Source organism: Orcinus orca, chromosome 11, assembly GCF_937001465.1.
Source record: "Orcinus orca chromosome 11, mOrcOrc1.1, whole genome shotgun sequence".
NCBI lineage: Eukaryota > Metazoa > Chordata > Mammalia > Artiodactyla > Delphinidae > Orcinus > Orcinus orca.
Window position 1 is genome coordinate 83005906 of NC_064569.1, and position 116516 is coordinate 83122421.

Below are 116516 nucleotides of genomic sequence, written 5' to 3' on the forward strand. Positions count from 1 at the left end.
AAAATCAGTTGCAATTCTATATACTAGCAAGGAGCAAATCAAAAAGGAAATTAAGAAAACAATTCTACTTACAGTAGCATCCAAAAAAATAAAATACCTAGGAATGTATTTAACCAAGGAGATGAAAGACTTGGACACTGACACTATAAAATATTGTTGAAAGAAATTAATGAAGACCTAGATAAATGGAAAGACATCTAATGTTCATGAATTGTAAGACTTAATATTGTTAAGATGGCAATATTACCCAAAGCCTTCTATAATTTCAATGCTATCCTTATCAAAATTCCAATGACCCTTCTGAAGAAATGGAAAAGCTGATTCTTTTTAAAAATTATTTATTTTTTAATTGAAGTGTAGTTGATTTACAACATTGTGTTAATTTCTGCTGTACAGCAAAGTGACTCAGTTATACATATATATACACATTCTTTTCTATATTTTTTAAACCTCTAATTTTTTACATTCTTCTTTTTATACATTCTTTTCTATATATATATATATATATATATTTTTTTTTTTTTTTTAAATCTCTAATTTTTTTTTTGTTGGCTGTGCTGTGCAGCTTGTGGGATCTTAGTTCCCTGACCAGGGATTGAACCCTGGCCCTTAGCAGTGAAAGCGCTGAGTCCTAACCACTGGACTGCTGAGGAGTTCCCTTTTATATTCTTTTCCATTATGGTTTATCACAGGATATTGAATATAGTTCCTTGTGCTATACAGCAGGACCTTGTTGTTTATCCATTCTATATATAATAGTTTGCATCTGCTAAACCCAAACTCCCACTCCATCCATCCCCCAACCCCCTCCACCTTGGCAACCACAAATCTGTTCTCTATGTCTGTGAGTCTGTTTCTGTTTCAAAGATAGGTTCATTTGTGTCATATTTTAGATTCCACATATAAGTGATATCATATGGTATTTGTCTTTGTCTGACTTACTTCACTTAGTATGATAATCTCTAGTTCTATCCATGTTGCTGCAAATGGCATTCATTATTTCATTCTTTTTTATGGCTGAGTAGTATTCCATTGCATATATGTACCACATCTTCTTTATCCATTTATCTGTTGATGGACATTTAAGTTGTTTCCATGTCTTGGCTATTGTGAATAGTGCTGCTATGAACATAGGGGTGCAGGTATCTTTTCTAATTACAGTTTTGTCTGGATATATGCCCAGGAGTGGGATTGCTGGATCATATGGTAATTCTATTTTTAGTTTTTTGAGGAAACTCCATACCATTTTCCATAGTGGCTGCACCAACTTACATTCCCACCAACAGTGTAAGAGGATTCCCTTTTCTCCATACCCTCTCCAGCATTTGTTATTTGTAGACTTTTAAATGATGGCCATTATGACTGGTATAAGGTAGTACCTTATTGTAAATTTGATTTGCATTTCTCTAATAATTAGCGATGTTTTCTTTTCATGCACCTCTTGGCCATCTGTATATCTTCTTTGGAGAAATGTCTATTTAGGTCTTCTGCCCATTTTTCGATTGGGTTGTTTGGTTTTTTGTTGCTGAGTTGTATAAGCTGTTTGTATATTTTGGAAATTAAGTACTTGTCAGTCGCGTCGTTTGCAGATATTTTCTCCCAGTCCATAGGTTGTCTTTGCTGTAGTTTCCTTTGCTGTGCAAAAGCTTGTAAGCTTGATTAGGTCCTGAAAAGCTGATTCTTAAATGAAATTTCAAGGGACCCTGAATAGCCAAAACAATACTGCAAGATAAGAACAAAGTTGGAGGACCCAACACTTCCCAATTCCAAAACTTACTATAAAGCTATAGTAATAAAAATAGGGTGGTACTAGCATAAGGATAGACATATAGACCAACAGAATAGAATTGAGAGCCTAGAAATAAACCCTCACATCTATGGCCAAATGATTTTCAACTAGAGTGCCTCCATTCAATGAGAAAAGAATAGTCTGTTCAACAAACGGTGCTGGGACAATAGGATATCCCCATGCAAAAGAATGAATTTAGACCCCTACCTCACACCTATAAAAAGTTAACTCAAAATACATTAAAAAAAGAAAGGAAAGGAAGGAGGGAGGGAGGGAAGGAGGGAGAAAAGCATTAACAACCTAAATATAGAGTTAAAGCCACAAAATTTTTAGAAGGAAATAGCGTGAAATCTTCATGACCTTGGAGTCAGCAATAGATTCTAAGATATGACACCAACAGCATAAGCATCAAAAGAAAAATCAGACTTCATCAAAATTAAAAACTTCTGTGCATCAAAGGAAAGGACATAATAAAGAAAGTGAAAGCACATCCTACAGAATAGGAGAAAATATTTGCAAATCAACTATTTGATTATTGTTCAGTATTCAAAATGCATAGGACTCTTATTACTCAACAACAAAAAGCCCAATTAAAAAACGGGCAAAGGACTTGAATAGACATTCCTCCAGAGAAAATATACAAATAGCCAACAAGCACGTAAAAAAATGCTGGACACCATTGGTCATCAGAGAAATGCAAATCAAAATAACAGTGAGATATAACTCCACACCTTCCAGGACAGCTATAATTTTTAAAAAGGAAAATATTAAGCGTTAACAAGGATATGGAGAAATTGTGACCTTCATACATTGCCAGTGAGAATGTACGTAGTGCAGCTACTAAGGAAAACAGTTTGGTGGTTCCTCAAAAAGTTAAATATGGAATCACCACATGATCCAACAATTAATCCTAAGTATATATCCAGAAGAATTGAAATCAAGTATTCAAAGAAGTACATGTACACACATGTTCATAGCAGCATTATTCACAAAAGGTGGAAATAACCTAAATATCCATTAAAGATGAATGGATAAGTAAATTGTGGTATATCTATATGATAGTATATTATTCAGCCATAAAAGGAGTGAAGTACTCCTTTTTACATACCACAATGTGAAGGAACCTTAAAAGCATTATGTTATGTGGAAAAAGCCAGACCCGAAAGGTCATATATTGTATGATTCCATTTATATAAAATATCTAGAATAAATAAATCCATAGAGACAGAAAACATATCATTGGTTGCCAGAGAATAAGCAAAGAGGTGGATGGGAAGTAACTGCTTAATGGGTAACAGGTTTCCTTTTAGGATGGTGAATATGTTTTGGAACTAGATAGAGGTGGTGGTTACACAACATTCTGAATGTACTAAATACAACTGAATTGTTCACTTTACAGTAAATGGTTAATTTATGTGATGTGAATTTCACCTCACTAAAACAATTAGTTTAAAAAAAAACCAAAAAAACTTAATTCCTTAGAAATTAAGCCCTTTTAGGGGCTTCCCTGGTGGCACAGTGGTTAAGAACCTGCCTGCCAGGACTTACCTGGTGGCACAGTGGTTGAGAGTCCGCCTGCCGATGCAGGGGACACGGGTTCGTGCCCCGGTCCGGGAAGATCCCACATGCCGCGGAGCGGCTGGGCCCGTGAGCTATGGCCGCTGAGCCTGCGCGTCCGGAGCCTGTGCTCCGCAACGGGAGAGGCCACAACAGTGAGAGGCCTGCCTACCGCAAAAAAAAAAAAAAAAAAAAAAAATCTGCCTGCCAGTGCAGGGGACACGGGTTTGAGCCCTGATCTGGGAAGATCCCACATGCCACGGAGCAACTAAGCCTGTGCACCACAACTACTGAGCCTGTGCTCTAGAGCCCGCGAGCCACAGCTACTGAGCCCGAGTGCCACAACTACTGAAGCCTGCGTACCTAGAGCCCGTGCTCCACAACAAGAGAAGCCATTGCAATGAGAAGCCTGCGCACTGCAATGAAGAATAGCCCCCACTCATCGCAACTAGAGAAAGGCCGCATGCAGCAACGAAGACCCAACGCAGCCAAAAATAAAATAAATAAATTTAAAAAAGAAAGAAATGCCCTTTTAAATAACTCCTGGATCAATGAGAAAATAAAAACCTAAATCTAAGATTATTCATAAATTAATGAAAAAGTAAGAACTCTAAATCAAAATGTATGTGATACAACTAAAGACTTAGGCTGTAAATAAAGTCTAAATTAAATTCTCAACATAGAAAACAACAACAACAAACTTGACCAAAAGAAGTTAGGAGAAGAAAAGGTAATAAAATCATAAACTGGTTCCTTCTTTCTTTCTTTTTTTTACATTTCACGGAAAACCTCTTGTTGGCCTTTTGGATAGAAACGGGATTATATTTTCCAGGAAGGATGATCCCATCATACTTCTGCTGGAACCAGCTCATGGCCTCCTTTTTGCTGATTCTGTTTAGCAAAGGAATGCAGAATTGTATTAATAGAATAATATACCGTAATGAAATAGGATTTTTACCAGGAAGGCAAGGATTGTCCAACATTTGTCAAGTTTTCAAAATATGTAACTCATTATGTAAACAAATTAAAGAAGAAAAACGTGATTACAATGATGTATACAAAAATACATTTGATAAAATTCAGTAGTTGTTACTAATAGTTAAGTAGGAAAAAAAGGAAACTACCTAAAAATGATAGACTATTTACTACAAATAGCAAATATCATATTAAAGTTTAAATACTAGATCCATTTCTATTAAAATCAAGAACAAGAGAGGAAGACCCACCCTCTGCACTATTATAACATATTTGGGCTTCTAACTAATGTAATAAGAAAATAAAATAAATAAAATTGAAAATTAAAAAAACAAAATTATTATTTGTACATATTATATTACTATCATAAATTATAGTAAATAAATCCAAGTGACTTTCCTAAAAATCCTATTTGAACTAAAAAATTATTTGATTAGGTGTCTGGATACAAAATAATTATACAAATAACTTCATAGCTTTTCTTTATACTCTCAGTAACCAGTTACAAATGGACATGGAAAACTGAGATTCCATTTGAAATAGTAACAAAACTATGAAATGTCTAGGCACAAATTTAACATGAATGGTATAGGATTAAAAACAATTATTTTTTAATTAAGGTATAGTTGATATACAATATGATATAAGTTCCAGGTGTAAAAAAAAAAAGTGATTCACAATTTTTAAAGGTTATACTCCATTGATAGCTGTTATAAAATATTGGCTATATTTCCTCTGCTGTACAGTATACCCTTGTAACTTGTTTATACTTCTCTGCTCTCTTTGATTGTTGCATGGAACATTACTGCTTTTATTTTGAAAGATGTGGCAGAGATTGATATTTACCTATTTAACATTCATTCTCATTCTCTTTAGTAAAAGAAGCCCATTGCCACTGACAATGAAAGACTATATTTCCCAAATTCTTTTGTAGCCAGATATGACCATGTAGTCAAGGTATGGCCCATGGGAGGTATCAGATGTTTTATGTGAGACTTCAAAGAAGTCCCAAAGATATTAAGAACGTGAGTCCTTTTTTCTGCTGCCTGGAATGTGGATGTAACGGCTAGAGCCCTAGCAGCCATTTTAGACCATAAAGTTACCTTGGATGATAGAGCAGGACGAAGGAGTCTAGATTCCTGATGACAGTGTGGAGTCACTACAATAACTCTAAACTAATTACTTTTGAACTTGCTTTATGTGAACGAGAAATACTACTATCTTGGTTTAACTGTCATTATTTTGTGATTCTGTGTTATATTTAGCCTAATCTGATCCTAAATAACACAAAAGGAAAACCCCAGTAAAGGATTTAGTAAAAGAAAAAAAAAAAAAAGAGCCCTATTGACCATTTTCCCCCTTCCTGAGAGTGAGGTTGAAGATAAGGAGTCTGCAACCTTCTAGAACGTACGACATCTGAAATAGAGGTCATGTGTTCTTAAAACGATACAGTCCTAGGAAAATTACACATGTCTACTTACTATTCTAACTTGAAATCTTACTTTAACCATCTAATACACTCTACAACTATTTATCTTGAAATTTGTCCATACTTCCAATTCCTCCAATAATGTTTTATCTTTTTTATAATCAAGTCCTTAATTACCAAAAAGTTCCCTGGGTCATAAAATATTTTCTCCATGGGTTGCAACATTTCCTGGCACATGTTCACTTCAGTAAAATGATCAGTGTGTTAAAAACCCAATGCAGTGTCTGCAGAAGCCAAAGATGGCAGGGCACCTCTTTTGTGGCATGTGTGAAATCTGCCTATCACTATAAACATTCTTTGCAACATGACACTTTGCCCTTATGTCCATTTCGTATGTGGTATTCAGTGTGCTGGGAATGCTGAAAAAAATGTTTTTTTTTTTTTTTTAGGATATAGAATCACAATGTTAAACCTAGAAGAGGCTTCAGAGGTCATTTTTTCAAACCCCTCATCTTACACAAAAGGAAACTGAGGCCCAGAAAGGCCACTTGACTTTCTTAAACTCTGCTGGTTAATGGCAGGTCCAGAAATAGAAACCAAGAGTCTGACTTCAAATACTAGGTCTTTAATTTGTTTCATCTATTAATTGATACTCTTATGATAGACTCGGTAAAAAAAAGTTACTGTTTTTTTCTTTCAATATATCTGACTTTGTATTACAGAATATGCTGTATTCTGACTGACATTTAGCTGTTTGGCATCTAAGATAAAGGAAAATTTTAAAAAGCAAAGCAATGTGCTCCGTAGCACTATGTGGTTGAGAAAAGGCTTTTCTTTGTAGAAGATGTTCATCGAGCTTCTTGACTGGCTTTCCTCCCCACCCCCCGCCGCCCCCACAAGTAGCTAAAGAATGATGCTTTGAGTTCTAAGTTGAGTTTCCATCCTTATATGAAAAGTTAAGAGTTTGGTAGAGCTAAGTCTGACCAGCTGTGCTCTCAGCCACAAGGGAAATTAAATGAGACAATGTGGCTGGTTCAGCACAGATCAATCAAAGTCTCTTGAAAATGGTCTTGAAAACACAGCAATAAAAGCACACAAGTAGTTGTCTTTTCATATAAACTAATTTTAGTCCTGGTCTCTAAGGTGCCATGCATGTGGACAAAGAAAGGAAAATGTCTTTTTTAGGTTGACCACTTGGTAGCTCAAATTTCTCCATCAGTTCCATGAGAGTTTGGGGAGAAAGTGGCCAAACCTGATAGTCTACCAATACCTTAAGTTAGATTTGTGTGTATATTTGCCATCTTGAAGCAAAACAGTAGCTACTGGTCTATCTGAATTTCTTTGCCCATGCCCCATATATTTTTAAATGTATAATTCAGTGGGTTTTTTAAAAATATATTCACAAAGTTGTACATCCATCATCACTACCTAATTCCAGAGCATTTGCATCATTCCCTAAAGGAACTTCATGTCCACTAGCAGTCACTCCCAGTCCCACCTCCCCTCAACCCCTGGCAACCACTAATTGAGTTTCTGATACAATGGATTTGCCTATCCTGGATATTTCATATAAATGGAATCATACAATATATGGTCTTTTGTGTCTGGCATCTTTCACTTATAATGTTCTCAAGCTTCATGTGTGTTGTAGCATGTATCATTACTTCATTCTTTTATATACACTGTAATTTTTTTAAAGGATGTTTTTTGAAAAAAAGGTAAATGCGGACTTCCCTGGTGGCGCAGTGGTTGAGAGTCCACCTGCCGATGCAGGGGACACGGGTTCGTGCCCCGGTGTGGGAAGATCCCACATGCCGTGGAGCGGCTGGGCCCGTGAGCCATGGCCGCTGAGCCTGAGCGTCCAGAGCCTGTGCTCCGCAACGGGAGAGGCCACAGCAGGGAGAGGTCTGCGTACCGCACCCCCCCCAAAAAAAGGTAAATGCTAAGCATTCCTTAATAGAAAACCTTGCTATTCTTGGAGGAGAAAATGAGACAAGATATTAAACATAGAAATTTGGCATGACAAATTAATGTTAATATGTTGATAAAAAGAAGAAAAAATTTAAACCCAATAATTAAGAATAGACAAAAACAAAAAGCTAATGGGAGCATAACATTATCATCAATATAGAGATTCTTCTTTATAATGTTAGTGAAAATTAAAGTATATATTGAATTAGCATGTTATGATTTTTAATTTGATTTAATTTTTTATTATCAGGCAAACTTTTTGCATTTCTGAGTTGACACATGTCTCTGTCAGACAGAAAGTGAAAAGCAAGAAGGAGCACAAGGCTGCAGCTGAATTTAGAAAGTTAGAGGTGTTCTCATAGCCACATGAGATGGACAGAAGATTCCTTCCAGTAGGCGAGAGAGCAGAATACAGACAACAGATGTGAGAAAGGTCCTCATAGCTGTCAAGTTCCAGCATCCTTGTGCTGAAGAAGGGGCGGTGCCAACATGATTGATATTCACAGGGAATATAAAAGGGCCAGACTTCTACCCAGCTGCTTGTCACACTGACCTGTACCATCTCTACTGCTCGTGGGGTTTCTGTCAACTAGTACTGGAAGGGAGCAAACTCATTGGAGAATAACATTTTATTGTGGCCATGCCAGAACCCACTAAGAAAGAGGGTAAGATTCAACCATAGATCTTTTTCTTGTACTTTTTAAGAAAGCATGTTTCTTTTTGGTATTTTCAAACAAATATCCAATTTCTTAAATAGACTGTAAAATAATAGAATCACTATGATTTAAGGAAAAGATCCTTTAGAGTAAACAGACCAGAGGGAAAATAAAGGGAGAGTATAACCAATTGAAAAATATCTGATAATTATTGTTTATGAAGAATATTAACTAAAATGACAAATTATAATTCTATCATATTTTTCAAAGAATCTTTAAAGTTTAATGTAAGGGTGTTAATTGGTCATGATGAGCAGATTTCATTTTCAAGTGTATTTTCTTAGGTTCAATCACAAATTTTTCACCATGTATTTGCAGTTTGGGGGGGGCGGGAGGGGCTTGGAATGCTTTCTTAAATAGTTAATAAATTTGATCCAGGTTTCAAAAAAGAATTTGTAACAATATTTCCAGATTTGCTGTACTTTTCTCCTGGAAAGACATTAAAAATATGCAGATGCATGTATTTTTTGCTTTTATCATTTTGGAGCTTTATTAGTTATGACATTCTTATGTTCTTGCCTGGAAAGAAAATCTAACACCAGTGATATCTTTGAATATCACTGATAGATTGTGTTCTTTATGACCTTTATTGAAGATAATTTCACAATATGTAGACTTTTAAAAATAATTAAGCTGAAAATAGTCTTCGTTAGAAGAAATGTTTCCTCCAATAAACAGTTTCTCCTATACATAAAAAATCAATATCTAAAAACTACTAATTAATTACATAAATAAGCTGGAATTAGAAATTACTAAAATAACTAATGAAAAGCACAAATTAACAGCACAAGTATATTGAGTTTAATTTTAAATGGAGACATCTTTTAAAAATATTTTCTCATTCATATTAGTCTTCATTAGTGCTTAGTAAATCTTTATTTTTCACGTCTGTAAATAAAAGCGACAAACAAACGTTAGCAGGGAGCCAGGGAGCATAAAAATGGTATTTAGTTTTTTTCATTTTTTAATTCTAAAAACTCCTTTTAACCATTATTTCAAAGAATCCTGAAAAGGATGCTAGACTTGAATCCAAAGTTGAAATACTAACCAAATTATCAAAAGTCTTTGAAATATATTTCTTTATGTAATTAAGTAACCAGTGTTGACAGGCTGTGGTGATCAGTTTACAGGTTGGCTTTACTTGTGGCGGAGGGCATTGATGGATGAAGTCTTCCACCCGAAATAACCACACCAAATGCATGCATTAATATGGGAACTTAATCCTGACTCTCAGGCAGTGAGTCCAACTCCTGCTAAAGCGTCTTATTTGTCATGTAAATGATTTACATGTGTATTAAATGTCCTTTTCATTTGATCTGTCACTTGACTAGCCTCTTCAAGGCTTATTTGGGTGAAATGCATTCTGTGTTTCCTGACTGAGGACAGAATATTGTTTTAATTATCCTGCATTTAGTAAATCAATTTGCATGTGTTATTTTAAAGCCCATTGGAAAGTGATAAAAAAAAGCTGAGAAACTAATAAATAAGATGATAAGCTGTAGAGCCTATAAAGCTAATTAAATTATTTGGATTGCAGATACGATAAAGTTTTACTTTTTGTCTGACAAAATCTGATCCATTCTACTTTTAAAGACAATGAAATTTTAGAGTGACAAAGAGGAAAATATATCTTCAACTTCAGCTCCCCCCGAAAAACCACGTATATATTTTGGTTATAGATCAACGTACATACCAAAGTGCCCATAATCTTTTGCTATAAAAGCACTGTTGATATTCTGTGTAGGAGTTCCCCTCACCCAGCACAGTAATTTTATACTGATTCTTTGGTTAGTTTAAATTTGGATGGTGGGGAGTGGGGACAAAAAGAGGTTTTTTTTTTAATTTAAAATCCTTGGAGGAAGTACAGGGATTTTTTTGTTTCCTTACCGGCAGAACTGATTTTTAAAAGATCTACACCTTGAAGAGTTTTCTTAGTGAAATCATTGCATTTTTATTGTTTACATCAGAAGAGTAAGGAGTATGGCAGTTCAGGAACTATTCTGGTCCTTGTACCTTCTCCTAACTGATTTCACTTTTACTGGAGTTGGTTTTGTTACATATGAGCATCCCTCTGAAAGACAGCCTCAAGAATAAAACATGCCACCAAACCAATTCTTCAGAGTCATTTCAAACTATCTGCAGAAACATTCTCCCAACCAGGTTTCTCCAGCCCCTATGGGTCTTCTTACATCTCTTCCTTAGCTGGGAGAACCATGCTCAGGAAGGGATTGAGCACTTGCTATAAATCTTGATAAGACACATGAGCTGGTTTGGCCCTCCTAGGATCCAGCAGCACCTGACAACTCTTAAAAAGAGATTGAGTTTTCAGCATCTGAAGGTGCAAAAGATGTCTCTCTCAACTGCCTCCCAACCTGCAGGGGTCTAATTCTAGGAGATTCATGTTGGGTCCTGGGAGAGCTGGTCCTTCTAAGGAGAAGAGGGAAGGACAGGTGTACCTTTAGACCTCAAGGAGGAACTCTAATGGAAGTAATTGGTCAACGGTCCTTACTTAGACCCTTCAAAATATTCTGGATGGCTCTGTAAGCCCTTTCTGAGAAAGAAAGCACTATTTTTAAGGAGTAACCACTTCCCATTGTCCTCCTCTGCACCTTTATCATTGGTACATCTGTTCACTGGAGAACTATACTCTTGGTACTGTCAGTTCCAAAGTTAAGGTCTGTCTTACACTTTAGATTGATGCAGAACCTGAGACCCAGTAAAATTAAATTGTTCTAATCAAATAGCAAGAGAAGATGTGGTAGGAAGTTTCAGATTTGTGGGAATCTCCCAGGATGTCTCATCTACATACCATCTATTAATTGAGCATTTACTGTGAACTAGTCGCTGGGATTTCAGAGATGTATACAACATGGTCTATGTTCTAAAAACCCTTACAGTTAATTGCCCCTGGGTCCTACTGAGTAAACGAATCAACTTTCACTCGAATTTTCTCTTTTCCTGTCAAAGAGTTATTTTATCAAACTAGAAATTAGATGAGTAATTTTATGAAATTAGAAATTGGCAATAGCCTTTCTTCTTTGTTTGAATCTCTAATAGTTTAAAAATACTATTAATGTTATTTTTGCCTGTAAATCATTTCTTCAGAATTTTATCTCTGTAGTATGTGATGATTAAAACCATAAAGCCTGGTTCTTTAATCTACTTAGACAATTGTTAACTATCAGATTCTATAGAACCTAGAAAAATTCTTTTCTAAAACACCAAGTTCGGGCGTTAACATGAATTTTACTTTTTGTTATGTGATCTATCAGGCCTATTATATTTTATGTACTTAACTTGTAGGAAAAAGGCCAGAGTTCCTCCTTGGTGCTTGTGTGTCATTCAAAACACCTTGGGAGAGTCACTGTAACTTTCCTATCTTCCATGTAAGGTTTCTTCTTGAAAACTCAATCATATGGCAAAACATAGCTCCATTGATGAACATCATTTTAAAGGGTCATTCTGATAACTCCAGGAATCAAAGTATGGCATTGTTGTTACAGATTCTTTTGCTATATCAGCATGAAATATCTATCTATCTATTCTACCTTGGCCTATTTCAGTAGGATTAGGTGGGAACATGGGCATGGAGGATAATGTTCTCAGTCCACAGGAGTTTTTCCTTTGCTATGTCTTTCTCTTGGTCCCTAGAGATTTCATTACATTTTAATGTTCTGCTAAGCCCCAAACCTATCTGAATGCAGAGCAACGTTCATCACCTCTTACCTATTTCCCAGCATCACTCAAGGCTTAGTCATCATCAGAAAAGGAGGCCTGATGATGGGAAACCTTCCTCTCATATTTACTCCTTGACCTTTAGTTTCCACCTGCATCTATTTCAAACACCAAAATAAATGTGTCTTTGGAGAAGTCATCTTACATATAGGCTATTACCTTTCCCTGAAATTGGGGAAAAGTACATCTGTTGGAAGTAAGCAAAAGAAAGGGAGAAGAGGGAGGAGGTATTTGATCGAGGGCAGCTAGTTTCCTCCAAACTTCAAATGGTTCATTTAGGCCACATTGAAGATTTGGATGAAGAATAAAGAAGTTGCACGAATGAATGCCAGTGTTTTTCCCCCTGAAAAATCTTTACCAGGCTTCACTGGAAAGGCACAGTGTAGGTTTGAGCTGTCTGCTGTAAGGAGGAACACACTAGAGGGGCTAAATACTTGGCAAAATCATTCTTTTTCAGTAGCCTGCTTTTATGACTGTCCGGCTGCACCTGTTAGGAAGATAAACAAAGGACTGGCCAATTCTTTCCTCTCAAGCGCCCTAAATATATCGCTTAAAAAAAAACTTTGAAAAGACAGGTCGTATCCTTGTTTCTCATCCAGTTAGTCTGAAGCAGTCTCCCCCAGGCCTTGCAAAGAGCAGGGGTAAGGGAGTTCCTGAAATGAACAAAGGTCAAGGTTAGGCTCTCTGGCTGGTCTGAGAGACCCAAGAGAAAGGAAAAAGAGAAAAACGTATAATCCTTTGTTCTCTCAATGCCTCACTTTATTTTGGCCCAAGATATGGCCTTGAAACATTTTATTTTAGGTTCCTCCTGGACACACAATTCAGTTTCCTTACTTATAGCAATTTCAAAGTAACCCTTAATTTGACATGAATGTTAGAGTAAACTGCCCAAGCTGAAGTTGCTTTGAAGAAGTGCTTGGACACAAAAATAAATAAATAAACCATCTTTTAAAAAGCTTGAGCGAATACGAAACAATGTTTTTGAATCTTTTTTGTAAACCCATATATGCTTTTTTTTTTTAGAGAGAGTTGTGAGAAGAGGCTGTCACAAAAGGAAATAGTGCTGTTGTTTTTACAGCCCTAGAAAGCAGTTTTGTTGTTTTTGCTTACATTTCTTATGATTGTTTGATTTAAAATTTATTTTTCAACTCTTTATGGTCAAACAGAAGAATTTTTATTGTTGTTAATAATTACTATTTTTATCTGCACTCCTCCTTAATTAGTTTATGAACCTATATTAAGAGACACAAAATACTCTTGGCAGTCCATGACTGTGGTAATTCTAGACCTCATCTCTAGACATACTTGTGTGTGTTAGATAATAAAGAACAGGATGAAAGCTCTAGCAATCAAAAATAAGCAGAAAACTATTAATTTCATGTGTGTACCTGCATAGATATGGCCATGTCTTTTCCTTTCCTTTTTCTTTTTTTTTTTTCCCATTTCAGTTCTTGATGGGAACAGATGTCTTTTCTGGAGTCCTTAGTTTGTTCGGAATATTGCACCCTGGGGAAGCCCAATAAATACACAGAAAGGTAGTTACTGAAATACAGTGTTTTGAGTTAGGTTAATCATGAAGTAGCTATTGCTTATTCAAGAGCGGTTTTCTAAAATTTGAAAGCCTAGTGATTAAGGAAAATGAAACCGTGAAAAAGAAGAAAAGGCTTTATCACTTAATTTCCTACATGCATGCAAATTGTCTTGTAACTGGAGAGAACAGGGCATCTGTCCCCACAGCTTTTTACAAAAACAGCCCCCAAACATCAAAGTGATGATACTGTTGCACCCAGATCTCTTCTTCATGGAGAGGCCCAGTTATAATTCACAAAGAGTGTATTTGTTTTGGACAGCCACACAGATAGACAGCAAGCCAAATTGCAGGATGTTCCCATGCAAGGGGCAGATTATTTATACACTTTTACATGCATTTCCAGAGTAAAGTTTTAGATTCCATCAGATCGGGTCATGAAGTGGTTGATTTGGCAAAGAAAAAGACAAGGATCATTTAATCCCATGCCTATTTTTCTCTCTAAAATGAGTTCCCAAGAAGTTAACCATAATCTGACTTTCATTATGACTTTCAAGTCTGAAATCCACTTTGATAAGACTTTTGCCTTTTTATGCTCCCTAGGAATCTTTTTATGGGCCAGTTTGGCACATCAGTACAATACCTAAAATTATGTTTATTAATATGTCAGATGTTAGATTTTATAATTTTGTTTTCGTTTTTTGAATTGTACTTTAGATAGTTACAAGAACTTAGGGCTCAAATTTTTCTTTTTCTCCAAAATCATCCAGTTCTTCCTCTAAATTACATCAAATCTCTTTCTAAGTTCCTCAGGAATTCTTTGCTTGTAGCAGGTAATACCTTCTTCCTTCTATAGAATTTTATGTTTTGGAGCAGAGTGTTCTGCTTATAACTAAGAATCACCTAATTACACAATTCTACAATTTAATTTCTCTTTTTTTTTAGTTACATGTCTTTAGACTTGTTCTGCATAGAGTATGTATTTTGGGGGTTTCCTCACATATATTGAGTAATAGTCATCATTAAACATAGTGACATAAACAAAGTATACTATTCACAGAACGTTCTAGACTGTTCAAATTCCAGCTGCACATGTATTGAGTTAGTTATACTTCATATACCTCAGATGCTTCAGCTGTTAGATGTGAATAGTAATAGTACCTAACTTTTTTTTAATAAGAATTAAATGAGATAAATCTGGTAAAAAGCTCAGAATAAATCCTAGCATGTAATTAGAACTCAAGTCTTTTCCTTTTAATGCAGCAAACTCAGAAATCTTGTCGGGCATAAGGCGTTAAATGTCTCCCATTTAATATAAAATTTGAGGGCATTTCCACCCTCTTATCAGTCACTGTAAGGTATGTAGCAACCACTGTTCACCTCCTTACCTGCTATTAATATTTATCATACAGTCCCAGACAGCTGTGGTTATTCTCATAACCATCATTGCCACCATGACGAGTATTTCATTTTTTTTAAACTTGTGGTGAAATATCTTCGCTTTCACCCATGGAGGCTCAGATCAAATTAGAGGCCTACACTTCAGAGCCTCTGTTGTGTTCCCACTGAAATGTGTTATGTCCAGCTGGGGGTCCCCAGTTGTTAGCCAGATGGTGGTAACCATTGTGGGAGCATGGCCTTTCCCACTTAGATGAAGGAGTCACCCAGCACAGTTGAACATGTAACTGTATCCTCCACCAAAGGTTATAAGGCTTGGGTGTTGGGGACATTAAGATTTTTCTTCCCACCCGGGGTGCTGTTGGCAGGTGGGGGTCTTTCTCTGGCCTGAACATTTCTGAGATAACCACATAAAGAACTCTGCATGACCACATATGGATAGGGTGGGTGATTGATTGAGTGGCTGTATTTACTGCTGTGGAATTTTATTTTTATGACCCCACCTGGCATCAGGCCTGTCCTTCCTCTATTTTTAAAAAGTCACCCAATGTGAGGCCTAGCAATGGCTTGGGGCAAGGCTCGTAAGGGATTTATTCTGATAAGCCTATAACCGCAGAAGAGTGGTATGATTGTAGGAATGGCCCACTCAGGAGCAGACCCCCAGGAAAGGCATACAAAGGGACTAAAGGGAGAAATCGTTAACAATTCAAATCCCTTTTGCAATAATTTCCTTTTGACCTGTGCTAAATTTTTAAGCTTCAATTTGAGTAAAGCTTCTTCTACACTATTGTTCACATCTGTGTCACTCGCAACCCTCATTTGATTCTTACTTTAAAACATGGCAAGAATAATGATAAACAGACTAGTCATCAGACCTTAGCAAAAGATCTCATTTTCATCCAGCTCCATGTTAAGAGTGAGAAGCTATTTGTTGCTGTGTAATAATAACCAGATTTTAATCCTCCTGTGTGGAATGACATCTTAAGTTAAAAACATGTATAATTAGAACGATGGGGCTTCCCTGGTGGCGCGGTGGTTGAGAGTTCGCCTGCCGATGCAGGGGACACGGGTTCGTGCCCCGGTCCGGGAAGATCCCACATGCCGCGGAGCAGCTGGGCCCGTGAGCCATGGCCGCTGAGCTTGCGCGCCCGGAGCCTGTGCTCCGCAGCGGGAGGGGCCGCAACAGTGAGAGGCCCGCGTACCACAAAAAAAAAAAAAAAGAACGATGGAAGAACAAATTGACTAGGGAAGGGAAAAAACCCTGTGGATTCAGGGAATTTCCATCAAGCTAAATAATGAGTCACTGAAAATTTACATACTTGATGCACAATTAGACTCCACTTATTCAGAACCTTAGAATATAGTCTTTGGTGATATTTGGGCACGGTAAATAAATATGGATTAAATTGATTGAATCAAATTCTGAATAGCTGGATTCGATGGATAGCTAATAGTTCATTTTGTTCTTGAACCTTATTATTTCAACCAATTTGGTTATCAACATGCCTAAAATGTAATATATTACTTCTTATTTTGAAAAAGAAAGTACAGTGGATATAATTTAACTTTGTCATCAATTATAGATATCTGTTATCTTACCACATGATATCCCGAGGGCTCAGATTATCTGCCTTTTTGTTAATGGGCCCACATTGATTTGTATTTTGAATTTGTGTCCAACTTTTGACAGCTTTCCTGTTTCATCCCTTGCCAGGAGGCTGCTGTCTTCTTTAATTACTCTTACCAGTCATATGTGAAGCTTCCCCCTTCTCTTCCCTCTGTTGTTTGCTTTGGATCCCAGCCAGGTCAATAATCTGGCTGAGGAGGGCTGCCCTACAGAGTACTGTATTTAAGGAGGCACTAATTCTCAGCATCGTGCAAATGCAAGGTCCGCACCTGAGTGTCAGTGCCTCCTTAAGTGTTGCTCCCTGGGCACCTGGCTCACCTCACTCTAGTTCCAGTTAGGGGGCTGGGGACCTGGGGTTGTGGGGGAGGGTCTTCTCTTGGGAGTAAAGCATTTGAGTTCTTAGTGTACCAAGTAGGAGGAGCTTGAGACAACTCTTTTTGCTCTTCAGAAGCCCTTGTAATTTGCTGGTCAGCAGCTGTTATGTGGATAAATGAGGTTGCTAGATAGCTGAATTCTAAATAGGGGACGTGGTACTAGACAATATTACCCTTTTGTTCCTATTATTATGCACATCGGAAAATAAGTTACTGCCCTCCAAATCAGTTTATGGCTTTTATTTTGATTGCTTCATTCGTTTTATTAAGCAAGGCTACAGATTTTTCCTAAATGACGCATATGACATGAGTTGTTGTTTTTTTTAAGTGTGCACACACAAAATAATTTTTTAAGAAGATTTACCATAAATTCTCAATGATTCTCAAATTTTTGGTCTCAGATCCATTGGCATTCAGTAATTACTGAGGAAGCTAAAAAGCATTTCTTTCTGTGCATTCTATCCTTCAATATTTACTGCATTTGAAATTAAAATTGATAAACTTTTAAAACTTAAGAGTACAAAACACATGTTCTATTCGCTGTCAGAGTGTTGGTGTCATCACACATGATATATCCTCTGGAAAACTCCATGGCCTGTTTGTGAGAGAATGTGAGTGAAAAAGGCATATAATGTCTTAGCGTTATTATGAAAATAGTTTTGACCTCATGGACTCCTCAAAAGGGCCTCAGGGGTTCTTGGGGATCCCAGACCATACTTTGAGAATCTCTGTGTATAATTCCCCCTTAAATCCCAAGGTGTAAACTGTCCTCCAGACCTGTAGGCTATAATGAATAGAACAAAATAAGTATATAACTGTGAAAACATTAAATTACACATTAATTTATGTCCAAAAATCTTTACCTCTGATGCATAAACAATATGGCCAGTATAAATATGCTGCCATTTGTGTTTGCTAATTTTTTTGGTGAAACTTATGATTCATATAATCAAAACTTCTGTAAATGTTATGAATGTCCCCATGCAGACAATATTTTACATTAAAGCAGTTTCCATTGTGCTGTTATCTAGGCATATGAGAGATAGGCTGTGACATGTACACAGTGCCAGACCTCACTATCAACAGGGGATACACCCGACAGTGTTTATTGCATATTTAATCTAAAAGGGAAAATAACTTGCTATATTACCAAAAGTAACAAAACAAGCGTTGGCCAGGTAAAACCTTATTCACCATGATTTCACAATACATAAAGCGTTCACATGTTTTATTTCAAACCAAGAACTTGAGAATAAGAAATAATAATTAGTAATAACATATAATTTTCTCCTGTATCCCAGATTACCAAAGGATAGTTATAGTATTTGTTTTATCCCCAAAAAAGTGACAAAAAGAAAGCCACACACACACATATACACAAAGACGTATAATCCTACCACTCAATAATAACAACTGTTATTATGTTCTTATCTTTTCTGTGCCTATATAACATATTCATATGATGTAATTATGCTCTCCATGCTATTTAATGGCTACACTGAATTGCACATGAGGGCCCATAAAATAATTTTAAGTCAAACAACGTATTATTTGAGCAAGTGAGCCCATGGGAAGGAGAGAACTGGGTTAATCATATCATTTCAGTGTACAGACACAGAGGGAGAGGCAGGTTAATGCCTCCTAAAATTAAAAATTTTTTTCCCTTTGGGACTTCCCTGGTGGTGCAGTGGTTAAGAATCCACCTGCCAATGCAGGGAACACAGCTTCCAGCCCTGGTCCAGGAAGATCCCACATGCCGCGGAGCATCTAAGCCCGTGCGCCACAACTACTGAGCCTGTGCTCTAGAGCCCGTGAGCCACAACTACTGAGCCCACGTGCCACAACTATTGAAGCCCGCGCACCTAGAGCCCACAACAAGAGAAGCCACCACAATGAGAAGCCCGCGCACTGCAGGGAAGAGTAGCTCCCACTCGCTGCAACTAGAGAAAGCCCGCATGCAGCAACGAAGACCCAATGCAGCCAAAAATTAATTAATTTAAAAAATTGTTAATTATAAAAAACAATAAAATTTAAAAATTAAAATTTTCCCCTTTAATTTACTGATCATGGAACACTTGATTGTGGAAAATAGAAGTGGACTGCATTGGAGGGAGCCAACCATTTATGGAGTGACCGGGTTCCTGGTCTTTCAGCAAAGCACGAAGTCCACTTATGGGCTGTCTATTTAATAGCGGCCACCAGTGCCCGTCAGTTAGAATGCCCTGGCACTCACTGTGCAGGCCTGCCATTGGTGGCATACCTGTGCTTTTTACAGTAGGTGGTCATAGGAAAAATCCACCATAAATAGATCAAGCCCTTTGAAAGCATGTCAGCATTGCAGAGGGAAAGAAAGTCTATATCTGCGAATTAGAAAGGATCAAAGCACAGCCGCCCTTGCTGAAGTAGGAAGGAGTTAGCTTTAGTTGCTGATTAAGACTCTGGTTAATTTTTATGTTGTCCATGAAAATATTTCCTTGGGCTTAATTTTGCAAAGTATCCTGGTTTTTTTTTTATTATTATCATCCATAAAAAGTTTAAAAACAACAACTTATATAACCCTGCTTCTTGAGTCCATCCTGTTTGTTTTCCAACAGTGACAGTGGGTGAGGACGGATGAGGGGAACAAGAAGCTAACTTTATTCACCTGGCAGAAAAGTCCCATGGAATTTGCCCTTTGTTTTTTGGGGTTTTTTTTTGCGGTACGCGGGCCTCTCACTGCTGTGGCCTCTCCCGTTGCGGAGCACAGGCTCTGGACGCGCAGGCTCAGCGGCCATGGCTCACGGGCCTAGCCGCTCCGCGGCATGTGGGATCTTCCCAGACCGGGGCACGAACCCGTGTCCCCTGCATCGGCAGGCGGACTCTCAACCACCGCGCCACCAGGGAAGCCCAGCCCTTTGGTTTTTGAATAAGCAGGAGTATAGCAGGACCCCACCTCAAGAGATACCTGTTAGCTCAGAATCTCAAGCTTTAGAGAGCTTCCCAAGGCCTTGTGCTTTTTGACACTTACAACATGGCGAAACTAGGTAACAGTGGAGTTGGCATGGTTGGCTGAGGGATTTTGCTAAGACATGAAGCCCAGATTTTGAAAAAGGAGAATGCTTAGAAAGGCAAGTGGTGTTTTGAGGGCCAAAAACTCTAGTCGTAATTGCTCTCCCCAAATGGAAGGCGTGCTGACAAGAAGAAGAAATCTAAATGATGGGGTTGGGTGAGTGCCTGGGAGCGGTCAGCCAGCAGGAGGGTCACGAATGGGAGACATAGTATTCCCTGTGGGGAAGGCAGACGAAAAAAGCTGCCCTCGGAGTGCCAGGGGACGGTTCTTGATTTCTTGGCAGCGGGCAGAAGGGGCTTTCATGCTGGTAGGAACGGCCTGCCAGTCAACTATATTTACAGAGCACCTGCTGTGCAGAATTTGAAAAGGAGGAGGAGACAGGCCTTGTCCTCAAGAAGCTTGTGATCAAAGAGAGAAGAGAAGTTCCCAAGTACTGTGAACGGTGTCAGATTTGGAATGGGAGAGGATTTGATGACATGGAAGGCTCAGTCTGAGCATTCTTATTCAAAGTGTGGGTCGTGGACCCGCAACATCAGCATCACCAGGGAGCCTGTTAAAAATGCAGAATCTGGAAGCCCACCGCAGACCCCCAGAGTCGGAACCTGCACTGGACCAAATCCCTAGATGATTCGTCTCCCCATAGCAGTTTCAGAAGCACAAGAGGGGCTGTGGAGGTGCTGAGTCTCGAATGTTTTACCTGGCTTGGTAACTAAACTGATAGAAAAAGGCAGTTAATTTACCTGAGAGTCTTTTTCATTTTTTTTAAATATTTATTTATTTGGCCGCACGGGGTCTTAGTTGTGGCATGCAGGATCTTTGGTGTCGCGTGTGGACTCTTAGTTGCGGCATGTGAGATCCAGCTCCCTGACCAGGGATGGAACCCCAGCCCTCTTCCTTGGGAGCCCGGTACCTTAGCCACTGGACCACCAGGGAAGTCCCTACCTGTGAGATTCTTAAACACAAGCATCTCATCTTAGCCAACTTTATAAACCCCACCCTTGTTAAATTCATAATGAGACTCGATGAATTCTGGTCCCTATTCAGTGGGGTACACTGGAAATTGTTGTGAATGAATTATTGTTATAGAGGCAGCTCGTGGATTTGGGAAACATGCAGATGATTCTTAGAGGCGTGGGCAAAGCTGGGCATGACAGAGCCTGTCAGAGACAAACATGAGTGAGAGAGATGCATAAACAGTTATTTTAAGGCAAAAGTGGGGAATAGCTCAAGGCCCTGAGACTTACCCACAGTGGTTCATTTTCAGTCTAAGTCATGTGCTGCTTGGCCTTCACCACACCTGGTCCCCCGTCTCTCCAGATTTAGAACAGCTGGAATTCTTTGGCTCAACTGCCTTGAAATCTATTGAGAGTTCATCTTCTTATCCTTTCTGTCCCACCAGGACTGATTGATTGGTCAATGTATTTATATTGCCCAAACTCTATAATGCATGTAGAACTCATCAAAATAATAATTATTACCATTTTACAGTAGGAGAGTGAGGGGCCTCCCTCCTCTGTTCATTTCCCAGATGCTTCCTCAGCCCCGACCCCAATTCCAAACATGTTCTAACATGATGCAGCCCACAGACCTAGCAATAAGGCAAATCCCGGCAGGTAGCATGTGAGGAAAGACCTGAGTGTCATTCTCCCAGGTTATGTCACAGTAAAATCATGATCATAATGATAAGAACCATGAAAAGAGAGAGAAAGCACATATGATGTTTACCACATTCCCTGCCCCTGCAGGAACTCCTTCATTCCTGCCAGCAAACCTTGAGATAGGCTTTGCTATTATTTCTATTACATAGATGAGGAAATTGAGGCATATTCCACACCCCATTCCATAGGGCAACATCCAAATGAGCCTCTGTGGCCATGACAATCAGACCGATCGATTCAGCAGGGAAAAATGCAGGAAAATCTCTGAAAAGCCCATCAGCCCACTTCTGCCTCCACAAGCGTGAGCAGCTGAGAAGGGAAATGCAGCCCCAACCTGCAGAGGCCAGGTGCTGACTCTAACCGACCTGGTTCCACCCTTCATGGGCGGTGGGACCCCCACAGGGCCTCAGTTCCCATCTGCAAAGTGGGGATAGTGATAGTACTGACTGCATAGCGTTGTAAGGATTGTAAGAACTAATATACACTAGGTCGTGCATGCAGTGGGTGCCCATACACGGTTGTTATTTATTTATTCCTTCACTGGCTGTCAAATAATGGGGATTCTATGATTTTAAGCAGGAGAAGTTGTGGCTCTGCCTCTTCACCAGGCAGGCAGGCATTTGCCTACTTGTATTTGTCGCAGCTCTCCTGAAAATGTAGCAGCATTAATACCCTATCATGTTTCTGTAGTTCTGACTGTCTGATACAGCTGGCTGTTAATGATGGATGTTCTGCGGATTTGCTGGAAGTGGAACTAAGCCCTTTAACTTCTCATTTTGGTCTGATTTGTTACATAGAACACTAGGGCTATAGACACCATGGAAATGAAGAATTCACATTCAGGGCACTTCTACAGTTTCAGTGTCCAGCAAGGTTCTCTTTTCTTCATTTGATTAGAATTCACCCTTGGCCTTTTTTTCCCCAAACAGGATTTTAAGCAACCTCAGCTTCCCTTACAAAATGAGCCTTTGTTTCCAAAGATGCTGGGGAAGAATAGCCAATTTGATAGCTCACACACAGACACCAAAGAAACCCTTCGTAATTCTTTTCTATCAATTCATTTTGCATTTAATATGGTTTCAGCAGTGAGAGGAAGTACCAGGGAGACAGGAAAGGAATGAAAGATCTGTGTTTTTGTTTAGTTGGGAGGGACGAGAAACACAAATATATGGAGACAACTGGAAAATACTTCTAAAATAATTAGGAAATAAATAGTGTATCATGAGGTGGCCCAGAATGACTCCAGGATAAAGGATGGGAACAGAATGGAATAATCAGCTCTGAGAGTCTTAAGAGAAATGTCAAAAAGACAGACCAAGATTGCCAAAGACCAATAATGGTAATAGTTATTGCTGTAAATTATAGAGCTCTATCCTACACGCCAGGAACTGTGCTATGCATTTTACATAGGATTAGCACCCTAAGAGGTCATTTATCTTCTTATCCTTATTTCACAGATGAGGACACCAAGGTTGACAGAGATTAAGGAGTTGTTCCCAATTACACAACTCGTAAGGCGTAGCATCAGGATTTGAACCTAGATCTGTCTGACACAATCACATGTAGAGGAAAAACAGAAGGTCTGTTGGGGAGAAGATCACCACTCTTCTCAGTGGCAGGAAGGTCAGAAGGTGAACAGAGAAACCAACGCTAGAACAGGAGCCACTGGGCTCACTAAGAAGAGGGAGAGGCAGGAGGTGCCTGTCAACAATGGCTTTGACCCTTAACCTGGAGAGTGTGGACCTAACCTAGTAGGTAACAGGGACCCTCTTGGGTAGAATAACAGGATGAAACGCAGTGGTGGCATAAGTAAACCTGCAGCTGTGGGAAAAGAGACTGGAAGGCAGAGAAACTTGTCTTAAAGGGAACCAGGAAGATGTCCATGGACATTGGATGACAATGGCCAAGTCCAAAAGATAGAGTGTCAAAGAAATAGGCTCCTTGCGCTCGGTATTCTGGTACCTGTGTGTAGCGCCAGCTCACCCAAAGCCAAGAGCTCAATATGAGATTTCCATTGCTGCACTCAAATCTCTGAAAATAAAATGCTTTGACAGAGGGTTTCGTCTCCTGGTTGACACTGGCAGGAAAGATCCTTTCATGACGTGGCAAAGAAACGAAAGTGTTTCTGGTGTGCCATGTCTGGGACACTTGTGCTATCACCGTATCTTCAAACCACATCACGTTGACCACATTATCTTCTGCCTGTCTGTTAGGTGATATGTCTTTTCTCCTTTCGTTAGATTCCCCCCCCATTACTAAATCGTAAATACTTGTTTATGATCATCTGAGTGAAAATACGGTAATCATGTATTTTTAAACAATAAATTGGAATTTGTACCCAGCACAAAAATTTAGTGATGAAAGAAGACATTGCCGTTTCCTGGCAGCCCTGCATCACTCCTCCCCTGATTGCTGCTGCAGTGCAGGCTACTCCTGCTTCTGTCTCCTCCCAGGCTGCCTAGACTAAAGCGGGGCACTTGGCCTGCGCAGTGATCACTCTCAGGCCAAACTACTTGTTGTGAGGTATTGTCCTCTTTGCTTGGAAAGAGCCACTTGTGGAAAAAATGTGGAAAATCCTAGATCTGGACAAAGATAAGACTCCTGGGATCCCACAGTGTGTCTATACTACAAAAACTTTTCTTTGGTATTTACTTATCAAACAGAAAATATTTTTAAAAAGATCACCTTCAGGGCTTCCCTGGTGGCGCAGTGGTTGAGAGTCTGCCTGCCGATACAGGGGACACGGGTTCGTGCCCCGGTCCGGGAAGATCCCACATGCCATGGAGCGGCTGGGCCCGTGAGCCATGGCCGCTGAGCCTGCGCGTCCAGAGCCTGTGCTCCGCGGCAGGAGAGGCCACAACAGTGAGAGGCCCGCGTACCGCAAAAAAAAAAAAAAAAAAGATCACCTTGAATAACTGCCTCTTCCTGCCCTGGAGTAGTAGCAGCTGGCTCACATACCCACCACTAAGTCCCTGTTCTGGGCATCCATGGGGATTCAGCAGGGGAACTTCTATGCCCGTTGGTCATAGTATATGCCTTTAGCTACTTGGACATAGTATATTCTTTAAAAAAAAGTTTCTTTAACAGACTTTACCACCAGACTGCTCTATAATCCTGGATATCCAAAGCCTAGGATAAAAACCTCAAAACCAGAGCTATGAAACCTTTGCATAAGTGTAGGCGAAAATCTGCTCCAGGCATACGAACTTCCAGAAATGACTGTGACTGTGAAGGGGGTTGATTCTGTTTCACAGAACAGCATAGTGGTTCTGAACAGTGATATGCTTTGTAATAAAAGGAAACACTGCAAAGCCAGAGGACTTTGGTCTCATCATCATTCAGAAAGTATGTCTCATGAGGGCAGGATGGTGTCAGAGATGCTGCACTGTCCTTACACTCTGGGGAAATTGGGGTCTCATTTACAGAGCACCTTAGGCTCTAAGGGACGTGCTTGGTACTCGCTGTGTCTCATTTCGTCCTCACAGCAACCCTATGCATATGAGATAGGTGTTGTGTCCATTTTTCCAAAAAAGGGAAACAGGCTCAATGCATTAAATGCCCCGCCTGCTGCCGGAGGGGATAACTAAGTGGAAGGACGTCTGCACGCCCATTTTACCTGCGCTCTGTCCGTCACTAAACTCTGCCCCTCCTGGAAGTCCACATATCTTCAAACCACATTTAGATCCTCACCTCACACCATACACCAAAAGGCAGCGTGTGTTGAGTTGATGCTTTTCTTCTCATCAGTCCAGAGAAGATGGCTGCCTGGGGATGAACAGAGCCTGGGGCTGTGGAAAATATCTTTTCTCAGGATAAATGAGACTAACACTTCCATTACTCTTTACATTTCCAGAAAATGAAGTGCTGGCCCCAGCACCAGCTCCACCCCGGGAAGGTGAGTAAAAACATGGCCTTATATGTTTGGGCCGCAAATACGGAACATCCATCCCAGCACGAGTTGGCCTCCATTGAGGCTGTGAACTTTAACCCAACTCCCATGGAGAAGTTGGATGACCACAGTTCTTATAGGTTTGTAATAATAACCATACCTTGTGTTTATATAACTTTCTTATGTTAATCTGACTTGGATGGCACGTCATATACTTATAAGACCTTTGAAGTTATGCCAAAGTTGTTGTTACGCCCATGCTTTAGCATTGTGGAGGCTGAGTGTCCAAGGGGCTGAAGGATTCACAGTGATTTTTCACACATAACTAAAGGCAAACAAAGCCCACATCTTTCTTGTGAGAGTGGGGTGATCCTACCTCAGTCCTGGAAGATGAGCGGCCCTTTCCTTACTTGAACTATGTCACCATCAAGCACCTCCAGAAACTCCTAGAGGAGTTCCCAGGAAGGTTTGGTGGCCTCCAAGGCTGAACATCAGCGACAACTTCTCCAGTCCTTGTACCCTGTTGTCCAGCAGGGGGCAACAGAAAAGCAAGCAATAAAGAGTTCCAGGGAACTCCTTGGCAGGTAGAGGTAGTGCCCAGCAACACGACAGGTAAAGCCTGCTTTTATATCCACCAACACCTAAGGAAGAGAACAGGATTAGAAGAATGGCAAGCCCAGGACTTCCCTGGTGGTGCAGTGGTTAAGAATCTGCCTGCCAATGCAGGGGACACGGGTTTGAGCCCTGGTCTAGGAAGATCCCACGTGCCGCGGAGCAACTAAGCCCATGCGCCACAACTACTGAGCCCGCGCGCCACAACTACTGAGCCCGCATGCCACAACTACTAAGCCCGCGTGCCACAAATACTGAAGCCCACATGCTCTAGGGTCCATGTGCCGCAACTACTGAGCCCGTGTGATGCACCTACTGAAGCCTGCATGCCTAGAGCCTGTGCTCCACAACAAGAGAAGCCCACGCACTGCAACGAAGAGCAGCCCCTGCTCGCCGCAACTAGAGAAAGCCTGCATGCAGCAATGAAGACCCAATGCAGCCAGAAATTTAAAAAAAGAATGGCAAGCCCAAGTGGAATCTCCAGAACCATTTGTCTGCTCAGCCCCCCAGGTGGGGGCAACCAAAATTACATGCATTTTCCACGAAGACACCAAAGTGCCCTCTCTCGTCACTCTTCCTCCTAAACAAGATGAGAAACTGGCATCCATTCAAGTATTATTCACAGGGTATTTGCCATGTGTACACCTCTACTCTAACCCTTCAGAAGGATACAGAGCTACCTATCAGATACTTATTGATAGCTAGATGCAAACGTACTCTACCAGATGTAGTCGAGGAATTCTAAATAGGAAATATTTCCCTGTATTCAGTTTGCTTACAGCCAAGTAGGAAATGAAATACAGCACAGAGAACAATTAAGTAAGATACAAACACAATATTGAAACATCAGACACCGCCGTAAGAACCTCACAAGGCGGTATGTGACTTAATGCAGGTTAGTTGAATTGACAATGTGGTGTGAAGCCAAGGGCTAGGAGGTCACCATAGACCCGTCCAGCCTGGGTGAAAACAGGAATTGAATAAGGCTTCAGTTGCTGGTATTTTTGCATGGAAATTTATAAGAGGATATGACGCTCTTCTGCTTTAGAGATTATTTTCGGGAGGGCAGTTTGAGAAATCTAACTGCTCAGAGGAATCCCCTCCGTCCAGCTAAGAATACTAGATTCACACACTCAAAATCCTTCCATAGTAAAGAAGAGTACTGCTGTGTGTTAAAATAAATGAAACAGGCTCAGTGCCATGTTCGTTCAAACAGGGACAAGTTCCAGTTTAGTTTTCTTTCAAACCCATGTAAGATGTGTGACATTCTTCTTAGGAACTTCTTTGGTGTGTTTTCTCCTTGCACATACAGATTTATTTTTTGCCAGCACTGAGGTCACTGAGACCCTGCAGGCCATTACTGACATAACCTTTCCCTTCTGCTCTTCAGAGCAGCAGCTGTCATTGGGCCACTATAAAGTTTCCCTTGTTACGCCACGTTTCATATTCATTATACAATACTGATCTCCTGTCCCTAAAACAAGTCTTCTTCCAAAGTCTGCTAAAATTATCCATATTAATTCATTAAGATTCAGATGTCAGGGTTTCCCTGGTGGCGCAGTGGTTAAGAATCTGCCTGCCAATGCAGGGCACACGGGTTCGAGCCCCGGTCCGGGAAGATCCCACATGCCGCGGAGCAACTAAGCCCGTGCGCCACAACTGCTGAGCCTGCACTCTAGAGCTAGTGAGCCACAACTACTGAAGCCCGTGCACCTAGAGCCCACGCACCGCAACAAGAGAAGCCACCGCAATGAGAAGCCTGCGCACCCAAAGAAAAGTAGCCCCCGCTCACCGCAACTAGAGAAAAGCCCGTGTGCAGCAATGAAGACCCAACGCAGCCAAAAATAAAAAAATAAATAAATGAAAAAAAAAGAATGAGTTAAAAAAAAAAGAAGTTGTCCCTTGTTGGGATCTAAAATGAAGTGATCTATATTTTATACTATTTCCATACCAGCATGTTATAATAGGTTCCCAGCATAGCTAAGCTATTTTAACAAAATCTGTTACGTGTTTCCATGTATACTTTTCCCCAAAATGATCAGATTTGTTAACTACTTTTATTAAGTTTAACGTGACTCTACATTATAATTCCCCAATTTGTAATTCACGTGTAGCATAATAAAGGAGGATATAGCATCATTTGTGCTCTGTTCTGTTATTAATTTCCTCTCTCCCCACCTCCACCCTGTTGCTCATCACACAATAAAATGCTTTCTTTAAGATACTTTTAAAAATGTGTTTGTACTTTCCACACAGAACCAAATAAAGAGAAGCAGGCCGGAACTTCACCAGCAAAAGGTGAGTTGGAGGGAGGGAAAGTGAGGCTGAATTCACCAAAGTTAGAAGCAGAAAGAGCTCAGTAATGATTGCCATGGAGGCCCCATAGAATTCCTCTGCATTATCTTTCATCAGTGTGTATTAGGGTTCTTCCTTTGCATCTTATCTGCATAACCCAATCAGCATAATGACGAATGGTGCTTTGATCAGTTTTCATTACATTTTTAAAAGAAAAACAACAATGATAAAAATAGCACAAGCAGTTGTTGAGATGCCAGCAAATTTATTTGTAGTTTCCAAGTTCCCATGTGCATGTGAAGGAAAAGAGGTGTCTGGTCTTCTTGGGATTACACCAATTTGGAAAATTATCTTAATTACCCAGATTTTTTTTAATTTAATGTTTTCATGTTACTGTGTAAACGGTTCCAGGTTTCACTAGTAATTTTGAAAACTAGCATCTCATTTTGTAACATTTGTGTTCATGGAGATTTATATAATGATTTATATAGAGGGACAATATAATCTTAAGCAAATGTCACGTTATTCCTTATTGAATTGGAAACATTTGTTTCTGTCCTATTATTCTATTTTCACTTTATATGGAGGTAGTCCAGTTTTAGAAAATGAATAACCTTTATCATACACTTTTTCATGGATCCATGAAATACTAATTCCTTTGTCTCCCCACGGAGGAAGTCATTGTCACTACTGACCATTTGTCTTAAGTAAAGGAGCATTAGTCTTCTATAGAAGAAAGTTTTCACAGAGGTAGACCTGATAATTTTGCTTTGTATGTTTGTATCATCATTTAAAAAATTTATTTTTTATTTGTGCACTGAGTAACATAGTTTAGATTCTGGAATAACCCATGATTTCTTGACTACAATAAGACCTTTCTCTTTTTTTCTGGACACCACTCAAAAGCATGTTAAGTATCTCTTTGTTCTTACTATGTCATATTTCATTAACTAATTCCTATGATATTTTTGTCTTCTATATATTAGTAAAATACTTTTTTTTTTCAGTACATTGGACCACTTTTCCTCAGCTAACTTGAACTTACAACTCTTATAAATGAACACATAGTGTTAGTGTACTTACTTTGTCCTTGACCTTCAGTGGCTCCGTGAATAGTAACATGAATGCTAATCCTGGTCACATGGGCCACAGTCTGAAGGTTATTTGCATATGGAATGCAAACAGTGCAAACTCCTAGAACTCCTTCCATGAGATGGGTTCAAGGAGGTTTGGACATCCTGGCTGAACTTATTACAACATTCTCCTTTACAAGGCTGATGGCATACACCTCTGTTTCCAAATTTGGAAAGGTGCTTGGACCAGGCTGTAAGGCCTAACCAACAGAGCAGATGATGTAATCCCAGAAGGCAAACTGTCAAAAGTTTAAACAAAGCCTGCGCCTGACCCTTAATCTGAAAATCATATTATATTTGTATGCTTAAATGCGAAAATGGCTTTCTGTAAGTTAAAATCAACCAACCAACCAGTCTACCAATCAACAAAAACCCTTTTCCTTACACAGAACACGATATGATGAAAGAGCAAGGTCAGATGACCAAGAAAGTCATCCTGAAATTAGTAGCATTTTTTCCCTGACATTTGCAGAAGTGAAACAAGGGCATGGCCACATGCAGTCATGTGCCCAGGTACATAAACTGCCACGTATGTATTTGCTCTACATGCCTAGAAAGCACATCAATTTAGGATAGAAAGTGACATCCCTAAATAAAGAAGGTAGGTGGTGGAAGTTATTTCTAAATATACAATCCCCTTCAACCATTACTTACTTTCATCAAGGACAGGGAAGTTTCAAAGAAAATACCCAAGTGAAAAGTAGACACACTAGTCATTGCTATTATGAATAGCCCTGGTTGAGAAAGAATTCTTGCATCAGCATAAACAAGATTGACAGGTGCAGCAGAGCTGCCCTCCAGCTTACACTAGAATCCCTGTCCTCCACCCTCCCCCAACCTTCAGTCTATCTAATTGTGTGTTTTTTTGAAAGAAAATTAATGTATTAAAAAAAAAGAAGAGGAAGAAGAAAGAAAGAAAAATGAAATTTACAGAACCGTTCAAGTCAAGTGTCACTCCTTTGTGCATCTTTCCCCTGAGCATCCTAACGCACTTTCACTTCCCTTTCTTCCTCCTGCTTTTTCTTGGACTGATTGCTTCTGTCATAAAATCACCCTTTCCTTCACTTAATCCCATATTAATGTTTCACTCCTTTTCCTAACATGTTGTAAGCTTTGTGAGGGTCAGGCACTGTGTCTTAACACTCTTTGGGCTCCTTATCTCATTTCTTCCAGCAGCTGGCAGAGAGCTGCATATGGTGATCTCCTAATAAATACCTGTAGAATGAGTGATCGATTGAATTTCCATGCTGGCTTAGCTGCTCATCGTACAGACAATGGTAATCTAGATAGATTTTCATTTCCATTTGCTGGGCAGGAGGATGAACATCCCATGCATACTGTTAGTCAATAAGGTTTGGAATGGGATGCCAGTGCTGTATATTGTAAGATCAGCTCACTTAATGCTATTGAAAATGGTCACGGCTGGATAGAACATTTTCAGCACTTTAGTTAGTGCCCTATCGAATTAGTTGACATATATTCAATTAATAGCTCCAAGACTCTCACTCTTAAGAACACCATTCATAGCCATGCAGCCTCAATATCTTTCCCAGATTGACTGAATCATTCTGTGACAGGCTGGAAATGTTCTGAAAATTTGTTTGTAGCCACAGAATGTTGTTTGGTTCTGATATCAATCTTACACGTAGTGTTTGTGGTTAGATTTGCCAACTTTTCACATTTACTGAGAGTTTCTGGTAAACAGCTGATTTCTCAGGAAGGAGTTTATTATTTGCTTGTTTGCCTCTGGACTTGTCCATCCAGGTATCCTGTTCTCTAATACTGCCCACTTTGTCTTGGAGTTGAAATGACAGAGATGACAATAAAGAAATGGGTTTAACCAAACAGCAACATGAGAATTTAGATATGCAAATCCCTTTCAGAGTGATCATACTGAGAGATAATGTCCTTGAAAAAATAATGCTGCTGTGGCTTAGAATTCTTCCAGAATAATCACAGGTGGCAATTCAATGGAAAGCTAAGTATAGAGAATTTTCTATACCTTCAATGGAGCCAAAGATCTGCCTTCTATTCTAATGTTCATTTATTCATCTCAAGTATTCACTGAGTGTTGGCTAAATGCCAGGGGCAGGTCTGGGTGCTGGGTCCTGCCCTCCTAGAGCCAACTTTAGGGGACTTTAGAGTGGAGAACAACTATCAGCAGAGGACAGTGCATTTCAGCTTTGGAAGCAGACAATTGTCATGGAGGGCCATGGGTGGAGAATAATGTGGGTGCTCAAGTGGGATCATACCTTTTTTCTTGATCAACCAACACCATATGTGTGAACACAGGATAATGAGACTGAGTCTCTTCTATGCCTTAACAATTAGCCCTGTGGGATGTTTCAAAACTGGTCCTACTAGTGGTTCCCTGTGAACTAGCGGCATTAGAATCAGAGAATACTTTGAAGATCAGTGCTCATTTTAATGCCTAAATTCTAATACATAAATTTTTATTTTTATTTTATTTTTTACTTATTTTTAAAGATGACTTTTTTTTAATTAATTATTTTTTTTTATTTTTGGTCGCGTTGTGTCTTTGTTGCTGCGTGTGGGCTTTCTCTAGTTGCGGCAAGCGGGGGCTTCTCTTGTTGGGGAGCACCGGCTCTAGGCACGCAGGCTCAGTAGTTGTGGCTTGGCGGGCTCTAGAGCGCAGGCTCTGTAGTTGTGGTGCGTGGGCTTAGTTGCTCCATGGCATGTGGATCTTCCGGGACCAGGGCTCGAACCCGTGTCCCCTGCACTGGCAGGCGGATTCTTCACCACTGTGCCACGCAGGGAAGTCCCAATTTTTGATTTTTAATTTTGTAATTTATCAGTTTATAGTCGGTATATTTTTGGGTAAGCCCAATTGGGATAGTTACTGCCTCTTTTTATTTTCCTTCCAGAAAAATTACTGCCCTTGGTAATTGTTGCAATGGAAGTAAAAACTTACTTTCTTTTCCCAGGCATCATCACTAACATTGCCACAAACTATCATGAATGAACCCTGTGTGTATTAACGATCTCATAATTTGAGATGAAGATTCTTTTGGCATGAATGTGGTTGTCAGATGAGGAAGTGAATCAGCAGAAGTTCCAGCGAACTTCTCCTACATGCTATGATTTTTTTTAATTAAAAGAATGATTAAGGTTTTTCTTCATTTAGGTCCCTTTACATCTGCAGTATCTTTATCTTGGTGCTCCTTAATAGCATGCTAAAATATTTTTGTGCCATTTTACCTTTAGGTATCAGACAATCAACCATCTACTAAAATGTCTCTGCTTTACCTGTGTATTCCAACTACATGATTTCTTTGTAATGAACTTTGTTACAAATTAATATCACTGTACTTCACGATTTTAAAACACAACGATTATAAAATACAACATTGATTTAATAGATTTGGGGGAGAAAAAAACTCATTAAATAAACGTATTTATGGTAAGATGAATCCTGATTTCAGAAGCACCAAAGCATGGAGACATGTGTCTTCTCATTCAGAAAATATGATAAATTAATCAAATGCCTCACAACATGTTGAATTAATGTTAGCTGTTTTTGTTATTGCCTTCTATATGTGGTTGTTTTTGTTGCTGTTATTATTTTGGTAACATATGCCAATACTTACTACAACTGATTACTCTGCTTGAGGAATTCATAAATTTGTCTACATCAAACAAGGTATTGTATCAGTATTTAACTGAGGTTTGTTCACAGTACATTTTAATTTTATATGCTTTATTCTAAAATCTCAACAATTGTCCCAAGTACGTATACTTTAAAAATTGATTTAAAAAGGCGATTTAAGTCAGCCATAGGTAGAAGTTATTTTATGCCCAAGAGAACTTGGAGATTTATAGGAATGTATACGTTCCACTGTCTCTGGCGTTCTCTCCCTCACATTCCAGATTTCCTTCTGTGGACCCCCCAAAAATTCCAGGCTTGTAATATGAGACCAAGTTCTTTCCCTACTTTCCAGGTGTTCTTCATTGGGAACTTCTGTGTTGAAAGAATCATTTTTATGGTTTTATAAATGCTATTTTCCCATGACTTAAAGACACATTTTGGTAAATTTCCCTTCTACATAGCTAGGGAAGATAAGTCTGTCGCTTTCAGTCCGTGGTGTCATGTAGGCCGTATTCTAAAGAGCCAAAAATAGATGTTTAAGTTTTCATCATCACTGTAGTCACTTTTAAATAGAAAACAAGAAAATATGACATATATTTTATTTTTTGTTTGAAAATGTTCTTTGTATGATGCCATGCCTTTCATATATGTGATGTTGGATCAGGCATAACCCAGAAGGTTTGGATATTCAGTTTCCCTCCTAGCAGTAGAACCTGTTTTTCTATGGTAAATAAGAACAATTAAACCTCTCATTCTTAACCAACTCAACCAAATTCAACCAGACAACTTTTCAGGTATTTGGGGTCAGAATCCCAACATCTTAGTTATATTTCCCAATCTAAGGGGATGCCAGGACCAAAACTACTTTTATTTATGTATTTATTTAAATATCAACATTTTGTTTTATTTCTATTTATTTTTAAAATTTGTATTTATTTATTTATTTGGGGCATACTATGCGGCTTGCAGGATCTCAGTTCCCGGACCAGGGATTGAACGCAGGCCACTGCAGTGAAAGCCCAGAATCCTAACCACTAGGCCACCAGGAAACTTCCCAAAACTACATTTAAAAGAAGGGAAACAATAAATGTTGCCCCTCGTCAACTGTATTTTTCTAGCACTTCAGTAAATATGAAAATGCATGTACAATGACTCAAATATTGCCCACTGAGAAGTAATTACTGTTTGGAAATAATGTTGGATCATCTAGAGTATCTTTTATGATACTTTGAAGCACTGCTTTCATATTGTTGTCTTAATAGTCTAAAATAGTTGTGTATGTCCCCCACATAGTCTTAACATTTAGTGGACTTTGAAACTACTCACCCATCAAATGTTTGCTTAAAAAATGGCTTCTCTTTTCACTTCAGTTTTATGAACGTGTGTGAACACTCTTTTCCCAATCATTTTGCATTCTAAACAATTAACTCAAGGGTTTATTAGGCACTGTGCACAAAGCAACCACCAAACCTGTATAAAATGAAGTGTTCATCTGACTAAAAATGGTTCTAGTTTCTAGTTTATATATAACAAAGGAAGCTCCTTTCTAGGGTGTGGTTGAGTTTTAAAACTTCATTTTCAAGAATTTTTACAGGACTTTAGATCAAGATTCTTTACATAGTTTAGTAAATAAAGGCCTTCAAATAGGTGTCAAGAATAAAATACTACATACTGAGTTAAATGTACGGCAAATAAAATAGAAAAATTGCAAGGTATTTTATTTTTGGTTATGTAAAATTTTAATTGTTTAGCAGTCTTATGAAATACAGAATTCCCCTAAGAGCTCAGAAATACCTATACTTCCCCAAATGCAAGATTTTGTGGAAAGTTAATGGACATTCCAGGAGAAAAGGATTCAAATGTGAACTAAGTTTGCGAAATGTTAATAGTGTATCACTTCTTATCTCCATCCCCAGTGCCAACACACACGAGCACACTGATGGCTTTGAGATATCCTTCGGTAAAAGCACACAAACAATACAATAAAACACAAGCATTTAACTTTATTTAGCCTAGCGTTTTGCAAGCTTCTTTGACCACAGAAAGCTTCCGCTGAAGAATCCCGAATCCCACAGTATCCAGTGAATCGCCTCTTGGGTTCTGAAGATATGACATTAAGGTTCTCTATATATTACATTAGTTATTTTGTTAAAAAGTAACAAAACATATCTCTGGTTGACAGTTTAAGAAATTTCAGACTAGTAAATAACATATGTTGTAAATATACTAATAGGTTATGCCTGTGCCCTTTTACCTCTTGTCAGAAATTTTTAAAGCACTTTTTAATTAACAGTCATGTGCATTTGTTTTCTGTATCCTATTTTATATAGTCATTTAAGTTCACATTTTGAAACCCGTAATTATTCTAATATTTTAAATACAAAGATTATTATTATTTACACTAACACTAGTCTTCATGCTTTGAGAGGGAAGAGGCAGAGGTTCAGATAACACCAAATACCTGTTTAAGCATCTAAAATGTAAGACACTTTGAAATTTAGACATTTTAGAAAAGGGAGTATTCAGTGTCTTTGCACAAACACTACAAGGCATCTTTTGAATTTTACAAATGGGTAAATATTTTACACATATATAAAATATTTGTAAATATTTTACAAATTGGTAAATGTTTTTCAAATTATATTGGCCAACACCAATATAATCTTGGGAAAAAACAGATAAAGTCCCTATAATAATTATTGGTGAACTTAGTAAGTATGACAAATTGATTTATACTAGTTAATGTTGACTTTTGTTACCTAAATATAGAAGGGGAATTAATTATAAGGTTTTCTGGGGGTATTGAGTTTTCAAATTACATAAAAACATATGCTTTCATGTCTGTGTCCAAATGAATGCGGTATATGAATTATGCTGTCAGTGACTTTGGCTACAAAATAAGAACTCGAAAACCACCTCCATTGCTGATGTCATCAGGGTTAGATTTTTAGCATTAATTTTTTTCCTAGCTTACAATTATATAAAACGTTTGCGTAGAGTACCATTTTGAAAGCTACTTTCATTGGGATTACCCAACTCTCTCACCCTTTTATTTGTTTATTTTTCTCTTTTGCCTTAAATCCTGAAGTCTAGTCTTTCAGGTGGAAAGTCTTCTAAGGCTTAGTCATCAGTTAAGTGTTTTGTGTAGTTTCTCTTCTTCTTTTGCAGATTTCTCTTTTCTCAGGATACTCGGGATGAAGGTCTTTTCTCCTCAACTTTTTATTCCTCTTTCTTATTTCAGATGAAGAGGAAGCCTCCCCGCCTGGTGCCCTGCCTCCAGGTTAGGATGATTCCAACCCCTTTCCCCACTTTGTAATTTATTACTAATTGGCAGTAAAGATAATGAACCGTCAGGGCACCTTGATGAGACAACGCTCAGAGCAGGGGACTCAGGTCTTGCCAAAGAGGGAAAATGTTGGCTTTAATGGCAATTTCTTTTTTTTAACGTGAGAAACTTTTTAAAAAGAGGCTTTCTTTGTGTCTTTATTCCTGTCCTGCCCCTAGGTTCTTTGTGAAATAAATAAAAGTAGTAACTCTTGGGTATAAATTTTAGGGGCAAAAATGTCTTTCATTTCTGGCTATATACTCTTTTCCCCTGTTCTTTAGATATTTGGATTTTTAAAAATTTTATTATTATTTTTTAAATAAAACACATACTTTTTATAGACGTTTTCAAAATTAAAGCCCTACTGATTTTCCATCCAAGCCAACTTCTAGCTTTTTTTCTCCCCATCATGAAAAGAGACAGGATTTGGGGGATCCGAGAAGGTTGAAGTCAGCACTCCATTTTCTCCTCCTACCCCTTGTATCATCCAAATCACGCTTTCCTTTCAGGTTCGGGTAGTTGGGCCCTGGAAAGAAAAGATTCAGGTGAGCACACGCCAGAAGCAAGGCGTCCCGACCCCATCCTAATATAGTAATCACTAATGACCTCATTTCTTGAAGCTGTATTTGATTCTAATCTTGGTTTTATTCAGTTTGTAGCTTTTATAGCAATCTTTTATTACATTCCTCTGACTAGAAAACTAATGCATTGAGAAACAATTAGTTTTGCATGACACACACACACACACACACACACACACACACACACAAATTCAGGAATCTAGTCACCTATACCACAGGTTCATTTGTTTCATTATCACTATCATTTTTAACATTTGGCAAATACACAGAGATGAAGAGACTTTTAAAATCGCCATTCCTGGGATGTATCAACGTTAGATAATAATTCATATTTTTATGGAAATTTACATACAGTTGAAAGAACACCTCCAAATTCTGCATGGAGCCACAATCCTGGATGGTTATTTATTTATTCGTTCCTTTATTCATTCAACAAATTTGTTTGAGGGCCTACTATTATCCTGCTATGGGAGTCTTATGGGCCAGGCATTTTTGCAGACACAGATAGAGAAATGAACAAAACAAAAAAAATCCTTGTCCTCTTGTTCCAAACATTAATGGCCACTATTTGCTATTACTATGAATATTACAATTACACACAACATAAAATTTTCACATCAATTTGGGTAATTTTTAAAATTGTGTAATCATGTGACTACCTTGCCTAACTTCATTGTGAAAATGATGGCCTATGAATAGGAATACTAAGCATGCTTGATACATGGGAACTAGAATAACTAAATCTACATTTCCTCCTTTTCAAGGAACATTAACAGGTTGAGAGTTGGCAACCCACGCATTTTTCTTCCAGTTATTAAGTGGCTAAAACGGAACTTCTCTTCATTCAGTTCTCAGAGACAGGGGAACTTTCTACCGTTCTCTCTCCTACCCTCTTCATTGGAGTTGACTGCTGATTAATACCTTCTAAGCACCTGGAGTGAAAACTAGAAAATGCAAAATAAACTTCATTTCCAGCTTGTCTGTCTTCATGGGAAAGCCTCAAAGAGTTTATTTTTCTTTCTGTTTTTCTAGCTTTTTTCTTCCCTTTCAAGAAGCTCCTAGAATTCTTGAAATCTGTGCCTGCAGGTCGTGATCTGTTACTTGTCAAACTATGGCCACATCTATACAACCCAAATAGAATTATCTAGTCATACCACAGTGAGGCATCTAGAAATTCAAGGCCAGGCTTGTTTGTCTGACCTTTCCCACTTGAGCTGCAAACTGATCCATCCCTTTAGTCTTTACCAACTCAGATGTTGTATAGACATGACGTTATAGCCAGTCACCTGGAAAAACAATGAGAGTACTGCTTTCATAGCCTGCCCACCATTATTTATCAGGGGACAGGCAGGATTGGGAAACAAAGGAAACTTGTCTGCCAGGAAAGAGTAACAACCTTCCTGAAAAGTTTTGCTATTTCTAGGAATTAGAAAATGTTCCTTGATCCCATCATGGAAGAGATATCCCTGTAAGAATGGGAATCTGTCACTCTCTACTGATGGCTGTCGGGGAGGTGGATAGAAAGAAAGATGTTATATTTATCCAGGTTAATTAGACGAAGACAAGCTTCAGCATTGACAAGAACAACAAACCCAGGTAAGTCTGCCCAAGAAGAACCTGGCCCTGGAATGATCCTTTTCCTCCTTTCTGCTCATTAGAATGGTCTGTTGGCGAATCACCATCAGGGGAGGACCAGGATAAGCAGACTGCCAACAATCAGCTGTCCACCCTGTTCGTGGAAAAGCCTCAAGGTGGAACAGTGAAAGTTGGTGAGTGCCAAGCATTAAATCCTGTTTTTTTTTTTCAAATAAACATGAAATTCACATAACATAAAATTAACCATTTCAAAGTGAATAATCAGTAGCTATTAGTACACTCAATGTTGTGCAACCAAGTTCCCAAATATGTTCATCACCCCAAAAAGAAACCTTGTATCGCATTGAGAGTTATCCCTCATTCTCCCTCTAACCCCTGGCAACCACTAATCTGCTCTGTCTCTAAGAATTTCCCTAATCTGGATATTTAATATAAATGGAATCACACAATAATATATGACCTTTTGTGTCTGGCTTCTTTCACTTAGCATAATGTTTTCATGGTCTATCCAAGTTGTGGCATGAATCAGTACTTCATTCCTTTTCATGGCTGAAAAATATTCTATTGTATTATGTACTAAACCCTGCTTTTTATAACCTGAAAAAGTGAGTGACAGCTTTCATTTCAGTAACCCGTACACGTAGTAGTTGAGTGGCGGGACCCTGGAGACAGGGTAGGTTCAAATCAGTTTTCTCATCTGTAAAATGGGAATAATACTACTTGTGAAGTACTTTGAACAGTACCTGGTATATCTTAAAGCTCAGAACCAGTGTTTGCTGCCATTTCAACACACCTCGTTCCATAAGATGATTATAAATCTGCAGACATGCTGGATCATTACATTTAGTATCTCAGAGAAAGCTGGTCAGACAGATGGCTCAACTTTGGATATATTCATTCGAAACATATCAATTACACACCTCCTGTTTTAGACACTGTGCTGAACACTGAGTAAAATATGTGATCACTCAGAATTTACAGTATTAATGGGAGGAGCAAACAAGAAGAAATTTTAAAAAACAGAACATCACAAAAGCCATCACAAGTGCCATGAAGGAAATAAACAAGGTGGTAAGCCAGAGAATGACCAGGGGGGTCCAGGAATTTTAACTAAATGAATTTTTGTAAGGAACATATTGTAATCAGAACTAGTCTTTGACACCAAATATGCAAATGAACACACAGCTGACTACAGTCTGAAAATTACGTCTTTCAGGTCTAGAATGTAGAAGCACACTGCATGTGAATGAAACTTTCCTCCCCTCATGTTTCTGCAAAACACCAAAATGCTAGGAGGGCCACTGGGCTGGAATTTTGGTGTCCTTTGAGTCTAATGAGTCAATACAAACAGGAGTGTTGAAAAAATAAACTCAAAAAGATGGCGGAGTAGAAGGACGTGCTCTCACTCCCTCTTGCAAGAACACCAGAATCACAACTAGCTACTGGACAATCATCGAAAGGAAGACACTGGAACTCACCAAAAAAGATACCCCACATGCAAAGACAAAGGAGAAGCCACAATGAGACAGTAGAAGGGGTAAAATCACAGTAAAATCAAATCCCATAACTGCTGGGTGGGTGACTCACAGACTGGAGAACACGTATAACACAGAAATCCACCCAATGGAGTGAAGGCTCTGAGCCCCACGTCAGGCTTCCCAACCTGGGGGTCCGGCAACGGGAGGAAGAATTCCTAGAGAATCAGACTTTGAAGCCTAGTGGGAATTGATTGCAGGACTTTGACAGGACTGGGGGAAACAGAGACTCCGATCTTGGAGGGCACACACAACGTAGTGTGCGCATCAGGACCCAGGGCAAAGAGCAGTGACCCCAGGGGAGACAGAACCATACCTACCAGCTAGTGTTGGAGGGTCTCCTGCAGAGGCAGGGAGGTGGCTGTGGCTCACCGTGGGGACAAGGACACTGACAGCAGAAGTTCTCAGATGTACTACTTGGCATGTGCCCTCCCGGAATCTGTCATTAGCCCCATCAAAGAGCCCCGGTAGACTCCAGTGTTGGGTTGCCTCAGGCCAAGCAACCAACAGGGAGGGAAACAAGCCCCACCCATCAACAGTCAAGTGGATTAAAGTTTTACTGAGCTCTGCCCAGCAGAGCAACAGTCAGCTCCACCCACCACCAGTCCCTCCCATCAAGCCTGTTAGATAGCCTCATCCACCAGAGGGCAGACAGCAGAAGCAAGAAGAACTATAATCCTGCAGCCTGAGGAACAAAACCCACATTCACAGTAAGACAGACAAGATGAAAAGGCAGAGGGCTATGTACCAGATGAAGGAACAAGATACAACCCCAGAAAAACAACTAAATGAAGTGGGGATAGGCAACCTTCCAGAAAAAGAATTCAGAATAATGATAGTGAAGATGATCCAGCACCTCGGAAAAAGAATGGAGGCAAAGATCGAGAAGATGCAAGAAATGTTTAACAAAGACCTAGAAGAATTAAAGAACAAACAAACAGAGATGAACAATACAATAACTGAAATGAAAACTACCCTAGAAGGAATCAATAGCAGAATAACTGGGGCAGAAGAACGGAGAAGTGACCTGGAAGACAGAAAGGTGGAATTCACTGCTGCAGAACAGAATAAAGAAAAAAGATTGAAAAGGAATGAAGACAGCCTAAGAGACCTCTGGAACAACATTAAATGCAACAACATTCACATCATAGGAGTCCCAGAAGGAGAAGAGAGAGAGAAAGGACCCAAGAAAATATTTGAAGAGATTATAGTCAAAAACTTCCCTATCATGGGAAAGGAAATAGCCACCCAAGTCCAGGAAGCACAGCGAGTCCCATACATGATAAACCCAAGGAGAAATACGCCAAGACACATAGTAATCAAATTGACAATAATTGAAGACAAAGAAAAATTATTGAAAGCAGCAAGGGAAAAATGACAAATAACATACAAGGGAACTCCCATAAGGTTAACAGCTGATTTCTCAGGAGAAACTCTACAGGCCAGAAGGGAGTGGAATGATATACTTAAAGTGATGAAAGGGAAGAATCTACAACCAAGATTACTCTACCCAGCAAGGATCTCATTCAGATTTGATGGAGAAGTCAAAAGCTTTACAGAAAAGCAAAGGCTAAGAGAATTCAGCACCACCAAACCAGCTCTACAACAAATGCTAAAGGAACTTCTCTAAGTGGGAAACACAAGAGAAGAAAAAGATCTATAAGAACAACCCAAAACAATTAAGAAAATGGTCATAGGAACATACATATCAATAATTACCTTAAACATGAATGGATTAAATGCTCCAACCAAAAGACACATGCTTGCTGAATGGATACAAAAAGAAGACCCATATATATGCTGTCTACAAGAGACCCACTTCAGACCTAGGGACACATACAGACTGAAAGTGAGGGGATAGAAAAAGATATTCCATGCAAATGGAAATCAAAAGAAAGCTCGAATAGCAATACTCATAACAGATAAAATAGACTTTAAAATATAGAACGTTACAAGAGACAAGGAATGACACTACATAATGATCAAGGGATCAATCCAAGAAGAAGATATAACAAGTATAAATATGTATGCACACAACACAGGAGAGCCTCAATACATAAGGCAACTGCTAACAGCTATAAAAGAGGATATCGACAGTAACACAATAATAGTGGGGGACTTTAACACCTCACTTACACCAATGAACAGATCATCCAAAATGAAAATAAATAAGGAAACAGAAGCTTTAAATGACACAACAGACCAGAGAGATTTAATTGATATTTATTGGACGTTCCATCCAAAAACAGCAGATTACACTTTCTTCTCAACTGCGCACGGAACGTTCTCCAGGATAGATCACATCTTGTGTCACACATCAAGCCTCAGTAAATTTAAGAAAATTGAAATCATATCAAGTATCTTTTCTGACCACAACGCTATGAGATTAGAAATGAATTACAGGGAAAAAAACGTAAAAAAAACAAATACATGGAGGCTAAACAATACGTTACTAAATAACCAAGAGATCACTGAAGAAATCAAAGAGGAAATCAAAAAATACCTAGAGAGAAATGTCAGTGAAAACACAGCAGTCCAAAACCTATGGCATGCAGCAAAAGCAGTTCTAAGAGAGAAGTTTATAGCTATACAAGCCTACCTCAAGAAACAAGAAAAATCTCAAGTAAACAATCTAACCTTACACCTACAGGAACTAGAGAAAGAAGAACAAACAAAACTCAAAGTTAGCAGAAGGAAATAAATCATAAAGATCAGAGCAGAAATAAATGAAGTAGAAACAAAGAAAACAATAGCAAAGATCAATAAAACTAAAAGCTAGTTCTTTGAGAAGATACACAAAATTGATAAACCATTATCCAGACTCATCAAGAAAAAGAGGGAGAGGACTCAAATGAATAAAATTAGAAATGAAAAAGAAGAAGTTACAACAGACACCCCAGAAATACAAAGCATCCTAAGAGACTACTTACAAGCAACTGTATGCCAATAAATGGACAGCCTGGAAGAAATTCTTAGAAAGGTATAACCTTCCAAGACTGAACCTGGAAGAGAAAGAAAATATGAACAGACGAATCACAAGTAGTGAAGTTGAGACTGTGATTAAAAATCTTCCAACAAACAAAAGCCCAGGATCAGATGGCTTCACAGGTGAATTCTATCAAACATTTAGAGAAGAGCTAACACCCATCCTTCTCAAACTCTTCCAGAAAAGTGCAGAGGAAGGAACACTCGCAAACTCATTCTAAGAGGCCACCATCACCCTGATACCAACACCAGAGAAAGATAACAGAAAAAAAGAAAATTACAGACCAATATGACTGATGAATATAGATACAAAAATCCTCAACAAAATACTAGCAAACAGAATCCAACAACACATTAAAAGGATCATGCACCATGATCAAGTGGGATTTATCCCAGGGATGCAAGGATTCTTCAATATACACAAATCAATCAATGTGATACACCATATTAACAAATTGAAGAAGAAAAACCATATGATCATCTGAATAGATGCAGAAAAAGCTTTTGACAAAATTCAACACCCATTTATGATAAAAACTCTCCAGAAAGTGGGCATAGAGGGAACCTACCTCAACATAATAAAGGCCATATACGACAAACCCACAATAAACAGCATTCTCAATGGTGAAAACCTGATAGCATTTCCTCTAAGAGCAGGAACGAAACAAGGATGTCCACTGTCACCACTGTTATTCAACATAGTTTTGGAAGTCCTAGCCACGGCAATCAGAGAAGAAAAACAAATAAAAGGAATGCAAATTGGAAAAGAAGAAGCAAAACTGTCACTGCTTGCAGATGACATGATACTATACATAGAGAATTCTAAAAATGCCACCAGAAAAGTAATAGAGCTAAAGAATGAATTTGGTATATTTGCAGGATACAAAATCAATGCACAGAAATCTCTTGCATTCCTATACACTAATGATGAAAAATCTGAAAGAGAAATTATGGAAACACTCCCATTTACCATTGCAACAAAAATAATAAAATACCTAGGTATAAACCTACCTAGGGAAACAAAAGATCTATCTGTATGCAGAAAACTATAAGACACTGCTGAAAGAAATTAAAGATGATACCAACAGATGGAGAGATATACCATGTTCTTGTATTGGAAGATTCAATATTGTGAAAATGAATATACTACCCAAAGCAATTTACAGATTCAATGCAATCCCTATCCAATTACCAATGACATTTTTTATGGAACTAGAGCAAATCATCTGAAAATTTGTATGGAGACACAAAAGACCCCGAATAGCCAAAGCAGTCTGAGGGAAAAAACCAGAGCTGGAGAAATCAGACTCCCAGACTTCAGACTATACTACAAAGCTACAGTAATCTAGACAATATGGTACTGGCACAAAAGCAGAAACATAGATCAATGGAACAAGATAGAAAGCCCAGAGATAAACCCACGCACCTATGGTCAACTAATCTATGACAAAGGAGGCAAAGATATACAATGGAGAAAAGAGAGTCTCTTCAGTAAGTGGTGCTGGGAAAACTGGACAGCTACATGTAAAAGAATGAAATTAGAACACTCCCTAACACCATACACAAAAATAAATTCAAAATGGATTCATGACCTAAATGTAAGACTGGACACTATAAAACTCTTAGAGGAAAACATAGGAAGAACACTCTTTGACATAAATCACAGAAAGATCTTTTTTGATCCACCTCCTAGAGTAATGGAAATAAAAGCAAAAATAAACAAATGGGACCTAATGAACCTTCAAAGCTTTTGCACAGCAAAGGAAACCATAGACAAGATGAATAGACAACCCTCAGAATGGGAGAAAATATTTGCAAACGAATCAACAGACAAAGGATTAATCTCCAAAATATATAAACAGCTCATGCAGCTCAATATTAAAGAAGCAAACAACCCAATCCAAAAATGGGCAGAAGACCTAAATAGATATTTCTCCAAAGAAGACATACAGATGGCCAAGAAGCCCATGAAAAGCTGCTCAACATCACTAATTATTAGAGAAATGCAAATCAAAACTACAATGAGGTATCACCTCACACCAGTTAGAATGGGCATCATCAGAAAATCTACAAACAACAAATGCTGGAGAGGGTGTGGAGAAAAGGGAACCCTCTTGCACTGTTGATGGGAATGTAAATTGATACAGCCACTATGGAGAACAGTATGGAGGTTCCTTAAAAACCTAAAAATAGAATTAACATATGACCCAGCAATCCCACTCCTGGGCATATACCCAGAGAAAACCATAATTCAAAAAGACACATGCACCCCAGTGTTCATTGCAGCACTATTTATAATAGCCAGGTCATGGAAGCAACCTAAATGTCCATCGACGGACGAATGGATGAAGAAGATATGGTACGTATATACAATGGAATATTACTCAGCCATAAAAAGGAATGAAATTGAGTCATTTGTTGAGACATGGATGGATCTAGAGACTGTCACACAGAGTGAAGTGAGTCAGAAGGAGAAAAACAAATATCATATATTAACGCATGTATGTGGAACCTAGAAAAATGGTACAGATGAACCAGTTTGCAGGGCAGAATTTGAGACACAAATGTAGAGAAAAAACATATGGACACCAAGTGGGGAAAACTGTGGTGGGGTGGGGATGGTGGTGTACTGAATTAGGCGATTGGGATTGACATGTGTACACTGATGCGTATAAAACTGATGACTAATTAGAACCTGCAGTATAAACAAACAAACAAACAAAAAACAACTAATACTGAACTCTCATTGGGTTATTTGTATTGAAATATGTTAATATAAATGTTTCAGACATTACATGAAATTTCTATAAATCTTATATGTTCTGGTATAATGTTGTAAGTCATAATTATAGTTATTTTTTTAAAATATGTATCTCAGAAATAACCAAAAAAAAAAAAAAAAGACAGGAGTGTTTACGTCAAAAAGATCAGTTTCATTTAGTCATATTCTTATGATTCCAGACTTGTCATTATCTTGCCTAATAAGAAGGATGGAAAAAAATCTATGTGTGTATATATATATATTATATACATATATGTATACATATATATGTGTATTGTGTGTGTGTTTTCCAATTTTTTAATTTCATATTTTTCATATTTTTGCATACCTTGAAGATACTGTGGATTTGGTTTCAGACTAGCACAATAAAGCAAATATCATACTAAAACAAGTCCCAAGAATTTTTTGGTCTCCTAGTACATACAAAAGTTATGCTTACACTATACTATAGTCTATTAATTATGCAATAGTGTTGTGTCTAAAAAATAATGTACATACCTTAATTAAAGATACTTTCTTGGTAAGAAATTCTGTTATCTGAGGCCTTCAGTGAGTTGTAATCTTTCTGTAATAGTAACATCAAAGATCACTGATCACAGATCACCATAACAAATACAATAATAATGATAAAATTTGAAATATTGCAATAATCACCAAAATGTGACACAGAAACCTGAAGTGAACAAATACTGTTGGATAAAATGACACCAATAGACTTGCCTGATGCAGGGTTGCCACAGACCTTCAATTTGTAGGCAAATGAAGTGATCGACAAGGGATTAATCTCCAAAATATATAAAGAGCTCGTGCAGCTCAATATTTAAAAAACAAACAACCCAATCAAAAAAATGGGCAGAAGACCTAAATAGACATTTCTCCAAAGAAGACATACAGATGGCCAAGAAGCACATGAAAAGCTGCTCAACATCACTAATTATTAGAGAAATGCAAATCAAAAGTACAGTGAGGTATCACCTCACACCAGCAAGAATGGGCATCATCAGAAAACCTACAAACAACAAATGCTGGAGAGGGTGTGGAGAAAAGGGAACCCTCTTGCACTGTTGGTGGGAATGTAAATTGATACAGCCACTATGGAGAACAGTATGGAGGTTCCTTAGAAAACTAAAAATAGAATTAGCATATGATCCAGCAATCCCACTCCTGGACATATACCCAGAGAAAACCATAATTCAAAAAGACACCTGCACCCCAATGTTCATTGTAGCACTATTTACAATAGCCAGGTCATGGAAGCAACCTAAATGCCCATCGAGAGACGAATGGATAAAGAAGATGTGGTACATATATACAATGGAATATTACTCAGCCATAAAAAGGAATGAAATTGGGTCATTTTTAGAGACGTGGATGGGCATAGAGACTCATACAGAGTGAAGTAAATCAGAAAGAGAAAAACAAATATCGTATATTAATGCATATATGTGGAATCTAGAAAAATGGTACAGAAGAACTGGTTTGAAAGGCAGAAATAGAGACACAGATGTAGAGAGCAAACGTATGGACACCAAGGAGGGAAAGTGGAGGAGTGGTGGTGAGATGAATTGGGAGATGGGGATTGACATATATACACTAATATGTATAAAATAGATAACTAATAAGAATCTGCTGTATAAAAAATAAAATAAAATTCAGAAATTAAATAAAAAAGAAAAACTATCTTTGAAGTACAATAAAGCAAAGTGCAATACAATGAGGTATGCCTGTATATGTTATTTTATACATATTACTTTTGCTTGAATTCCAAACAAAAATTATTTCCACTGATTTCCCCATTGCTCTTTTTCTGCTCCATAAACCTCAAAAGCAGAAGCAGTTAGAGTATCCTAATAACTAGGGTACTCAAAAAAAAAAATCAGGGCCCTTTAATTGTTCAATTCCAGCAGTGCCATTAACATCATAGGTTATGCAGTGTATTCCTGTCTAACTCCTTCCATCCAAGAGCAAAACAAATGGCAATTTTAAAACCACAGTCTGAATTACTTGTGCTTTTTTCTTAGGTGGAAGTATCACCTTTATAGCCAAAGTCAAGGCCGAAGATCTTCTTAGAAAGCCCACTATCAAATGGTTCAAAGGGAAATGGATGGACCTGGCCAGCAAAGCTGGGAAGCACCTCCAGCTGAAGGAAACCTTCGAAAGGCACAGTCGGGTATGACCCTGACCTCCTGCCGCAGGGGCTCAGCCAGCTCATTCCTCTGTGTGCGTAAAAGGTCATTTTCGGTTCATCTTTGAGAGACTTCAGTCCCAGAACGTCTGCTGGAGTTCCCATTCCTAGTGGGAACGCATCTAATGCGTTGCCCTGCTGTCCCCAGGGGCTTCAGAGCATTGCCTTGACCCCTCCCATACTGAGAACATTGTACCGGAATCCCCAGATACAGACACGTCTTTAAGCCAATGCTGAGGAACTGGGAAAATCACTGCAATGTGATGGCCTCTTTCTGTCGGCAAGGTAGGGCTGAAATATGTCCGGATACATTTCATTGCAGGTGTACACATTTGAGATGCAGATCATCCAGGCTAAAGAGAACTATGCCGGAAACTACAGATGCGAGGTCACCTATAAGGATAAGTTTGACAGCTGTTCCTTCGATCTTGAAGTACATGGTAAGACAGACTTCTAGTCTGGATAAGTTTAATTTTTTTATGTTTATGAGGTATGAGAGGATAGAGGAGAATAAGGCCATTTATTAGTATGAGATTTTGGAAATAAAATTTCCTTTAAAACTGTGTGTGTTTCTGATTGTGGTAGTCTCAGCAAGCCTGCTGAATTAAATTGTTATGAGACAATTTACAAACAGAATTTGGAGGAATGTATTGTAAATGTCCCTTATCCATGCTATCCATGCTATTTAATCTCTCAGATAAGGGCCGATGACTTTTTTTGCTGCTACTGAATGTACCTGTTTCGTTTGGTCCTCTTATTCCCACTCAGGTTTGGGATAAGTTAATATGGGATGAAGATGCCAGGGTACCCAGGTAGAAGGGAGGATTCCTCTCATAAGGACTGATGTCAGATATGGAAGTTCTTCATCTATATGTTCTGTGTACTGCCAAGAGTGAATTTAATAGGAATAATTAAAGGTATATATGTACATAGGGGAAAAGACAATACTTTGATAAGTATACAAAGGAAAAGTTGACTTGGCAGCAAACATCATAAACTTAAAATGAATCCAAAGTGTGATGTAGCTACAAAAGACAAAGCTGAGGTAATTTAAAACCAGAGCGTTACAAGTGTTATAGGATCTAGGTTTAGGAAGCGATACCACTCTCTGTAACACGCTACTTGTTCCACATTTGAAGTAATGCCTTTGGCCATGGGTACCATACCTCCACTGGGATCCCTCCTGGAGTAGGGTAACTGGGAGATTGAAGAATCCAGGAACTATGCCCCCATTCAGCTTGAATGTGTAGATGAAGGAGGCCAGGCATTTATGACCCATTGTAAATAGGGGAAGGGCTGTCACACAGAAGGAAAAGGCCATTATCCATGTCCTTGAGAAGTGTTTAGGCAGATTAGAATCAAAAGGTGGAAATTAAGAGAAGGTGAATTTTGTCTTCACATTAGCACAAGCTCTTTCCTTAAAGCTATAGAGAGGCACAACAGAAGGTTGTGAGGGTCCCAGTCTGAGAGTTGTCAAGCAGAGGCTGGGTGACCATGGGTGGTGGTGCTGTCGAGATTTCTGTAAGTGGGAATTTGGTCCTGACCACTGCTTCTTCAACCTGGCCAGGCATCTCTGAGAATCACCTGAGGGGCGTTTTCAGAATATTGATTTCTGGGAGCCCATCCCTGATCTGGTGAATCAAGATCTCCAGCAGGGAGATCAAGAAGCTGACATTTTTTAAGCTCCTTAGGTGACTCTAATGGGCATACAGGTGGAATGACAACTGGATACGGTAACTCCTAAAGTCCTTTCATTGATTCTGTGTGAGGGGGGATGAGGTGTGATGCCTCTGCAGCTCAGCCATTGGGAGGAGAACCATCCCCCCTTCATCTGGCATTCCTTCCATCTGAAGAATCCCCACAGCCTGGAAAGGAACTGAACACAAAACTGCCTTCTTAATGGGTATTTATTTTATTGTTTTCTTTCCTTTCAAAGAATCTACTGGGACTACTCCAAACATTGACATCAGATCTGCTTTCAAGAGAAGGTAACTTCAAAAGGGTAATCTAGGTAGCTTTTGTATAACATGAAAGTGGAAGACTTTCAAAACACACTTTCCCTTCCTCCACACTCAATATTCCAAGTGAGATCGACTCTTCACTGAAGTCAAACATGCTAAATAGTCAAAAGTTAGTGTTCAAGAGAAGCTGTGGGTTTAATGTGCCAACTCGTGTAATATGCTGATCATTTTTTAGAATATTCTTGTTATAGGAAGCTCCCATTGTATGCGTCTATGAGGCTTCTTCCTTAATTGCATTATTTTCTACCAAATGGCCCACAAAAATATATAACAATACACATCTCATATAGCATCAGTTAAGTGATATCAGAAAACTTACATTGCCTTTTATCTAGAAATCACGTATGGAGCAATTAAACCATGTGCCCAGAAAACTGCAATTAAGTAGCTACTTACTGAAGTTAGCACTATTTAAATGTGGAATTATCCTAAATGAAAGACCACTGAGTCTGCTGGAATAAAGAACATTGTAGAAAGGCAAAATATAGATACTTACTTGATTTATTTTGCAGCTGCCAAGGCTGAAACATCAGGGGGTCAAAGAAGAAAAATGAAAAGAATTTTCTAGCCTATGAGAAATGTGACTAGCCTTTTCCTGCCATTATTTTACGCTCTGTACTTAATTCTTCCAAAATACAAATTCATTCATGAGAGCAAATGTTTTGTTCTTAAGACTGAATCCACATAACAGTGTTGTTGAATAAGGAAAGTCATCTGAAACTAGCATAAAACAATGATCTAGTCTGTTAATAAAAGTCATAGTTCCCTCCTAAATTTTGAACAAATGAAAATTGTAATTACTTTTAAAAGATATTTAATACTTCCTGATCAGTCAATTGTATTTTTTTTTTTTTTTTTTTTTTTTTTTTTTGCGGTACGCGGGCCTCTCACTGTTGTGGCCTCTCCCATGGCGGAGCACAGGCTCCGGACGCGCAGGCCCAGCGGCCATGGCTCATGGGCCCAGCCGCTCCGCGGCATGTGGGATCTTCCCCGACCGGGGCATGAACCCGTGTCCCCTGCATCGGCAGGTGGACTCTCAACCACTGCGCCACCAGGGAATCCCCAATTGTATTTTTTTATGTCATAACTTTCAAAATCTCTTACCTTCCCTTCACCCCACGTTCAGCAAATGCATAGATCTAAAACTACATTCATCCTATGTATAAGTCTATTTTAAGAGAGGAAGACGTAATCTACTAAGTTTTGGGCTTTGAGAGAATAGAGCTGTGTTTATGTCAAAAGGTCTTCTCCAAATACGTGCTATTAGAGAAATTTTGAAAACACATTATTTGAGCTCAATTCTTATAACTTACATGTTATACACACTGTTTTTAAACCCACAGACTCTTTTCTTAGAAACCATAACTAACATATATAAAGAGCAGGAAACAAAATCTTCATTAAAAAATGAAACACGTAAGTAAATATGTAGTGCCGTTTAAATGTCAGCGCCATAGCTTCTATTATATTTAGAGTTTATATGAAATCATGAAGGTGGGTGCATGCCTAAATTAAGATGCATTTCTCTATAGGAAAGCACTTTTCAAAACTCCTAGTAAAGGGCTCAACAATTCCAAGACAATTTTTGGAAAATACGTTTTAAAAGGTATAAATATTAATAAGAAAATAAAAAGCTTATAATCCTTTCTCTTTAAAAGAGAAAGGAATGCATCTTTTAAAAAGCTCTGCACTATCTCCATTTTTGTTATTTTGGTATCACATTATCTGATTAATCTATTGATGGACACAAAGAGGTTACCTTTGAATATAAGTTTTGTACTTATATGTTTGACACTGGTACACTTCGTTCTCCAAGCCAATCTCTGTCTGACATGAATAACAGAGATCAGCAAAAGTCCTTTGCTTTTTACACAGGTATGTTTCCAGCACCCCCAACTTGCAAAAACAAAGTACTTTGTGTTGCTTGGCTTAAGTGCATTTGTGTTACTCTATTTTAACACAAATCCAAGCACTTTTATATATGCAATCTACAAAAATGTGCCTTCTGAAATCGTAGAGTAACACAAGCTCCTCATGTTCACTTTTCCACAAGTACATTCTCCAAAACTTAAAATGTCACTTGTGTGAAAAGAAAGTGTTTGTGTTGGTTTAGTCCTATGACTTGTGTGCTAGTACAAAATTGCATATACGTTATGTGTAGAGTGTTTGGGGGAAACTTGTGTATGTGTCTCAGCATTAAACCCGGATTTGCTTTTCTTTTGTTGATGACAGTGGAGAAGGTCAAGAGGATGCAGGGGAACTTGACTTTAGTGGTCTCCTGAAACGTAGGTGAGAATCCAGTGATGGAGTGAGGCGCTTTGGCCTGGAAATCTTTTAGATACCCACTCAGAGGAGTCAAGTTTAAAGTAGATGTTTTTCAAAGAATTTCTCATTTCTTAAAATGTGTTTTGTTTATGGAATACTATAACAGCGTTGACTAAGAAAGAGACAGAGAAACAACCGCATACTAATCTGTTAAAGATTTTAGCTGATGCTTTTACTTTCTTTTTAAATGTTTCATGAGTCTTCACATACTTTCTAAGAAGGGGATGAGGAAATCTGAAAACTGAGACAGAGACTTAAATACCTGAATACTTTTTATTTCTCTCATTATTTCTATTATTTCAATCATGATTCCTTGTCACGATTGAATAAATAAAGCCTCCATTCTTCTGCTTTTGATATTTGACTGAAAAATCAATGTCAAAATTTTGGTAGAAGTCTTTTGGTGGAAATCTCAGCAAGTATATATATATATGTATATATGTATATATACTTTAACATAGTATTGGTGATTTACTATATTTCATCAAATCTAAGACACCATTCATGTTAATATATACCTGTATTTTATAAATCACTAAACAATGAAATAATTGCTCCAAATTGTTTATTATGACATACTATTGACTGTAAGGTACATCCTTATTTCAGAGATGTTTAAAATGTCCAAAAATGTGCATTTTTAGATGAGATAAAATATAGCAGTAAAATGGAGATGTGTTTAGTATTATCACTCACACTCCCTTAACTTTGTACTCTCTGGCAATAAAATTTATAGTTTTCATTATGGATATTTAGTATACAACCATTTTATAGAATTTCTGCCCATAAATATGCATATACATAATCATAAATATACTATATTATATATGTGTTATATATAAAGATATACATATCTAGATATTTACTATAACACAGAAGCAACAAAAAGAAAATGAGTTTTGCTGGGATTGTGTTTATCTACCAAACTTGTAAATAAACAGTAAAACTATAATTCTAAATTAATGGTATATAATATTGATAACAGTTTTCATTTAGCATTTTAGATTCACTTTTTATTATTTTTACTGCTTTCTATGGTTACTAAAAAATCGTAAGTATAGATAGAAATGCTTCAAAACAAATTACAAATAGTAATAAATGGGCTTGTGTTCATTCTCAGTTTAGTTGGATGACTTTATTCAAGTCCCTGTGAATGAAAAATTCACCCCCAGCTCTAAACATTTAGGTTGAGAACAGAAATATTAACAGGTGTCATTTATTAATAACCAAATGGATATTAGCCAATCAGTAGACTTGGGCAGTATCAAAAACATTTTTCCTTCTCTGGATACTTCAAATAATTATTAGTCTCAATAATATTTATTAATTCCCCAGATGTATTTAAAGCAATAGTATATGAAGTGACCTTAAGTGAGCCTCACTCTTCCTGTTCTACAGGTGAGAAACCAAAGACCAGAGATGTTGAGTGACTTACCCCAAGTCACACAGCTAGTTAGAGGAAGGGCAGGGACCTAAATCCAAGTTTCCCTTTTCTGAGTCAGCACATTTCCTGTGACTCCACATAAGAAACGCCACTCTGAATCTGCCTCAGAAGTTGGCGCCTCGGACATTTATAGCACAAATTGAAACTTTAGGAAGACAAGAGAGGTTTTTTGTTTTTTGGTTTTTTTTTTTTCCTGCATTTACTCAACCAGGAAAATACTAAATGCTCTTTGTGTAGAATATAATACTAGGTGATGTGAGGAAAAGAAATCCAGTGCCTTCTAGCATTTGGCACATAGAAAGAGATAGATACATATTTGTGGAAAGGAAAAGGTAGTGGTTAAAACATGGATTTGAGTCTCAACTCTCCCATTTACTAATTACTGTGCATGACTTTGGTCAAATTATATGTCCTCCCTGAGACTTGTTTTCCACATCTGTAAATGTGGAGAATAAAACTACTTAAGAGAATTATTGTGAGAATTAAGTCAAATGTAAAAGGCCTGGCTCGTACAGGTGTCAAATAAATATCCACTTCCCCCCAAAATGTGACATTTTCCCTTGAAGAATTTATATTCGTAAAGTGACAAAATACACATACACACACACACACAATCAATCATTAAAAATGTAATACAGTAGATTATTAGGTGCCAAGTCTGATTAAAAGGAAAAAGAAAGAAAAAAGAACAGACTAGTTCTACCAGTAGTTTGCAGAGTAAAAGAAATCTCATTAATGATCAAAATGACTAGAGAAAAAAAAATTACTAGAAAAAAATGGGCAGTCAACATGTCTCCAGTTCTCATTTTCTTTACATCCCCTAATTATTATTTTGACTCATAATTAGATTGTTGTTATCATAAGACTATATTCATTTAATATACTATATACTAGTCCACTGGTATAACTTTAGAAATCATTGTGTTTGCCTACTAATTTGTGAATTGCATGTGTTTTCATTGTGGTAATGACATGTGGTTACCATTTCTACTCCTCCGAGAGTCTGTGGCAAAATCCCTATGAGTATAAATATCATTACAACCAACATCTTTATACAGCAAAAGATCTCCCTGCCCTGAACAAAGTCAGCCTATTTCAAATAGACATTAGATAAATCACAGTCAGTCTTTTGGGCAGTATCTTGTTATGGAACTTGACCTATATAAATACTTAAAAGTTTATTCTACATAAAATTTCTATAACTGCTCTATATTTCACTAGGAGTGTCAAGTTATAGAAATTTCGATGTAGATGGAAGTACTGTAAATGTTATATAGGTCTATCCCCATGCTTGGAAAGGAATCAGTAGTGCCTATAGAAATTTGGCTTTTTCTTCCTACTGAAACTTAATGTAGCCATGCAGATAGGGTCAAGTGCAGCCACCACAGTAAGTATAGATATGTTCTGAATGAGTAAAGGAGACGCTACAGATGGCAGCCTTGACCTCACGTTCCAGTACAAAATAATGAATCCATCTCCTTGCAATTTGGGATTCAGTGAAGTGATGGAGAGGAAAGGAAGAAGGAAGAGGCAAGAGGTCATTGGTGTTTGTATTAGGATTAAGGTCGTAGTAGAGTGGGGTGTATTTTGGTGTTTTAATGAGAAAAAAATGGTGAGGATGATTGGTTTTATGAATCTACCAACAAAACTGACTCAAGAAACACACTGAAAATGATGATCTTTATTACTGGCTTCCTCATATAAACATTCACCGCATTCATCTAGGTACATCTCAGTGTTTTATTTGTGCCTCTTGTTATCTATTTTAATCTAGTTTGATATCTTTAAATCTTTTCATCAATGTCAGGAGGACCCTTGCAATGTGTATGTAATTCTTCTTGGTTGAGATACAAATTGAACACAATGTAGTATGGCGTAGTTTAACAATGTGGGGACTCAGGCTAGTGTGACAAAAATAGAGCAATAATAAACTGGATTAAGGAAAGACCCACAGAGAATATATACATATATACACACATACACATTTAAATTGCAATCCTCCAAGACTTCCTACAAAATATTTAAATGTTATATTTGAAATTTAGACTGCTTTCAGGCAGTGGTTATAGTAGATCAGGCAAATTATTACCAATATTTCAACTTCAGGACAATTTTCTTAAGCTTTTCAATTTCCCCATGTTAATAGAGGGTGTAATTACCATTTCAGTGAAATGAAGATAATAGTTGTGTCTTGAGTCTTTAAGAGGCATATTTTCCTAATGGTGTTACTAGTCCTTCCCACAAAGGTTACTGATGGACCAATGACCTCTCACTTCCTTCCATTTCCCAGATTTGCCTCAGCATCCTCTACTGGGCAAAAGACTTACACAACAATGGAAATTAGATATGCAGAAGTCATCCTTGCCTAATGCCACCCTAAACTCTATGTTCATATTTATATTCTCCTCCCCTTCCCTATGATTACAACCCAGTCTTTCCTCAAGAAATTCTGAAGCAGGTTGTAATTAATTGGACAATGCAAACATATGCAACTCATTATTTGCTAACATGATAGCATGAATCTGTTTTCACACTGATGTTTAAGATGTGTTGACCGGTTTTCCTGGAAAAATCATATCCAAACCAGCATTATTCACAGTAAGCAGTCACTATAACATTTCCAAATTAACCTTAGTTGATAAAAAGAGTCAACTAAGCTTAAACAAAATTAGGACTACTTAGCTAGTGAAGGAAATCAATTTGAATTATATTTTGCATTTATACTAAGTCTCTTTCCCTAAAAGTGTTTATTCCTGAGTTTTGTTTCATTTTTTGGTTTTAAAATACAGACAAGTGTATGTACTTTAAATCATATATATGTGTGTATATATATTAGTTATATATGTTCTTTATATGTTCTTTTGACAGTGATCAAAATTTAGAGTCATAATTTTGATAATTACACTAAGAAATTACTTTCGCCTTGTTCATGGAACGCTTAATGACTTGCTTTACAGTTTCACATTTATATTTTCATGATTCATACCCAACCTGCTTCCAAAAAAGTTCAAGACAATACTTTAAGATGAAATACGAGAGATTTCTGGATCTCATTCTCTTTTTCTACTCTAACAATTTAGAAAAAAAAAGTTTTCTCTTAAAAAGAATATGTATACACAAAAATCATATGAAAAACAACCAAACCAAAACCAAAACAAAAAACAAAAGCTTAGTCACAGTTTCAAATGTTTTTTGTATTAAAAAACAGCAAAAATGGTTAATGTACACATTTACTAACATGGTAGGGAAAATGCTATTTGCAAAATCCAAAGATTTGAAATGCTGGGTTTGTACCATCTCCACATAGAGCTAGGGTATGCACGCCAATGAAGGTAGAAAGAGAGCATTGTTCTTTCACAGACCAACACCTAAAATCTTCTAGTTCTTAATCCTTATTTCAATATCGATATCCTAGATGAAAACATTTCTTTTAAGTTCCTTAAAATCTCACCTCCTAGTTAGACTTGCAAGTTGAAAATAAGTAAACATATCTTAAGGATATTTCCTGGTATCCTCCTCTCCCCCTAATATTGTGTTTTTAACTAGGAAAACGAGAGCGTTAATATAAGTGCACGTATCTGATCTTTGACAATCTGGAAGTTTCCCTGAGACTTCAGGCAAAGTACACTTTCCCCTCGGCTTTAAGGACTCAGGGTTTAAACAGAGCTTGTAGCACTGACCCGAAAAATCGGTACCATACTCCGACCTTCCTTGTCTTTAAGGGCCAGTGGGCAGCTATTAAACTAGGCAATGGTTCTCCCCGGTTAGGGAGGTGAAACAGCAGGAGGAAGAACCTGAGATAGACGTGTGGGAGCTGCTGAAGAATGCGAAACCCAGCGAGTACGAGAAGATCGCCTTCCAGTACGGCATCACTGACCTGCGCGGGATGCTCAAGCGGCTCAAGCGCATGCGCAGAGTGGAGAAGAAGAGCGCAGGTGAGCACCCCTGGGGGAGATTAATCCTTCCTATTTCCTGCTGGGTTTGGGGACGGACTAGTTGGGGTGGAATTTGCAGGGGTTACTCTTCTCTTGGTTAACTTGACTTCAGGTGAAGTAGTTTACTGCCCCGCACATCATAGGCTAAGCGGGTAGCAGACAGCTGCTGAAGGTTTAAGGTAACAGAAGGTGCATTACAGTGACACATACAATGTATTATATAATGGAATATTAAACATTCCCGCTGTTACTGGCAATTTCTCAGCGGCCCCTTTCTCCAGCCTCTGCATCTCTCCTTCACTCTCAAATTCCTGATTCTTATTTAGGCAGAGTAGATTCTATGTTTCTTTGTTTTACTGTTACATTATTCCACCCATTTGATGAGGCATGGGGAATTCACTTCTCACACCCGATATGGTTACCCAAGTGTTTAAACATGCCAATATTTGGGCAAGTTTCCACAGTACAAAAACTTTGACAAGCCTACTATTTCAGTCAGTCAAAGGCATTCCATTTAAGCTCACGAGTCATCGAAAGTATCTCATAAATTATATGATAAAAAACTGTGACATAGATGTACACAGATAATGCCAATGATCTTGATAATAATCATATTAGGAGAATGAGAATGTTCTTCAAGTCCAAATTTCATTTGGATACTTCGTATTATACATTCCCTGAAGAATGAAGATAATCATTTTTGAAGCCTCTTCAATAATTCTTCTGTTTCTTCCAAAAGCATGTGGATTCTCTTTACATTTTTAAACCATCTTATGGTTTATAAATTGATTCAGACTCCTAAAATATAAGGGATAATTTGGAAGGTTCCTAATTCTTTCTTCTTCAGTCTCAATTTTTTATTTAGCTTTAGGTTCTCATACATATATTGACTATTCAAATTCATAGCATATGCATGTGAACATAGTTTTGCTTCTTCTCTCTTACAGCTTTTGCAAAAATTCTCGATCCTGCATATCAGGTTGATAAAGGAGGCAGGGTAAGATTTGCTGTGGAACTGGCGGATCCAAAGTTGGAGGTGAAATGGTATAAAAATGGTCAAGAAATTCGACCCAGTACAAAGTAAGTGGAATTTGCGAATAATCAGTGATAACTATACAAATCAAAGAGTAATTTGACTTAATTTTCTATGCCTAAAAGCACTTTTTAGTTATACCTGTATGATACAAAATCATATAGAGGGACAGCAAAAACTTTTCATGTATTTTGGAACCATCAAAATTATAGTACTATATAAATTAAACCCTGTTTTATGTTTTAATTCTATACAAACTATTTCAGGTGATTCCTAACCATGGATTTGTGTCACTGTAGGTTATATGTGATTACTTCAGAGCATTGCCAAACTTCTCCCAGTTCTTTTATAATCAAATTTTGAAAAAAATTGAAATCTATATTTGATATACCAGCTGGGAATCACACCTTATAATTAGATAACTTGTTTTTCCAGAGTAGCATCTAAAGCCTGTGTTTTATTGTTTTTTGGCCCTTTCCCAAATGAAGAAAACAGACTAATCCCTGATACCTGATGGTATCGCTAGTCTATTACGAAGCTACTTTACAGAGATCCTTCTCAGTCTGAGAGATTTTCAACTCCAATATATATTTTTTCACTTAACAGGAGCCACGTGCATATTTATAAAAGACTTTAATCCTGAATATCTGTCACTTCTGTGGTACAATTAGGTGGATTCCAATTTCTTAATGTGGTCATGCTCTCAGAGTGACTTTGTGATAATAATGTTTATATCTGGTAAAAATCTCTTGAAGGCAGCCTGAATTTACCAAAAACATAATTTTTTTTTTTTGTGGTACGCGGGCCTCTCCCCTCTATGGCCTCTCCCATTGCGGAGCACAGGCTCTGGACGCGCAGGCTCAGCGGCCATGGCTCACGGGCCTAGCCGCTCCGCGGCATGTGGGATCTTCCCGGACTGGGGTACGAACCCGTGTCCCCTGCATCGGCAGGCGGACTCTCAACCACTGCGCCACCAGGGAAACCCCCAAAACATAATTTTACTTGGTTATCTTTATCTAGAAAAATGTTGCTTAGTGTTTTGTTCTTGAAATCTTCAAGTTGAGAATTTCCCAAATGAGAACTTTTCTTTAGTTCTGTTATGATGCCCTGATATATCCATCCATAATCTAGGTCACAGATAATCAAATTTTGCAATCTCCTTAGATTTCAGGTTTTTGTTTCCAAACACTCAACTTCTTTCTTAGTAGATGATATCTATGATATGATAACACTAGTTCTTAAGCTCATTTAAGAGAATCACATTCTATAGAATTTACCATCTATGTTAATGATTAAGTTCATATTATTGCTTAACTTGTATAATCATTTATTCACCCAATAAAATCTGTCTCACTGGGCTAGCAAGGAGTGAAATCAATGAATCAATGAAAAAGATCGTCTCTGTCCCTCAGTAAAGTAGATGAATTGCTCATTTTTTAAAATGTACAGAGTTAAAAATCTTAGCCAACCCTATTTTCCAACAATTGGTTCATTGGCAAATATGTGAGTACTGATTTATATTTGAAATGAAAAACATACATGAAAGAAAATGACAAATTAAATATTATGCGTAAATATGCATATGCGTTACATTACATGTTATAAAGATAGACATTGGTTTCATGTTTGATGTTTATTAAACTATGTAAGACATGGCTACATAAATTGCAGATCAAAATTACTATTTCTGACTTTCAAATATTACTGAATTATAAGCCAAATTTGCTGGCAATAAAGAAAAGAGTAAAATCAAGTTCACGGACTCTGTTTATCTTCCTTCTGTTTAAAACAGATACATCTTTGAACATAAAGGATGTGAAAGAATCATGTTTATCAATAACTGTGTGCTAACAGACGATTCAGAGTATTATGTGACAGCTGGTGATGAGAAATGCTCCACTGAGCTCTTTGTGAGAGGTAAAGTGAAATTTCTTACTGTAGCCATTAAGAGCCAGCAGCTCTCCTTCTCTCAGGGATAATCAAAATGGAAATGATGAAGTGAACTTTTGAGCTCCAGAGCAGAGACGGCAGTACCTCTAGAGATGGTTTATCTTGGGTGTTAGATTGGCTCTGGATTAAAGCCTCTCTATACTGCCAGTTATTGTGTATCCTAATTAATCGTCAGGTTCGTTGAAGACTAGAAAAGCCAAAGGGAGAAAAAAACTGAGTAAAAATGCCCTGTAGTTTTGGCTCAAGCAAGCAGTATTTTGCCATATAATTGTTCTCGTGATAACTTCTGAAACCCAATAAAGTCTACTGGATAACCATTTCACACACTCAGCTGATCACAAATAGATTTCTCTTGAAACAGCTTCATTAGTAAAGGGCATCAGTCGTTGGCACTGAGATCGCTGAAGACCATCATTTACTAAGACATTGTGAAAGAGCTGGAGGGTGTCAATGAAGCCATGAATCACTTATTTTCTTTATGAGGACCTATGATTAAGGCAGCTCTGTAATCTTGAACATCAACTATACTTCAGTTAAAAAATTTTTTAAAAAGACAATTCTGCAATCTCTGTCATCCGTCTAGAACCAGAAGTAGAGAATTTTAGTGTTATACGTTCTCCTTCCCCAGAAATGCCTACCATCTGGTATCTTATTTGCCAAAAGAAGGATATCTGATACAATGTGTCTGCTCTCTAAAACAATAATTTATTTGATTTGAAGAGTTCTTAGAAAATTGGAAAAACTTACCCAGGGTTGCCAGCTATTTATTTTGCCATGAAAAAATCATAAAAAACCTACCTACTACCTACCACCATCTAACCATGGCTCTATGATGGATGATACTTTCTTATTGTTGGTTTTTCATCTGTGAACAAACCCAGGATCACAAGGCAGGTTTTTGGACATTTAATGATTCTGATTTTCGTTTTTTTCACACTAGAGCCTCCAGTTATAGTGACCAAACAGCTGGAAGATACAAAAGCGTACTGTGGGGACAGAGTGGAATTAGAATGTGAGGTGTCTGAAGATGATGCCCATGTAAAATGGTAAATAGCTTTCCTGAGGTCTGTCCTTTTTTTTTTTTTTTTTTTTTTGGGCTGCGTTGGGTCTTCGTTGCTGCACACAGTCTTTCTCTAGTTGCAGCGAGCGGGGGCTACTCTTCATTGCGGTGCACGGGCTTCTCATGGTGGTGGCTTCTCTTGCTGAGGAGCACGGGCTCTAGGCACGCAGGCTTCAGTAGTTGTGGCGCACGGGCTTGGTTGCTCTGCAGCATGTGGGATCTTCCTGGACCAGGGCTCGGACCCATGTCCCCCACATTGGCAGACGGATTCTTAACCACTGTGCCACCAGGGAAGTCCCTGTCCATTTTTAATAGACAAAAAAAGTACCTTCATAGTTTGGAGAACAGGAAATTGCAGATATGAAAAGGATCTCAACCTCATTCGTGTTAGAAGTTTTAACTAAAACTATACTAAGATACTGGGTTTTTTTTTCACCTGTGAAACAGAAAACTGAAAAAAGATCCAGAAATCTATATTGGTAAGGATATAGGGAAATAGGCACTTACTAATAAATGGATGGCTCAAGGTTCTCCAGGTCTGTTTGACTACAAAGCCCATGGGTGCTCTATACCATGCTTACTCTCACTATGCCATACTGGCAAGTTACATGGAAAATATACTTTTTTTCAAAAAAAAAAGAAAAAATACTTTTTTCATGTTATTCCTAGTAACTTTATTGTTAAGTATCTCAGAAAAATACTTTAGACTGAGAATTACCAATTACTTTAACAGTTCTTAAAAATAAAAAGCATAGTTTTGGGGTCAGATGAGAAGTGTTTTCTCAAGTTCTCTGTGAGTAACCTCAAAATTAAAGACTAGACGATTCGGAATCTTAAAATCTTAATTGAGAAACAGAGTAAATTATGCAGCAGGAATCTCTAGTAATTGGTACAGGATAGATTGTTCATTCTAATCTAGAATCACAACTGTCTTTAAAGTGTATTAAAATGATATTCTTACTAGTGTGTGTCAAGAGCCCAACGTAGGTAATATCCATTGTTAGCATCTTTATCTGATTGATCTTAAATGGAAAGAGTGGGCTTATGTTTTTAATGTCATTTTTCAGACAATACTTGTTACAATATTAATCTATTGATACATTGATCCATACATTCTTTAATTCAACAAAAAGGTCTTGAGTATCTGGTATCTGTCTCCTGAAGGGTCTTTTATAAAACTTTTTTTTATAATCTATTTTAACTCAGGTTTAAGAATGGTGAGGAAATCGTCCCTGGTCCAAGATCAAGACACTACATTAAAGTTGAAGGCAAAAAACACATTTTGGTCATAGAAGAAGCAACAAAGGCTGATACTGCAGAATATTCTGTAATGACAACAGGAGGACAGTCATCTGCTAAACTTACCGTTGACTGTAAGTAAGACTTCCTTGGATGTCTTCCAAGCTGTTTTACTAGTGTCTTGTGTTTGTTAATTCAGTTTTAGGAGAGTTTCAATCTATTTGGCTTGTACTTGTGGCAATTTTAAATATGTAAAATTAGATTCCGTTCCAGCTGAGTGTCTACGTCATATCAGTCAGGGACTCTAAGAACTTACTTCTCAGTTTAATAGTAGAATACCAATATTGGGAAGGAAGTATAAAAATCAGCTACCAGAGAAGTTACCCAAATGGTTAAGAAATATTGCAGTCCCCAAACCATATAAATACATGATAAATACTTAGATATGATATCAAATCCTGATATCCTGTTTGCTTAATCCTTTGGTGACCTTTGGTTTGGTGAATTTGCTATCTCTTCAATAAACATTCAACATTCTTCAATTACATTTGGGCTGAGAAGTTGCTCAAACTAATGGGTCTCAATTGAGAAGACTAAGCTAATTTGCCGATATGCTTTTTTTTTTTTTCACTTTTTTTTTTTTTGCGGGTACGCGGGCCTTTCACTGTTGTGGTCTCTCCCGTTGTGGAGCACAGGCTCCGGACACACAGGCTCAGCGGCCATGGCTCACGGGCCCAGCCACTCCACGGCATGTGGCATCTTCCCGGACTGGGGCACGAACCCGTGTCCCCTGCATCGGCAGGCGGACTCCCAACCACTGCGCCACCAGGGAAGCCCGCTTTATTTTTTTTAAACAATTTTTTAAAAGATTTTTTTAAGTCGTTATTGAATTTGTTACAATATTGCTTCTGTTTTTTATGTTTTGGTTTTTTGGCTGTGAGACATGTAGGATCTTAGCTCCCCAACCAGGGATCGAACCTGCACCCCTTGCATTGGAAGGCAAAGTCTTAACCACTGGACCACCAGGGAAGTCCCCCGATATGCTTTAGAGGCGTGAAAGAATTCATGTCCTTTTCCAAATGCCCCCTAATGGTAGTCAGCTCTTAATGGCAGAGTCTGTCCCTTCCAGTTAGCCATGAAAATTAGAATAGCGAACTTCACAAGAAGATCGGTAATACATGCAGAGCAGAAACTCTGCTTCCTTATTTCTTTCTAAGTCCAGGTGCAATTCATATGATTATTGAATTATTTGGAAGTAATCGCAATACACTGCTTATGTTTTGTGGAATGATGGCCATTGTAGTGTAATATCAAAAAGTTTTTTCAACCATAGGCAGCTCCTTATCTGTTTAAAGCAATTACGGTCAGTCCTGCTGTAATGTAACATATGCATTTCTAAAAATTACTGTGCTGTACAAAGTCATGCAATAAAAATCATAGGGCTAATGGGGAAAGTGGGGTTAAGAACACAACACTCAACAATTTTGTCAGGGACACATTTTTTAAAAAATAAAATGATAAGTTATAAGAAAAAAACAGTAGTACAGTTTTACAGATGTTAAATGGTTAATAAATACTACAATAAATACGGCACTTTACCTTGAAAAAGACTGAAATTTGCTTGTGGACGTGGTGTCAGAAGTGTTGCAGTTTGTGAGCTATTGTGAAGTAGTGGAAGGAGGTTATTTGAAATTGGATGGAGAGCTGTCATCTCAGATGTGCACGGATGTGGCGCATTTAACATGGGTGAACTAAAGCAGCTGGTGGATGTTTGAGGCGTACGTGTGTGCTCTGTGCGGTCCTACCTGACTCAGTTCAGCTGGGTGCCGTTTTCTGGATTCACCTAGTCTTTCTCATGAATAAAATCATGCTTAATCGAACGTGAAATGTGTGTTATGCTCTGTCCCCAAATATTTCAACTGCATTGAACAAATTCTCATTTTCAAAACAAGCATTATAGTGAAACTGTACCATTGTGAAATGACACCGTCTTGGCCTGTCTGGAATTTAGATTTGGCACTTAATAACCATCTATTATTTCTGCAGTAAAACCTCTGAAGATATTGACGCCTCTGACTGATCAGACTGTAAATCTTGGAAAAGAAATCTGCTTGAAGTGTGAGATATCTGAAAACTTATCAGGAAAATGGACTAAAAATGGCCTCCCTATTCAGGAGACTGACCGTCTAAAGATTGTTCACAGGGGAAGGTAAGTAAGCTAGGGTGGTCCCCAAGTGAGGGCTGGTCCCCATCTTCACTTCTTCTGCTTCCTAAATTACATGATTGGTAAGGATGTTTGGGGAGTACTCATAGGGAGAGGCTCTATTTCCAGTTCTTTGCTTTCAAATAGCAAGGATATGTGATTCCTCTGTTGTACATCATGTCCCACCTGTGATCCTGTACCTGTACCTTACAGTGAGGTGCTGTGTTACTTCAAAACCCATTGACTGAGTCTTTCCATATAAACATGAGCTTAGAGGATACTGAATTCTAGTTTAGGAACTGGTTGAATTGGATTCACTGTCCCTAACCAATAAGTGTCATATGACCTTTCCACAATTTTTTTTGCTGAGGCGGGGGGACGGTTTGCATAATATCCTAGAATCTAGCAAAGATGTAGGAGAAGAGTTCTTAAACTAGGATCCATGGATTTTTAGGAGACTGTGAATGAACTTCAGGGGCCCCCATAAATCCTTTGAAATTGTAAGCAAATTCTGTGTATACAAAAATACTTGTTTTTCTCCAGATTGAGGAGCCGTAGTGTCCATCAGATATTCACTGGCTCATGCTGCCAATAAAGTTAAGAACTATTGCTCTTATGCCAATACTTTATAATAACTATAAATGGAGCATAACCTTTAAAAATTGTGAATCACTATGTTGTATACATGAAATATATAATAATGTATGTCAACTAGACCTCAACTTTTTTTAAAAAAAGAACTGTTGCTCTTAGGTTTGCATAAAAAGCCAAAGTCAGGTTATCCTTGGTAATTTCTTGAATCTTAAAATATGGCATCAGTGAGGTGTTATCGTCTATCCTTTTTTAAGCTATGAGATTTTAAAAAGGAACAAGAGATTCTTGCATAGTAAGCAGGCTGTATTTGTAGAGATAGTTTCATATAGCCCCAAATAAATACTGAATGTGGATCAATAAATAGGATAATTAAGGCATCACATTATTCTCAGTCTCTCTCCAGGCTGCACTAAACAAGTTAAGATAAAACCAGGTGTCTCCTCAGTTTGGGTCCTACACAGTCTAAATCTTTGCAAAGTCTTAGAAATATGTTTTTTCATTTCCTTAGAATCCACAAATTAGTGATAGCCAATGCTCTCGTTGAGGATGAAGGTGATTATGTATTTGCACCAGATGCCTACTCTGTTACTTTGCCTGCCAAAGTTCATGTTATTGGTGAGTAGATAAAAGAGATCATTGCAGAGTTGTGTTCTTGTTTTTCTGGTTTTGCTTACCTTGGAATTATATTCAAAATGTGATATTTAAAGAAAAATACATGAATTGGTAGTAATCACTAATCATAATAGTTGATTCTTAAGAGGTCTTGACAATGAAGTAGTTTTGCAAGGTACCAGGCACCAACTACTTTGACTCCGCTTATATCCTTTTTGACTGGATAAAATATTGGTTACTACCAATGTTTAACACTAGCCAAGTACTAACCCAGATAATCACATGGAAATAACCGTCTGATAACAAAGGCCACGGTTAATATTCCAGATCCTCCGAAGATCATACTGGATGGTCTTGATGCTGACAATACAGTGACAGTAATTGCAGGAAACAAGCTTCGTCTAGAGATTCCCATCAGTGGAGAACCACCTCCTAAAGCCATTTGGAGCCGAGCAGATAAGGTTTGTTCTATACACACACACACACACACATACACACAAACACACACACAGCCTACCCTACTCCCTGTCTCCCGTGAGTCACATGAAAGAAGGCAGCACATAAATGTACAGTAAAGATGTAACTCCTTTAATAAAGAAAGATTACTGATTTTCAGGCAAATATAATAACTATTCATTTGCTTTTCATATTTCTGACTACCTACTATGTGACCCTGTGCATATGCATATGAATGTTATTATGTGCAATGAATGAGGTTCTACCTTTCCTTCTAATGGGTGTCAGGGAATGGGGTGGAAGAGAAATAGACAATGAATTATTAAATAAATAAATAAACAAAGTCACTTTGGATAGTAATGAGTGCTATGAAAATTTAAAAAAATAAAACAAAACAGGGTGGGACTTCTCTGGTGCTGCAGTGGTTTAAAATCCGCCTACCAATGCAGGGGACACGGGTTCGATCCCTGGTCCAAGAAGATCCCACATGCCACAAAGCAACTAAGCCCATGTGCCACAACTACTGAGCCTGTGCTCTAGAGCCCAAAAGCCACAACTACTGAGCCTGCGTGCCACAGCTACTGAAGCCTGTGCGCCTAGAGCCTGTGCTCAGCAAGAGAAGCCACCACAATGAGAAGCCTGTGCACCGCAAGGAAGAGTAACCCCCTCTCGTCGCAACTAGAGAAAGCCTGCGCACAGCAACGAAAACCCAATGCAGCCAAAAATAAAATAATTAAAATAATTATTTAACAACAAAACAGGGTAATATGATTAGTAAGTGACTGCATGGGGCATGAGAACAGCCTCTATGAATGACAACAAGAAACCATTTTGAGAAGATCAAAGCAAAGAGATTTCCAGTTGATGTCAATGCAAGTGCAAAGAACAAGAGGAGAGAATGCACTTAATGTGTTGGAGGAATACAAAGAAGGCCAGTGTAGCCAAGGCAGCGTGAGTGAGGAGGAGAATAATAAATAAGATTGGAGTGGTAGAGTAGAGCCGGCTCAAGTGTGACTCTGCAACTTCCTATATAAAATGTTTTAGGCGCAGTAAAACTGTTCCATATGATACTAAAATTATGGATACGTGTCATAGGTTTGTCAAAACCCATAAAATGTACAACACCAAGAGTGAACCCTGATGTAAACTATAGACTTTCAAAGATAATGTGTCAATGTAGGTTCATTAATTATAACAAGTGTATCCACTCTAGTGGGGGATGTCAGTAGTGGGGAAAGTTATGTGTGTGTGGAGACAGGGGTTATATGAGAACTCTTTGTACTTTTTCCATTCAATTTTGCAGGGAACTCAAAGCTGCTCTAAAAAATAATTTGTTTTTTTTTTTTAAATGTTGGAGAGTGTTTCCTCCTTTTCCATTTTCTGGAGGAAAAAAAAAAGCTTTATTGAGCTATGGGACAACTTCAAGCAGTCAAATCTATGTGTAATTGGAGTCCCCAAAGAGGGGGACATAAAAATATATAGAGAAAAAATGGCCCCAAATTTTCCAAATTTGATAAAAACTAGAAAATCTCAGATACAAGAAGCTCAATAAAATCCAAGTACAAGGAACATTAAGACATCTACACCAAGACCCATCATAATCAAATTGCTCAAAACCTGTGGTTAAGAAAAAATCTTAAAAGTAGTCAGAGGGCTTCCCTGGTGGCGCAGTGGTTGAGAGTCCACCTGCCGATGCAGAGGACGCCGGTTCGTGCCCCGGTCCAGGAAGATCCCACATGCCACGGAGCGGCTGGGCCCGTGAGCCATGGCTGCTGAGCCTGTGCGTCCGGAGCCTGTGCTCCGCAACGGGACAGGCCACAACAGTGAGAGGCCCGTGTACTGCAAAAAAAAAAAAAAAAAAAGTAGTCAGAGAAAAAGTCACGTTAAACCCGTGGGAACAAAGACAAAGATGACAGCTGATCTCTGGAAACAAAGCAAGTGAGAAGACAGTGGAGCAACGTTTAAAGGGGGAAAAACTGTCAACCTAGAATTCTATACTCAGTAGAAATAATTATCAGAAATGAAGGCAAAATAAAATTATTTATATACAAAAGCTGAAAGAAGTCATCTCCAGCAGACTTGCACTACAAGAAATGTTAAAAGAAGTCCTAAAGTCAAAAGGAAATGATACTAAGATGAAAACATTTTCACAAAGGAGCTATCAATAAGTGGGTCAGAAATAATAACTACATGGATAAATGTATAAAATATTTTTTCTTATTATTTAAATCTCCTTAAAAAGATACTTGGTTTTTTAAACAAAAATAATAACAATGCGCCATGGCCTTCAAACGTAAGTGTAAGTAAAATTTGTAACAATGAAAACATAAGGCCAAGAGGGGAGAAAGGAAGTAAGGATTGAAAGGAGTGAAATGGATGTATGCTATTGTAAGTTTCTTTTGCTAAATGTAAAGTATCATAATACCACGTGAAGGTAGACTATACTATAAACCCTAAAGGAACCACTAAAATAATAAAACAAAGAGTTATAGCTAATAGGCCAACACAGGATGTAAAATGGAGCCACAAAAACATATCTAATGAATCCAAAAGGAGGCAGCAAAAGAGACACAAAGGACAGATGGGACAAATAGAAAACAATTAGCAAGATGATAGAACTACAAAGAAAAATAGGTAAGTTAGAGATTTTACTACTTTTCTCAATAGCTGATAGAACAAAATGTACAAGTTTTGAGAAATACTATCAACCATCTTGATGTAGTTGACATTTATAGAACACTCCATTGAACAAAATAGACTGGGCATTATTTTAAGATGCACATGGAAGATTTACCAAAATAGACCATAAATAAGTCTCAGTAAATGTGAAAGGATTCAGGTCATGCAAGATATATTCTCTGACCACAGTGGAATTAATTAGAAAACAATAACAAAGATTTGGAAAATTTCCAAATATTTAGAAACTAAGTAGCTTTTTAAAAAAGTAACTCATGGATCAAAGAAGAAATTACAAGGGAAATTAGAAAATATTTATGAACACAACACATATCAGAATTTGCAAAATAGCACTAAATCAGTACTGAATAGCCCTATATCTATGAAAGAAATTAAATTTGTAGTTTAAAATCTTTTCACAAAACAAATTCCACATCTAGATGGCTTTATTGGTTAGTTCCACCAAACATTTAAGAAAGAAATAATACAAATTCAATGCAAACTCATCCAGAAAATTGAAGAAGAGAAGATAGGAATACTTCCCAACACATTCTTCTTTTTTTTTTTTTTTTTTTTTTTTTTTTTTGCGGTACGTGGGCCTCTCAGTGCTGTGGCCTCTCCCATTGCGGAGCACAGGCTCCGGACGCGCAGGCACAGCGACCATGGCTCACAGGCCTAGCTGCTCTGCGGCATGTGGGATCTTCCTGGACCGGGGCACGAACCCATGTCCCCTGCATTGGCAGGCGGACTCTCAACCACTGCGCCACCAGGGAAGCCCCCCCAACACATTCTTGAAGGCCAGTATTACCCTTATAGCAAAACCAGAAAAAGACATTACAAGAAGAGAAAACTACAAATCAATATCACTCCTGAACAGAGATGAAAAAATTCTAAACAGAATTTAGCAAATCAAATCTAAAAATACATAAAAGGAACAGTACATTATATCCAGGTGGGACTTATCCCAGGAATGCAATGTAGGTTTAACATTTTCAAATAAGTTAATATAATTCACCATATTAACAAACCAGAGAAAAAATGTGGTCATCTCGATAGACACAGAAAAGCATTTGACAGAATCCAACATCCATTCCTAGTAAAAATCTCTCAGCAAACTTGGAAGTGAAAGGAACTTCCTCAGCATAATAAAAGGCATCCATAAAAATGCTACAACTATAATCCTACTTAATAGTGAAAGGTTGAATTCTTTCCCTTTAAGATCAGAAAGAAGAGAGAAAAGATGTTCACTCTCACCACTTCTGTTCAACATTGTACTGGAGGTTCTAGCCAGGGCGATCAAGCAAGAAAGAGAAGTAAAAGACATCCATTTTGGAAAGGAAGAAGTAGAACTGTCTTTATTTGCAGATGACATAATCATCCATGTAGAAAATCCAATGTAATCTGCAAAAAAATCTACTAGAACAAATGGTCATAGTAGCCTTATTTGTAATATTCAAGAGCTGAAAACAATGCACATTCTATCAGTGGGTGAATGGATAAACAAATTGTAAGAAATTCATACAAGGGAGTACTGCAACAACTTGGATGACTCTCAAAATAATTATGCTGCATGAAAGAAGCTGGAGCAAAAAACAAAGAGTATTTTTTAAAAGCCATTAAAAAAAAACCTGACAGCACCAAATGCTGGCAAGGATATGGAACAATTAAACTCTCATACATTGCTGGTGGGAATGCAAAATGGTACATCCACTTTGGAAAACAGTTTGGTAGTTTTTTATAAAGTTAAGCATGAGCTTACCATAAAACTCCCCAAGGCTATTCCTAGGTATTTACCCAAAAGAAATGAAACACATGCCCACACAAAAACTCGTATAGGAATGTTCATGGCAGACTTCTTTACAATTGTCAAAACCTGGAAATGACTCAAAAGTCCAATTGTACAAACATATTCCAACTGCACGTGGAATATGCAATGGAAAACTACTCAACAATTAAAAGGAACGTACTAGTAATACAAGCAGCAACATGGATCAGTCTAAAAATGTGCACTTGGAAGACTACATACTGTTTGATTCCATTTATATGGCATTCTGAAAAAGGGGAAACCAAAGGGGCAAATAACAGACCAGTGGGTGCCAGGGACCAGGATGTGGGGTTAGTGGGTTGCATGCCAGGGAGCATGGAGACACTGTGAGATGTGATGGAAACAGTCTGTAGCTTGATTATGGGGGTGGTTACACACTCACATAAATTTGTCAAAATTCATAGATTATATATCTAAAACTATGAATTTTACTTGATGTAAATTATAGCATAAGAAACAAAATAAAACATAGAAATATGAAGAGGATAATATAACACCACCCTAAGTAAGTTATTTTTCTTTTCAAGCAGAACATCTTTTACAATCTTAAGATTAGAATTTGGCTAAACTGAGGAAACTTTTTTCTATTATAAAATGAGAATTATGAAAGCCATTTCAAGTATTCTTACCGTTGCCACAATCTTATGTTATTGAAGACTTACAAGTCCTAATCCAGACACAAAAGAGTAGACAATAGTGGCAAATTACCCTCTTTCTAAATTGCTTTGACCTTTCTCTGTTTTTCCTCTTTGTATATTGGCTGTCTATTATTGCATGGAAGATATGACCTGGGAATCAGAAAAATGTAATGCTGCTTTAAACTTCTGGTGTAAGGAAGAAGGAAGGCGAGAAATGAAGGAAAATAAGAAGGGGAAAAGGAGAAGGAGAAGAAGGAGAAAAGAAAGAAAATATAATAGAAGTCTCAACCTCACTCTGTCTTTACTTTGGGAATTAGATGTTCATTATTTCATGTCCTACTGGAAGGGAAAACTCAGTACTCAACTTGTATGGGAAATTGGCACTGTGGCCTTCTTCAACCCTTTTCAGTATTTTTAAATTTCCGAGACATCTAAAGAAATGAACAAATCATTATTTAGTTTCTGATGTGAGTTTAGGTATTTCTAATTTCATGTACAAAGAAACTCTTCTCCTAGAATGACACTTCTGCGCTTGTATTTTTGGTCCTCCAACTTTCTCTTTAAGGAGTTAATGGGTAGTGAACTCTGGAGTCAAATCCCTGTTCTACCACTTCTTAGCCGTGTAACCTCGGGCCACAGTTCTTCCCATGTGTAAAATGGGACGACAATACTTTTGTCCTTAGAGCTGGTGGAGGATTAAACTCAGAACACATATTTCAGGCATTAGCACCATGTCCAGCTTAAGTGCCCAGGCACTCTGGAGGTGTCCTTGTTGTTTGCATAGGTCATGCCACATTGTATTTCTTTCCTCTGTAGGCTATTATGGAGGGCGGTAGCCGAATAAGAACTGAAAATTACCCTGACAGCACCACTCTGGTTATTGATGTAGCAGAAAAAGATGATTCTGGTCTTTACCACATAAATCTGAAAAATGAAGCTGGGGAAGCCCATGCAGCCATCACGATTAAAGTTGTGGGTAAGGCCTCTGAGTCAGCAGACTTCTAGAATCAGGCTGACATGTCTAGATCCAAAGTAGACTTTGCAAGTTCTTGGTTCTCTCAGCTTTTCTGGGTAGCCAACAAAGAAGCACAGGGTATAGCTGTATTTTATAAATCACTGCCTTTCTTTTTTTATCTTTGCCATTTCTTTATATGTCTTTCTTTCTCTTTTCTTTCCTTTTTCTTCCTTTTCCTTTCCTTTCCTCTCTTGTCTCTTTACTTGCCTAGAGGACTAGTTGCGGTGAGGAGTAGCTAAGGTTAGCCTTTTGGGGTTGCTGTCATTAGCTCTCCACAGTCACACTCCCTTTCAGTGCCCTCTACAGTCACTGACACACAATTGCTAAATAATTTCCCACATCACACTCACTGTAGAGGAGTAAGATCTGCCTTGGTTCTTAGATGACCATTTAAGTCCATTTTTCCTGATCCTGAAATCAAGTGAAATGAGTATGGCAGATTACCGGTGGTCCAAGGTCTCATGATCTCTTCATCCCACTTTAGCTTTCCCTTAAGAAACATATTACTTTTTTTTCTTTTCTCTCTCTCTTTTTTTTGGCCATGCCATGGGGCACGCGGGATCTTAGTTCCCCTACCAGGGATCGAACCCGTACCTGCAGCAGAAGTGCAACGTCCTAACCACTGGACCACCAGGGAATTCCCAAGAAACATATTTCAAATTGATCCAAAACTAAGGTCACTTTGTTATGTACTGAACTCTATTTATAAGACATGGTAACTTGCCATTTTTGACTTGGATTTCTACCAGTCAACATCTTATACAACAACTGATGTAAAATGTGCAGTAATTAGTCCTTGATTCGGTTCTGCTGCAAGGTCACTTCTGTGGTTAAAAAACAAAAAAACAAAATCACGTCCAACATTTAGGCAATCATTTCTTAGTCACCATTTTCAAGGTAAATAACAAAAGTCTTGGGTTTCATACGGTTCTGTAATGTGACACTTAAAGGGTTTGGAGACATCATTATTTTATTTGTATCGGGCTCACCTTCCCTGATTCCATATGGAGCGTGACGTTGCACCCAAATTAGTTACCCAGTGCACTTCAGTAAACATGGAAAAATAATAAGAAATAACCTTGCTTCTATGATTATCATCCAAAAACATATTTTCCAATGAACATTCTTCTTTGTGCTCTCACTCCCTCAATTTTATTTTATTTTATTTTATTCTATTACATTTTTTGTTTGCTACAGATGTCCCTGATCCTCCAGTGGCGCCGAATGTGACATACGTGGGAGATGAGTGGTGCATCATGAACTGGGACCCTCCTCTCTATGATGGAGGGTCCCCAATCTTAGGTAACTGCGTGTTGGTCCATCTGTGGACCTGCCAGCGGAGTTGGTGTCCTCTTTATGCACATTAGTACAAAGCACATTTTAAAATACTGCATTTAGAAGAAAACTTTTAAATATCCATTCACATTGAAATATATTGGGGGATGCTTTATAAGTACTTGAGATTTAAATAACTCTGATGAATATCATCTGATTGCCTGTCCTCTTTTTTTGTTTGACGTTTCTGTTCAATATATAATTTTGAAACAACTGTAAGTCTAACTTTATTCTGGTCAGTAAATGCCTAGATCCATAGAATTATGTCTATGAGGCAATTTCTTCTAGAGTTAAATACTTAGAAGAATTTGCTTCCCCTGTGGAACAGGAACTTTCTTCTACTTGCTAATAATGAAACTCACAAAACTGGTTATTTCCCCCTTCTTACATTGCTGGGACTCAAAGCCACATCTGTTGCTCAAATAGAGTGACTATGTAAGTTTCTATGGCCTACATATCTGTGGTTTATTTTTTCTCTTCTCTTCCTAGTACAATTTTAATTTTTTCTAGTCTTATTATTTTTATCTATATCCCATGATGTTAATATTTGTATTATTTATAATCTCTCTCAAAAAAACCAATGGAATAAGATGGGTTAAAAATACATATATGACTGTTTCACTTAGAGTGCTGAGAATATGGGAAATTTTTGAACATTCTAATATCTGACAAAGTTTAATTTTGGAGACCAAGGAAAAACTTCAGTTTCCATTTTGCGTCCCCTTCAGGTTACTTCATTGAGAGGAAAAAGAAGCAAAGCTCCAGGTGGATGAGGCTGAATTTTGATCTCTGCAAAGAAACAACCTTTGAGCCCAAGAATATGATTGAAGGTGTGGCCTACGAGGTCCGCATCTTTGCCGTCAATGCCGTTGGCCTCTCCAAGCCCAGTATGCCCTCCAAACCTTTTGTTCCATTGGGTGAGTCAAGAGAGGTGTGTCTTTGTCATGAAAATCGTTGCCCCAGATTGTGACTGCTTCCTTCTGACCTCTAACTGGAGCAGACCTGGAAGCTTCTTAGAGTGATACAGGAGTAGGAGACTAGAGGTGGTTAGGGGCAATTTTCTAAGAAATTACAAGCAACACAATAGAGTTGAATGCCTTCATAATGTAGGCCCTGGAATTTATTACCAGAATCCCAAGGACAGCTGTGGGTGGCTCTGTTTGCCCCTTCCCACTGGAAACATGTAGCTGGGCCCATTGACACAAGACTACCCCCATTTGTCCTTCTGAAAGTATAACCCAGCACCCTGGTGTAAACACTATAACTAAAACAAATTGACATCAATTCAACCAAGCACACTTGAAAGCTAGTCTCTTTGCTTTATAGTCACACTTTAAATGTTATCTATTGAACCAAAAATGTCAGTTCAGTAAAGGCAAAGAAAGAGAAGACAAGACGTCTCCACTATTTTCTGGTAGTGAGTAGATTTTTCAATAGAAATATTTAGTACAAGAGTTTGCACTTTAAAATTAGAAAGTTATGGAAAATTTACTCTAGATCATTAGATCTCAAATTTTGACTTTTTCAACTTCCTGGGCCTCCCAGACTCCCATGTCAACCTCCCAAATGGAGGGAAATGTGGCAGCGTTGATAAAAAAATTTTCACATCTGGCAGATCTTTGCCGTAAACACAGCATATGCTCGAGGAGTCTCATTGAATTTTATTAACACGTGGGGGCTTCTATGTATATTTTTTATTATTTATTTATTTACTTACTTATTTTTAGCTGTGCTGGGTCTTCGTCGCTGCGCCTGGGCTTTCTCTAGTTGTGGCGAGCAGGGGCTACTCTTCATTGCAGTGCACGGGCTTCTCATTGTGGTGGCTTCTCTCGTTGCAGAGCACGGGCTCTAGGCGTGTGGGCTTCAGTAGTTGTGGCTCGCGGGCTCTAGAGCGCAGGCTCAGTAGTTGTGGCTCACGGGCTTAGCTGCTCAGCGGCATGTGGGATCTTCCCGGACCAGGGCTTGAACCCATGTCCCCTGCATTGACAGGCGTATTCTTAATCACTGTGCCACCAGGGAAGTCCCTGTGTATATTTTTATTTGTATCCTAGTTCATTTTATCACAGTTCCTGTGCCATAATTCTGTACTTAATAATTTCTTCTTTTTCTGTCTCTTTTATCTCTGAAGCTGTAACCAGCCCACCTACTCTTCTGACTGTTGACTCTGTAACTGACACCACTGTCACAATGAAGTGGCGGCCCCCCGACCAGATTGGTGCAGCAGGTTTAGATGGCTATGTGCTAGAGTATTGCTTTGAAGGAAGTAAGTAACTAGTAGTTCAAACGAATACCGTCATCAATAGGTGAGATATGCCCCCCTTTTGTTGCTCTTTCTTGGGAACTCATCTCCTTCCTACTGAAAATGACAGCAAACCAAAGGTCACCTTCTATGATGGATGAGAATTTAGCCCTTCTTTGTTACTTGACTAACAAATTGAGCTCTCAAAAATATCCCAGGTAGGCTCCCAGATCCGACAACACGAGTGATCTAGGACATAGGAGGAGAGATTCTGATCAAACGTCAGGGATTCCCACTTCTTGAATTGGTGGAATTAAAATGTACCAAAGCAAAATAAAGTTCTAGGTAGGATAAAGCAAGTTGGAAATTCTAAACTCTATACTGAGCAGAGGTCAGCTATCAACAGAGCTGCCTAATTCTGGGTAATAAAGAGAGATTATATACTTGACCATCTAGTGATCAATTCTGCCTTCTTAAAGGGAAAAAAAAGAATAATTAAGGACAACTGTCAGTGTTTAAAAGAATCAGCATTAAATCCCAGAGGGTGTAAGAAATAGATTCAACATTGTGGCAGTAACTTGTCTCAGGATATGGGTGCATAAAAATTTAATGGCTTAAATTTAGGAGGGGAAGAGAAATAGGCAAAAAACCCTTGTTGGTAGAAATAATAGAAAAAGAGAAAATGACACAAGAAAATATAGGCCAGAGTGTACCTAAAACCAAAAAAAGATGTGAAATTCACTAAAAGCTTCTTGTGTTTTTGATTTCATACTTGTCACGATTTGGAGATGGGTGAATAAAATTGCCCCAGCTCTGGACTCGGGCTGCATTCTAGGTCATGGTAGGGAAACAATCCACCAGGGAAGTTTGTTCCTTCTCCACAAATGAGAGGCCCAGACTTGGTCTCTAACTCTAAGAAAACTCTTTGGACCCCAAACTTTAACATGGATCTTACGTGAAGGAAAGAGAGACTCCAGAGCGCATTTGGGAAACCAGGAGTGTGAACACTTCCCCAGAAGGAAAACCTCTATGGAGAAGAAATTTCTAACTTTGAAGAGAAAACTGCTGAAGAAGAAGCCCCAGGCTTCAGGACGGGGGCACGCGTGGAAATAACGCGTGTTGGTCGGGAGAGGAGAGAGAAAGGGAGAATAAAGCATCTTGGTAACACTCAGTTCCGTTCACATGCACTCACTCACAGAACACTATTGTTGATTTTTCCAGGGCTTAGACAGCCACTAACCAAAACCAGTGGAGACATTATAATCTTGAGTGCTTTGGAGTATGGTTTATTCCCATTCCATTCCCCTCCCCCAATTTGAAAAACTCCCAAGCCCTCCTCTCTGTTATTTATACCGCCCAGCTAACAGAACTTTTCAATCTTCTGTGTGATGAATACAAAGCTTTTGTGTATGTATGAAACAGAGCAAATTGTTTACTCTTTTCTTTCTGATAGGTTTAAAAAGTAAGAAGATACAGCAAAATGATAGATGGCTGTCATTTTGATGTTACCCACCTTAGATAAAATGCAATGAAGTGTATTTTACATAATTCTGTGTGTTGTCTGTGTAGATATATATGTATACTTGCATATACATATATATATGTACACAGTCATTATTATGTATATATTTTGCCACGTAACGTTTTGGAATTAGCTTTCTATGGAAGTTTTTTTATAACGTGTATATCTTTCTTCTTGCAGTCTTTTCTTACTTCCTTTATGTGGCTGCCCTATTCTTCATTCTCTTTTAATGGCTGTTGTCCTCCAGACTAATTTTCTGAAGTGTTTAATGCTTTTAGCTATGGCAGGTTTTACTCTGTGAGATAATTCTTTCTTTCATAAGATCGTGTGTTGGTTTGGACTCTGTCTTTCTCTTGGTGTTTATTTTATTGTTTAATGCCTGCACCATTTTACTCTTCTTCCTTAAAAATTCTCCTCATGTATTAAATAACTTTCACATTCCCTTCCCGTTTTCTTTCTCTTTCCCTCAAGTAGTTCAAATATGAAGAGATGTTTTCGTTTCCCTCTGATCTTTTTTTTTTAACACCTTTATTGGAGTATAATTGCTTTACAATGGTGTGTTAGTTTCTGCTTTATAACAAAGTGAATCAGTTATACATATGTTCCCATATCTCTTCCCTCTGTGTCTCCCTCCCTCCCACCCTCCCTACCCTACCCCACCCCTCTAGGTGGTCACAAAGCACCCAGCTGATCTCCCTGTGCTATGCGGCTGCTTCCCACTAGCTAGCTATTTTACGTTTGGTAGTGTATATATGTCCATGCCACTCTCTCACTTTGTCACAGCTTACCCTTCCCCCTCTCCATATCCTCAAGTCCATTCTCTAGTAGGTCTGTGTCTTTATTCCTGTCTTACCCCTAGGCTCTTCATGACATTTTTTTTTTTTTCCTCAGATTCCATATATATGTGTTAGCATACGGTATTTGTTTTTCTCTTTCTGACTTACTTCACCCTGCATGACAGACTCTACGTCCATCCACCTCACTACAAATAACTCAATTTCATTTCTTTTTATGGCTGAGTAATATTCCATTGTATATATGTGCCACATCTTCTTTATCCATTCATCGGATGATGGACACTTAGGTTGCTTCCATCTCCTGGCTATTGTAAATAGAGCTGCAATGAACATTTTGGTACATGACTCTTTTTGAATTATGGTTTTCTCAGGGTATATGCCCAGTAGTGGGATTGCTGGGTCATATGGTAGTTCTATTTGTAGTTTTTTAAGGAACCTCCATACTGTTCTCCATAGCGGCTGTATCAATTTACATCCCCACCAACAGTGCAAGAGGGTTCCCTTTTCTCCACACCCTCTCCAGCATTTATTGTTTCTAGATTTTTTGATGATGGCCATTCTGACTGGTGTGAGATGATATCTCATTGTAGTTTTGATTTGCATTTCTCTAATGATTAGTGATGTTGAGCATTCTTTCATGAGTTTGTTGACAGTCTGTATATCTTCTTTGGAGAAATGTCTATTTAGGTCTTCTGCCCATTTTTGGATTGGGTTGTTTGTTTTTTTGTTATTGAGCTGCAGGAGCTGCTTGTAAATTTTGGAGATTAATCCTTTGTCAGTTGCTTCGTTTGCAAATATTTTCTCCCATTCTGAGGGTTGTCTTTTGGTCTTTTTTATGGTTTCCTTTGCTGTGCAAAAGCTTTTAAGTTTCATTAGGTCCCAACAGCACATTAAAAGGATCATACACCATGATCAAGTGGGGTTTATTCCAGGAATGCAAGGATTCTTCAATATACGCAAATCAACCAACATGATACACCATATCCCTCTGATCTAGTTTCGTCCTGTTTTCTCTTGAAATTTTCTTCTTCCCTAGTTCTTCACTCTTTCATGCATGTTTTCTCAGTCTCCTATTTCACGTTCTCATCCATCGTCTCTTGATTGTGAAAATATCAACATAGTAGCTCCCAAACAGACCATTGGCTTCAAGATGTATCTCTTTTTCAAAGTCCTAAGTAATGTGTATCATCCACATGCTTCTCGCTTGCTGCCCCTTCTCCCTGATGCTCTTAGAAGGCTTGAAATAAGAGAGAGGAGAAGGTTCCAAGAGGGGCCAGTCTAGTCCCCACCCCCCTGCTCTGTTCCTGGTAACCTAGATGGTCATCATCCCAAACTAGTGGGGTGCACCTACAGGCACTCTGTGAGCCAGCAGCATTCCCTCCACCCGTGTGGAATGCGGGAACCAGGACAGCTCAGTTTGCCAGATGAAGAGCTTGTTGTCATGGCAACCAGGTGCTGCCTCCTGGGCTGCTGGGGCAGTTTCCACTTCCATGGAGGGCCTTTTCATTTCCTGGTAAGACGGGGCTGGCCGTATCTCAAGTGCCCTCACTCCCAGACTCTGATGTGTGAGCCCCATAGTGGGACAACTGCGTTCCCTGGGGCCCCACAGGACCCTCCCAGGCTGAAGTAGCAGGGACAGGAGCAAGGGTAGACTGTTCCACTGTGCACTGCTCCCCTGTAGAGTCCAGAACCTGCTCCACCTTTGTCTCCAGGGTCTTGCTTTGTTGTTCTCTACCTCTTGCTCCCACAGTTGGAGGTGCCCCAGCCTCCTTTCTCCTCCTCTTCTCTGTGGCAAGTGCCTCAGGACAAAAAAACCCCCACAGTCTGAATAGAGCAGGCTGTGCCCCTCCTGAGGAATTACCCCCTCCTCTAATGTGTTTGGTCTCTTCCGTCACTGTTCTGAAGACAAATATCTTTGCATACTTTTCACACTTTACTAACAGAGAATGCTGACTACTGATATAATATTCTTCTGTTGTGAAAGTGGGTGTCTTTAATTAACATTAATGATGGATTCTCAAAGGTACATCAGCAAAACAGTCTGGTGAAAATGGGGAGGCTGCATTTGATCTACCAGGTAAAGTATTCTCTGAGAGCTCTCAAACTTTCTTACTGTACGATAAAGTTTCTGGGAATGTTCCATGCCCCAGCCTGAAGTACACCCACACACAAAAAAGCCCTTAGAGATGGAGGGGGGAGGGCGGGCGGTGAGTTTACAATGTGGGATCCAAGCTTCTTTTTATCCCCCCGTGGGCATAATAATGCATACAAACTTTGAGAACCTGCAATATTTGTAAAACCTGGATTCTGGGTTTACATTTTCTTGCTGTTGTAGACAAAGCCACCAAAAGCATTTAAAAAATCAGAACTTTTGATTGTGGTGAAAGATCGTGCCAATTCCTTATGAGGTCTTGGCTCCTGAGTTGTGGTTCCTTTTGCCGTGGATATAAGCTTCTTTTCTTCATCATTGGGAGCGTGATCATATTTCCCATGCCCATATTAATGTCTTATAATAATAAACCAGCCAGGATAAAACGGAGAGATCATATGACTGTAAAGGTTGGTGTCTCTCATTCATAAGAATAGCATTTTCCCCTTTTTCTGAACTTTAATATATATAGATGATTAAACATCATGGTTACATCAATTGTAAAAATGTACCTTGTAAAACCAAATTGGGATAAACTACTACAGAATTCCTGGGACAGTTACCATTGTTCAGGGTACCCTAGTATCCCGAATAAGAGGTTTTTCAAAGATGGCAGAATCTGATTACCATTCTTCTGCTATTTCCATTAGCCATTCTAGGCCATTTTTCATTTAACTATGAAAAACACCCAGCCATGTAGTCTGAGTCCAGACCAAAGTCACATTCTCTCCAAATGATTTAATTTTGAGTAAAATACTAATTTGGAGTTGACTGTTTAACAGGATGATTTCTTTCACTAACCACCATTCTTCCTTCTTGTCTTTTCTTTCTTTTTTTTTTTTTTCTTAATGGATTTTAGCTGACAACTGGATAGTTGCAAACACAGAGCTGATCGAGAAGACCAAGTTCACCATCACAGGTCTGCCAACGGATGCAAGGATCTTTGTGCGCGTGAAAGCCGTGAACGCCGCCGGTGCCAGCGAGCCCAAGTACTACTCTCAGCCCATCCTTGTGAAAGAAATCGTAGGTAGGTGGCAAGGCTTTCAAAATTTTGTCTCCATTTCGCATTTTTTTTAACCTTTTTCTTTCTCAAACCCTCCTATTTTGTTGTCACTCCTTTGATATTTTATTAATATCTCCTGGGAGTTAGAAATGAACAAAACTGCCCTTTATAGGCAGCGTGGGAGGTCAGCTCCCGGTTTATAACTTGGTATGAGGACCAGATAACTACACCAGGTTCCATGAGCCAACAGGCAGCTGGGCTGCCTAGTCAGAAGGGGTGGGGGTCAGCGGCAGGGGGGGAAGCATTTCAAACAAACCATACAGCAGCAAAATGGCTCAAGGGAGTCTGCGAGGTCAAAACCATCTTCATAATAATATGAACACATTGTTTTCCCTTTTCAATGCTTGGCCTCTGCACTGACGGTACAAAAGTGATGGTGTGTAAAACTGCTGGTGCCTTAGCACAGATCCAGTCTGCGCCACCAGATTGCCTGGCTGGTCTTTTCTTCCTCACCACCATGCACTCGCGGTTCAAATTAAAGGGCCAGCTTTGTCTTGGAGTGTTCTTGATGATACACAGGAATCATTAATGTTCTTAAACCTTGGTTCTTGAGTACCCCTTTTTTCTATACTCTGTATGACCATGAAATGCAAAGTATATGTGAAACTCTTATGCTAAATACGGTAGTACGATAGTTGTCTCTAGGAAGAGCATTTGTAAAGCATTTGTGCACCTGAATTAGAGCCTAAACTCGCGACCTTTTCCATGAAACTCCATTCTTCCTCGAAAGGATGACAGAGTGACAAACTCTGGCTAGTCAGACTTGGGTATTTGGCACACATTTTCTAGAAAATGGATGGAGTGAGCCTGTTACTTGAAGGAAAACAACTTATAGTATTTATTGTCAACTTGTCAATGAAAAGCTTTAATCTTTGAAGCAAAAATTAAAATTATGGAAAACTGGTGTCCACCATCATGGACTTGGCAGCTCTCCAATACTTAAAATCTTTTCTGATGAAGTAGGTGGTGATAGTAGCAAATGTCATTTTTTGACATTGAATAATGCAGTATTTCAACATTTGAACAGTCTGCATGATTCATCGAAGCAATATTTTCCAAATGAGCAATGCAAGTTAAAAAAAATCATGCATGGCTAAGATACATTCAAAATGGAAGGCAGACCAATGGGGTTTAATGTAACAGAAATGAAAAGTTCATAGAATTTTTCAGATTCCATACTGCAGCTAACCCTTAAGAAATTACAGCTCGTGTTTTAGCGTAGAATCAAAGAGGAATACCCACAATTGTCTGAAAAGTTTATTAAAGTATTCTTCCTGTCTGTGTGAAGACAAATTTTCTTCATGTACTTCAACCGAAACAGCGTATTGCAACAGATTAGAGGCAGAAACAAAGTCCAGCTAGCCTCTATTAAGTCAGACATTAAAGAGATTTGCCAAAATATAAAATAATGCCACTCATATCACAAATTTTTGTTAATGTAAATATGGTTGTTTTCATTTAAATGATATTTATGTTGTTATTATTTTTCAAGCAATAAATATATAAGTATTTCAAAATTTATTGGTTTTAATTTCTAATATGGTAAACATGATAGATACAGTCCACATAAACAAAAGCTTTGCGGGGCCTTTGATGATTTTTAAGAGTGTAATGGGATTCTGAGACCAAACAATTTGAGAATCAGTGCTCCAGGGCAAAGAATACCGGGAAGGCATCTGAACATCTGGGTCTGGACCGTGTTGAGGCACAGACTTACGGTGTGACTGCCTGAAACCTTTTGGGAGTAAGTTAGGGGATAGATGGATGGATGGATGGATGGGTGGATGGGTGGATGGATGGATGCTAGAAAGTATGAAGCATGCACATTTTCTTATTAGATTCTAGAGACAGACTATGAAAGCTGAGTCCTGTTTCCTTCATTTATTAACCATGTGGTCTCAGGAAAGGGACTTGATATTCCTGAGCCTTAATTTCTTCATCTGCAAAACGTATACAATAATAGTACTTACATCAAGAGGTGGTGAGAGTTGAATAAATTGATCCATGTTATTTGCTTAACAGAATGCTGGGCACGTAATAAGCCCTTGGTATATGTTAGCTTTTATTATGATAATGGTGTAATATGCTACAGAACCTCGCTGAGTCTCCTTTTCCTCCTATGTAAAGTTAGGGAGTTAGAGGATCTCTCAAGTTCTCTTCCAGCTCCAGCATTCAGTAATCACCACCACTACCATCATCTTCATCTTCTTCCCCTAAAGTTTATTGAGCATTTACTATTCTCAGCCATTATGCTAAACACTTTATATGGATGACCTTATTTAATCCTCACTACAATGCTGTGAATTAGATGCTGTTATCATCCCAGTTTTACGGAATAGGCTGAGACCAGATCTACTGTCTGATCTGGAACTCAAACCCAGATCTCTCTCTCTTTTTTTTTTTTTTTACATCTTTATTGGAGTATAATTGCTTTACAATGGTGTGTTAGTTTCTGCTTTATAACAAAGTGAATCAGTTATACATATACATATGTTCCCATGTCTCTTCCCTCTTGCATCTCCCTCCCTCCCACCCTCCCTATCCCACCCCTCCAGGTGGTCACAAAGCACCGAGCTGATCTCCCTGTGCTATGCGGCTGCTTCTCACTAGCTATCTATTTTACGTTTGGTAGTGTATATATGTCCATGCCACTCTCTCGCTTTGTCACAGCTTACCAGATCTCTCTTGACCCCGCAGTCCATGTGTCTAAGCAGAACATAGGCAGTGGAAGCTGATTCCAGGTCTAATCCTGGCTATGTCACCTTGGGGCAAGTGACTTAAACCCCTGTTGCTTTAGCTTCTTTATCATAAAGTAAAAACAGTACCTGTGTCCTAAGGTGGCTGTGAGGTTTAAATTGGTCGCTTCGTGAAAAGCATTTATCCCAGTATCTGTTCCATACAGAGCCCTCAAGTGATAGGACCCACCTCATCCCTGTGAGCCATGAGCCTTGATTCTCTGCTTCTGATGGGTTTACAACCACATGTTCTAGTATCTTCATGGTGTTTAGTTAATGAACATTAATATACAGCGGGCTAGGGCTGCCTATTATATACTTCACCTTAGTCATAAAGGGAGAAAGTTACCATCAAATTCTAACATAATTACATAAATAATAAGTGCTAGGTGCTAAAGCATTTTTTATTATTATTTTCTGGTGAGAAAAAATGGGCAGCCCTACCAGCTAATGTGGTGACTGTAGATCTTTTATGGAATGTTCATTGGAGAATATACTCACTGTTAGAAAACTAAGAAAACAATATATAAGGTCCTAAGAGAAAATTTAGTGCTTTTCTATAAAGTTGCTTTAGGCTTATAATAAAAATAGGAAGTTGTAGTAAAATTAAGGAGGTCAGGGAGTAATCTTGTTGAGTCAAACTGTTAAAACATCTCTCCCTGAAGGAAACATTTGGAACCAAAGTTACCACATATAACCTGTTAGTAGCCCAACTAAGATTTCACTTCAGAGACATGAGCGTAGGGAAGTCCTGGTGAGTATCATGACAAGTATGCTTATGTAATGCTGCTTCCAGTGTGTGATACTGACTGCAAAATTATGCTCTTCTACTCTCGTTCAGAGGCTCCAAAGATTCGCATCCCAAGGCACCTAAAGCAAACCTATATCCGCAGAGTTGGAGAAGCCATCAATCTGGTTATACCTTTCCAGGTAATAATTCAGGGTTGCTCATTTTCTCCTTCCCATGCTGGGGTGTTTAAGGAGTAGAGGGAGGGACTTCAGCATTTAAGTTATTCGTGATTCAAAATTACCTCAGAGGAAAGGCAGGAAAGGATGGAGGAGATTTGGAAAGTGATTAAACAACCTCCTGCTTTACAAGTACAGAAATCTATAAAAGTGTCCTGGATTTTCCTTCTGCATGAGATAAATGAGGCCTAGTCTTGTCTGAGGCTCAGGGACCATAGCGGGCCAGAGAGGAAACACCAAGGAGACACCGAAACAAGAAATGCTTAAAGATCTTTCTGGTTCTATCCATCTGTAAAACTGATCTTCCTTTTAAGTGAAGTTCTTGGTGTAACATTCAGGAAAACAACATGTCCTTACTTCCCATGATTTCCCCAAGCCACACTCAAATCACCCAAATTCCAATGAGGGATAACTGAAATTTGAAATTTTGATGCCCCTAACTGAAATAAATGAGCATTGTTAAATCTTTGCTCCCTCCAAAGAATCTGTTGTTTATAAGATTAACCAGGCTTTGCATATGATAATCACTTTTGGTCTCTCTCTCTCTCTCTCTCTCTTTCTCTCCCTCTCTCTCTCTCTCTCTCTCTCACACACACACACACACACACACAACACCCACTGCACCATTCCCTCCTTACTCATTTGATTCCTTTTATGCCTCTAAACAGTGCTGTTCAGTAGAACTTTCTGTGATGATAGGAATGTTCTGTGTATGCAACGTCCAATATGGTAGCCAGCAGCCAAATGTGTCTATTGAGGACTTGAAAGGTGCAGCTAGGAACTAGGGCAACTGGGGAAATGAATTTTTAATTTTCCTTAATTTTAATTAGTTTTAGTTTAAATGGCCACATTGAGCTTGCGGCTGTTACGTCAGACAGCATGGCCTTAGAACTAGAATTTAGGTCTCTGCAAACATTTGGATACACACACACACGCAGAGCTGGTTCAAACACAGGCTCCCATGAAAACTAACCTAAAGGGACAGCCAGTTCAGGCCATTCTCATTGCACCTGGGGCCCAGCCTTAGAAGAGGCAGTTAGCTTCTACATACACAGCACCTGAAATCAGAACGGAAGTCAAGGAGGACGTGAGTGTGAACACAGCAGAGGAGGAAGACGATGGCTTGGCAAGGTTCCTCCCACTTCTGTCCTCCCACAGCCTAAAAAAAAAACCAGGAGTTGGCACAAGGCGGGCACCCAGGACCCAGCTCCAGCCCTGGATTGGGGCTGAATCAGCCCTCTAGTTTCCACATCATGGCAACAGCTAGGGCTAATCCCAGTTCCCAGATCTTGTTGGGAATGGGAGAGTGTATTCAGCTCTGTCCCTGGGTCTGGGAGAGGAGAGAGCATGAGAACAGGGACCTCATAGGTATGGCATCCCAGGGGCTGGTCAGCTACTAGGAAGGGGATGATGAGACTAGCATGTCATGTTTGTATATTTATGTAACCTCTAAAGTTCTCGAACCTTTTCTCATTTGAGCCCCAGATACACCTTGTGAGGCAGGAATGGCAGATTTCCTTACCCCCCTTGAGAAGGGAAGAAACTGACATTCAGAGAAGCTAAGTGACTTGCCCAAAGTCACACAGCAAATAAATGGTAGTGCCATGAACAGTCTATATCTCCAGACACTGAATCCAGTGCTTTTTTCACTCCAAACGTTATCAGAGAACTCAATTTTTTCCCCCAGTAGTTAATAGTAAATTGTACACTTAAGGAAATGAGACCTGGAACTATTTTTCCCATCTTTAACAGTATTGTTCTCTACTTCCCATATGCACATCTGAGCACCTGCAACCGTTCTTCAAGCCCTGTGGGGAGGGGTTTGATGTGTGTCTCTCACATTCCTTAGCAGAACCTATCAACAAGTCACATTAGGAGCCCATGGGAAGGCTGTGCGTTTCCCAACGGAATTAATGCTTGGTTCCTGTCTGTGGGGTGAGCCTGGGTGCTCAGGAATCCTAGGAAGTTTCTTTGTAACGTAAACTAAAACTCATGTCCTTGGGCTTCCCTGGTGGCGCAGTGGTTGGGAGTCTGCCTGCCGATGCAGGGGATGCGGGTTCGTGCCCCGGTCCGGGAAGATCCCACATGCCGCGGAGCGGCTGGGCCCGTGAGCCATGGCCTCTGAGCCTGCGCGTCCGGAGCCTGTGCTCCGCAACGGGAGAGGCCGCAACAGTGAGAGGCCCGCGTACCGAAAAAAAAAAAAAAAAAAACTCATGTCCTTGAATGAGATTATAATTACTCAAAGTCTGCTCTTAAAGAATAGTTTCAGCTGCTAGAGAGAACAGAGAGAGAATTACAGACAAGTCTGAAATGAGCAACACAGTACAGTGGAACAATAGTAATCATTAGCATGTAGATGATATTAATGAAACACCTCTGCAGTGCACAGAAGCTTTCTAAGAACTTCAGTTGTGATAACCACCCTGAAGAAAGGTACTCTCATTCCACTTTACAGTTTGGGAAACTGAGGCAGAGAGTTTAAGTAACTTGCCCGAAGTCACACAGCTATTAAGTAGTGGAGTCAGGATCCAAATACAGATTCTAGGGTCCCAGGGCCCATGTTCTGAACCATTAGGCTGTGATGTGCAGGCTTTGGAGCTGAAGAGACCAGGCTAGAAGACCAGCTTCCAGCACTTAGCTGCAAGGCCTTGTGCAAGTCATTTAATACCTTTATCAAAAAAAGGGGGGGGGCTTCCCTGGTGGCACAGTGGTTGAGAGTCCGCCTGCCGATGCAGGGGACACGGGTTCATGCCCCGGTCCGGGAGGATCCCACATGCCGCGGAGCGGCTGGGCCCGTGAGCCATGGCTGCTGAGCCTGTGCGTCCGGAGGCTGTGCTCCGCGGCGGGAGAGGCCACAGCAGTGAGAGGCCCGCGTACCAGTAAAAACAAACAAACAAACAAAAAAAAAAAATGAGGATAATGATACTTATCCTGATGTGAAGAGTAAGGGAAGTTATAAATATCACGTACCTAACATAGTACCTTGCTTGCAGAATGCAATCAATGGGCAGTAGTGAATATTACATTACTGCTATAACTGCCCACCACCAGGCCATTTTCCAAACTTGCCTAGGATGGGGTAAGCCACTGCCCATTTATTTAATGCTGAAAAGAAATGAGACAATCTGATCCCCTCCCGCCTCTACTTTTTCTGTCTTTTTTTTTTTTCTTTTAAGGGAAAACCAAGACCAGAAGTAACTTGGAAGAAAGATGGGGCACCTATTGATAAGAATCAGATCAACATTCGCAACTCTGAGACCGATACAATCATATTTATCAGAAAAGCGGAGAGGAGCCATTCTGGGAAATATGATCTGCAGGTCAAAGTGGAAAAATACGTGGAAACTGCATCCATTGATATCCAGGTTGTTGGTAGGTTTGGAGGAGGGAACTAGAACATTCTATATGGAGACAAATTGTCCTTGTCAATAAGGCAAGAGTCAGAATTTCTTCTGTTAGGCTGGCTCTACAGAAAATTCCTCTTTTTAGAATTTAAAAAATTAAGAAGATTGGTTAGCATTTTAGAATAATTTTTCACTGACTAAAAGGACTAACCATGGGAGACTTAGGGCATATATAGAAAATTAATGTATATTACTTTCTAGTGAAAACTATCAGTACTGTTTTACAATCCAGTTCTCTCTTACTCTGTTTCTCAACTCTTCAATGATAAAACTATTTCCCATGATGAATTCTTGCATTAAGAAAACATTATAGATTCTAGATATAGTTTAACATGTTTCTTACTACATTTAAAATTTGCTAATAGTAACGTTAATGGAGAATGAAGAAGTTTTATTAAATGTAAGCAAGGTACACCTAAACAGAGTTAAACAGTTAAAGACTGAATTGTGGTTGGTCGCGCAGGGCTTAGATACTTACCTCTCCAAACAAGGTTAGTTCTTACTTGTTTGCACCGTTAGGGCAATAAAGGGAGGATCTCTTACAGTAGACCCTTCTCGCTTGAACTGTTCTATAATGTTTGCAATGTCAAGAAGTAAATTTAAGAGCAGAGTTAGGAGAAGCCTTGTCTTCAGTCAATTTTATGATTACAGTTTATCACATGTGCTAGAATTAGAGGCTCCCTAACCAAAGGAGCAGCTTCCTGTGGCAAGCCTTCCCTTAGGTGAAAGCTCATGTCCTTTAAACTAAGCAATCTTTTCGTGCTGACTAAACTGTCTTGATTTTTGTTAAGTTGAAAGGAGTGTTGAGGATGTTCTGTGTGCCCTTGGGTCTGGCCTGGCTCCATTTTATTTTATTTAATTAATTAATTTATTTTAAACATCTTTATTGGAGTATAATTGCTTTACAACGCTGTATTAGTTTCTGCTATATAACAAAGTGAATCAGCTATACATATACATATATCCCCATATCCCCTCCCTCTTGCATCTCCCTCCCACCCTCCCTATCCCACCCTTCTAGGTGGACACAAAGCACAGAGCTGATCACCCTGTGCTATGCGCTGGCTCTATTTTAATGGAAGCCCTTGTGGTTGGGTCTGGAAGAGCCTTGCCCTCTGAAACACCACAAAGGACTTTTTTCTTTTTCCTACTTTGCCATGTAGTTACTTTACCAGGTAGTTACGAGCGCCTGGCACATCACTCACACGCTCAAAGTGTTCAATAAATAGTAACAATTAGTATCCTACTTATTTTATTAGTCCCAAGTTCATGTTTCTGCCATGACGGTAAAAATCTAGCCATTTACTGTTGGGGAGCAAGTGTTTGAAAAGCCAACGTGAACTTTGAAGACAAAGCAGACCTGCCTGGGGTGCAAGTGGGAAGTTGAACTGGGAGAAGACATCTGTCTGTAGGACAAATTGGTGAAAACAGGAGATAGAAAACTGTGGTTGTAGAGACTCATTGTTGGTAATTGTAGAAAGGAAGTGAGGATTATCACTGTGGTTTCCCTCCACCCCCGGAGCCCATGAAGACTGCATGTTAAATGTTGCTTAAAAGAGAGAAAAACATGAGAAAGCACTCTGATATTTATTCTTTTCAATCTGACATTTCAAATAGAAATAATTATAGTTGCATTTTAATACCTGAAAAATATTTCAGGACAGAAAGGGTACTGCTTGCACTGCAAAGGATAACAGATGTGAAATTTCTCTGAAAAAATTAACAAGTACTATTTAGATACGTAATATTATTGTCCTTCCTTGAACCTCTATGCGTGATTTTTTTTTGAGGGGACCTCCCAATGAAGATTTAGTTTTCTTTTTTATTAATTAATTTTTCTTGAAGTGTAGTTGATTTACAATGTTGTGTTAGTTTCTGCTGTATAGCACAGTGAATACATATATATATATCCACTCCTTTTTAGATTCTATTCCCATATAGGTCATTACAGAGTATTGGGTAGAGTTCCCTGTGCTACCCAGTAGGTTCTTATTAGTTATCTATTTTATATATACTAGTGTTATATTTCAGTCCCAACCTTCCAATTTATCCCTCCCCCCAAGTTTTCGTTTACTTGACTTTGGGCCTTTCTGAATGTTACTGCAATTTACTGGAAGGTCAGAGGTCACAGAAATTCATAGTGCAGAAAATAAAGTGAAGAAAGACTTTATTTCTTCATGAATGCATTCTACTTCCATAACATGGAAACGCTGATAAATACAAATGAATATTGGAGGGAGCGATGGCAGAGGAAATAAGTTTTCCTCACTCCCATTAAAGGTGCCTTTTGAGTGCAGCAGAGGACCTCTCTCACAGACTGTGGGCTTCGGGCCTCTCACCGAAAGCTGGAGCTACACAGCCCAGGTAGGCTCTATGATTTCAAGTCTAGCATCAGCTTACCTTTCCCATTAGGCAGGGTAGCCTGTGACTCACTGCCAGTAGTCGGCCCCTGGAGGGATGGTTAATGATGTTTGAAGTTTCATTTACATTTTCCTTTCAAAATCCTTTTCTTTCCATGAAGATGAAAGTCAAGGGTTTCCAGATAAGATTACTAGGAGTGCATTGTACTTCTCCGGAGAAGAAGAATGCAAAAGAAACGTGGGTAGAAATACAGGAAGGAAAGGACATTTTAAAATATCCTCCTGTAACAAGGTCTAGGTTGGGGGGAAAGTGACCTCACAGTGATGCCATGAATTCATCCTACAGACCGTCCGGGTCCACCCCAAGTTGTGAAGATCGACGATGTCTGGGGAGAGAATGTTGCTCTATCGTGGACACCACCAAAGGATGATGGGAATACTGCCATTACAGGGTACACGATCCAGAAGGCCGACAAGAAGAGCATGGTAAGGTCTGGCTTTCTCTGGTTCCGCAGCAGCAAAATAACATTTCATCAGAAGTAAAGGGGGAAGCATGAGGTCCTCTCTGGTGAGGAACTCATGAGGGACATGGAGAAGTGATGTGGCACAGTGGAAAGGGTACAGCCTTGGGAGCCACGAAGAGTTGGACTTGCATTTCCACTTAAAACCACATACACATGGACAGTCACTTAACCTCTTTGATCTCCATTTCCCTCATCTGTAAAATAAGGACACTGATGTTTACCTCGCTTGTTTATCAAGAGGCTAAAACAGGGGCTGCCCTGGAGGTCCACTGGCTAAGACTCCATGCTTCCACTGCGGGGGGTGTGGGTTCGATCCCTGGGCAGGGAACTAAGATCCTGCATGTCGCGCAGTGAGGCCAAAACAATATAAAGCAACTGGCAGAATGCTCAGTAGAATTCAATAAAGTTATTCGTTCAACAGATATTTACTCACTGTGGATTCTGACTCAGATCTGCACCCATGCAACTTCTTCCTCCTTGTAAAATGAATGTTGGTAGCATGGACTGATGTCTTTAAAAAAAAAAAAAATTCCAGTTAGAAAAGAAAGAGTCTAAAGGTAACAGCATATGCAAAGGTCCTGAGGAGGAGAAGCATTTAGAGTATTCAAGAAGCAACTCAGTTGGAATATGAATTATTATTACCTATGTTAGATCACCAGATTTTAAATGTTAAAGTCTAGGTCTTTCTGAATCAGAATCCATCCACTACAACTACCATTGCTCTACCTGTAAGTCAATGAATGAATAAATGAATGTTTGGACACAGGATGGCTTGGAGCCACTATTCATTCTCATAGGAAGGGTAAAACATCGTACCAAATGATATTGATAGGAAGTCTGCAGGCGTTTACACTACTAGATGTCAGTAAGAACTTAGGGTATAAGGTTACATTGGGTTAATAGAAGGGGAGAGGGTTGGAAAGAGCAGTCTAAGTAACTGGAATGGATTTCAAGCCTTGCCTTTCCATAAACTATTTCTAGCATGTCTTCCCTCCCACCCCTGGGTGGGTGTTACATGACAAAATAAGACTTGGCATTTACAGAAACATGTTTCAGCCAAACCTGGACAGCTTGAGAGCTAGATCAATGGATGACTTTGCAGGGGAAGTATTGACCACCTTGGATTTCCTTAGCAATGAGGGCTCTTCTTTGGACCTTGGTCCAGATACTGGCAGTGAATCCAGGGGTACCACACTGCCTCCAGGTGCCCCCCCATTCTTCCACCCCCACCACATTGCCAACAGTTGTCTTCTCAGATATCTAGTCAAGTCCAGCTGAGCCAGGACTTTCCTGCTGCTTCGTGTGTCTGAGGTCTGCCTGCTGACAGGAGAGGAACCCCAATCCCATCCCCTTGTGTTTCTGGTGCATTTCAGCAAGGGCAGGCCTACAGACCAGAAGATGCTCGCTCTGCCCAGTGCACTTCCCCGGAGGTCACCACACCACTATCTCACTGTTGCTACAGATGCTCTTTTTCACTTAAATTCCTATAGTCCTTTATACCTTCCATAAACATTGTTCTCATGATGTATGCCAACACATTCATTTATTCATTCATTAACTATTTGTTGAGCAGTGTTCTAGCTGGTGGATCAAAAACAAAAAGACAGCTCCTCGGGCTTCCCTGGTGGCGCAGTGGTTGAGAGTCCGCCTGCCGATGCAGGGGACACGGGTTCGTGCCCCGGTCCGGGAAGATCCTACATGCTGTGGAGCGGCTGGGCCCGTGAGCCATGGCCGCTGAGCCTGCACGTCTGGAGCCTGTGCTACGCAACGGGAGAGGCCACAACAGTGAGAGGCCCGCGTACCGCAAAAAAAAAAAAAAAAAAAAAGACAGCTCCTGCTCTTGGACCACTCATAGTTTAAGCAAGCAGAAAGACATAAAGCCAAATGATAAAACAGTATAATAAAGGTTTGCATAAAGTGCTTTGGAAATAAAGGAGGGCATAACTACAATTGTCTGGTGTCTTTAAAATATCCCAAATATAGAGAAGATCACGGCCCCTAAAAGTTGCAAGGAAAATCGTTTTCCTTTCTGAAATTTTTTGTCAGCAAATGTATTTTCTCAATTAGTGGTACTAAACATATGTAGTACAATGTGGTTTTCTACTGGTGGCAAGATAAACTTTGAAACCACTATATTTCTTGACATGGTGAGGAAAAAGTCAAAAAAAAAAGAAGAATATAGCTTTAGCTCATCCATTCATTCCTGTATTCAATGAACATTTATTTTGTGCATGCTACCTACTGTATACCAGGTGCTGTGAGAAGGCACTGGAAATACAGGGGTGAGAAGAAAAGTCCATTTTTATCATCACTGTGTATCCATTCCAGTGGGTGAGGTAGCAGATAAGCAAGTAAAATAGTAAGTATGTCATATATTTAAGGTAACAAGTACTGTGAAGAAAACATAGCCAGGTTAAGGTGAAAAAGTATGACCAAAGTAGAGTGGTGAGAGGGTAAACAGTAGAGGAAGTAATATCTGAGCAAAGAATTGAAAGAACCTATGGTAATAATGTTAGGCAAGTTGATTGGGTGATATTAATTTTTGTGGTTTAGCATCATCTCTCCCTCAGAATAGATAAGTTGGCATGAAAATTCTATAATTATACTTTGTTATACAAAAGATAAATAGGTAGGTAGGTAGACAGATAGATGACAGACACTGCACAGTAATGTAGAAAATATAAAGATAGTAGTTGACATTGTCCATGGAAATAATCAATAACCAATTTACTATAAGAATAGAGGAGGGCTTCCCTTGTGGCGCAGTGGTTGAGAGTCCGCCTGCCGATGCAGGGGACGCGGGTTCGTGCCCCGGTCCGGGAAGATCCCACATGCCGCAGAGCGGCTGGGCCCGTGAGCCGTTCCCGCTGAGCCTGTGCGTCCGGAGCCTGTGCTCCGCAACGGGAGAGGCCGCAACAGTGAGAGGCCCACGTACCAAAAAAAAAAAAAAAAAAAAAAAAAGAATAGAGGAGAGGACTATAGCCCGGCAGACAGCCTCTCAGACAGTTCTGAGGAACTGCTCCACAGAAGCATAGCTTTCAGCACAGTTTTTAACCTTGTTTGAACAAAGAACCTCAGATATGACAGAGATACATTCCTTCAAGGTTTCCAAAAGAGACAGTTCAGCACATACACAGCAAGTCATTATGACCTTGGTGCCCGAGGAAGGGAGATTTATCACGGAAGGAATACAAGCATTGGTGTCCCAGGAAAGGAGGCATTTATCTGGATCTTCAAAAGAGACCTTCTTCACTTCTGGACAGTGCATGCTTTTCTTTAAATGGTTAAAGCAGATGTACAATGTATGTTTATTAGGCCCCAAAACGGGCTGTTCTAGTTAGCATAAAGTTTAAGTTAAACCACATATAAGCCAGAATGACTTCTTCATACCTCAATATATGAAAATTTCTTCCATCCACATCTAGGGCAAATGAATCTAATGTGTAAATGAAGATTAAATGACGTAGTCAAGTGTAAATCAATTGTAAAGCGTTAAACAAATTAAATATACATTTCTGTTACCCTCAGTATAAAAAATTAGTGCTCTTTTTTCCTCTTAGCTAATGCAACATCCCTGTTATTTATTTGAATCAACAGGTGAAATAACTGTGTATTTTTAAGTGATTTTCCTCAAATTCTTATTTTTGTTTTCAGGAGTGGTTCACTGTCATTGAGCATTATCACCGAACCAGTGCCACCATTACTGAACTGGTTATCGGAAATGAGTATTACTTCAGGGTGTTTGCTGAAAACATGTGCGGCCTCAGTGAGGATGCAACAATGACAAAAGAGAGTGCCCTGATTGCCAAGGATGGTGAGTTGGAAGTGGGCTGGACATCTGGGAACCTTGATTTTCAGTGATGAGACAGAGAAGACAGAAAGAAAAAGAGATGTGGTGAAAGGGGATAAGAATATCATAAACACACATTTAAAATTATGGTAAGGAGATGCAGCCACAGGCCAGGGAATGCTGGCAGCCACCAGAAGCTGGAAGAGGCAAGGAACAGATTCCCTGCTACAATCTCCAGGGTCAGCGTGGCCCTGCCAACACCTTGATTTTGTATCTCTGGCCTCAAGAACTGTGAAAGAATAAATTTCTGTTGTAAGAAATAAAAAATAATAAATAAATAAAATTATGGTAAGAACGTCCAACCAAAATGTTAATCTTACGAGTAAAATATTTTAAGGAAAATTATATTATGATTGCATTTTTTAACGTACAAGCTTTCATTCATGGCAACATCTGGGTAGTGGGTCTCTCAGTGGCTAAGATCACAAGGGTAGGAAAAAGTCACCATTTACTTTTAGAGCTTGGGTTACTTTTATTCTTGGACACCTTCAAGGATGCTACACATGAGAGCCACTTTTCAATGAAAGGAGAAGTTGGATTCCACCCCTGTCATTTCATTTCCTCATAAACCGTGTCCTTCCTGCCCTTCTTCGTTACTTTCACGTTAAAGCACATTGTTGAGCAAAACGCCCAGACACTGAATTCTTCCCAATACTTATTTCAGTTCCAGATGACCCCTCTGGGTTTCTTTCCTGTGTGTGATGGGCTGTACATTGGTATCCTTCTGAATGAATGCCCTGCGGCCTTCACACATGTTTTTCTAAGCTCAGGGAAGTTTTCAACGTGAGTCAAGTATGCTAAGAATAATATATTCTCAGGCCAATTTGTATATCTCTAATGCTTGTTTTTAAGGCAAAATCTACAAAAATCCAGTGTATGAAGACTTCAATTTCACAGAGGCACCCATGTTTACTCAGCCATTGGTCAACACCTACGCCATAGCTGGTTACAATGCCACCCTGAACTGCAGTGTGAGAGGAAATCCTAAGGTACCATGTTTTGGGGTTTTTTTAATCACATTAATTAAATTTAAAAATTAATCCCAAACCCCCTCTTTTATATTCACTATGTCATAATTATAAGTAGTAATATAAACTGAGCTTCCAACTGCGATTTGTGTCTTTTTCTGGGATACGGAGGGGGGTACAGGGTGATGGTATTGGTGGATAATAAAGGACACTATTTAAATGTAGAAAAAATATTTATATTTCTTTACTAACTAAGGGATACTTTCTAAGGAAAAACCAAACCACTTATTTTTAAAAGAACGGAGAGATAAAGAGATGGAAGTAATATTGTGTCACCTGAAAAATTAGATGATGATATTGATTTATCAAGCTTTCTGTAATAGTGTAAAGCAAATAATTGTACTATAGTGCAAGGCAGAATTCGAATGTACAGTGATAAGGGTACAGAGTACCAGGAAGGGAGAGATCGCATCTGACTGAAGAGATTTAGAAAGGATTTCAGGTTTCATGTTGCTGGCATTTGAAAAGAACAGCAAATGAATGAATGTTGCCCATAGAGCTATCTGTCCCTGGGTGGCACTGAGAGAAAGTGCCCTAGAATTTGGAAAAATTGCAAACAGTGATATTTTTCCTGCATATACCATGAGCAGAAATAGAGAAGTCATAGGGAGAAGACAGCCTGAGGGTGGGAGGAAGATGCTGAATTCATGTTTAATTGGAGGTGATGTTGGTACATTCAAGCGGGAATGACCAGGAGGCGAGGAGAGCATCGCCAGAGCTTGGGAGAAAGGCGAGGGCTGTGACTCTTGGTTTGGGTGACCCAAGCATGGGGACGCTGCATCCCACCCCTTGGAGCCAAGGCTCTAGAAAGGAATATCAAACGAAAGAGAGTAGTGAAGCAAAATGTCAAGGAGCAAGGTGTGAGCCTCAGGAAGTACTCCCATTTGAAAGGCGGAAGGAGGAAGAGGACGGTGTGAAGGACACTGAGAAGTGCTGTCTCTTGGGTCTGAGCAAGACAAAATCAATAAGAGGGAGAGTGTGGAGGGTGTGCATTTACAGAAGGGAGAAGAAGACAATATGAAAAAGAAATGGCAAGTCAGTGGTATCAACTGTAGTTCGGAAGTCAAGCAGAATGGAGTAGCCTTCCTGGGCGATTGATCTGGGATTATCCGTTTGGAGTAGATCCATCCATCGCCACCAGGTGATGAAAACAGATGTCAGAAGAGAGATTAAATGGTGAGGAGGCATAAGCAGCCCATAAAGAATTAGAAAAGCATATCAGGGAAAGGAAGTAGAGAAAACTGGCTGGTGATGGCGCCTTACAGGGATTCTTTGAAAAACACTGAGCAATATACACTCTCCAGGATGAGTTAACCTCATGGACCTGTAGATCAAATTTAAATGTAACTGAATCTTGGGGAAGATTGCCCCAGGGCTGTCCTCTGAACAAATCTGGCTGGCTTCTTCAGAACTGCCCCTTCGCTTTCTTGCCAAGCATTAAGTAGAATTTAATCTGAGAGAAACGGTTCTCAAGTTGACGTGGATTCTTCTTAGATGTAGTAGTTTCTTTCTAAGCCATGCTTTAAAATTCTGTCACTGGCTTTGATGGTCTATTATTAGGCTAAGTACAGATATGTTTTGCCCTAATTTGCTTCCATCTTCAGCCCAAAATTACCTGGATGAAAAACAAAGTTGCTATTGTGGATGACCCAAGATACAGGATGTTCAGCAACCAGGGGGTCTGTACTCTGGAGATTCGAAAGCCCAGCCCCTATGACGGAGGCACCTACAGCTGCAAAGCCGTCAATGACCTTGGGGCAATGGAGATCGAATGCAAACTGGAGGTGAAAGGTATGACATCCCAGATCTTGTGTAGACTGAACTGAAAGAAAATCATTTAATTATTGTGCTTACTGCCAAATCCCAATTACTTGCCAACATTTTCTGGGGGAGGGGAGGAAGGAGGGGGAAGGTTTGGGGAGAGAAGACATTTTTACATTCTGAACTCACTCTTATTTGTGATGGCTACTTGATTTTGTAAGTTGACTTACTTTCATCTCTTGCAATTCTTGTTAACTAAAGCACTATTAATTTCAATGAATTGTGGTATGTGCACAGCATGGTAACAATGAATCAAGTCAAAGGGGTATTACTTTGGTGATGTAGTCCATCTTAGATAAATAGAAGCCTCATGTAAAAACGCATCTAATGAAACTGCAGTTGAGGAATTTAACTATTTTTGTGAAACTTTCTATGTATATGTAAATTTACTAATTTAGTATTTAATATTACACATGTAGAATTCAGCATACACATATTATAACCCATTCCTTTAAAAATCTCACTAGAGAATTTCCATTTGTAGGTATGCATTTCATTTATACTAGTTTTCAGAAGTGTTGCAGGTAATGTAAACCAAGAAAACACATGAAGATTTATGTGGTAGAAAAGTCTCAGTGTAATTATCCTCTTAATCAATTTTCATATTAATTGAGTATAATTTGTATCCTGAAGTTTTTTTCTTGACAATCAATACCTTTTGGGATACGATGAAAACTCTTACAGCTGTCAGAGTCACCGTTAGGAGATAAGGAGTGACATGATCCTAATGTCTTTTCTCTCATTCTTATTGCATTATTTTGCCATTTTGTGATAACCAAAGTCTTTACTTTTCCTACCTCTCTATAATGAAGAAATTATAATCTAAAAGTCAGATATAACTTTATAAATATCTATTTTAGAAAAAACGTAGTAAATGCCTAGGGTATTTTTGTAAACAATAACAACAACAACAAAAGAGTTTTTTAGTCCTAAATCTAGTGTAAATATAGTAGAGAAACTTCTCGAAAAAATTTTTTCCTTCTGTAACTTTAAAAAACCAGTATTCTCTCTGTTATGATTTTTGTCCATCCTCAGATAATACAGGATAGTAGATTCACAATTGAAAGAAAGAAAATTTTTAAGTTTTTTCCCTCTTAAATGTAAAGCATATAATATTCTTAGAAAATTTCAAACGTTACTATTGAGCTAGTGGATACAAATTTAAATGTTGTTCTTTTAGCTATTTATTAGCTTTTTTTTTTTTTCGGCTGTGCCACGTGGCACGTGGGGTCCTAGTTCCCCGACCAGGGAGCGAACCCGGGCCCCCTGCACTGGAAGCATCAAGGCTTAACCATTGCACTGCCAGGGAAGTCCTATTTATTAGCTTTAAAGGCAGATTAAGGTCAGAGTTGCAAACACATCTGGTTTCTAAACTCCTTATTAGTTCCACGGTATTGTTGGTACTTATGTTCCAACACCCAAAAAACAAGAATGCAAAAATCAAAAACCCAATACCACTTCTGCATGCTCTGAAAATACCTGAACGTTGCTAATGACATAAAATGATGGTTTCAAAATGGTTCAAAATTTGGGGTCCTCCATAAGTGAATAATGTTATGCATATAAATGCTATATTCTTTCTAGTAATTGTATAGTAATTGAATTTAATAACATAAATAATGTATTCTAGTATATAAATTCATAATAAGATATCAACTGTGATATATTAGTAAAAGCTTTTGGTCCTAAAAGTAAAGCCACCATTATTTATCATCAGATTGTTATCTGATGATAGGTGACTTGAATCAAGTTAAGCTGTGAAAAAAAAAAAAGTAAGACTGTCAACCGAGAATAAATAAATACTGGTGCAAATATTCTAATTCTGCAGTGATATATCAAGGAGTAAATTCCCCTGGACAACCAATCTTCCTGGCGGGGCAGCAACAGGTTTTATAAGTTCATATCCCACTGGATATTTCTTCTTTCCATTCCATTCCTCTTACATGAAATCGCACTTTGCATGTAAAGCTTGTCTTTCTCATTTGCTTTTAAATGTATTTCTTAGCAGCTCATGGCATACAGTGGTTATGCCATGAACAAGGAAGGCAAAATTATTCAAGGATATTAGGTAATATAGGAATAAGTGTTGTCAGAAAACTAAGGACCATACCACAGGTTCCCATAAATAAAGCCAGAAAGCCACATTTGAAGATGACCTCATTTTAGATATAAGGTTACCAAAATTTGGGAATCATTTGGCATTTCTTTAATATTTTCAAGTGTAGAGAGAGATGTTCTTCCTTTAAGATAGCTTCCAGTGTGGGTTCGTTAGATTCACGTTGAAGTTCAGAAAATTGAACATTTTTCCATTGCTAAGTTGTAGAAAAATTGTTCTGGGCATTTTTGATGGGGAGAGGACACAGATAAAAAACTATTTGGACTGGTTGAATCCAATATCTGGAAACTTTCATAATTAAGATTTTCCAATGAAAAATTCTCTAGTAGAATGTCTGTAACCCATCTATCCGTTGAACATTTTGGATAATTTCGTGGGACCAAGATTATTTCATATATTCATGAATTTAAAAGGAAAGAATATTCTAGGCTCCATTACTAAATGTATTAAGCGATAAATGAGTCCTACAGTATATGTATGATTGATCCCCTATTTGGAAGAGCAAATTAAGAGGTTCTCTGGGGCTAGGTGAACAACCTGATGTAAACTCTGATGACATAGACCCATGCCTGAGTTTACAATGTTTGCTCTCTGAATTTCTAGAGATAACATCAACTTTCGAAAGAGGAAAGAATTAGGACTCTTTCTTTAAAAGTTTTGTAGATTGCACGTATAGTCACTTTCTAGCTTGTTTTTTTAAGCCTTGCATTTAGTTAGATCAGTCATATATAGTCAGTCCAGAATACAATATTCTAGAATAGTCTAATTTCTATATCCACTTGATAATTTTGCCTTTTAGAATTTCAACATATATATATGTATACTAATGCTTTGTTGATTGTCCATGTTTTTCTGTTGTTGAAAAACACAATATATATATGTTGTAGGGGGGTTTCTTTAGCTAATGGTTTGGAAACTGTTACCAGAATTATTCACTTTACAGTCGAATTGGCTTTGCCACCTGTTCAGGCAAAGTGGTTGTGCATATTAATAAATGTTTTACCTATTAATGATCCTTTTGAAGTGACTGGATCCCAGCCCTTCATTCCGTGCGCTTCTATTTTCCTGTACTTTTCACCTGACTAAGGATTAATGAAATCACCTCATCATAATCGTGACCATAATTTCATCCAAGTACTCAACTTTGGTTTTAGCATTTTATTAATGCTTACAACATGTCTCTCTCTCTCTCTCTCTCTCTCTCTCTCTCTCTTTTCCTTAGTTGTAGCACAGTAAGGATTTTTGAATGTATATTATCATCTAAGGTAAGCTTTCATATGGTTTTGGCATATGAAGCTTATGACTGTCATAAGCCATACCAAGCCTGTGGAGTATGGCATGATTTTCATTATGCAACCCAATGAAAATAGACTATTTAAACTCCCTAACATTGTAGTTTTAATGTGTATTTCAGTATCTTGCCATTAACAGCTAGTACTTATTCATCACAACAATCTTCTGTTGACATGAAGCAAGTTGTTGAATGCAGTAGAGCATGAATTAAAGCATTTAATGTAGATGAAAATGAGTGATACCCAAGCATTCTGAGCTCTTTGCATCAAGGAATGGACATGTACATAAGTGGCATCATTTCTACCAATATGTGACTTTTTAAAAAAAAAAAAAGGAGAATGACTTTCCCAAATTGCATTAAAGAAGTTTTAAGAATGTTCAAATGGCATGCTGTTTTTGTCTGGATGTGAATTTATTAGCAAATAGTAAAACACTTCTCTAAAGGACCATTTTTATGGTTTCGTGGGTTCTCTCGTGAAGGGTACTTTTATTTTTTAAATATAATTCAGAACCATGGAGGGTAAGTATGAAATATTAGTAGGTGTTTCTCTTACCTTCAGAAGGCATTGGACAGGTTTTACTATTTTTAACAAAATATTTCCAGTTTTTGCACTTTTGACAGTGTATGAATAGCCAAAGTTAAAGGAATAGTTCCTTTTTTCTTCTCCCATGTGCTTGAATGGGAACTCTTTGTGCTTAATTGAAAGGAACATTAACAAACTGGAAACAGTTCTTCCCACTGATTTGTAACATGATTTGCATTTATTCTGCCATTCATTCAGAACACTTAAATCATCTATAGAGGAACCTCGAAAAGAGCAATCAAAAAACACTCTCCAACTAGTGAGGAATTTGAGAACGAATAATAGTAGGGAACAAAAAACTGCTGTGAGTCTGCAGGGAACTTGCTTTTCCTTCTAGATGCCAAATGTTTTAGATTCTAAAGGTGCTAAACCCAGGAGAAGCTTTCCAAGTAGGGACTGAGTGAATCTTTGTAACTAACTGGAACATAATTAGTCACGTTTCCAGGCAGCTAGTCAAGAAGTCTTGTTTCAGGGATTTTTCACGTGTAGACGGTTTTGACTTTGCCTTTTCCTTCTCGTCCTTTCTAGGTGGTCTTTCCTTCTGCAGGCTCCTCTTGCAAGGTGTGCCTCCTAGCGTAATTGATTCATACTTGCGAGAATTGCACTCAAGCAATCCTGAGGAATAAAGGGCCTGGGCACTGCCGCTCTGCTCACCACTGCTTTGAAATCGGGTTGCAATGAGAAAGCATTTTCTGTTTTGCTCCCAGGCTCCCAAGTGTGGTTGTTTTCTTTCCTCCTGATGTTGGAAAAAAAAAAAAGATGTTTGCACAGATTGCTTAATTAAAAATTGCAAACAAAATCTCATTTGAAGTTAGCATTTTGGTCATTGTTGTCTGTGCTTGGTCACTGTACTTTCCAAAAAAAGCAAGCTATAGAATAAGCAAAAGCATTTATTTTAATTTAAAATAGTAGGCTCTAAATGCTTTGTTTTCCCCTAGAGTAAAAAAATGGTACAATACACCGTAATAGAATCTTAAAAACACATCTTTCTTTTGATCTAAGAGATTTTTCTAAGCAAAGAAGAGTTGTTTATTTCATACAACCCTACTTAACACCAGGGGATCTGTGCCCTTTTCCCCATTTAAAGTCATTACAAGACTTTTTAAAGTCTTTCAGACAAGTTTTCTCAACAGAAGGGAAAATGTATTCAATCAATGGTACAATAAATCTGAAGTGTTTATGATGAAATGACACAGTATTCGTTTATGTGTTTCGGGTTTGCATGATCAGCCAGAAAGGATCTTGGGAGCCAAGATGCTACCAAACTCAGGCCTGACCCAAATCACGTCTCTGGCATAGCATCCTGGCCAAATCCACCAGAGTTCCTGCCAAGACAGCTAGTCACAGTGATGGAGAGCTGTTGCAGACTACAGAGCAGTTACAGATTTAGAGTTTGCTGATGGCCTCCATTCAAACTGATGAAAACCTTTCCCCAAATCTAGAAACTGAGAAACGTTCGTGCAAGCCTGTCATCTTTTTAGCAACATCCTTCACTCTTCCTGATGTTACAGAGAAAGTCTCCGTTAGGGAAGTGGAGTAGAAGGGGGAGTCAAGTACCATACCATTATTGTTTTCTCCCTCGCCTCCCTCCCTTTTGTTCTTTTGGCCTTTTGTTCTAGGAGCTAAATACATCCTGACCTACAGGGAGACCCACAGCGTCCTGGGACAGCATCTTAAAGTTTCTGCTCTGCTTTCTTTCCAGATCAGAGCTGGGAAGATGTGATGATAGCCAGGAACCTGGGTAGTAGTTGTGGGGCTCATAAAGGGAAGGAGTGAATGATCCAGGTAGTTGCAGTACTTTGGAGAAAAGCAAGGGAAAACTTGAGTTCTTGTCCAAACTCTAGTAGTTACAGTACTTTGGGGAAAAGCAAGGGAAAACTTGAGTTCTTGTCCAAACTCTGGTGGCTGCCTCTTTTTCTGTTTTGTTTGGTTGGTGATCTTGCCTTATGGCTGTTAAGAATATTGGCTGTCACCCCATGTTCTCAGTTACCTTCAAAATAATAATGTGTGCCATTCCTATGTAATACCCATGTTAATCAGGAAACCTGTTTACACATTACTGGCTGAGATATTTTACATAAGAGAAATCTGGCTAATCTATAAAGACGTGAAGACCGTATGTCCATGTGCAAACCAAACAAACAAGAGTGTGGCCAAACTTGTCGGCGTGGTCCCTGCAGCTCGCTGCTGGGTCAGGGCCTCATTGCAGCTGTGGGCTGGTTGCTTAACTCAAATACTCATTGACCAGTTTTGCCAAGTCATGGGCAATTTGTTATGCTTTTTATAAACATTGCGTAAATGCAACTATAGAGCATTTTTACAAAATATTGTTTCCCCAGTCATGAGTTATCCTCTCTAACTGTATTGTATGCTAGGTAATGTTATTTTTCTACATATGATGTCTCCTCATATTAAGGGTACTTACTGTAAAGTTCCCATGAAGAAGAAAAAGTCTATTTTGAAACTGCAAAGAACAAAAAATATCAGAAGCTGTCATTGCTATTAGCTTTCCTATAATTTTGTTCTAATTTTGTTTAAATTTCATTCTATTAAAGAAAAACATTATATCACAGAATTTACCAAAAATTCTTTTGGGGAACTAAACATACAACATTAAAAATTTTTTAAGCATTACACTATTTACTCACTTTAAAAGAAGGCTTAATGAATGTTTTCATCTAGATTAATATAGAAATAGGAAAAAACCCTACTAGTTCCAAGAAACATTGGAATAAGGCAATACATCCTTAACCCACTCACTTTTATTTTTATTTTTTAAAAATTTTATTGGAGTATAGTTGATTTACAATGTTGTGTTAGTTTCAGGTGTACAGCAAAGTGATTCAGTTATACATATACATATATTCATTCTTTTTCAGATTCTTTTCTCATATAGGTTATCACAGAATATTGAGTAGAATTCCCTGTGCTATACAGTAGGTCCTTGCTGGTTATCTATCTTATATATAGTAGCGTGTGTATGTTAATCCTGATCTCCTGATGTTTCCCCTTTGGTAACCATAGGTTTGGTTTTGATATCTGTTAAGTCTGTTTCTGTTTTGTAAATAAGTTCATTTGTATCACTTTTTAAAAATTAGATTCCACATGTGAGTGATACCATATGTTACTTGTCTTTCTCTGTCTGACTTACTTCACTTAGTATGATCATCTCTAGGTCCATCCGTGTTGCTGCAAATGGCATTATTTCATTCTTTTTTATGGCTGAGTAATATTCCATTGTATATGTGTACCACATCTTCTGTATCCATTCACTTGTCAATGGACATTTAGGTTGCTTCCATGTCTTGGCTATGGCAGATAGTGCTGCAATGAACATTGGGGTGCACGTATCCTTTCAAACCACGGTTTTCTCCAGATATGCGCTCAGGAGTGGGATTGCTGGATCATACGGTAGTTCTATTTTTAGTTTTTAAAGGAACCTCCATACTGTTCTCCATAGTGGTTGGACCAATTTACATTCCTACCAACAGTGTAGGAGGGTTCCCAGGGTTCCCTTTTCTCCACACCTTCTCTAGCATTTGTTGTTTATAGACTTTTTGATGATGGCCATTCAGGTATCTGGTGATACCTCCTTGTAGTTTGGATTTGCATTTCTCTGATAATTAGCGATGTTGAGCATCGTTTCATGTGCTTTTTGGACATCTGTCTTCTTTGGAGAAATGTCTATTTAGATCTTCTGCCCATTTTTTTATTGGGTTGTTTGTTTGTTGATATTGAGATGCATAAGCTGTTTGTATATTTTGGAGATTAATCCCTTGTTTGTCACTTCATTTGCAAATATTTTCTCCCATTCTGTACGTTGTCTTTCATTTTGTTTATGGTTTCCTTTACTGTGCAGAAGCTTTTAAGTTTAATTAGGTCCCATTTGTTTATTTTTGGTTTTAATTTTATTACTCCAGGAGGTGGGTCAAAGATGATATTACTGCCATGTATGTCAAAGAGTATTCTGCCTATGTTTTCCTCTAAGAATTTTATGGTGTCTGCCCTTACATTTAGGTCTTTGATCCATTTTGAGTTTTATTTTTGTGTATGGTGTTAGAGAATGTTCTAATTCCATTCTTGTACATGAAGCTGTCCGGTTTTCCCAGCACCACTTATTGAAGAGGCTGTCTTTTCTCCATTGTATTTTCTTGCCTCCTTTGTCATAGATTAGTTGACCATAGGTGCATGGGTTTATTTCTGGGCTTTCTATGCTGTTCCATTGATCTATATTTCCGTTTTTGTGCCAATACCATACTGCTTAACCACTCATTTTTAACTTGATTTCTGAAACATTCTATTCATCTCAACAAATGAGTTCGTGAATGTCTGACATGTGCATGGCACTGTGATGGATTCAGCTAGGAACTCAGTGAGAAATAAGCCACTTCCTGCCTTCAAGAAATTGATAATATACCACACTACTCCCCACAGGGAAGCACATACACAGAGCAGGCTGCAGGCGTAAGAGAACACCGTAAGGATTCAGAAATCGGCTAATGTGGTTTATGTATTTGTTATTATCAATGCATGTATCACACTAGGCTGGAGTACAGGACATGCCACATGATTTTATTTTTCTAAATCAAATTAACTATGACTCTGAGCTCCCCACTAGCCAGAGAGATTGAGAAATTCTCTCTGCCCTCCTTCTGGGTCCCATCTCAGGCCCTGGGTCAACTGGAATCTTTCTTGGTGCCTAGAAAATGGAGAGAAGGAAAGGCCTCTGGTCTTCAGGCTATACTGGTGACTGCAGGATGCCTATGGTCCAACCCAGTAGACTGGGTCCAACCCAGACAATGCCTATGGTCCAACCCAACAAGTGACTCTGAAACTTCCTTGACAAGTGTGGACCTGCGCTCTTTCAACCTCCAAGGCCACAGCTTGGCTATTTACCTACTACCTTTTTTTTGGTCACGCCACACAGCTTGTGGGACCTCAGTTCCCCAACCAGGGAGAGAACCCGGGCCCCATGGAGTGAAAGCGCCAAGTCCTAACCACTGGACCACCAGGGAATTCCCTTTATCTGCTACATTTAAACATGTTCTTTGTGGGGAGACTGGACAGTTCTACCACGTAGTATTAGCCTTGGACCTGGGCAAGAGGGACCTCTATATGTTCAAGAGCCTCACTCTGGCCCTCCTCTAGCCATATCTCCCTCCACAAAGTAGGGAGGCCATGGAACCAAGGGGACGTGCATACTTAGAACTCTTATGAACCGCCCCCCCTTCTTGCATACTGCACCCAAGTCCACTTTTAAAGACTTTGTGGGCCTTTTCCTGGAGTTCAAACCCCCAAGGAAGAACCAAGTGGCCAGAATATATACCCCGAGGCCCAATGGGTGGCCTAGAGGCACCTGTTTGTCAGGGAGTTGGGGTGTGGAGGATGTGACTGAGCTTGTGCATGAGGCAGGGCATCTGCCTGTGTGCACCTGCCACCCCTCATGGTGCAGGAGGGAGCAGGGTGGAAAGCACAGGGAGACCTGAGCCTCGGTGGGCCACAGTATCTTGGCAAGTATCTCTGAAGACTTTGATAATTCTACATTCAAATCTAGCCTTCCAGGTCATTATGAGGGTATCCCCCCAAAAAACTGGAGGATACAACTATTTTATGAACCATTGGTTAGCTTGATTTATAACTTGTAAACATTTATGTACGTGAGCTATAAAAAGGAGGGGGTCAGCCAGCCCCCAACTACCTCTGTTCCCTTTCCTGGTCCCCTCCTCACTCCCCTTTACCGAGATCTCTCTCACCTCTCCACTATCACCACTTCTCCCCTGACTCCGGGCCTAACCCTCCATCTCCTTCCTCATTTCAGTTCCTTTGAATGGAATTCTAGAAATGCAAATTTGGCCTTCTTTTCCTAGGAGTAGGAGTAGCATAAGGAATAAGACAACCAGACAGTCTCCTCACCAACTCTCCCTGTAATATTACTTGATTCTAAATTGAACTCTATCTTTATTTGCTTATTTTAGCTGGGTCATTAATTACCATCCTTGTACCAAAGATTTAGCTGATTGCTACGTGTAGGTATTTATGTAATCCTTTGTAATTAAATTTTGATAGAATGGACGAGAGAAACAAACACACTAATGGAATGACCAATTCTCCTGATTCTAAGGGCTGTCATCACCCTCTTAAACTCACCTGATGATCTCTCTCTGTCCCCAGATGCACTGGCTGGAGTAGCCTCTGGCCTAGATAAATATTTTTCTTCTATCTGGAGTTGATTACTAGGGACAAAACACCAGGGAGGTGACAGGGCAGTTAAACACTCCCAGTGGGGGTCACTCGGAGTGTGGCTTGGGGGTACTGGCAGACTCACATCTTTAAAGGCAAAAACCTTGCACTCAAGTGCATAATTGACCATAACTTCTTCTTCTCCCAAGGGATAGCTTTAGAGAGAATGTCTCTCTTTTTCATAGATAAGCACTTACACAGCTATCCACAGGCAAGGGATTTCATCCTTCCAGCCTTCTCCTCTCACCTTCATCCTAGTCTTGGAGACCAAGAAAATACATTAAAGATATTATACACTAATTTAAAAACATTGGCTTGGGCTTCCCTGGTTGTGCAGTGGTTGAGAGTCCGCCTGCCGATGCAGGGGACGCGGGTTCGTGCTCTGGTCCGGGAAGATCCCACATGCCACAGAGAGGCTGGGCCCGTGAGCCATGGCCGCTGAGCCTGCGCGTCCGGAGCCTGTGCTCCGCAACGGGAGGGGCCCGCGTACCGCAAAAAAAAAAAAAAAAAAAAAACAGTAAAACATTGGCTTAAAATTTTTTTAAGTTAATTAAAAAAAAGAAGAAAGAAAGAAAAAATAACTAGGCGTTACCAGCAACACTGGCAAAGAAAGGAGCCACTATTCAGACTTTGTAATGCATCCGTCTTGAGCAATTGGAATGAGGAATAATTGGAAGGGAGCCACGTTTCAAAATAAACCAAAGCTGATTTGAAGTCATGTGGTCATTTGGAAGATTCCAAGCACTAGAGAGCCAAATGATGTATCCCCTGCAAGCTATGGGATAAAGTGCCATTGGACTGGTCACCCCAGCCTCATTCCTGAGTGTCCAAGGGGGCTCACTGTAAACTCAGTTCTCATTCCTGCCCTGGGCAGTACCACTGAGCTAGAGGCAGGTAGGGTAATAGTGGAGGTTGCCAAGAGGGGACAGAGCCTCTATATGTGGGGTGATTTTTATGTGCTTCTTCATAGCTCCTAGCTAAGGCTCAAGAAACATTATCTAGCAGTAGAAGCGGGAGTTCATCGGTGAGACAAGTTGTTTCCTGGGTCTTTCCATGACTGTCGGGTCTTCATAGTGCCCAGCATGGACTTTGACCCAAAGTCTGCCTTTAGTAACTCCACTCCCTGAAGAAGTTAAGCAACAGTGATGGACAGAGAGGGAGGGCATGGCAAGAAAGGGCTCAGTGAAGGCCAAGACCAAGGTCAACATCAAGTAGGAGGGAGGAAAGGAGGACAGACCAACACATTATTATTTGGACAGAGGGAAGGGCAGTCAAGAGCAGCGAGACAGAAATGAAGCCAGAAACAACCTCACCAGACAAGGAACTAAAGAAAGGAAACGGCGATGAGAAGATCAACACTAGAAAGAAAAGAGCTCTTGCTTCTGTGCTTCGCGGGCATTACCTCCGTCACAGGTTCTTCACCCCGTCTGCCTCGACAGCCCTCCTCTCTGCAGAAGAAAGAACAACTTTGGACAGGATGTGAGAGCCCAGCGTGAAGTCACTGCCACCACCCCTCACATGCTACTCATTAAAGTTTATCCACATGCTACCTTCTTCTCCATGACATATGAGTTTATTTAATAGAAAAGTAATTTTTTCCTTCCCAGATCTTCAAAGGGATGTTGTTCCAAGCATATTGTCAGGGAGCTAAAGGTATCCCAGTCTGGGAAGCACAGCAGAATGTTAGAAAAGACTCATCAACTATGAACAACAAACACCCTCACCGAGGACCAACAAGTAGATCTCAATTCCAATATACATATATATATATATATATATAATATAATATAAAAATAAAATAGAAAAATCTAATATCTTATCTATATATCCCTTCTTTGCCCTGGAAAGGACAGGTTGAACCCAAATTAAGTGAGCCAGCCTGGTCTTTCTTATCCTTTAATTGTCCTCAGCCCTGTGTCTCCTCGTTCTGCCCCATCCCCCTTCCACCTGGGGCCTGCTCAGGGCTGTGCCTCCACCCAAGCCTCCTAAGACTGAATATGCTTCAGTCCCACATCAGTCAAAATGTGGTCGCTTCCCAGTGGCATCAGCATCACCTGGGAGCTTGTTAGGAATGAAAACGCTCCCCTCCGCTCTCTCTCCGGATCCGCTAACTCAGAACCTGAATTATCACAGAATCTCCAGGTGATTCCTGTGCTCGACCATGTTGGGAGCGCAGCTTCAGCCCTCTTTCTCGCAAGTTCCTTGCCTGGCTATTTATTTGGAACCATTCTCTCTCACGTGTCTCAGAGGAAAGACATTCTGATAAAAGCATCACTCCTAAGGTGGTGTTATTTTTTTTTAATATAAATGTATTTATTTATTTTTGGCTGCGTTGGGTCTTTGTTGCTGCACGCGGGCTTTCTCTAGCTGCCGTGAGCGGGGCTACTCATCGTTGTGGTGCGTGGGCTTCTCATTGCGGTGGTGTCTCTTGTTGCGGAGCACGGGCTCTAGGCGCACGGGCTTCAGTAGTTGTGGCGTGCGGGCTCAGTAGTTGTGGCTCCCGGGCTGTAGAGCGCAGGCTCAGTAGTTGTGGCGCACGGGCTTAGTTGCTCTACGGCATGTGGGATCTTCCCGGACCAGGGCTCAAACCCCTGTCCCCTGCATTGGCAGGCGGATTCTTAACCACTGTGCCACCAGGGAAGCCCTCCTAAGGTGTTTTTGATAATGACCTAACCTAACATGGAAGTCTGACCTACTCTGCTTATCCTAAAAGCCCCAGCTCCAAAATAGGAATAACTCATCGTGGGGCTTTACGCACCTCAGATTGCTGAAGAAGGAATTTTTGAGGAAGGAGATTCCCTCTAGTGCTCCTCAGATCATACCATGGAAAACATTTTAAAGCAGTAGGATGTGAACTCAGAAAAGGATAATAAATAAAAGACAGTTAAAGGATATAAATAGGGCAGAATGCTAAGAACCGTGTCTCTGAGGGAAATCAATTTCCAACCCTAAATCACTTTTGCAATTTCAGATAAAAAGCACAGTTACAACATCTGAGGGATTCTGTTGTGAAATTTGCTTTTCTGACCTTGTTCCAGAAATTAAGCATTTCTAGAGAAGACAGCAAAGGTTTTGTCAATCTGTTATTGAAAACTGTATTCTGCTCGTGTATTTTGTAAGGTTCCATGGTTCTATAAAATTTAGACTTTAGAGTCACAAAGTACAAAACTATAAAAACAAAATAAACCAAAGCAAGTAAATGAGAAAAGGCAAGTATATACCACAGAACTATACTAATCTTCCTAAATACTCCAGCCTGTGGGTCCAAAGCTCTAAACCCTTACACAGATAGCGTGACTCCCTGAATGATAAAATTCTGCTAGACTGCAAATCTAGCCAGGTGATTTCTTGATTGCAATCCATGCCTTTTTCCAAACCAATGAAATTCAGGGGCTTTTTGAAGCAGTTATTTTACACCTAAACTAATGTGGCTATATGAGACTATAACATTTTGTGGGAAGTTGGTCTAGATGTTGAAGATGCTGAGGAAGAAGATTTGAAATGTGAGTGCAAGTTACACAAAAAGAACCAGTAGTAAAACCAAGATAAGCAATCAACTAAAAACTCATGGATGCCTCTTGTACTGTGGATACGTAAGACATTGGGAAAGGCTGGGGGATGAGTACACGGGATCTCTCTGTACCATTTTTGCAACTTTCTGTGAATCTACTATTTCAAAACAGAGAGTTTTTAAAAGTATGGATGTCTGCTGGGTGCCAAGAACTCAAGAACACACTCAGTGCAGGGATGTGGTCCTGATACTCTGAGGCTGGACAAGAAGCAGATCAGTACATAAATAAGTGCCCCAAGATAGACTGGATCACAAGGTACAAAGTACTCTGTGTGGAAGCAGGAGAGGTCAACTGGAAGAATATGAGAGGCCATCTCAGAGAAGGAGGAATTTAAGCTGAGCCTTGACTGATAAGCAGTGTTTTAGGGGTGATGAAGGATGGAAGGTACTCCCCAAGCCCAGGGAGCAAAGTTGCGGGGGGGGCATGAGGAAGCGCTTGGTATGTTCAGGAACAGCTAATGGACCCATGAAGCTGGAGGATCAGAGTTAGGGAGGGGAGTGAGGGAAGAGACACTTGGGAGATAAGACTGGAAAAGAAGAGTGGACCTTAGAATGCCAAGCTAGGGAGGTTGGACTTTATCAAAGTCCTCTGAGCAAGGGAATGTATCATTAGTTTTAGTAAATTTAGTAAGATGATATATAGAAAAAGGACTGCTTAATATTGACAAAAATACTCACCTAAGTCTGCTATTTAATATATGTAACTTATTAGGTGACATTTAGCCATAGGTAGGAGTGCAGGCTCTGGACTCTGACTACATTGGCTGGAATCTTGGCTGTATCTCTACTCTAGCAATCATGGGCAAGTTATTGAACCTCACTGTGTTCCAATTTCCTCATCTGCAAAATGGGGACTAATAATGGTACCAGCTTTCTAGGATTTTTGTGAGGATTAAATGAAATAACTCCTGATGCTCAGAACAGTTCCTGGCATAGGATAGTAACGCCTAAATGTAAGCTGCCATGTTTGTTCAGGAAAAGGAAAAATTATATATATATCAATCAGTATGTAATAAACCATGATAATCAAAGGAAGCCATGATGCAAGAGGCAAAATAATAGGAAATCTCTAATCTACTTTTCTCTGACATTAGACAGATACGCCTTGAATTAATTTGAAATTTCCAAAAATTCACCAACCGCTCCCCCCCGCCCCCCAAAAAACAAAAACCATGGGAAAGGTGAAAAGCAGCTTAGAAGCATGAGTGTTAAAGAAGATGTGCTTTTTAAATTTTTATTACCTTTACTACTTTTTAACTATTCCATATTTGCAAAAGAAAAGGATTGCACATACATATAGCATAAATAATAATAAAATGAATACCATGTTCCTATTACCTCGTTTAAAAACTGTGGTTGAGACAGCTAGATGACACTCCAGTATCCATTCCCCCACTTTTCAATAGAAATGTCTTAGCTGGAATAACGGTTGGCCTGCTAAAGACTTCATTTCCAGCCTCTTTTGCAGCTAAATGTAACCATGTGACCAAGTTCTGGCCAATGGAATGAGAGCAGGGTGATGTGTGCATCTTTAGGCCATGCCCTTAAAAGGAAAGGAACACAGGGTCTCCCCTCTTTTCCCCCTTCCAATTGATTGGAAGTTGTGGCCAGCCATTTCTGACCACAAGGACAAGGGCAACACACTAAGTTGTCAGAATAATAAAATGGAAGAAATCTGTGTCCCTGTCACCTTGGAGCTGCCATACCAGCCCTGGTTTGTCTACCCAATTAGGTGAGAAAAGAATTAACAGCTATCCTGTTTCAGCCTCTGTAGTTTTGTATCCTAACTCATACAATTACCAATACTTTTGAAGCCATCTGTGTGCCCTTCCACAATCCCATCTTACTTCCTCTCTACCAGGAGTAACGACTCTCTGGAATTGTATTCATCATTTTTTCCTTTTCTTCATAGCTTTGCCACATATGTACGTATTCCTAAACACAAAATCTTGCCTATCTTTGAACTGTATATGAATGAAATCATACTGTGCATTTTTTCTGTAAGCTTTTTTGCCACTCAGTATTATGCTTGTGCAATTTATCTATGTTAATAAGCATAGCTTATTAAACTTGCTAAATACTATTAAATTATGTGAAAATACCACAGTTTTATCCATTCAGAATTGGTAGACATTTAGGTTATTTACAGCTTTTGGTTACTGTACAAAGATGCTATGAATGGTCTTATATGTGTTTCCTAGGACACATGCAAGAATTTCTCTGGGATACACTCCTGGATCAGAATTGTGATGTTACAGAGTATGTGCACGTTAACTTTACCAGATAATGCCAGACTGTTTGACCAAATGATTGTACCCATCTATTCTCCCTTGATTACACTTGAACTTAGGTAGGCTGGTGATTAAGTTCTGGCCAGTGGGAGGTATGTACAGCTGTTGTTTGGGACTTCTGAAAAAGCATTCTACTTTGCTGGCTGAGTTGAGTGGCATCCAGCTTTTTTCCTACCCTCTTCCACTTTCCTGCTGCTTGTAATACGAATAGGATGGCTGGCACTACAGCAGCCTGTTCAGAACCAAGAGATGACCTTGTAGGTGGAAGTCAGAGTGAGGATGTTGGAGCAGAAAGACAGAAGAGCTTGGGTTCCTGATGACCATGGACCCACCATCCCAGTCCTGGGCTGTCAATTCTAAATTTACGTGTGAGAGATATAAACTTCTATTTGCTTATGTCACCACGTTTGGGGGGTTTTGTTATAGATATCGGAACATAAATCTAGTTTATTGTTTTTCTATTTCTTGTGGATTTTTAGGAATTCTTTATATGATCTGGGTACTGTTCAATATGGATTTTATTTGAGGGAAATACCTTTTTCCCATTTATGGGAAAAAGGTATTTTGCCCTTTCATTCTTTCTGATGTTTTTCATGTATATTAGAAATTATCTGTAATATAGTTAAATTTATTTACCTGGAAAAGGACTTTTCCTTGGCTTACTCATGGCACTAAGTTAAAAGATAGGTATTTCCAAGTTTACTGTACAAAAAACCAACATAGTTAAAAGTGGATCTCTGTTGTTCTGATTCCTTTCCTGCATTTGTCAGCATCGTTTTTCACATTAAAGATTAGGAGATGTATATTCAATGCATGGTTTGGTCTGCAGATACCCTCATATTGCTCTAAGGAAGGGATTGCTAATCTTTTTTACAGTAAAACGCCAGACAGTCAGTATTGTAGGACTTGCGAGCCATATGCTCTCTGTCACACCGCTGAACTTTGCCCTTGGAGCATGAAAGCCGTCATAAACAATATGTAAGGAATAGATATGGCTTTATTCTTGGCACAGAAATATGAATTTCATGTAATTTTGCATCACAGAAAAAAATCTTTTTTTCAGTCATTTAAAAGTCTAGGGACTTCCCTGGTGGCACAGTGGTTAAAAATCCGCCTGCCAATGCAGGGGACACAGGTTCGATCCCTGGTCAGGGAAGATCCTACGTACCGGGTAGCAATTAAGCCTGGGCTCCAAAACTACCGAGCCTGCGCTGTAGAGCACAGGTGTCACAACTCCTGAGCCCACGTGCCACAACTACCAAAGCCCATGC

The 116516-nt window shown here is 39.0% G+C and overlaps 1 protein-coding gene across 5 annotated transcripts; it reads left to right on the forward strand.

The window, feature by feature from the left end:
• Positions 1-8235: 8235 nt before the first annotated feature.
• MYBPC1 (myosin binding protein C1) lies at positions 8236-103947 on the forward strand. 5 transcript variants are annotated; one of them, XM_049694716.1, is made up of 32 exons: positions 8251-8386; positions 25660-25701; positions 28564-28605; positions 36584-36622; positions 37177-37212; positions 38907-39017; positions 48168-48316; positions 48654-48771; positions 50268-50319; positions 52585-52641; positions 57890-58056; positions 59004-59136; positions 60882-61006; positions 61980-62085; positions 63306-63472; positions 65385-65547; positions 66644-66750; positions 67075-67208; positions 73159-73318; positions 74555-74659; positions 75421-75609; positions 76821-76955; positions 81274-81327; positions 82259-82426; positions 86039-86127; positions 89340-89535; positions 92274-92413; positions 96106-96265; positions 97154-97290; positions 98934-99120; positions 102489-102531; positions 103672-103947. In XM_049694716.1, the coding sequence occupies exons 1-31, from the start codon at positions 8362-8364 to the stop codon at positions 102500-102502; spliced, it is 3507 nt and encodes a 1168-aa protein (XP_049550673.1). In that variant the 5' UTR covers positions 8251-8361; the 3' UTR covers positions 102503-102531; positions 103672-103947. The 5 variants fall into 5 exon arrangements, with proteins under 5 accessions (XP_049550677.1, XP_049550673.1, XP_049550674.1 ...); XM_049694717.1 differs by lacking the exon at positions 81274-81327; XM_049694718.1 differs by lacking the exons at positions 36584-36622; positions 37177-37212.
• The last annotated feature ends 12569 nt before the right edge of the window (positions 103948-116516 follow it).

Excerpts from the sequence above, each read along its gene's own strand:
- MYBPC1 (XM_049694716.1), top strand. The coding sequence starts at position 8,362 with ATGCCAGAACCCACTAAGAAAGAGG. Across the intron at positions 48,772-50,267 it reads CTTCGATCTTGAAGTACATG|AATCTACTGGGACTACTCCA; the intron begins GTAAGACAGACT and ends TTCCTTTCAAAG. Across the intron at positions 59,137-60,881 it reads GAAATTCGACCCAGTACAAA|ATACATCTTTGAACATAAAG; the intron begins GTAAGTGGAATT and ends TGTTTAAAACAG.